Genomic DNA, 144,179 nt, shown 5'->3' with positions numbered 1-144,179 from the left:
CAAGTCACGTCTCACCCTTGCATTCGTCCCATTCACATGCTGAAGTAACCGTTTGTCCCAAACAAGTCACTTCTCTGACTGTCCGTCCACAGTCTCTCGAAATTGTCGACCTCAACTGGCAACTGTCTGTCCGCGAACGACCGGACAGCCGCCTCAACTGATAGGTTTCAATTACTCAAATTCCACGTACAACAACCCACGACCAGCGTCGGTTCCTCACGTACTCACACATTCGCACCCCCTATCTCGGTCCGGGTAATCAATGACGTCTCACGATCCCCTTTTGGTGGTCAACAAATTCTACCTTGGGTGTCTTCTACACCACAATCACTTAAGCTACTAGTCGAGCCTAAGATTTTCCCGGGCTGTGCGCGCTCACAGCCTGATCTCACAATCACTCAACACTCACTCCAACTCTGCAAGACATCACACAATCAAATCAACACCGCAATCTACAAACATCTCACCCTATTCATACTCTCACCTCCACGAACTGCTGCTTTCCGCCGCCCCGCTACTCTCCATCAATCTCCATCAACCGCTGCTCACCATCCGATGAGTCACCATCACTTGACTTATATGGGCCTCTAGAATCTCTTATCCTGATCTAGATCTCCCTTCACTATCATAGATAACCATCCTACTCTGCTACCAACTGATAGGGTTGGATTCTTGACTACCTGATTATCTCCGAGAATCCTCCGAGGTCGCCAGGATCTTTTTATCTGCTAAATAGTGTAGAGGGGAGGAAATCCAATTATTAGTACATATTCACCCAAATCAAATCTCATTTAGGAAGGACCACTGACTCCGAATCTAAAATTTATAAGATTTTATTACAACCAAAATTAACTGCACATACAAACACCTTAGTACAAAGTGTAGAAGATAAATGGGCACTAAAACAAACGCAAGTCTGCGCAGGTGTCTCATACGACTCAGAACAAAAAGAATAACAAGCTCAAGAAGCATAAGAAATGCAATGGTCAATCCAATATCTACATTAGGAATCATTAGCCTAAAAGAAAACAGTTAGTCTTTCCCTACTCTATCTCTAAAGTGACATCCCTGCTTAGCATTTCCCACCCCAGGCAAGAGAATATAAGGTGTCAAAAGTGAAGACTTCCTAAGAAGTACATTCTCTTAGTCAGAGCTCGTTCTAAGATGCACCTTCTAGCTCCCCATCTAAACCTCAACTGCTCCACCCACGGGGCACTGTCCCTAATACAAAATCCCCAAAACGTAGAACATGCCCTTCGGCACACCTCTTCGGCCAGGTCTTCTTCCAGTACTTTTCCAGCGAAACTTGTCTCTGATCCAACGACGGTTAGCTTGACCTTGAGTCCCAGGCACCTTCTCCACTGATAGTATCATCCTCACATTCCAATGTACTCCTCTGTTGGCTTCTCGTACCATCCTAACTCCTAAAACAAAGCGCTAGTCTCACTAACGAGCTAAATGTCCTTGCACCTGCAACAGAAACATGGGAACGAAAAACTTTTCTCTTCTCTAAGATTTCCATTCTCCTGCAACCCAAAGCCTTTACCAAGGGAAATCATTTTCGACCTACAACGTTCAGCTAACATAAGAAAATGAACAGGCCTTTCTCTTCAAACGTATATGCGATCAGTCCTTTACACTGTTAAACACATTACTGAATCACACTCTAAGCATTAGTTCATCACTTTTATACATACTTGCACATGTAACTTTAACATGACACACGTTTAACCTAATACATTGCATTACGTAAAACTAATCATTATGCTTTTACTAAAATATATTCACGATAATCTGCAACGTTATTTGTCACGAAAAGCATGGTTACATTTCTAATCACCTCTATGTTAAATGATTCTAGTAATACATTTCTATGACACCCTTAACCTACATCGATTAATATGCGGGTGCTGACTAACAGTGAATATGGTGCACCCCTACAAATTTCAGAATAACATGACGCTCTATTACTATAAAGACCGAGACTACATTTTGGCTCAGGCTCGACTCAGGGAGACCTTTCCGTCAAGAACAGTGTGGTGATAATGTTCCCAAATTTCCCACAAGAGGCTCAAGGCCAAAGATCTACGTTCCAGGAAGCTAAGAGCAAACTTCGACAAATGGGAATCCCCTATGCAATGCTGGGCCCTGCCAGGCTCAGAGTGGTAATGCCAGACGGAACAATTGTAGTTGTAATTGCATTTATATAGCGCTTACTACCGCTGACAAGGCGTCAAAGTGCTTTTTTGGTGAGTAGCACGCTACTCTAGAACCCAAAAAGGATTAGTGGTGAATGAGTATAGGGAAATATGAAATTAATTTGAGCGGTCCACATGTTAATCTGTTATTTGCATTGAAAAGGATAGTGGAGCGATAGAAGAGGGAAAGGTCTAGAAAGTTTTTTGGGTTTTTTTTGGAGCTCATAGCAGTAGTTGGAGGTTTGGGGTGAGTAAAGGGGAGGTGGAGGGGGGGAAGAGTAGAAAGGCTTGTTTGGGAGATCTGAATTGTAAAAGAGGTATGACAAGATGTAAGGAGGGGTAGAGGGGGAAGAGTCTAGAAAGGGTTATTTTGGGGATCATAGTAGTAGAATGGAGTTTGGGATTAGTGAGAGAGTGGAGGTAGAGCATATATTGAGAGAGGTATAGGGTGAGAAATAGTGTAGTGCATTAGATAGAGTAGTAGAATGAGATTTGAGATGAGTGAGAGTGGAGGTAGAGGATATATGGAGTGAGGTATAGGGTGAGATATAGGATAGTGCATTTGAGATGCTGAACTAGAAACAAAGTAATAAATATAAAGATACCTAAGTAGATGGAAGGTATATATGTATAAGGAAGTTAATATATGTTGATTTAAGTTGTATTTAATAAACTCAGACTTTCAAATGTAGCTGTACTATAAGTTCATTTATTTGTTTTTATTATTTTTTTTGTAATTCAATTGTGTGAGAAAGTGCCCTCTTTCTTGCATGGTATGCCCCCACTTTTTGCTAAATTGCTGAATGTACTTTGACTGAGTGTACCCTGGACTCCTGCCAATCAGGTGCCCAGGGCCTATGTTCCTTCCTTAAAACACACAAACTCCAAATTGGCAAACCCTGGCCACATGTCAGCCCCTGGTAAATGGTACCCTAGGTACCCAGGGCCTTGTGACCAGGGAAGACCCCTAAGGGCTGCAGCACTCATTGTGCCACCCTTAGGGGCCCTGTACCCTTACACACACACACTGCCTTTGCAGGCTGAGTGTCTGGGTGCAGGACAAAATGAAGAGTCGACATGGCCCACATCTGTGTGCCATGCCCAACACCTACACTGCCAAGGCATATGTCAGTCACCCCTCTGGCTGGGTGCCTTATGCCCATGGTGTGGGCACAGGAGCAGGAGCCCTGTGCCCCTACAGTACCCAGGTCCATTCCCGGGCACTGTAAGTGCAGTGTTGCCACTTAAGAGTACATGGTGCTGAGAGCTCGTCAAACACGAGCTCCACAGCACCATAATGGCAACACTAAAGACTGGGAAGTTTGATATCAAACTTCTCAGCACATTAAACCCACACTGATGCCAGTGTGGGATTTAATGTACCAAGCACCCCAGAGGGCATCTTAGAGATGCCCCCTTACAACTAACCTACGATCCACGTCTGCTCTGAGGCTGCCCAGGCTGCCACACAGCAGACACGTTGCTGGACCCCTGGGTGGGAGAGCCCCTGCTCTCCCGGGCCTGCAACAATGCACATCCTGGGTGAGGTGATAGATCTCCTCCCCCAGGATGAGCAAAGGGAAGCTTCAAAGGCCTGCCGCCTCTAGGAGTTTCCCCAGGCCACTGCAACCCCCCACTCTGGCGGGAAGCTTGGCCGGAAACCCCATGCAAGGACAGTGGATGTGCCAGCCTGCCCACCCCACCCCTCAGGTGGGGGAGGCGAGGTGAAGCACATCTCCAGGCTCTCGCCATCTTGAAGATGGGAGGCCCTACCCTATCAGGATTAGGCTACTGCCCCCCTCCCACAGGAGAGAGGCAGGATAGGGGGTTACCCACCCCAGGACAAGGACCCATTGGTCCCTGGCCTTCACCTACCTGCAACGCCCCTAAATCTAGTATTTGGGGCACCCTGAACCTTCCTTCCCCAGATTCCAGATTCCGAAACTACAAGAAGAGCGAGAAGAAAAGAAGACCTGCCCTGCAGCTGCGAAGGAGAGGGAGACACCAACTGCTTTGGCCCCAGCCCTACCGGCCTGTCGACCTCGAACTTGCTCCTGCTCCAATCCCGGCATCTCTTGTGGCCAGAAACCTCAGAAACCCCGGAGGACCTGGCTACCTTTGAACTCTGATCCCCTGGGACTCCCATGAGTAGAGGCTCTACTCAGAACCTACCTTTCACCCCTGGCAGCAGCCCGGAACCGCGATCCCAGCCCACTCTGCACCCGCCAAGCCTGGCCGGTGCCGGAGTGAACTAATCCCACGAGGACGACCCCACGGCGACTGTGACCCCGAGTCCGGCACCCAAGGACCCCCCTCGACTATCCTGAAGAAGCCTGCAGCCTCAGAACAGAGTGCCACCCCAACCACGGTCAACAGAGGGTAAGAATTCCGACATCAAAAGGCACCCTTGCACCCGGCGCCCCACGGCCCTCTGTGCCCAATCCCGGGGTACCTACCTATCCTCCAACTACCCAACTTACCCCTCGAAGTGGTGGTGGCACCTGAAGTGTCCTCGTCCCCGAGCCTGCAGTCTTTTTCCAAACCGGAGATTTCCCATAGAAATCAATTGAGCGCCCGACGGCTCAAAAGCACCCTGCACCCAGCCGCCGAGTGGCCCTGGCAGTGAAAACTCTACTCTAACCTACTTCCCCACTTGCCCTGAGTAAGTGACCAGGAGCCCAGCTCCCACAGCCGCGTGGCTTGCCCGACAGCAGCCACCAACCCAGGCCCCCCATCCCTCATAGGATAACATTGGGCCTAACTCTCTCTGCACCCGGCCGCCCTAGAGCCGCTGAGGGTGAAACAACTATACCTACCTGACCCTGGGAGACCCCTGAGTCTGTGCCCAGAACCTCAACATCGCCAGTCGAGTACTTACCCTTAAACCGCAAACTCTATTTTCCTAATAGGGTAACATTGGCTGGCTTTTTCCTGAAATTTATTCTAAGTTTGGACTTTTCAAATCTTCAAATAATCACCAAAAATCAGCCGAGTGACAAAAACGAATTTACTCACCTGATCTTAGGTGAGATCCCAGTGCTGGATCTTGGTGCCCAGCACTGACTCTGAAAAGTACCCACAACTATACTTACCTTTAACTCATTTTTCTTCCGTAGGAAACCATTGACTGTTTTTCTGTGAAATTTCTTCGAAGTGTTGATTTCTGCAATTTCTAAATATTCGTAAAAAATCGTATAACATCTGAAAACGTAATTACTTACCTGTTTTGGATACAGGTCCCAGTACTGAGTCTAGGCACCCAGTACTGGATTACAATAGTAATGATAACCTACAGTACCTGTAACCTACATTTCCTTCCATAGGGAATCATTGATTGTTTGCTCTGAAATATTTTCTAAGTGCTAACTTTTGAAATAGCTAAATATTAGTTAAAAATCATTACAGTACCAAAGTCGACTTTCAACAGCTGATTCTGAGAACTGACCCAGGACTGGATCTAGGATCCAGGCCTGGAATTACAAAAGTAATCTAAAAAGTAATCTGTTGCATATAACTTGAATTTTTCATTGAGCTCAATGTATTGTGTTTAGAAATAGAGTTGCCTACTGCAACTACTTGTAACTGTTTACTAAAAAGTCTATTGCATATACAAAAGTATTTTTATGAAACATCTCCTATCGAGAAAGTATATTTTAATTCCAAGTGTTGGTTCTAAAATAAAACAAGCATATATTTTTTTTTATACAAACCATTGGCCTAGAGTTCAGTTATTGAGTGTGTGGAACTATTTGCTGACTGAGTGTGTACAACAAATGCTTTACACTGTCCTCTGATACTGCCTTACTGCTCGACCAGGCTACCACTTTGGAGAGTAAGGTTATATCTAACTTTAACCTCTGTTAAACCCTTGGGGTCTGTGGACTCTGTACACCCTGTACCTATTAAGGAACAGTATATACAGAGCCACTTTCTCACATTGGTGGATCAGCGGTGGGATACAAACTTGCATTTGTTGGACTACTTGGTTACCATCTGACCACACAACAGAACTCTTAAAAATTGCCTTTAGAATTCTGATTGGTCTTTCCAAAATTACTAAAAGTCTTGCTAGGGCCTTGCTTAAGTCCCATTAGAATTTTAGAAAAATAAAAGTCACTATAGTCAGGGTAGAGGGTTAGAACTGTCAGGTTAGAATGTCTCAAACAAACCCAGCTATTAGTGATAATAATAATGCTGGAGCAGAGTTTTCATTAAGAAAATTCAGGGGCTTTTGAAGCTCTAGTATGTCTATGCGTTTTATTAAATATTAATAAATAACAATTAATTATTTGTCTTGTGTAAGTGTGTATTCATTAATCAATTCGTTTGTTTTAACATAAGAGAAAGTTACACAAGGGTTAGCATGTGTGTGCTGTTTTTGTTTCCTAAAAAATAACGTGCAAGTTTTCATGTTTAAACGTTGCTGTGTGCTGTTTATTTTGAGCACAAAACGCTGTTTGAATTAATGCTTTTTTATGTTGCTAAAGCTAGATAAATGCATACACATAAGGGTATTAGTGGGGTTAACACTGTTTAATCATTATGCTGTAGTAACGTTGTTTTTATTTCTTTTAATTGAGATGGTCTATTGTGGCCTATGGAGGCCTAATCCATGATGGCTAATTTTGAAGCCTGGCCTCGAGTGAATATGTGAAAGACGTGACGAGGGAGACCCCTGCTGGAAATGGTCTTGAGGGTGACTGACCATGGTCCTTCTATGAAACTTTCCATGAGGACAGCAGCAGTTTTGGGTGTTCTCCAAGAAAAGTGAAAGTGTCCTTGGCAATCTCGAAAGACAAAGGAGCCGTAGAGGAAAACTCTGAACTGTGGCTCGATGGCCGAGGAGAAGCCGGATAAAATGTGATACATGTTTTATTTTCTTGGTTCCTGTTCCGTAGTCTTCGCTATGTGTATTTTTCCTGAGCGGAGGTTCACAAATGTTGCAATGTTGCATCCTTTCCTTCTCGCTCTGCTCAGTGATTAAGCGTATTCTTGCGAACTTAATGTGAGTTTCCATTGTATTTTTCACTATAAAAACTGTTAGTTTAGGGAGGGATCTCCCCACTCTTTTGCCACCCTTTTGCCACTTGCCATTTTACCTTTGCTGCGTGAAGCTGTGTTGCTGAGGACCGTGCTGAGGACTTTGTCCTGAGAGACTTTATCGAGAGACTTGTCCTGACCCGTTCTGACACTTAGTTAGAATAGGTAACTATGAGAAATGATTTATTCTGATTGATTTACTTTGACTAATTTTAGATAAAGCAATATAACTTTTAAACATGGTGTTGAATTTCCTTTCTTGTCAATTATTGTGTACATTTTGATCATTATTGAATAGTTTGTATAGAGTATGTTTAAGGATAACCACTATAATCAGGTCCTATCGTCCTAGATATAGATGCAGGGTGTTTAGGTATTTTCTTTCCACAGGTTTATTGCTGGTAGAGTATTTGAGCGTATGTTAGTGAAATGGGCCCTAGCGTATGATGAATGTATGTGCGTGTAACTGTGTGATTACTCTATCCGTGGTAGTGGGCATATTTTAGATACCCTGATCTCTATCAATTTCTCTGGTAGCAGAGGATGGTTATAGATGGTTGTCTTGATCTGATAAGATTGCTTGTACATTAGCTTATTGATTATTGATTTTATTTTGTCAATATTGGTATATGTACTAATATTATATGTTGAAGTCGTCATGTTGAGTTATATGTAGTGCTTCTGGAACTTGGAAGCTGTTGTAGCAGTTCCGTAGTAGGGCAGAGGGAAGTATATGCTGCTCTCGGGAAAGACGGGATTGTAAGGAATAACGTGTGACAATTGGAGTTGCGCGTTCACATTGTCTGGGTTCGGAATCAGTGACATCGTCGTATGTTACTATTAGATATATTTCTGGTATGTAAGGAGTGTGTATCGTAAGTGAAGGTTATCTTTGAAACTCTGGTCTTAAGTCCCAGGGATCCGTAAAGGATTTCCGTTAAAGCTTATCGCGGGAGGAGTAATAGGTATTCTCTGAGCTTGTTTGAAGAACTGGGCGAAGTTGCTTAGTTAATGTGTGTTATAATTCTGTAAAGGGACAGATTGTGCGCTGCTTCCCGGGAAACAGGATTCTGTGTGCATGTACTATATTTTTTCTTGCATGAATGTGCGTGAATGTTTGTACATTTAGTTGATTGTAAGACTCTTTGGATAAGTCCTAGAGGAAACAGTTAATGAATGTATGTTAGTAGGGCAGAGTAGAAGAAGTGCTACTGTGTCAATGAAAGGTTTCTTATGAAATAGACTCTTTTTTACTATCCTGTGGTTAGCGAAGCAGACAATGGAGATGTTTTTATGTTGTAACTAATAGATTTTGTAGAAATTTTGACACGAAGTCTACTGAGAGATTTTGTAAAGGAGGGGTAGACGAGAGACAGAAGACAGAGACAAACTGCAGCGACTGTTGACGTCAGAAAGTCCGCGCTCTGATTGGATAGTGGATCAGATAGGGTTCGCGCTAGGATTGGTGCGTTAGTGTGAGTCGCGCAGGGATTGGAAGAGCTGTTTAGTGACGTAGACGCTCCAGGATTGGTGCGTTAGTGTGAGTCGCGCTGCTATTGGTTGAAAAGTTCGTATTGTATATTTATAATACGGAAAGAGTAGAGAGTTTTTAGTAAGCGCTAAAATGTATTATCAAGAGGAGAAAAAGGAAAAAACGTTCTTTGGGAAAGTTAAAAGGTGGTTTACCAAGGATAAAGAGGTTAAAACGAGAGAGGGTGAGTTGCTACCTCCAGCGAAAACACCTGCATCCTTCATGGTTGCGAAATATGGATTACATACTTGTATATGGTTGCAGAATTGGGTTAGGTATACTAAAGAAGATGGTGTTCTAGCATTTCCAGAACATGGTTCATTTAATTTGGCCGTGTTGAGAAATCTACGGGAAAAGATGGTACGTCTGGACCCGAAGCCGAGACCTACGCAGTTCGAGGCTTTAGTGGAATGGGAAGAGGAAGTTCATGAGCGAGAAAAGCAAAGGTCTGGAGGGTATTACAGGAACATGTTTGGGAGGAGACATGATCGTGAAACACATCATGATCGGATGAAAAGATGGCGAGATGTTAATATGACGGAGGGATTATATCCAATGAGAACAGTTGAAGTTTCTGCTCCTTCTGTAGAAAGGGTTCCTGAGTCAGATATGAGAAGATATGGAGAGTATGAGGATGAGGTCTTAAATGACATGATTTACAAGAGACCACCTCCATATAGACCAGAACCAGATGAGAGTACACCAGTTGTTTCTCCGATAAGAGATACAGTCTGTATTATTGAGAAAGAAAAAGTGACACCTGAATCACAAAGTAGTAGTAGTTCTTTCAGGGAGAGAGAAAATCAAAGTAGTGAGGAAAATGCCAGAAAATTAGCAAAAACGACAACAGAACTGACTGAGAAAATTAGGGAGTTGACGAAGAATCTGGAAGCTGTTACGGTGCCTGTAACTATAGGTCCAGTTATGCCTGTGTTTGACAAACAGAGAGCAGGTGAGAATGGACTAGTGATTCCATATGTTGGGAATAATCTGACAAATTCAGTTGGTCCTTCAGGAGATTCAGATAAAAGAGCAGAAAGAAGTGACCTGAGACAAACAAGACATGACACATGTAGTGAACTATTGGATACTAGTGAACCTAGTTGTTCAGGGATGCCAATTTTAGAACCGCAGAAAAAAGTGGTTCCAGTGAGAAAAACTGCTGAAATAACAGTTGATGATTTAAATGATTGGATGAAGGTTCTTCAGAAAAAGGATAAGGATTCACAAGTTATTGATGTGGTTAAGTTACGTATAGAATTAGAAGAGCTTGTGACAGGAACAGTTCCAACAGAAATCCTGAAGAGTCATCATGATGGTGAATTAATGTTTATGTGTAAAAGCATAACATGGAGAGCAAGAAATACTCATGATAGACTAAGAGCGATAGCAAATGAGCAAGGAGTTGACATTGATAAAGTAAAGGTTTTGCAGAAAACTTACAGGATGGATTTCACAGAGAAAGACATAGAAAATTTGAATACTTCTGGTAGAACAGGACAGATTAAAGAAATGGTGGCATTATTGCGAAGATGGGGTGATGTAGAAAAGTGGAAGGATAGGTGGTATAAGAAAAGAGAGGAATCTGAAGATAGAACAACTTATTCAGCATTTCCAGTGAGAGAAAAGGAGAAACCAGTGGAGCATTATCCCATGAGAGAAATACCTGGAGGAGGATATGTACATGTTCCATGGACCAGACAGGATATTTTATCATTTACGAATGATTTCCCTCGATTGAGAGAAAAGCCCGTCGAGTGGTATAGGCAGGTAGATAGGTTTGTGAAATTGTCAAAAGTGCTGTGGGTTGACCTGAATAGTCTGTTTGATATAATTGTTCCAGCAGATTTGTGGACTGAGTGTAAAATAGTTGTGAGTTGGCCTACTGAGGAATATCCAAGAGATTCAAGAACAGGGGCACCAGATCCAGAAGTAATGAGGAAGTATGATCAGGTGATGGTATACCTGAAGAGTAAAGTTCCTCCAAAAGAGACAGACTGGGTTAAGATAGATCGAACACAACAGGAAGCAAAAGAATCAGTTCATGCTTTTTACGAAAGGTTGATACTGGCTTTTAAACAATTCAGTGGAGATGAACACCTGGGTGACAAGGATTTGAGTCATTTTGTATACAGATTTGTATATGGTTTAAGACCTGAAATTGGTGAGAGAATTCGTGAGCACACGGTGGATTGGCAGAGTAAGAAAGTAGATGAGATTCTGAGACATGCAAAATACTTCAGTGATGAAATTGAAGCAAAACAAAGAAAGCTGAAAGAGAAAGCAATGTGGGCACAGGTGAAAGTTGCAGAAAGACAGGAAGCACAGTTAGTGGAACAGGCGAATAATCCAGGAAATAATGCAGGAAATAGACCCAGATATGTAGGAAAGGGGAAAGGAAGTCTTGAGGAAGCAAAGAAAAAGTTCCCTTGTCACAACTGTGGCCAGCTGGGACATTGGAGATCTGAATGTCCTAATCCACCATTAGTGAATAATGAGGGTAAATCCTTAAATCAACAGGTGCAGAATGAAGGGAATAACCAGCAGCAACAGCAACAGAAAGTTGTGAGACAGCAGAGTCAGGAGCCAAAACCGCCCTTGCCGCAGAATAGAGGGGTACAAAAGTACAATCAGGACTCGGGATTCTTCAATGATGAGCAGGTAAACAAACCAAGACGTTCTAACAAAGTACAACAGTACTTGTTAAAGAGTGAAGGGAGTGAGTCTGAGGGTGATTATTGACGGTGCCGAAGAGAGGAGGAAGAGTGCATACTTGGTGCAACTCTAGAAATAGACCAGGCAGGACCATTTGTGGATGGGAAAATAAATGAGGAAAGTGTTACTTTTTTGGTAGACACAGGTGCGACAAGATCAACTGTCAGGTCAACAGATGTTAGAAATCTTCCTCTCTCGGATGAAGCAATCCAAGTAGTTGGTGTAGCCAATACACAAATCAGAACACGTCTTACTGAACCAGTAAGAGAACAGATAGGGAAATTTTCAGACATGCACAGATTTATTGTCTGTGACACGAGTCCAGTGAACTTGTTAGGTAGGGACCTATTGTGTAAAATGAATTGCACAATTTTTTGTACACCAGATGGAATAGCTTTTGAGACACCAGATGATGATGTTTTCTATCGAATGACTCTAGAAAATAGAGAAAGTGAGTTAATTGGTGCATTTGCTGTGTTTAATCCGGAGGATTTGCCTCAAGAGCTGAGAGACACAGTGAAAAGAGCAGTTTGGGATTTTACAGGAGAGGATGTGGGATTGATGAATAATGTAGATCCAGTGAAAATTGCAGTGAAAGAGGGAATTACATATCCTAACATTCCTCAGTACAAAATGACACCAGAAATAATTGAAGGGATAACTCCTATAATTGAGAAAATGATTCAGCAAGGAGTTCTGAGAGAATTACTGAGTAGTCCGTGTAATTCACCGATAATGGGACTGAAAAAGCCCAATGGCAAATTTAGGATCGTGCAAGATCTGAGAAAAGTTAATCAAATTGTGGTGGCATGTTGTCCTATTGTGCCAAATCCATCAGTGATTCTGTATCAAATTCCACATGATGCTGAGTGGTATACAGTGATTGATTTGTGTCATGCGTTCTTTTCAATTCCATTGCATCATGACAGCCAGCCGATTTTTGCATTTAGGTTTGGCCAGCGTATCTTAGCATGGTGTCGAATCCCACAGGGGTATACAGAGAGTCCTTCGATATTCAATCAGTTATTGAAAAAATCGTTGGAGAGTTTGATTATGCCTGAAAACTCAGTGTTAGTGCAGTACATTGATGACCTACTTGTGGCATCAAAGACACGTGAAGCTTGTGAAGTAGATACCATAGCTTTACTGAATCATCTGGCAGATGGAGGGTTAAAGGTATCTCCAGCCAAATTGCAGTTTTGCAAGAAAGAGGTTCATTATCTTGGACACAATATTGAAAAAGGTCTGAGAAAAGTGACTACTGACAGGATCAGAATAATCAGAGAAATGAAAGCTCCAAAAACCCAGAGAGAAGTGAGAATGTTCCTGGGTATGGTGGGATATTGTCGTCAGTGGATAATTAATTTTTCCCTGATAGCAAAGCCATTGATTAAATTGACAAAAAGTGAAATGACAGATCCATTGAATCTGGATGAAGAACAATTGGCAGCATTTGAAGAGCTCAAAAGTAAAATGTGTGAGGCTCCAGCTTTGGGTATGCCTGACTACGAAAAAGAGTTCGAATTGTACTGCAGTGAGAGAAATGGATGTGCACTTTCAGTGTTAATCCAGAAACATGGACAATTGAGAAGGCCTATTGCATACTTCTCATCGACACTTGACCCTGTAGCTGTGGGTTTACCAGGTTGTTTAAAATCTGTGGCTGCAACATGCAGAAGTCTGGAACAAAGTGAGGGAATCATAATGGGATATCCTGTAAGGGTATTCGTACCTCACAATGTGGCAATTCTTTTGACAAGAAGCAGAACTCAGTACATGTCACATAGTCGGTTGACTAAGTACGAAAAAGTGATACTGGGTGCATCAAATGTGACTCTTGAGAGATGTGTGAATGTGAATCCAGCGACACTCTTGCCGGATATTGAAAATGTGGGTATAAAGATGGAAGATGATCATGATTGTTTGGATGTGCTTGAGTATTGTACAAAACCGAGACCAGACATAAGGGATATTCCCTTACCTGAGAATGACCATGTGTTGTTTGTGGATGGATCATGCTTGAGGAATGATGATGGTGTGCTATGTGCAGCATATGCGGTGTGCAAAGTTTCAGAGGTCATGGAAGCATCACCATTGAAAGGAGTGAAATCTGCGCAAGTTGCTGAATTAATAGCATTGACAAAAGCTTGTGAGATTGGGAAAGACTTGAGGACGACTGTGTTGACTGATAGTCAGTATGGATTTGGAGTGGTGCATGATTTTGGCCAACTTTGGCTACAAAGAGGTTTCTTGACATCGAGTGGAACTCCGATAAAGAATGCTGAAATGATTGGAAAATTGCTTGAGGCGATACAGCTGCCTAAGGAGTTAGCAGTTGTAAAATGTGCTGCCCATGGTCCAGGGGAGGATTTTATAACGATTGGAAATAGGTATGCAAATGATGTTGCACAGTATTGTGCCAAGACCAATCAGTCCATTAACAGGGAAAGAGAGAGGGAAATGTCTTTTCTTTCTGTGATGTTTACTAATGTCCTAGAGACCTGGGATGAAGTGAAGCAGTTACAAGATGAGGCAGGAGATGAAGAGAAACAAGATTGGATTAAGGCAGGATGTGCTCCAAGAGAAACAGACCATGTTTGGGTCTACAGAGATGGCAGACCAGTGATGCCTAACTCCATTTTGTCGTCAATGGCAAGGATGTATCATGGCCAGGGACATTTGGGAAGAGACGCGATGGTTAGGTCGTTTAAACAGACCTGGTACAATGCAAAGTTCAGGACAATTGCAGAGAGCATCTGTCAAAGGTGTTTAGTTTGTCAGCAATTTAACACTGGGAAAAAGACAGTGGTGAGTCTGGGAACAATAGGCAGAGAAGGAGGTCCTTTTACAAGAATGCAGATTGATTTCATTGAAATGCCCCAAGTGAACAGACTGAGGTATGTTCTAGTGGTAGTCTGTTTGTTTTCAAGGTAGGTGGAAGCTTACCCGACTAGAAGAAATGATGGATTGACAGTGGCAAAGTTACTGTTGAGGGAGTTGATTCCTAGGTACGGGTTTCCAGTTACAGTTGAGTCTGATAGAGGTAGACACTTTCAGAATGAGCTCATGGGTTTGATTTGTGAAGCATTGAAAATACAGCAGAAGCTACATTGTGCATACCGACCAGAGGCTTCTGGTGTGGTTGAGCAGATTAATGGCACAATCAAGAATAGGATTGGGAAGATGTGCTTAGCCACTGGCATGAAATGGCCAGATGTTTTGCCTTTAGTTCTGATGACAATGAGATCTACTCCAGATAGAACTACTGGTTTGAGCCCGCATGAAATAATCATGGGACGTGCTATGCGCCATGCATTCGTGCCTGTCAATAAGTTGGTGTCAATAACTGATGACATGATTTTGGATTACTGTAAAGGCCTGGCTGACGCAGTTCATTCTGTGTTTCACCAGGTTGGAGAAGAAGCTACCACACTTGAGAAGAAGCAAGCCCATGATCTGAGTCCAGGAGACTGGGTGAGGATTAAGGTACACAGAAGAAGAAATTGCTTGATTCCAAGGTGGGGAAGGCCGAGACAAGTTATTCTGACTACAACGACTGCAGTAAAGTGTGCTGGAGTGAAGCACTGGGTACATGCAAGTCATACTCTGAGAGTTCCGAACCCAAAAGAAGGGACTGGTAAAGAGTATTTTGAAGAGTCAGATTCCAGTGATGATGAAGATACTGATGATACGGAATCAGTGAGAAAAGAAGCAGAGAGAGCTTCAAGAGAATCACTGCGAGTATCAGAGAGAAAATCAGATTCTGTAAAAGAGCCTGAGGTTTCAAACAGCAGGGAAGGAAAAAGAAAAGAAAAAAGAAATCACCCAGAGACTACTCCTGAATCAGAAGAGGAGGAGATTGAAGAACCACTTGAGATTATACTTGAAGAAGTAGGGTCAGAAGAAGATAGAGAGGGACAGATTGCGGAAGACCCCCGAGGAGGTGTAGGGAACATTCATGAGGAGCTAGGTGAAGGGACAAGTAGACAGCAAGAAGATTGCGTGTCGGAGACCCGAGGAGGGACAGAAGTAGGGAAGTCTCAAAAAGTGGTGAAAGAATCTGTGGAAGAAAAGAAAACTGCTAAGAAACGAAAGCAAAAGGCAATTGAAACAGAATCGGATGATGAAAATGAACAAACAGAGGGTCGAGTACTGAGAAAGAGAACCTCGATTGGAGAAAAGAGTGTTAAAGAATTAAGGCCGAAAAAGGTTGTGAAAGGAGATCGTTGGCCTAACAACCGAGTTAAAAGGGTGAGATACAGAGTAATAAGAGCAAATTCATCGAAAGCTGAACAAGTAAATGAAATATCAAGTCAAACTTCAAAGGCTGAAGGAGAAGAATCAAGGAGATCAAAGGAACCAGTAGAAATAAAAAGAGTTAAAATACCCAACCAAAAGTACAGATCACCGGAATGGTCTTATGTGACACTGTCTGAAGAAGGAAAAGAAGAAACAGTGACTCGAGATAATCCGGAAGTGGTCTTGAGAGAAGTGGTTGAGGAAGATACTGGTGAAATTCTGAAAGTACTCTTGACTGACATTGGAGAAGAGTCGAGTACTGAGGATCTTGACGTTGGAGATCTAATACAATTTGATGTTGAAGAAATTGAAGTGAAGAATGACAAGTATCCAAACTGAGTAAAAGAAGGATTCACTTGGATCAAGTGAACGAAGAGATCATTTGGATAAACTGAAAGCTGAAGAATTGCTGAAGAATTGAAGAAGTCCAAACAGTAGTGGAGTAGTACAGGCTAAACTAAAATGGCTAACATAGAGGATAATAGAAATAGATGTGCCTTCTTTAAGAGGTGGTGTAGAATGTGCTGCTGTTGTACTGGATTATTAATGCTTCTATGGGGTGTTTTAGTTTTATTAGTCACTTTTAGAGTAGAGTTTGGAATGAATATAGAGAATGTGACAAATGTAGAGAAGAATTCACAAAAAGTAGTTCCAATTAGAAGTAGTAGTTACATACACAAAGATAGGTCAATTAATAATTTTTCTAGTAATGTTTTTTCTAAACTGTTATATGAATATGTGAAGACAATGGAAGTAAGGGATTGCTACGTCTGTATGCAATTACCTGCATCTGTTTCAGAGGGTGTTACTTATCACCATTTACCAGCTACATATGGTATTTCTTGTAGTATTTTAAGTAGTGTTTTTTATTTGTTAGGGAAAGTAGATTATAAGATGTCTAACAGAGATAGTATTTTTGGGCATTTGCCAATGAACAAAGAGCTGAATCCAGCTAAAGAAGCTAACACTTTTGGTGAGATTTTTATTGAAGAAAAGGGATTAACATTAGATTACATTTTTAAGAATAATTTAACTTGCAGTTTGAAAGAAGAGGAGAGAGCTTTCCTAGATATGGTAGAAGAAAGGAGAGTGAACATGCATGAGAAAGGGGGAAAATATGAAGTGAGTGAGACAATTTGGGACATTGAGATGGGAAAAGAGTTGAAGAATGGGGCTAGTCCAACTTTAGCTCTAGATGCGCCGCAGAAGGGTAAACTTTGCATTACCAGAAGGAAATCCCATTATGATACATATTTTGTGGGAACTAGTGAGTGCCATGATACATACTTCATTGCGACAGGTTGGGGTTTCAGAGGTGGAGAAGATACGATTTTTCCAGGAGTGTACTATGTTTGTGGGAACAAGGCTTATTACAAGTTGCCTGACCATTGGTATGGCACGTGTTATGTGGGCCTGGTTTTTCCTAAGATTTTTCATACAGATAAAATAAGAGATGTAGAAAATATTAACTTATTAACACGTTTTAAGAGAGAAACTTGGTCTGAAATTGTGGGTGACATTTTTGGGGTTTTGATTCCAGCAGTGGGAATTTCTTTAAATGCTTATGGAATTCGGAAACTGTCCACAGTGGTTGATCGCTTATCGACGAATACCGCAGGAGGGTTTCTTTTAGTGAATACGGAATTAAGTGCCGTACGTGCCATGTCAATGCAAAATCGACTTGCACTTGATATTTTATTGGCCAAGGAGGGTGGAGTTTGTGGAATATTGAAAGTTCAACATTGTTGTACTTACATTCCTGACGAAAGTAAAGACCTGAAGGTCTATATCAGAAATATTACTGATTTGCATGAAGAATTAGTACCACTTGAAGCTGGGAGTTTGTGGACTAAAATAGCTAATAAAATGATAGCTGTTAAGGATTTTATTGCAAAGATAGGTAGTACTATTATAGGTAGAATATTGTTTCCCTTGTCTTGTATAATTGTGGCTTTATTAATAATAAGATTGGTGTGTGTGTGTTGTAAAAACAGGGGAGGGAAAAAGAAATTGAATAAGGAAAAGAAAAATAAGAAGTTGAAAAGAGAACCTCAAGAAATTGAACTAGAAGAATTGAGGGAGAGTGTTTACTTAGAGACAAAGAGAGATGATGAAAGAGTGACTGGTGTTTAATGTTGTGTAAGGGGAAAAGACATTTCTGATTTCTCCTAAAATGGGACTAAATTTTCACTAATTTTCACAAATTTTTTTTTTGGGTTTATTTGGTGATAAAATCACCAAAGGGGGGATTGCTGGAGCAGAGTTTTCATTAAGAAAATTCAGGGGCTTTTGAAGCTCTAGTATGTCTATGCGTTTTATTAAATATTAATAAATAACAATTAATTATTTGTCTTGTGTAAGTGTGTATTCATTAATCAATTCGTTTGTTTTAACATAAGAGAAAGTTACACAAGGGTTAGCATGTGTGTGCTGTTTTTGTTTCCTAAAAAATAACGTGCAAGTTTTCATGTTTAAACGTTGCTGTGTGCTGTTTATTTTGAGCACAAAACGCTGTTTGAATTAATGCTTTTTTATGTTGCAAAAGCTAGATAAATGCATACACATAAGGGTATTAGTGGGGTTAACACTGTTTAATCATTATGCTGTAGTAACGTTGTTTTTATTTCTTTTAATTGAGATGGTCTATTGTGGCCTATGGAGGCCTAATCCATGATGGCTAATTTTGAAGCCTGGCCTCGAGTGAATATGTGAAAGACGTGACGAGGGAGACCCCTGCTGGAAATGGTCTTGAGGGTGACTGACCATGGTCCTTCTATGAAACTTTCCATGAGGACAGCAGCAGTTTTGGGTGTTCTCCAAGAAAAGTGAAAGTGTCCTTGGCAATCTCGAAAGACAAAGGAGCCGTAGAGGAAAACTCTGAACTGTGGCTCGATGGCCGAGGAGAAGCCGGATAAAATGTGATACATGTTTTATTTTCTTGGTTCCTGTTCCGTAGTCTTCGCTATGTGTATTTTTCCTGAGCGGAGGTTCACAAATGTTGCAATGTTGCATCCTTTCCTTCTCGCTCTGCTCAGTGATTAAGCGTATTCTTGCGAACTTAATGTGAGTTTCCATTGTATTTTTCACTATAAAAACTGTTAGTTTAGGGAGGGATCTCCCCACTCTTTTGCCACCCTTTTGCCACTTGCCATTTTACCTTTGCTGCGTGAAGCTGTGTTGCTGAGGACCGTGCTGAGGACTTTGTCCTGAGAGACTTTATCGAGAGACTTGTCCTGACCCGTTCTGACACTTAGTTAGAATAGGTAACTATGAGAAATGATTTATTCTGATTGATTTACTTTGACTAATTTTAGATAAAGCAATATAACTTTTAAACATGGTGTTGAATTTCCTTTCTTGTCAATTATTGTGTACATTTTGATCATTATTGAATAGTTTGTATAGAGTATGTTTAAGGATAACCACTATAATCAGGTCCTATCGTCCTAGATATAGATGCAGGGTGTTTAGGTATTTTCTTTCCACAGGTTTATTGCTGGTAGAGTATTTGAGCGTATGTTAGTGAAATGGGCCCTAGCGTATGATGAATGTATGTGCGTGTAACTGTGTGATTACTCTATCCGTGGTAGTGGGCATATTTTAGATACCCTGATCTCTATCAATAACATGGACCTGGTGGAGGAGCTCGACCTCACACCTTACTTACACTTGTCTTTCAAGGAATTGAGGTCCTTATGCAAACTTAAAAATTTACAAATGGGCCTGCATCCAACCAAACTAGGGCTCCAGGAGCTCTTGGCTGAGTATGCTAAGGACCACCCATCTGAACATGGTGATGGCCAGTCAGATGAGGAAAGGGAAGCAGAGGAGGTTGACAACAACCCCCCCCCCCCCCATGCTATTCCCTAGGGAGGAGAGGGCAACCATACCCTCCAATCCAAGGATTAGCATCTGGGCACCTAGAGACTACACAGGTGGCTCTGGTCCCAGAGAGAACACTGGGGGACCCCCCAGTGAAGAGGACAGCCTTGTGAGGCTGGCCAAAAGATTAGAGCTAGAGTCCAGGCTCCTGGCTCTAGAAAAAGAAAGGAGAGAGATGGGTTTAGCACCCATCAATGGTGGCAGCAATAATAAAAATAAAGATAGGGAGGAATCTTCTGACCTTAAAATCCCCAAAGGGATTGTCCCTAAATTTGAGGAAGGTGATGATATCACCAAATGGTTCACAGCCTTTGAGAGGGCTTGTGATATCAGAAAAGTAAAGAAACCTCTCTGGGGGGCACTCCTGTGGTAACTGTTCTCTGGTAACTGCAGAGACAGGCTTCTGACCATTTCTGGGCCAGAGGCAGGATCCTATGACCTCATGAAGAAAGCTCTGATTGAGGGATTTGGATTCACCACTGAGGAGTATAGAATCAGATTCAGGGGGGCTCAAAACCGAGACCCAGTCCTGGATTGATTTTGTAGATTTCTCAGTGAAGACACTGGATGGTTGGTTAGCTGGACATGGTGTGCAGGATTTTACTGGATTGTACAATTTATTCATGAAGGAACATATTTTGAGTAACTGCACAAATGAAAAGTTGCATCAGCATTTGGTAGACCTAGGTCTAATTTCTCCCCAAGAATTGGGAAAGAAGGCAGACCACTGGGTCAAGACTAGGGTGACAAAGACAACCACTGGGGGTGACCAAAAGAAAGTGGTCCCAAAACCTCCCCAGGGGAAAGGTGGTGAGAATCCCCAAGATAAAATGTTTGAGTCTTCCAAAGGGCCCCAAAAACCTGTTCAGGTGGGTGGGACCCAAACTACTCCCTATGTGCCCCAACCATATAGGGGGAAGAACTTTGATCCCTTAAAGGCCTGGTGTAATACCTGCAAGAAGCAAGGACACTTAACTGTAGCTTGCCCCCAAAACAAAGCCCCTAAGGCACCCAGTACAGCTACTCCTGGGGCAGCAAGCATACAAATGGGATCAGATGTGTACCCTGAGCAAATCTGGGAACACACTGAAGCAAGTCTAGTCTCCTTGGGAGAAGTGGAGTTTGCCACTGTAGCTGTGTGGCCACCCAACTTAAAGAAATACTTACAGTACCCCTGGGTGAATGGAACTAGGGTAGAAGCTCTGAGGGATACAGGTGCCAGTGTCACTATGGTGAAAGACACACTGGTTTCCCCTGAGCAATACTTGATTGGGAAGTCTTACCCAGTCACCAACGCTGACAGTGTCACCACTAGTCATCCCATGGCCATGGTAACATTAGGCTGGGGGGGGGGGGTTACTGGCCTGAAGCAGGTAGTGGTCTCTCCAAAGTTGCCAGCTGCCTGTCTGCTTGGAAATGATCTGGAAACCTCAGCCTGGGCTGAGGTTGAACTAAAGGCCCATGCAGCCATGCTGGGCATCCCTGAATTGGTGTGTGTGCAAACCAGAGCACAGAGCAAGAGGAAGGGTGAAAAAGTGGTCTGGCGCCTGGAATAATGGCCCAGCCAACCAAGAGAAAAGGAAAGAAGACTGGGGAACCAGCTTCTACACAGCAAACCATTCAGGACCCCTCTCCCCAGGGAGAGGATTTGGATACCCCTGAGGAAACTGAGTCCATGGAGCTTGACCCTTACCAGGTTGAACTCTTGGGCCCAGGGGGACCCTCTAGGGAAGAGCTGTGCCAGGGTCAGCGAGACTGTCCCACTCTTGCAAGCCTGAGGCAGCAAGCTGTTTCAGAAGCAAGGGGAGATGTCAGTGGTACTCACAGAGCTTATTGGGAAGAGGGATTACTGTATGCTGAGGCAAGAAACCCCACTCCTGGAGCCACCAGGAGGGTGGTAGTGCCACAGAAGTACAGGGAGTTCCTCCTAACTTTGGCTCATGACATCCCCCTAGCTGGACATCTGGGGCAATCCAAAACTTGGGAAAGGCTAGTGAGTCACTTCTACTGGCCCCAGATGCACCAAAAGGTGAAGGAGTTTGTCAGCTCCTGTGTCACCTGTCAGGCCAGTGGCAAGACAGGTGGCCACCCAAAGGCCCCCCTCATTCCACTACCAGTGGTGAGGGTCCCCTTTGAAAGGGAAGGAGTGGACATTGTGGGTCCACTTGAGCCACCCACAGCCTCAGGGAACACATTTATTCTAGTGGTAGTGGATCATGCCACTAGGTACACTGAAGCAATTCCCCTTAGGACTACTACAGCTCCTGCAGTAGCCAAGGCCCTCCTGGGTGTCTTCACCAGGGTGGGTTTTCCTAAGGAGGTGGTTTCAGACAGAGGTTCCAACTTCATGTCTGCTTACCTAACACACATGTGGAAGGAGTGTTGGGTGCAGTATAAGTTTACTACCCCCTACCACCCACAAACCAATGGCCTTGTTAAGAGATTCAACAAGACATTGAAAGGGATGATCATGGGGCTCCCTGAAAAACTCAAAAGGAGATGGGATGTCCTGTTACCATGCCTGCTTTTCGCTTACAGAGAAGTGCCACAGAAGGGAGTAGGTTTCTCACCCTTTGAACTTATGTTTGGTCATCCTGTAAGGGGACCACTTTGTCTTGTAAAGAGGGCTGGGAAAGGCTTCTTCAAGAACCCAAACAAGACATAGTGGACTATGTGCTTGGCCTAAGGTCCAGAATGGCCGAGTACATGGAAAAAGCATCCAAGAACCTTGAGGCCAGCCAGGAGCTCCAGAAGCACTGGTATGACCAAAAAGCTGCACTGGTTGAATTTCAACCTGGGCAACAGGTGTGGGTTTTGGAGCCAGTGGCACCAAGGGCTCTCCAAGATAAATGGAGTGGCCCTTACCCTATCCTAGAAAGAAAGAGTGAGGTCACCTATCTAGTAGACCTGGGCACTAGCAGGACACCCAAAAGGGTCATCCATGTGAACCGCCTCAAGCTCTACAATGACAGGGCTGACATCACCATGCTCATGGTGACTGATGAGGAGCAGGAAGCAGAGAGTGAACCTCTCCCTGACCTCCTCTTTTACAGCCCAAAGGATGGGTCAGTGGATGGTGTGATCTTATCAGACACCCTCTCTGCCCAACAGCAAACTGACTGCAAGCAAGTCTTGCAGCAGTATGCTAGCCTCTTCTCCCTGACCCCTGGTCTGACAAACTGGTGTACCCATGATGTGGACACTGGTGACAATGCACCTGTCAAAAACACAATCTATCGACAGTCAGACTAAGTCAAGGAGAGCATCAAAGCTGAGGTCAGCAAGATGCTGGAGTTAGGGGTCATTGAACCCTCTGAGAGCCCCTGGGCCAGCCCAGTGGTTCTAGTCCCCAAACCTCATCAACAGGGTGAAAAGAGAGAGATGAGGTTCTGTGTGGACTATAGAGGGCTCAACTCTGTCACCAAGACAGATGCTCACCCTATCCCAAGAGCGGATGAACTGATAGATAAATTAGGGGCTGCCCAATTCCTCAGTACCTTTGACTTAACTGCAGGGTACTGGCAGATTGGCATGGCCCCAGGAGCAAAAGAGAAGACAGCATTCTCCACCCCTGATGGGCATTATCAGTTTACTGTGATGCCCTTTGGCTTAAAGAATGCCCCTGCCACTTTCCAGAGGCTGGTGAACCATGTCCTGGCTGGGCTGGAGTCCTTTAGTGCAGCTTATCTTGATGATATTGCTGTCTTTAGCTCCACCTGGCAGGATCACCTGATCCACCTCGGAAACGTTTTAGAGGCTCTGCACAATGCAGGCCTCACTATCAAGTCATCCAAATGCCAGATAGGGCAGGGCATTGTGGTGTACTTGGCCCACCTTGTAGGTGGAGGCCAGGTACAGCCCTTACAACCTAAGATCCAGGCCATCATGGACTGGGTAGCTCCAACAACCCAGACCCAAGTATGGGCATTCCTTGGCTTGACTGGATACTACAGGAGGTTTGTGAAGGAGTATGGGTCCATTGTGACCCCCCTCACAGAACTCACCTCCAAGAAAATGCCCAAGAAAGTGAACTGGACAGTTAGTTGCCAAAAGGCTTTTGACACCCTGAAAGAAGCAATGTACTCAGCACCAATTCTAAAAGCTCCAGATTATGCCAAGCAGTTCATAGTGCAGACTGATGCCTCTGAGCTAGGGATAGGAGCGGCCCTATCCCAGACCAATGATGAAGGACAAGACCAACCTGTTGCTTTTATAAGCAGGAGGCTACTCCCCAGAGAGCAGCGTTGGAGTGCCATTGAGAGGGAGGCCTTTGCTGTGGTTTGGTCCCTGAAGAAGTTGAGGCCATACCTGTTTGGTACTCACTTCCTGGTTCAAACTGACTACAGACCTCTCAGATGGCTAATGCAGATGAAAGGGGAAAATCCAAAGCTATTAAGGTGGTCCATCTCCCTACAGGGAATGGACTTTGAAGTGGAACATAGACCAGGGACTGCCCATGCCAATGCAGATGGACTTGCCAAGTTCTTCCACTTAGACAATGAAGACTCCATAGGACAAGGTTAGTCTCATCACCTTTCCTTTGGGGGGGGGGGGGTTGTGTGAGAAAGTGCCCTCTTTCTTGCATGGTATGCCCCCACTTTTTGCTAAATTGCTGAATGTACTTTGACTGAGTGTACCCTGGGCTCCTGCCAATCAGGTGCCCAGGGCCTATGTTCCTTCCTTAAAACACACAAACTCCAAATTGGCAAACCCTGGCCACATGTCAGCCCCTGGTAAATGGTACCCTAGGTACCCAGGGCCTTGTGACCAGGGAAGACCCCTAAGGGCTGCAGCACTCATTGTGCCACCCTTAGGGGCCCTGTAACCTTACACACACACACTGCCTTTGCAGGCTGAGTGTCTGGGTGCAGGACAAAATGAAGAGTCGACATGGCCCACATCTGTGTGCCATGCCCAACACCTACACTGCCAAGGCATATGTCAGTCACCCCTCTGGCTGGGTGCCTTATGCCCATGGTGTGGGCACAGGAGCCCTGTGCCCCTACAGTACCCAGGTCCATTCCCGGGCACTGTAAGTGCAGTGCTGCCATTTAAGAGTACATGGTGCCGAGAGCTCGTCAAACACGAGCTCCACAGCACCATAATGGCAACACTAAAGACTGGGAAGTTTGGTATCAAACTTCTCAGCACATTAAACCCACACTGATGCCAGTGTGGGATTTAATGTACCAAGCACCCCAGAGGGCATCTTAGAGATGCCCCCTTACAACTAACCTACGATCCAGGTCTGCTCTGAGGCTGCCCAGGCTGCCACACAGCAGACACGTTGCTGGACCCCTCGGTGGGAGAGCCCCTGCTCTCCCGGGCCTGCAACAATGCACATCCTGGGTGAGGTGATAGATCTCCTCCCCCAGGATGAGCAAAGGGAAGCTTCAAAGGCCTGCCGCCTCTAGGAGTTTCCCCAGGCCACTGCAACCCCCCACTCTGGCGGGAAGCTTGGCCGGAAACCCCATACAAGGACAGGGGATGTGCCATCCTGCCCACCCCACCCCTCAGGTGGGGGAGGCGAGGTGAAGCACATCTCCGGGCTCTCGCCATCTTGAAGATGGGAGGCCCTACCCTATCAGGATTAGGCTACTGCCCCCCTCCCACAGGAGAGAGGCAGGATAGGGGGTGTTCCCACCCCAGGACAAGGACCCATTGGTCCCTGGCCTTCACCTACCTGTAACGACCCTAATTCTAGTATTTAGGGGCACCCTGAACCTTCCTTCCCCAGATTCCAGATTCCGAAACTACAAGAAGAGCGAGAAGAAAAGAAGACCTGCCCTGCAGCTGTGAAGGAGAGGGAGACACCAACTGCTTTGGCCCCAGCCCTACCGGCCTGTCGACCTCGAACTTGCTCCTGCTCCAAACCCGGCATCTCTTGTGGCCAGCAACCTCAGAAACCCCGGAGGACCTGGCTACCTTTGAACTCTGATCCCCTGGGACTCCCATGAGTAGAGGCTCTACTCAGAACCTACCTTTCACCCCTGGCAGCAGCCCGGAACCGCGATCCCAGCCCACTCTGCACCCGCCAAGCCTGGCCGGTGCCGGAGTGAACTAAACCCACGAGGACGACCCCACGGCGACTGTGACCCCGAGTCCGGCACCCAAGGACCCCCCTTGACTATCCTGAAGAAGCCTGCAGCCTCAGAACAGAGTGCCACCCCAACCACGATCAACAGAGGGTAAGATTTCCGACATCAAAAGGCACCCCTGCACCCGGCGCCCCACGGCCCTCTGTGCCCAATCCCGGGGTACCTACCTATCCTCCAACTGCCCAACTTACCCCTCGAAGTGGTGGTGGCACCTGAAGAGTCCTCGTCCCCGAGCCTGCAGTCTTTTTCCAAACCAGAGATTTCCCATAGAAATCAATTGAGCGCCTGACGGCTCAAAAGCACCCTGCACCCAGCCGCCCGAGTTGTTGTAAATTGAAGCCACGATGTGATTAAGCATTTACTAAAGACATGAATTCTCCTTCTCTAGAACACGTCTCTTTCGTTATGTTGACTAAAGTCTGGACTCCATTTTGTATTGTCATGTCTCCACGTGCTCAACACGAGAAGAGTCCTATCTTCGTGTTAGTTGCTCTTGTGATCTGCCTAGTAACAGTCTATAAATAGTTCCTTTGTCCGCCTGGCGCATGCCCAGGCTTGACCACATCTGTTATCAGTTAGTCCTTGCTTGACCATGTTTTCGCGGGCTCAAGGAGTATGTCAGCTCCGCCCACATATTGATCTTGTATCGAAAATGTCCATAAAAGGTAACATTCCTTGCCTCATGTTGTATCCACCCACTTATGAGCCCCTCTGTTGTGTATAAAAGGGGACCGTGTACGCAAGTTCTTTGTGCTACTCTATGCAATACTGAAGGGTGTTGTATGGATTGTAGGACCACCCTTAAGGGTTAATAAACTTTGTCTTTGTACTTTGCAGTTTCCGTGCCAACTTCCTTATAGATTCCATTGCAGGAGAGCGAACCCTTGTGTCCTGCGGGCCTAGCTGGGGCCTGTATTCATCAATTGGCGCCCAACGTGGGGCTCATCGGCGACTCGGATGCTCGAAGGATTGGTCGCGCCGAAGGTGAGGAATTTGGCCGGGGATGTGATCACTGCCAGAGGCACTTTAGTCCTGGCATCCCGAGGTTTTTCTTCCTTCCCTTCCGAGCTGACCATCTGGGTGGCGCCGGTCCTCGACTGAGACCTCTTCTGTCGGTCCTGCCGTGACAGCCGTTTGGGCGAATTTTGGAGCTTGGCAGTTGGAATCTGGACTCTTGATTGGTAAGAACCGTTGTACGGTACTTGCTCCGAGTTTTTTGAAGCCTGGTTTGGCTATTTGAGTTTGATTTGTGATGACCGGTCATATCTTGTATTGGTTATTGTGAGAATATATGCGTTGCAACACATATAGGCAGGTAATGTGGAGATATTTCTCCGGAACTGTGTAACTTTGAAAGGCACAACGTTTTAAGTGCCATTTTTGATAATACTGCATATTTTGCATTATTTTTGAGCATGCCTGCTTTTAGCGCACTCCGTAAGTGGTGCTGCTGCTTTGGAAACCGGTTAAACCTCGAGGAATCTGCTCCAGCCCCCCCTGAGGGGACTCCTAATAGGGATATGTATGTGAAGCATGGTCTTTCCTCCATAATGTACAGCACAGTATGGAGGAAATATACCAGAAAGGATCCTGAGTTACGGTGGCCGTTGTATGGGTCGTTTGATATGCGTAAGATTGAGTATGTGGAACAGTGTATGTGTAAGCGGCGTGCTCGGCAAGACATGTTTGAATGTGTGCGATTATGGGTGAAGGAAGTGCGTGAGCGAGAGAAACGTGAGAAAGCGCTGTTTGATAAAGAGCAACGGAAGAATGATCATGTGAGAGCACAGGAAGCAAAGCGTCGGGAGGAGCGAGAACAGACGGAGAGGCAAGAGAAAGAGCGTAGGTTGCAAGTCTCGGGTCAATATGCTGTTCGTCAGTCACTTTATCCTGTCCTTAATAATCATGACGATGATTTTTATTTATTAGATCGTTCTCCGCCTCCTTATGCCGGCGCGTCTGCCCCGAGGCCACAAGATTCTGGATCGGGTTCGGGTAAGGTAGACACGCGGTCCATGTTATCGACTGAGCGAATGGGTGAGCTTCGGCAAGCTTCCTATCGTGCACTTAAGGGCAAGTTATCCCTTGCTGAGTTGTTGAATTCCTGGGAGTTGTGGCAGGATAGAGAAAAGTTGTATTTTTTGGGCCACTTTTCTGAGGAAGTGATTGCTGCTTTCCGGAAATATTCCAGTGTCTTTGAGCCTGACGATGTGGAATTAGATGCTAAAGCATTGCGTAATGGTGTTTTCTCTCCCTCTAAGGCGCCTGATGCGGTTCGGCGGCTGTTTGCGTTGCGGGACGCGGTGAGGGACCTTAAAGAGAAAGCACGCCAACAAGCTGAAGAGGAGAAGCAGTCGGATTCGCATACCGGAGATGGCCACTCATCCACCTCTCAGTCAGATAAGAGCGACCTAGTGCATGCTAAACCAATGCGAGAGGCGGCGCCTTTGTATGTTCCTCCTAAAGGAGCGGGGACTAGCTCGGATATTACCTCCGCCGATGCTAAGGGATATTTTGTGTATAATTGGGTTTATACTCCTTGGCACAGGGCTGACGTCATGGCATTAAAGAATGCGTTGCCTGATCCCCGCAAGAATCCAGCGGTCTTTTACGAAGAAGTCGAGGGGGCCTTGAATTCTTGTACTATGACCTTAGCAGATATAGATTTGTTCTTTGGGCTTATTTTACCACCAGATATGTGGCGATCTGTGCGGAAGGTGGACGATGTTGCCGCTTTTAAGGCTCGGTGGTCTAAGCTTGAGTATGAGGATAGGGAGAGGAAGCCCGCGCAGAAACCACCTCAGCTTATCTTAGATCTCCCTGCTGCTATTCTGACTAAGTTGAAGACAATCATTCCCCCTAAAAAGATTGACTGGAATATGCTAGCCTCGTGTAAGCAGAAAGTTGATGAATCAGTTGCAGATTTCTTTACGCGCTTTGAGGAGACGTTTCATGATTTTAGTGGTCAGTCACTTACGGATGATACGGGTCGACACCTCTTTGCTGATAAATATGTGGCGAATTTACTGCCGGCGATCGCAGCCCGCCTAAAAGCAAGTGAAAGTTCTTGGTCCACTGCGACCCCGACAGCCCTCCTGACTATAGCTCAGTACTATGAGCGCCAGGAGCAAGAAGCGAAGGGGCAGGAGGAGAAGAAATCGAAGGATTTAAAAACGAAGGTGATGTTAGCGCAAGTATATGGTCCGCCCCGCCGGGGTGTCAATAGAGGTAGGGGAGGATTTTATGGTCCTCCCTCGGGCCGATCTGATTTGAACAGGAATCAATGTGCGCATTGTAAGCAATCGGGACACTGGGCCAGAGATTGCCCGGCGTTGCATGCTTAGCGTCAGGGTCACAATCAGGGTGGCCCGAGAGGTAGAGGGGGTTTCTCGAATCTTAGAGGGAATTCTAACGATCACGCTCGTTTTGACCCTGCCGGGCAGCAACGAGATAGGCCTAATGTTTTCGATCGACAAAACCAGTATCAAGTGTCGGGGATTGACCGTTCTGGGTACCATGATTCTCAGCATGCATAGGAATGCGTTGGATGGGGGTTAGAATCAGTTGAGGTGCCGGTTGATCAGAAGGGTCCTTACGTATCAGCTGAGGTTTTGGGTTCTACTGATCAGTTCCTAGTGGATACAGGAGCGACTCGTAGTGCGCTGTCTAAACAATTGGTTCCGAGGGCTCCCCCATCTGGCTTAATGGTTACATCGGTAGGGTTTGATGGTACACTCTCCCGAAGCCCTCTTTCGCGGCCCCTCACATTTCAGGTTGATTCTTTTTCTGCACCCTGTCCGTTTCTGCTTGCCCCGAACACGCCGGACAACATTATGGGCCTTGATATGTTAAAGCACTTCAGAGCTACGATCCGCTGCTCCCCTGCTGGAGTGCGGGTGATATTAAATGACAATTACCCCCGGTCTGAACGGATGTGTGTGGTTGCAGAAGATGCTGTGTTAGCTACCCTCCCTTGTGCTTTGTGGGCCACTTCGGATACTGATGTGGGACAGATGGTGATTCCGCCTGTTCACATTAGTGTCCAGGAGGGGGCGGTGTTACCACGCCTTCCACAGTATCGTATTTCGCAGGAGGGGGAAGAGGTTCTTATACAGATTGTGCAGGATTTGATTAAGGTGGGTGGAAGTAGTGGAGGAAGTTCCCTACAACGTCTGTAATAGCCCGATTCTACCCATTTTGAAAAAGGATACGGATGCTAAAGTCTATCGGTTTATAATTGACTTGAGAGAAGTGAACAAGATCGTGATACCTCAGTACCGAGTGGTTTCTGATATCACGACGTTGCTTACTTTGGTCCCGCCTACGGCGACCACGTTTTCAGTTATTGATTTGAAAAATGCCTTCTTTTCAATTCCTATTCATCCCGATAGTCGATACCTTTTTGGTTTTACTCTAAATAATAGGTCTTACCGATTTTGTAGAATCCCTCAGGGCTACACGGAAAGCCCTAGCATTTACAGTCAAGCTTTGAAAAGACAATTGGACTCCTTTGTTCTGCCCGAGGGTGTCGCCCTCATTCAATATGTCGATGACATCTTGCTGGCGGCCGACACTCCGGAGTTGTGTGAAACGAGTACGTTGTCTTTGCTTTCCTTTTTGGCATCCCACAATCACAAAGTATCACGGAAAAAGTTACAGTTCTGTAGACCAAAGGTGACTTATCTGGGTCACCTTTTGTCTAAGGAGGGGCGTGCACTCACACCAGATCGTGTCCAAGTAATTCTGGACACGCCGACGCCGTCCACGCAGAAGGACGTGCGTGCATTTTTGGGTCTTGTTTCGTTTTGTAGGCAATGGATACTAGGGTTTTCACACATAGCTAAGCCATTGTTAGCCCTTTTGACAAAAGACACACCTATTCCGCTTCCTTGGACGAATGAGTGTGACACTGCCTTCCAGAAATTGCGACAGGCCCTCTGTTCAGCACCAGTGTTAGGGACTCCTGATTATACCAAACCTTTTTCGCTGTATGTGCATGAGAAAGATGGATGTGCATTATCAGTTTTAGTGCAGATGCACGGCGACAAGCAGCGCCCTTGTGCATATTTTTCGGCTGTACTTGATCCTGTTGCCCGAGCATTGCCTGGTTATTTTCGCTCGGTTGCGGCGACAGCTGTGTCAATACGCCAAAGCGAGGGAATTGTGTTATCTCATAAGCTGTTGGTATTAGTCCCCCATGCTGTTGATGCCCTGCTTAATCAGACAAAGACGCAGCATTTGACCAGTGCCCGTTTAACGGGATATGAGCTGACGCTTTTGGCTCCTCATATTACGTTAAAGAGGTGCGTAACGTTAAATCCGGCCACATTGTTGCCATACCCCGAGACTCAGTCTGAAGCACCGAAAGCACATGATTGTATTCTTGTGACTGAGGAACAAACAAAGGGTCGTATTGATCTCCAGGATACGCCCTTTCCAGATGTAGATGGAGAACTGTGGGTGGACGGGTCATGCCTGAAGCTACCAGATGGTACGACTTCAGCAGCGTATGCAATTACCACATTGCAAACAATAGTGGAGACAGCACGCATACCACAGAAATCAGCTCAAGCAGCGGAACTGATAGCATTAACACGAGCATGGGAGCTCAGTACAGGATTGTGTGTGAATGTTTATACAGATCGCCGGTATGCCTTCGGAGTAGCGCACGATTTCGGCCTGCTCTGGAAGGAGAGAGGGTTTTTAACGTCACATGGAGTACAAATAATGCATGGGGAGTTAGTTCGTAATCTTTTAACTGCATTGACATATCCGAAGAAAATTGCCATCGTTAAATGTAGCGCCCATAGGAAAGTAGTCGATAAAGTTGGAGAAGGGAATGCGTTAGCAGACCGGGTGGCACGGGAGACTGCGATGCAGCCCGGTGCTACTGCCATGTATGTAGTGAAGTCGCAAGTAGAAAGATGGCACGATGCGAAGGAAGAAGTGCGAGAAATACAGAGGACCGCTTCTGATAAAGAACGGGAGCAATGGTCCAGTGAGGGAGAATTGGATGATGAGGGTTGCTGGAGAAATAAGCAGATGGATAGATGGAAATTACCCACGGCTTTTGTACAACCTATGGTTCAGATGGCACATGGGCTAGCACATGTTGGAGCTCCCGCAATTGTAAAATTGCTTACCCAAGTCTGGGAGCATCCAGAGATTGCTAGCACGGCAAAGAGAGTGGTGCAGACCTGTATGATCTGCCTGAGGTACAACCCAGGAAAGGGTACTCAAACTCCAGCAGGAGGATTTGTAATGCCTACTGCACCCTTTGAGGTTTTGCAGATGGATTACATCCAGCTTGAGCGCTGTAACAATTTGAAGTATGTTCTAGTAGTGGTTTGTGCCTTTAGCAAATGGGTTGAGGCATACCCTACGAAAGACAATACTGCAATGACTACCGCCAAGATGCTGTTGAAGGAGTTCTTCCCTCGATATGGCGTTTGTAGACTTCTGTGGAGTGATAACGGACCCCACTTTATAGCGGATGTTATAAAGTATGTTTTGAAGGGTCTGGGTATCACCCAGAAGTTCCACGCAGTGTTTCACCCTCAATCTGCGGGACTAGTCGAGAAGTATAATGGTACACTGAAGCTCAAGATCGCTAAAATCCAAGCTTCGACGTCTTTGACTTGGCCAGATGCTTTACCGCTGGCGTTATTGTCAATTAGATCGGTACCGCACTCTCGAACCGGTCTTACACCGTACGAGATTGTCTTTGGACGCCCAATGAATATTTGGGGTCCACCAAAACCTAAGACTGTGTATGATGTACCTTGTGTAATGATGAATGATTATCTGGCGCAGTTAACGGATAACTTGGTTTCTATTCATCAACAGGTCCGGGAGGCGCTCCCTGATCGGTCCACCGGTGAAGGACATAGTCTCCGGCCTGGCGACTATGTCATGGTAAAAATCTTTGACAGGACGAACAGCTTGGAGCCGAGATGGGTTGGTCCTGAGCAAGTCCTACTTGCAACGAGGACGGCTGTGCGAGTTTCCAACAGAAAGAATTGGATCCATTCCCTGCACTGCCGCAAAGTACCGCCTGGATTGGTGGAGTCTGCTGTATTGACCGATCAACGAGAAATTCTGGCTGCAGAGAAAGGCCGTGCTGGGGAACCGAACGACACTGAGGAGCTCTTTCCGGACCACGCGACTCCTGGAGGAAAGCGATATCATCTCAGGCCAAGGAAGTGAATTCTTCAGTATCGGGACATGTTGTCAGAACGGCCCTTGGGTTAGTGAAACGGAGAGCCAATGAGGCAAGGGGGGGGGATCAGCCCTGCATTAGTGTAGCGACACCCGTCTTGGCCCGTTGGTGAAGAAATCGACCGCTGCCCAAGGGGAAGAGTTCTGACAAACCTTTTAGTTTCAGGAAGATATTGATTCTTTATTCTGACATGGAGAAAAAGAAAATCCTTTGTGCAACAGGTTTTATGCTCACAGTAGCTATTGTTGGGATAACCACATGGTTTGTGGAGGATGTGACTCCTGCTCGAGAGTTACTTGTGTTGACCACTCCAGTGCCTGAGGAGCACTACTTCTATACCCTTCCGTATCAAGAATTGAAGCATCGTCAGTCTTATTTGAATAACACTTTCATCCAGATGTTGCATCATACCCACGTTGCCACGAATGCTACGAATTGTTGGATATGTGGTATGATGCCAGCTCATCAGAAGAAAGGAGGAACGCCATTCATACCTCTTCCTTTCTCTCATAATGGCTCTTGTAGAGCATGGTACACTTTGCTTTTTGCCACCCGGAAACCCACAGTGGGACGATTACTCTTCAGACTCAATAAAGAATGTCATCAGGATAAAGATGGATATCCGCAAGCGAATGGGACAATTTGGGAATGGGAAGAGTATCGACCAGACAATGAATCGATTCCTTATATTTTCACGAACACCAGAGACACTGTGGGAAAAGACAGATTTGTGATTCAAGTGGCACAAGCTCAAGCGGACCTGTGTGTCCAGAGTGTGGGTTATATTCCTGTTGGTGTTAGTGATTGCATTACCATATTAAACATCGACGGGTCGAATAACAGTACTTTCTTAGCATCCCATAATACATACTTCGTATGTGGAAATAAAGGTTATTACCGTTTGCCAGCCGGTTGGTCTGGAGTATGTTATGTAGCATTTCTATTGCCTCCTGTATTTTTGGCACCTGCATCCTATCATAAGGATTTGAAGTTGTTAAATAATGTGACTGTAAATAGGTATAAACGTACTCTATCAATTGATGATGTGGATCAGACTGACACCAGTCTGCAGAAGTACATTGATTTTAATTTAGGATTGTTTTTCTTCGTTGGAGCTGCCCTAAATAGTAGGAAAGTTCGAAGGTTAACAAGAGTGGTAGAGGCTGTGACAAACCAAACCGCTGCTGCTCTTGGGAATCTTACGGAAGAATTGCAGATTACTAGAATTGTTGCATTGCAGAATCGTATGGTGTTAGATGTTATGTTAGCTGACCGAGGTGGAGCTTGTAAAATTATCGGAAGTAGTTGCTGTGTGTTTATCCCTGACCACACGCCGTCAGTCTATAATGCAATCAACAGGTTGCATAAAATTGCAGCTGAAATCCATACAGAAAACGGCACTTGGTCCTTTTCTGGATGGTTTTGGGCATTGATCACTGCTTGGGGTTGGAAGGTTTTAACTGGTCTCTGTATAATTGTAGCAGTTCTGTTTTCTTGTTGCATCTGTGTCCAATGTGGTCCCTTGCTCTGTTCCTTATGTGTATCATTCTGTATTCCCGATAAGAAAGCTATTGCCAATGTCACTTATCAGAAACGCTTAGCTAAAGAAGTAGAAGAAATGATGACAATTGACATATACGATGATTATCCTAACAAACCGGATGTCTTCAGTAAATGCTGAAAGGGTCGTCTGTTGTAAATTGAAGCCACGATGTGATTAAGCATTTACTAAAGACATGAATTCTCCTTCTCTAGAACACGTCTCTTTCGTTATGTTGACTAAAGTCTGGACTCCATTTTGTATTGTCATGTCTCCACGTGCTCAACACGAGAAGAGTCCTATCTTCGTGTTAGTTGCTCTTGTGATCTGCCTAGTAACAGTCTATAAATAGTTCCTTTGTCCGCCTGGCGCATGCCCAGGCTTGACCACATCTGTTATCAGTTAGTCCTTGCTTGACCATGTTTTCGCGGGCTCAAGGAGTATGTCAGCTCCGCCCACATATTGATCTTGTATCGAAAATGTCCATAAAAGGTAACATTCCTTGCCTCATGTTGTATCCACCCACTTATGAGCCCCTCTGTTGTGTATAAAAGGGGACCGTGTACGCAAGTTCTTTGTGCTACTCTATGCAATACTGAAGGGTGTTGTATGGATTGTAGGACCACCCTTAAGGGTTAACAAACTTTGTCTTTGTACTTTGCAGTTTCCGTGCCAACTTCCTTATAGATTCCATTGCAGGAGAGCGAACCCTTGTGTCCTGCGGGCCTAGCTGGGGCCTGTATTCATCAGAGTGGCCCTGGCAGTGAAAACTCTACTCTAACCTACTTCCCCACTTGCCCTGAGTAAGTGACCAGGAGCCCAGCTCCCACAGCCGCGTGGCTTGCCCGACAGCAGCCACCAACCCAGGCCCCCCTATCCCTCATAGGATAACATTGGGCCTAACTCTCTCTGCACTCGGCCGCCCTAAAGATGCTGAGGGTGAACCTGACCCTGGGAGACCCCTGAGTCTGTGCCCAGAACCTCAACATCGCCAGTCGAGTACTTACCCTTAAACCGCAAACTCTATTTTCCTCATAGGGTAACATTGGCTGGCTTTTTCCTGAAATTTCTTCTAAGTGTGGACTTTTCAAATCTTCAAATAATCACCAAAAATCAGCCGAGTGACAACAACGAATTTACTCACCTGCTCTTAGGTGAGCTCCCAGTGCTGGATCTTGGTGCCCAGCACTGACTCTGAAAAGTACCCACAACTATACTTACCTTTAACTCATTTTTCTTCCGTAGGAAACCATTGACTGTTTTTCTGTGAAATTTCTTCTAAGTGTTGATTTCTGCAATTTCTAAATATTCGTCAAAAATCGTATAACATCTGAAAACGTAATTACTTACCTGTTTTGAATACAGGTCCCAGTACTGAGTCTAGGCACCCAGTACTGGATTACAAAAGTAATGATAACCTACTGTACCTGTAACCTACATTTCCTTCCATAGGGAATCATTGATTGTTTGCTCTGAAATATTTTCTAAGTGCTAACTTTTGAAATAGCTAAATATTAGTTAAAAATCATTACAGTACCAAAGTCGACTTTCAACAGCTGATTCTGAGAACTGACCCAGGACTGGATCTAGGATCCAGGCCTGGAATTACAAAAGTAATCTAAAAAGTAATCTGTTGCATATAACTTGAATTTATCATTGAGCTCAATGTATTGTGTTTAGAAATAGAGTTGCCTACTGCAACTGCTTGTAACTGTTTACTAAAAAGTCTATTGCATATACAAAAGTATTTTTATGAAACATCTCCTATCGAGAAAGTATATTTTAATTCTAAGTGTTGGTTCTAAAATAAAACAAGCATATATTTTTTTTTATACAAACCATTGGCCTAGAGTTCAGTTATTGAGTGTGTGGAACTATTTGCTGACTGAGTGTGTACAACAAATGCTTTACACTGTCCTCTGATACTGCCTTACTGCTCGACCAGGCTACCACTTTGGAGAGTAAGGTTATATCTAACTTTAACCTCTGTTAAACCCTTGGGGGTCTGTGGACTCTGTACACCCTGTACCTATTAAGGAACAGTATATACAGAGCCACTTTCTCACATTGGTGGATCAGCGGTGGGATACAAACTTGCATTTGTTGGACTACTTGGTTACCATCTGACCACACAACAGAACTCTTAAAAATTGCCTTTAGAATTCTGATTGGTCTTTCCAAAATTACTAAAAGTCTTGCTAGGGCCTTGCTTAAGTCCCATTAGAATTTTAGAAAAATAAAAGTCACTATAGTCAGGGTAGAGGGTTAGAACTGTCAGGTTAGAATGTCTCAAACAAACCCAGCTATTAGTGATAATAATAACATGGACCTGGTGGAGGAGCTCGACCTCACACCTTACTTACACTTGTCTTTCAAGGAATTGAGGTCCTTATGCAAACTTAAAAATTTACAAATGGGCCTGCATCCAACCAAACTAGGGCTCCAGGAGCTCTTGGCTGAGTATGCTAAGGACCACCCATCTGAACATGGTGATGGCCAGTCAGATGAGGAAAGGGAAGCAGAGGAGGTTGACAACAACCCCCCCATGCTATTCCCTAGGGAGGAGAGGGCAACCATACCCTCCAATCCAAGGATTAGCATCTGGGCACCTAGAGACTACACAGGTGGCTCTGGTCCCAGAGAGAACACTGGGGGACCCCCCAGTGAAGAGGACAGCCTTGTGAGGCTGGCCAAAAGATTAGAGCTAGAGTCCAGGCTCCTGGCTCTAGAAAAAGAAAGGAGAGAGATGGGTTTAGCACCCATCAATGGTGGCAGCAATAATAAAAAATAAGGATAGGGAGGAAACTTCTGACCTTAAAATCCCCAAAGGGATTGTCCCTAAATTTGAGGAAGGTGATGATATCACCAAATGGTTCACAGCCTTTGAGAGGGCTTGTGATATCAGAAAAGTAAAGAAACCTCTCTGGGGGGCACTCCTGTGGTAACTGTTCTCTGGTAACTGCAGAGACAGGCTTCTGACCCTTTCTGGGCCAGAGGCAGGATCCTATGACCTCATGAAGAAAGCTCTGATTGAGGGATTTGGATTCACCACTGAGGAGTATAGAATTAGATTCAGGGGGGCTCACAAAACCCAGACCCAGTCCTGGATTGATTTTGTAGATTTCTCAGTGAAGACACTGGATGGTTGGTTAGCTGGACATGGTGTGCAGGATTTTACTGGATTGTACAATTTATTCATGAAGGAACATATTTTGAGTAACTGCACAAATGAAAAGTTGCTTCAGCATTTGGTAGACCTAGGTCTAATTTCTCCCCAAGAATTGGGAAAGAAGGCAGACCACTGGGTCAAGACTAGGGTGACAAAGACAACCACTGGGGGTGACCAAAAGAAAGTGGTCCCAAAACCTCCCCAGGGGAAGGGTGGTGAGAATCCCCAAGATAAAAAGTTTGAGTCTTCCAAAGGGCCCCAAAAACCTGTTCAGGTGGGTGGGACCCAAACTACTCCCTATGTGCCCCAACCATATAGGGGGACGAACTTTGATCCCTTAAAGGCCTGGTGTAATACCTGTAAAAAGCAAGGACACTTAACTGTAGCTTGCCCCCAAAACAAAGCCCATAAGGCACCCAGTACAGCTACTCCTGGGGCAGCAAGCATACAAATGGGATCAGATGTGTACCCTGAGCAAATCTGGGAACACACTGAAGCAAGTCTAGTCTCCTTGGGAGAAGTGGAGTTTGCCACTGTAGCTGTGTGGCCACCCAACTTAAAGAAATACTTACAGTACCCCTGGGTGAATGGAACTAGGGTAGAAGCTCTGAGGGATACAGGTGCCAGTGTCACTATGGTGAAAGACACACTGGTTTCCCCTGAGCAATACTTGATTGGGAAGTCTTACCCAGTCACCAACGCTGACAGTGTCACCACTAGTCATCCCATGGCCATGGTAACATTAGGCTGGGGGGGGGGGGGTTACTGGCCTGAAGCAGGTAGTGGTCTCTCCAAAGTTGCCAGCTGCCTGTCTGCTTGGAAATGATCTGGAAACCTCAGCCTGGGCTGAGGTTGAACTAAAGGCCCATGCAGCCATGCTGGGCATCCCTGAATTGGTGTGTGTGCAAACCAGAGCACAGAGCAAGAGGAAGGGTGGAAAAGTGGTCTGGCGCCTGGAATAATGGCCCAGCCAACCAAGAGAAAAGGAAAGAAGACTGGGGAACCAGCTTCTACACAGCAAACCATTCAGGACCCCTCTCCCCAGGATTTGGATACCCCTGAGGAAACTGAGTCCATGGAGCTTGACCCTTACCAGGTTGAACTCTTGGGCCCAGGGGGACCCTCTAGGGAAGAGCTGTGCCAGGGTCAGCGAGACTGTCCCACTCTTGCAAGCCTGAGGCAGCAAGCTGTTTCAGAAGCAAGGGGAGATGTCAGTGGTACTCACAGAGCTTATTGGGAAGAGGGATTACTGTATGCTGAGGCAAGAAACCCCACTCCTGGAGCCACCAGGAGGGTGGTAGTGCCACAGAAGTACAGGGAGTTCCTCCTAACTTTGCCTCATGACATCCCCCTAGCTGGACATCTGGGGCAATCCAAAACTTGGGAAAGGCTAGTGAGTCACTTCTACTGGCCCCAGATGCACCAAAAGGTGAAGGAGTTTGTCAGCTCCTGTGTCACCTGTCAGGCCAGTGGCACGACAGGTGGCCACCCAAAGGCCCCCCTCATTCCACTACCAGTGGTGAGGGTCCCCTTTGAAAGGGAAGGAGTGGACATTGTGGGTCCACTTGAGCCACCCACAGCCTCAGGGAACACATTTATTCTAGTGGTAGTGGATCATGCCACTAGGTACACTAAAGCAATTCCCCTTAGGACTACTACAGCTCCTGCAGTAGCCAAGGCCCTCCTGGGTGTCTTCACCAGGGTGGGTTTTCCTAAGGAGGTGGTTTCAGACAGAGGTTCCAACTTCATGTCTGCTTACCTAACACACATGTGGAAGGAGTGTTGGGTGCAGTATAAGTTTACTACCCCCTACCACCCACAAACCAATGGCCTTGTTAAGAGATTCAACAAGACATTGAAAGGTATGATCATGGGGCTCCCTGAAAAACTCAAAAGGAGATGGGATGTCCTGTTACCATGCCTGCTTTTCGCTTACAGAGAAGTGCCACAGAAGGGAGTAGGTTTCTCACCCTTTGAACTTATGTTTGGTCATCCTGTAAGGGGACCACTTTGTCTTGTAAAAGAGGGCTGGGAGAGGCTTCTTCAAGAACCCAAACAAGACATAGTGGACTATGTGCTTGGCCTAAGGTCCAGAATGGCCGAGTACATGGAAAAAGCATCCAAGAACCTTGAGGCATCCAGGAGCTCCAGAAGCACTGGTATGACCAAAAAGCTGCACTGGTTGAATTTCAACCTGGGCAACAGGTGTGGGTTTTGGAGCCAGTGGCACCAAGGGCTCTCCAAGATAAATGGAGTGGCCCTTACCCTATCCTAGAAAGAAAGAGTGAGGTCACCTATCTAGTAGACCTGGGCACTAGCAGGACACCCAAAAGGGTCATCCATGTGAACCGCCTCAAGCTCTACAATGACAGGGCTGACATCACCATGCTGATGGTGACTGATGAGGAGCAGGAAGCAGAGAGTGAACCTCTCCCTGACCTCCTCTTTTACAGCCCAAAGGATGGGTCAGTGGATGGTGTGATCAGACACCCTCTCTGCCCAACAGCAAACTGACTGCAAGCAAGTCTTGCAGCAGTATGCTAGCCTCTTCTCCCTGACCCCTGGTCTGACAAACTGGTGTACCCATGATGTGGACACTGGTGACAATGCACCTGTCAAAAACACAATCTATCGACAGTCAGACTAAGTCAAGGAGAGCATCAAAGCTGAGGTCAGCAAGATGCTGGAGTTAGGGGTCATTGAACCCTCTGAGAGCCCCTGGGCCAGCCCAGTGGTTCTAGTCCCCAAACCTCATCAACAGGGTGAAAAGAGAGAGATGAGGTTCTGTGTGGACTATAGAGGGCTCAACTCTGTCACCAAGACAGATGCTCACCCTATCCCAAGAGCAGATGAACTGATAGATAAATTAGGGGCTGCCCAATTCCTCAGTACCTTTGACTTAACTGCAGGGTACTGGCAGATTGGCATGGCCCCAGGAGCAAAAGAGAAGACAGCATTCTCCACCCCTGATGGGCATTATCAGTTTACTGTGATGCCCTTTGGCTTAAAGAATGCCCCTGCCACTTTCCAGAGGCTGGTGAACCATGTCCTGGCTGGGCTGGAGTCCTTTAGTGCAGCTTATCTTGATGATATTGCTGTCTTTAGCTCCACCTGGCAGGATCACCTGATCCACCTCGGAAAAGTTTTAGAGGCTCTGCACAATGCAGGCCTCACTATCAAGTCATCCAAATGCCAGATAGGGCAGGGCATTGTGGTGTACTTGGCCCACCTTGTAGGTGGAGGCCAGGTACAGCCCTTACAACCTAAGATCCAGGCCATCATGGACTGGGTAGCTCCAACAACCCAGACCCAAGTATGGGCATTCCTTGGCTTGACTGGATACTACAGGAGGTTTGTGAAGGAGTATGGGTCCATTGTGACCCCCCTCACAGAACTCACCTCCAAGAAAATGCCCAAGAAAGTGAACTGGACAGTTAGTTGCCAAAAGGCTTTTGACACCCTGAAAGAAGCAATGTACTCAGCACCAATTCTAAAAGCTCCAGATTATGCCAAGCAGTTCATAGTGCAGACTGATGCCTCTGAGCTAGGGATAGGAGCGGTCCTATCCCAGACCAATGATGAAGGACAAGACCAACCTGTTGCTTTTATAAGCAGGAGGCTACTCCCCAGAGAGCAGCGTTGGAGTGCCATTGAGAGGGAGGCCTTTGCTGTGGTTTGGTCCCTGAAGAAGTTGAGGCCATACCTGTTTGGTACTCACTTCCTGGTTCAAACTGACCACAGACCTCTCAGATGGCTAATGCAGATGAAAGGGGAAAATCCAAAGCTATTAAGGTGGTCCATCTCCCTACAGGGAATGGACTTTGAAGTGGAACATAGACCAGGGACTGCCCATGCCAATGCAGATGGACTTGCCAGGTTCTTCCACTTAGACAATGAAGACTCCATAGGACAAGGTTAGTCTCATCACCTTTCGTTTGGGGGGGGGGGGGGTTGTGTGAGAAAGTGCCCTCTTTCTTGCATGGTATGCCCCCACTTTTTGCTAAATTGCTGAATGTACTTTGACTGAGTGTACCCTGGGCTCCTGCAAATCAGGTGCCCAGGGCCTATGTTCCTTCCTTAAAACACACAAACTCCAAATTGGCAAACCCTGGCCACATGTCAGCCCCTGGTAAATGGTACCCTAGGTACCCAGGGCCTTGTGACCAGGGAAGACCCCTAAGGGCTGCAGCACTCATTGTGCCACCCTTAGGGGCCCTGTAACCTTACACACACACACTGCCTTTGCAGGCTGAGTGTCTGGGTGCAGGACAAAATGAAGAGTCGACATGGCCCACATCTGTGTGCCATGCCCAACACCTACACTGCCAAGGCATATGTCAGTCACCCCTCTGGCTGGGTGCCTTATGCCCATGGTGTGGGCACAGGAGCCCTGTGCCCCTACAGTACCCAGGTCCATTCCCGGGCACTGTAAGTGCAGTGCTGCCATTTAAGAGTACATGGTGCCGAGAGCTCGTCAAACACGAGCTCCACAGCACCATAATGGCAACACTAAAGACTGGGAAGTTTGGTATCAAACTTCTCAGCACATTAAACCCACACTGATGCCAGTGTGGGATTTAATGTACCAAGTACCCCAGAGGGCATCTTAGAGATGCCCCCTTACAACTAACCTACGATCCACGTCTTCTGTGAGGCTGCCCAGGCTGCCACACAGCAGACACGTTGCTGGACCCCTCGGTGGGAGAGCCCCTGCTCTCCCGGGCCTGCAACAATGCACATCCTGGGTGAGGTGATAGATCTCCTCCCCCAGGATGAGCAAAGGGAAGCTTCAAAGGCCTGCCGCCTCTAGGAGTTTCCCCAGGCCACTGCAACCCCCCACTCTGGCGGGAAGCTTGGCCGGAAACCCCATACAAGGACAGGGGATGTGCCAGTCTGCCCACCCCACCCCTCAGGTGGGGGAGGCGAGGTGAAGCACATCTCCGGGCTCTCGCCATCTTGAAGATGGGAGGCCCTACCCTATCAGGATTAGGCTACTGCCCCCCTCCCACAGGAGAGAGGCAGGATAGGGGGTGTACCCACCCCAGGACAAGGACCCATTGGTCCCTGGCCTTCACCTACCTGTAACGCCCCTAAATCTAGTATTTAGGGGCACCCTGAACCTTCCTTCCCCAGATTCCAGATTCCGAAACTACAAGAAGAGCGAGAAGAAAAGAAGACCTGCCCTGCAGCTGCGAAGGAGAGGGAGACACCAACTGCTTTGGCCCCAGCCCTACCGGCCTGTCGACCTTGAACTTGCTCCTGCTCCAAACCCGGCATCTCTTGTGGCCAGCAACCTCAGAAACCCCGGAGGACCTGGCTACCTTTGAACTCTGATCTCCTGGGACTCCCATGAGTAGAGGCTCTACTCAGAACCTACCTTTCACCCCTGGCAGCAGCCCGGAACCGCGATCCCAGCCCACTCTGCACCCGCCAAGCCTGGCCGGTGCCGGAGTGAACTAAACCCACGAGGACGACCCCACGGCGACTGTGACCCCGAGTCCGTCACCCAAGGACCCCCCTCGACTATCCTGAAGAAGCCTGCAGCCTCAGAACAGAGTGCCACCCCAACCGCGATCAACAGAGGGTAAGATTTCCGACATCAAAAGGCACCCCTGCACCCGGCGCCCCACAGCCCTCTGTGCCCAATGCCGGGGTACCTACCTATCCTCCAACTACCCAACTTACCCCTCGAAGTGGTGGTGGCACCTGAAGAGTCCTCGTCCCCGAGCCTGCAGTCTTTTTCCAAACCGGAGATTTCCCATAGAAATCAATTGAGCGCCCAACGGCTCAAAAGCACCCTGCACCCAGCCGCCCGAGTGGCCCTGGCAGTGAAAACTCTACTCTAACCTACTTTCCCACTTGCCCTGAGTAAGTGACCAGGAGCCCAGCACCCACAGCCGCGTGGCTTGCCCGACAGCAGCCACCAACCCAGGCCCCCCTATCCCTCATAGGATAACATTGGGCCTATCTCTCTCTGCACCCGGCCGCCCTAGAGCCGCTGAGGGTGAAACAACTATACCTACCTGACCCTGGGAGACCCCTGAGTCTGTGCCCAGAACCTCAACATCGCCAGTCGAGTACTTACCCTTAAACCGCAAACTCTATTTTCCTCATAGGGTAACATTGGCTGGCTTTTTCCTGAAATTTCTTCTAAGTGTGGACTTTTCAAATCTTCAAATAATCACCAAAAATCAGCCGAGTGACAACAACGAATTTACTCACCTACTCTTACGTGAGCTCCCAGTGCTGGATCTTGGTACCCAGCACTGACTCTGAAAAGTACCCACAACTATACTTACCTTTAACTCATTTTTCTTCCATAGGAAACCGTTGACTGTTTTTCTGTGAAATTTCTTCTAAGTGTTGATTTCTGCAATTTCTAAATATTCGTCAAAAATCGTATAACATCTGAAAACGTAATTACTTACCTGTTTTGGATACAGGTCCCAGTACTGAGTCTAGGCACCCAGTACTGGATTACAAAAGTAACGATAACCTACTGTACCTGTAACCTACATTTTCTTCCATAGGGAATCATTGATTGTTTGCTCTGAAATATTTTCTAAGTGCTAACTTTTGAAATAGCTAAATATTAGTTAAAAATCATTACAGTACCAAAGTCGACTTTCAACAGCTGATTCTGAGAACTGACCCAGGACTGGATCTAGGATCCAGGCCTGGAATTACAAAAGTAATCTAAAAAGTAATCTGTTGCATATAACTTGAATTTATCATTGAGCTCAATGTATTGTGTTTAGAAATAGAGTTGCCTACTGCAACTACTTGTAACTGTTTACTAAAAAGTCTATTGCATATTCAAAAGTATTTTTATGAAACATCTCCTATCGAGAAAGTATATTTTAATTCCAAGTGTTGGTTCTAAAATAAAACAAGCATATATTTTGTTTTTATACAAACCATTGGCCTAGAGTTCAGTTATTTAGTGTGTGGAACTATTTGCTGACTGAGTGTGTACAACAAATGCTTTACACTGTCCTCTGATACTGCCTTACTGCTCGACCAGGCTACCACTTTGGAGAGTAAGGTTATATCTAACTTTAACCTCTGTTAAACCCTTGGGGTCTGTGGACTCTGTACACCCTGTACCTATTAAGGAACAGTATATACAGAGCCACTTTCTCACAAATAGTGAAGAAATTGTAGGTAAATAGTTATGATAAAAGATTTACTTATTTATGCAGTCACCTATAATCTTGGTAACTAGATTCGTCCCCCTCATGACCAAATTGATACACCCTGATCAGGAGGGATATATTCCCAGCCGTAACACAGTCAAGGGCAAAAACTGCAGTAAGCTGAGTCCACTAAAGCAAACTGAAATCACGTGGTTTTCGACACTGTGAAACACAATTCAGCACATTTCCAAAAATACATGATGCCATTTTGAAAGTACAAATACATTTTCTAAATTAATGTGCATTCTATAGTGAGATTACATATTGATTAATCACATATAAACATGGCTGTTCAACTAATTGAGCATGTTTTCACATGAAATCACCTCCAAACTGTAGCATTCTGATCAGGCCTTATGTTTTCATCTTGCTTGCGCCACAATCTGCGTGCCATTTTAGAAATCATATCTGCAGCCTTTTGTCATATAATAATGCATACATTTTATAGGTGAAATCTGAGCTCCATCATTGACGCCTCTTGGCATTGTTGGAGGGCAGCGATTATGATCACTAGGATGCAGCAGTGTTTGCTGTAGATATAGAAAAGGCCTTTGACACTCCAGCCTACGCTACTCCGCTCTACGCTATTCCACTTTATTTCACCCCACTGTACACTACTCCACTCTATGCCACTCCAGTGTACTCTCCTCCACTCTACAAAACTCCACTGCATTCTATGCCTCTCTACTCGTCTCTACTCCACTCTATTCCTGTACACTCCACTGTCCAAATTTGCAGTTGACTCTATGCCCTTACACTCTATTGTACAACACTCTACGATAATTTCCAACACTGTACTACAAAGCACAACACTGTACTACAAAGCACTCCACTGTATATAACTCCACTCTATAAAAGTCTATCGTACTTCATGGTGCTCTACAACATTCTATTCCACGTTATCCCTGTACACTCCACTGTCCAACTCTATACTCCACTCTATTTCACTGTACAACACATTTCTATGCGACACAGCATTCCACTCTACTGTACGAGACCCACCTCCAATTTATGAATTTACTACTGTTGAATATATTCAATGAAAAAAACAAAGGTTAAAGCTTAGTTATAGTTAAGAAAACATATTTTCCCTATACAAACCCAGTTTCAAACTACACAAAGTTTAAAAATTCCAAAGTTATAGTTATAACTTTCATTTACAATTTATCCACCACCTTCAAAGCATTATAAGTAGCGGACCTCGCTACACAATTTCACCTCACTAACCAGACAACACTAACTATAACTCGCCACTCTACCATGCCATACGACGAATTTGCAAATATCATATATGTTTATACAACCACCCTCAGTCTCCCACAATCACTTTCAGACCTCTCTGAGACTCACCAACCCACTCACAGACCCACCCAAACACTCATGCATCACTCACAGAGCCACACAGACACTCATGTTCCCAGTCAAAGAACTACTCAGACATCAGAAGTCATGCACCCACTCACTCACCCGGTCAAATGCTCATGCATCCACTCAGACCAACTCAGACACTTATGCACCCACTCTCTCTCTCACTCAGAGGTTCATGCACCCACTCACAGACCCACTTAGAGACTCATCCACCCACTCACAGACCCATGCAGACACTCATGCACCCACTCACAGATCCACTCATATTCTTATGCACCCACTCACAGACCAAGTCAGACACCCATGCACCCACTAACAGACCCACTCAGAGACTCATGCACCCACTCACACACTCACTCAGAGACGCATTCTCTCACCCACTCAGAGGTTCATGCACCCACTAACAAACCCACTTAGACATTCACGCACCCAGTCACACACCCACTCAGAGGCTTACACACCCACTCACAGACCCACTTAGACACTCATGCACCCACTCAGAGACTCACACACCCACTCACAGACCTTCTCAGAGACTCATGTACTCACTCACAGATCCACTCAGGGGCTAATGCACCCATTCATAGACCCACTCATACACTTGTGCACCCACTTAGAGACACACTGAGACACTCACGCAATCAGTCACAGACCCACTCAGACAGTCATGCATCCTCTCACTCACCCAGTCAAATGTTCATGCACCCACTCAGATCTACTCAGAGACTTATGAACCCACTCTGTCACTGATTCAGAGACTCATGCACCCACTCACAGATGGATTCACACAGCCACTCACTTAATATATGTTAAAAGTAGTATCACTTATTAGTAGTACACCAAGGGCCTCATGTAGGTAAATAAATTTTACCGGTTCTTAAATACCGAGCCGTACCGAATCGGTAAATTAGAATCGGTAAGTTATATGTAGGTAAAAATTCGGTAACTGTTACCGATTCGGTAACATTCGGTAATCACGAATCGGAATTCACCGAATCGGTAAATACCGAGGTGGTATTTACCGAATCGGAAAATACCGAGGTGGTATTTACCGAATCGGAAAATACCGAGGTGGAATTTACCGAATCGGAAAATACCGAATCGGAATGTACGGATTCGGTAAATAAAATCACATGACTTGACGAAACCGCTAATCCTGTGCAACGACAGCCCACCCAACCAGGAAGTGCCCACACCCAGGCAGGTGTACATAATTAGCCGAAGTGGCCACACCCAGGCAGGTGTACATAATTAGCCGACCCTGGAGAGGCTTGGAGTGCAGAGGAGAGGCAGGGAGCCGTTGCATGTGCGAGCGGGTAAACAAACAGCATGTCCAGCCAGAGAACACAGAAAGACGGAGGGGAAAGGAGGAGGAAGCTGAAATTTAGCCCCAAGGAACTCCAGGTGCTGGTGGAGGAGGTGGTGAAGCAGCACCAGAAGCTGTTTGGAAGGCAATCCCTGCAAGTGCCTGAGGCGGAAAAGCGCAACATATGGCTGGCCATCCAGGCGCAGGTCAATGCTGTGGGAGTGACCCACAGGGACATTGAGGTCCTCAAAAAGCGCTGGTATGACCTGAGGATTGTAACCAAGAGGAAGATGGGCGACATCCAGAAGGAGGCCAGCCAGACCGGAGGTGGAACCAACAGGGCACCTGCCCTCACCGAACTGGAGGAGCTGGTGGCGGCCACAATCCAGCAGGAGAGCGTCGTGGGTCTTGGGGACGCCGACAGCTCTGCCAGAGCCGCAACACACCAAGGTAAGACGAAAGCACAGCAATGTAGCCCCCCCCACCCCTATCCCACATCCCCCATTGTGAAACGAGAATCACACTGCAGTCCACACGTGTCAGTGCAGACAGGCAATGCATTCCGGGAGATGTAGTCAGGGCAACACTAACCATGCCGTAAATGTTACAGGGCAACAAGGCATGTCACGCACTCGAGGCACAAGGAGACAGAGGACATATTGGAATGTGAAATGTGTTATTGTGACGCTTGCAATGCAGCCCTTCGGGGACACTGAGCCAATGTTGTATTTCTGTCCACAGATGTGACATCATGCAGGACAGGGCATGCTGCAGGAGAGACGGCACACCGGCCACAAGTATCACCTCTAGCCAGCACAAGTTCAGACCAGGGAGCAGGCCCACTGGCAGCCGCACCACCAACACAGCCAGCCTCGCCGCACCCAGAGCCAGCATCACCACAACCAGAGCCAGCATCACCACAACCAGAGCCAGCATCGCCACTCATGTTCGAATCACCGGCCACATCTCCGCTTGCAGGTGTGAGAATGAGGAGGCGTCCAGCAGCCAGGCTACGAGCCTTAGACACCTCGTCAGACGACAGCATGGGCCCAGAAGACCGCACCGGGCCCCAGGAAGGGAGCCATGCCACTGTGCCCCACATCTCACAGGCAGCACAGACGGGAGCAAGAGGGCGCCGCAGGTCGCGTGTCCAGAGTCCACCAGCACCCACTGACGGCCATGGTGTCTTCTTGGGTCTCGAGGGCCAAATGTTGAAGCAACAGCGCCTGCAATCAAAGGCAGTCATGTCAGTCCAGAGGCACATGCGGGTGATGAGGACAACATTAGTCAACATGGACAGTAACATTGGCGGCATGGCTGCGGGCATTCGGGACATGTCCCAGTCGATCCAGCAGTTGTGCAGCAAATTAGATGCTGACATCGAAGCACGGCGCCGGGAACGCCAGAGAAGGGACACTACCAGCAGGGCACTCAACCGTCTGGCAACTGCGACTTCTCTACTGTGCCGGCGCTCTGTGACGATGCAGGAGGGCCTAACACAGTGCTGCAGCGACCTGTCTCGGGGGATGGTGCAGGTGACAAGTGCACTAGGGGTGCTATTGACTAGTCAGGCGTCGACAACTGCTGCAGGGGATGCTGCGGAGAGCATCGACACCAGCAGCAGCATCACACCCCCCGTCCCAGAAGCACGCAGGAGCAGCAGGCGGCTTGGGGTTGGCTCTAGTGAGGATGCACAGGCCGTGCAATCCACCACTGCAGCGCGTATGCGCAAACATTGATGTAGCCCTGCTAAGTCACTTCCCATTGGGTGACGTAACCCTGGACATACTCCTTGTATAGATGGTATATTGCCTGATTGGCCTGTTCATGTGTTCATGGCGTGGTGCCACATTAAAACTACGTCAGGACTTCTCACAACTCGCTGTGTCCCCTCACTTACTCAGAAATAGTTGCATGTGATCTCTGCCCGTCTCTCTCTCCCATCGATTGCAGTTGGCACTCTAGCTGCGTTGCCCTCTGGCTGGCCTGACTCATCCTCGTTGTCCTCAAAATATGTTAGTTCCACATCTGTACCTTTTTTCGTGGCAAGGTTGTGCAGCATTGCACAAGTGGCAATAATCTTGCAGCAGGTGATGGGTTTGTACTGGCGTGCGCCTCCGCTCTTGTGCAGGCAGCGGAACCTGCTCTTCAGTAGTCCAAACGTGCGCTCCACCACATTGCGTGTTGTTTTATGTGCCACGTTGTATCGTCTCTCACTCTGGGTTGCTGGGTGTAGGTAGGGAGTGAGGATGAATGACCGGCATGCATATGCACTGTCGCCTGGATGAGTAAAAGGGAACCATCAGTAACATGCCTCTATACACTATGATTTGCAGGTTTCAAGGGGCGTCACTGTTACTTACCTAGCAGGTATCCCTCTCCGAATTCTCCGGCACTCAGTCGTGTGTAGATCCCACTATTCTGGAAGATGTAAGAGTCGTGGGTGCTCCCAGGAAACTTTGCAACAATATCTGTGATGATGTTCCCTGCATCACAGATCACCTGCACATTGATGGAGTGGGTGGACTTCCTGTTCCTGTAGATGTGCTCTGTATCAGCTGGTGGACAGATTGGGATGTGTGTACCATCAATACAGCCGATGACATGGGGGAACTGTGCCATGTGATAAAAGTCTGTTTTTGTTTTCTGCAGTGCAGCCTGTGTGTTTGGGAAGCTTATGTAGTGGTGCATTCTCTGCATCATGGCATCCAGGAACTTCCTGAAGAAACGTGACAGGCAACTCTGGGATACCCCACCCACCGCAGCTATCACCACCTGATAACTGCCGGATGCCAACAGATGTAGGCTGCAGAGCACCTGCACATGTGGGGGTATGGCGTGCGCCCTTCTTATTGGCTGGTCCAGGAGTGGGTGAAGGTCCCTGATTAAGTCCATGATGGTTTCGGGGTGTAGCCTGTACCTCTCATGTATCTCTGCATCAGTCAGCTGGAATAGTGTGATGCGCTGTCTGTAGATTTGTTCCTCCCGTCGCCACACCCTCAGTCCTGCTGCCTGTAGACGTAGGCGCCTTGCAATGACGTACATGGCGGCCATGTTGTCCACGCTGTTGCATTTTGGGTTTGCCTATATGCATTGTTGATGGTTACCACCTGCTTTCAATCCGTGTTAATTACCGACTCTTATTTACCGATTTTCCTGGATTTCTTAATTACCGAGTGCTCCTACATGTCATTTTCAATTTTACCACTTCATATTTACCACTTCATGTTTACCGAATCGTTAATTATGTATTCGGTAACTCTGATTCGGTATTTTAGAATTCGGTAAATATGAATCGGTATTTACCGCCTCATATTTACCGAAAAGTGGTTTTTGGACTCCTACATCTCACTTGTCTGAATACCGGTCGGTAACGGCATATTTACCGAAAATCGGCGGTTACCGACCGGTATTTGGCTACCTACATGAGGCCCTAAGTCTACTAATTGAATTTTGTAGTACCATAGTATACATGTTTACCAATCATAAACTCTTAGAAAATACACTCACTGGATGATGTCATCAGTGATGTGTTTTGAGATGTCATCAGTGATGTAGAGAGAGAGTGTGTGTGTTTTTTTTAAATGCTTGCTTTGCAACTGATATTCATGCTTAAGTACTGAGCCACCTTAGATGTCACAGTCCATTCCATGGACCTCAAGTGATTAATATCATTTGGTTCCAGCATGCCCAAATGAGCTTTGATTTTGGCACTACCCTATTTAGGCTTATTTTCCACTTTAGGTGGTTTGGGACCTCAATCTAGTTGCCGTGGTCTGCTGGGATCTGGTTCGTTGCCTGTGTATTCATTTTGGTAAGGGATCCTATGACTCCTCCCCATCCTGGCGGTCACTCCAAAAATGGTGAGCAGTGGATGTGGGTGGTTACTGTGGAGTGACAGTGGTAGAACAAGGTGAAGATGAACTCCAGATGGAGGCCCTTCATCCTATAAACAATTGCACGCTACCTAGGCCATCGTGCCAGTGTCCCACGTGTGGATGGAAAGACATTCCAATTGATGTACAGTAGTTTGCCAACAACCTGCCTCTTAATATCAAGTATTTCATTTTACAAAAGTATATAAACCAATACCAATTGCATCACAACACCTTGAGCCCGCAGATTCTACACTTTTGAATCTATTCAGTGTTGTCTTGTGTTTCATGCCACATAGCTCTGGTTTACTATTGTCTGCCTTTTCTTTTCTGCTCAGTACTGAAAAATAAAGAGCTAGACCTTTGCTGAACATGTGCTGCTTAGTAAAGTTACTTGAGAATGTCCTAATGCAGCATTTGCTAATCCAAAGATTTTAAATTAGGCTGGTCTAAAAAATGGATTACCAATCATAAAGTTTGTAATACATTGTTATTTTTTTTCCACTGCAGGCACACTTGGCAATATTATTGCAGGAATGTTGGGAATGTTTCTCACCTTTGGAAACCCCCAGTTTGTTGCTTTTTAACCTTTGGTATTTGGACCACTGCTGTGGTGTGAGCCTTTCCTGCCATCTGTCACCCACTGAATGCTCTGTTAAAACTGGATTACGTGAACTATAGTGCCTAGTTCTTAGCACAAGGCCAAGAGCTCGTTGTCACATACAATCCTCCCTTCTCCCTAGCAAAGGCTTTTGTTATCCATATTTCTCCACACTGTTGCTAGAGAAATCTGAAGTGTGGTGCCCTCTGAGAGGATAGGAGTTTAGTTAACTTAGTTGACTCCTTATTGTGTTAAGTTTGACTCTTTTCCAATGAGGGGATTGTGCCAATAAAGTCAAACTGTTTTATGTTTCTTCCTAATGCAATTTCTATTTATTGCATTCTAAACCACTGTGAGACTCACAACTTGAAAAGTTAAATCAGGTCCTTTCCTCTCAAAACCTGTAAACATCACATGTTGGGTACCACAAGGATCATGCATGCTTATCCTTATGTTTTTAGTGCCTATATTGCACTTTTATTCTAAGTTTAGATACCATCAACAGGTGTGCAGACAATACACAGTCCTGTGTATAGATTGAGGATGATTCTTAGAACCTTCCTGACTTGTTTCATTGCCTACACTTAATGGAGCACTGAAGATTGACAATTCATACTTTTTAACTCTGTCACACCAGTTTTTATCTGTTTTAACTGCTATATTTTATCTTTTGTTATATTTTATCTGTCTAACTCTCTCTGAAGATTTTATAGGGTTTCCATTTTGCAGTAGGTAACATATCTCTTTGCCAGGCATCTCGCATTTTGTCTTTATTGACTTTCGCCTACTTCTTTCCTTAAGGAGTTGGTTGTAGTTGATAGCTCTCCCCTGAGGCTTGCTTTGCCTGAGGCGCACACCCATCAACTCAAAAGGGTTGCAGTATGCTTAGATTCCCAGCCGCCTAGTCCTCCTTTAGGCTTAATGGCTCTATCCGGGTGCCATCTTGGGGCAGGAGGATATTTCCTTGCTGGAACCTCTCTAGCTGTTCACCTATTGGGGATTATAAAAATAGGAGCTCAGAGCCTCTGCCTAAGGCACGTCTGCTTAGGCTCGAGAGGGACCGGGGCGGACACTGTGCGTTTACCACCCAGGATTTTGCTCAACCCTCCGAACTACCCTATTGTTTCTATTGCCAGTCAGCTCACACAGGAACGTGGTCCCTCCCACTGGATGTGGAAATTGAAAGTACTCTTACATGCTATAATATTTTCAATCATCATCTGTGCAATTCTGGATCAGGACCGGCGTCTCAGATTATGCACCTACTTTTTTTATATAGTTCAGCAGCCGCAACACATCGACATTATAAGACGGTACAAAGGACTCCTTATTCCTTGAGTCCTTCAGTAAATAACAACAATCCCATTTGCACTCTGAGGGTGCATATAAATTGTCCTCAAGAAAATCACTTCCTCTTTCTTCGTTACTCGCCATCCGGATAAGTAAAAATGGTGAGATCGATCATCACCTCTCAGGGTATCCACAGGTTGATCGACCTCATGGCATAAGCAGTCCTTTTTTATAAAAAACAGTCGGAGCTACTCAAAGGAGCATCCACTGCTAAGTATCGACTGCTGGTCAGCCACTGGTCAGCCACTGGGCATCGTGCCTCTAACTACTCTGAGCTTGCTGAACAGCAATATTCCGAAGCACAGACACAGTAAGACAAACACAACACATAGTTCCTCTCAAAGAGGAACCCTTCAATAGTGAATCCGAATAACACTATTGCGCAAACAGCAACCCCAAATATACGAAAAGGCTATTATACTTACCAATGACATTATAGCGAATGAGGTAGATTGTTTTGTATGTAACTGGCCTTCGAAGTACAATCCATGACCAAGCCATAGCAGTAGAAAGATCTAGGGCCCACACCCAGGAAGTGATTCTCTAGCCAAAATATTCACCAATAGGAAGCTACACAGTCTATAGGGTTCATTCCTGTGAGTGTTGAACATTGATGCAAATTACTAATTTATTTATGAATTGTCCATCCGTGTATGATAGAGAACATTTCCTCACTACTGGTCGAACACCACTACTAGTATGCACTAGTTTATATTTAGCATCTACTTAAATAGTCTATAGCCCTCTGGGGGTTGCCCAATTACATGCTTTGAATTCTGAAATAATGGTGCCTTATCACAGAGGACATTTTCAGTCATGTTCGTATTTTGCATGCATCCTGCCATTCATCTCTTCATCATAGCATCCAAGCTCTGTTATTTTAATGTCTAGACCTATTTTGAACCAGAATTCTGGCCCCATGAGCTTTTCAATCCACACCAACACTGCTTATTGAGAAACTTCAGAGTTGCATAGGGTCACAATGTCATTGTAGATGTGCAGAGGGAGAAATCTGCCAGGCTGGATGCAGCTAATTACACAATGCCTCCAGAAGATAACTAGATCTTTAGAGAGAAAGTTTAAGAGCAGATGATAGTGAGTTGCATGATATATGAAAAGACTACCTTGAAGAAGCGACTTGCCTCTCTGTGAACACACGTCCAAATCAGTAAGCGTGATTAAAAGAGAGAAACTTCAGCTATGATCTGTCTCTGGAAGTGTGAAATACGGAGTGATACCTCAGATTCGATTAATGCATGTAAGCTGTCTATTAAATGTAACTATTTGAAGACAGTCAGATAGGGACTATTTTATTGGCCAGTGTAAGGAAATGCCTCTTTTTGCATGACCACCCCAAACGTTTTGGACTGATGCTGAGGGTTTTTCGACTTTGAGAGTACACTGAAGCGTGCCAACCAGACTTCAGTGCTAGTGCTCTGACCCTTAAAAGTGGATGTTTCATCTGTTTACCCCATTAGCCATAAGTTAGCTTACTTATGGGTTCCTGGTATATGGTACCAGGGCTACCAATGGCCTGTAAGTTGTAAGTTGTGCCTCCCTGAGAGTGAACAATTTAAACCACTGAAAAAGTCCACACCTTCCTTTTAAAGATATATATGTCAATCCTAAGGAAGGTCTGTCAATGCCTAAAGCAGGGTGCTGTATCGCGCAAAGTTTGGACATGTATTTTCATATTGTCCTAATAGTAAAACCACCCAAATTGTTGTTTTTACTGTGGAAAGGTTAGTAGCCCTCTCGCAGGTACAGGGTTACACACCGACAGCTCAGCTGCGTTAACTCCAGAATGGGACTGCTAAAGTTGGTTCTTCAAGGTATCAAAAGAATCGTGACATTAAGCCTGACTTGATGGTCAAGTCGACTTTAATGTATCTTTTGAGTAATAGGCAACTTTAGAAAGTTGTCATTCTGTTCCTTAGTGTTCCAGTGACCATTCGCAGATGCTGGCCACAAGACAGCCTTCTGCCTGGGGAGAAGTGTAAACAACTCCCAGAAAAGGAAACAATAGAGGCCTGCCGTTGGAAGAGATATTACCTCTCCCTGGCAGGAAGCCACACAGGGTGTAAACACAAAAGGTCAACTTCAATGGGTAAGCCGTCTTTGTATGGCAAATTGTGAACACACATGAGAGGGGCTGCTCTTTTGTTCTGGTAGACAGGTTCGTGTCTGGAACAGAGAGTGGAAAACAGTTACCAAACCGGTTTTCCTGTGGGCATATAGCCCTCAGCTAGCCACTCCTCTAGGGTGGGCTACCAAGCTTCACACACCAAAAGAAGGGTTCTGCCATCTTGGGATTGGTAAGAATACTGTACTCTTTGATAGCTAGATGCTACACATTGCAGGAAGTTGTCATCTGGTGGGAGGTGAACTGGTAGCCCATTGGCTAGTAGTCACTGCATCGCCCTAGGGCAGAGGTCTTCAAACATTTTTGGTCTGAGCCCCCACGCATAATGTTTTGGGGTCGCGCCCCCCTCCAACACTTTATGGCAAGGATTGGGAGAGCATGACGGACATGGCTGCATGCAGGAGGCAGGGCTTATGAGATGATTTCAGGAGTACTTTTTCTATAGGTCATACACCACACTAAATATGAGTTTTATAAAACAGCAAATGGATCAAACAAAAACATGTATTGTCCCAAAAATACTACTCCTCTGAATTGGGTTTGTTTGTGAGCCCCTCACACCCTTGGACCCCAATGCAACTACACCTACTGTATTAATGATAACTGCAGTCCTGTAGAGCAGGCTATCTCCTCTGCATCTTTCACCTCTTCCCCATCATGCCTGACCATCACTCCAGTCTTGAAACAGGCTCTCTGTCCCGTTCGAAAAAAAGAGCTCCCATGTTGTATCCCTTTTTTCTGCAAGTGTGACCTTGGTCGTAATGGTAGAAAGTAAAATAATATCCCATGCCCCTTTTTTAAAGGTAGACAGTCATAATTGTGAAGCAGTGGGCCCCTCAAACCCCTGGGCCCGAGCCCTGCTACATCTGCTTCATTAATGATAACCAACAGTGGCCACTTACACACCTGGCAGTAGCACCTGCTGCACTGATGAATGGCCCTTTAAAAAAAAAAAAGGCAAATTATATTGTCCCCTTCTTTGGGGTATCGCTCTGAAGAAGCTGTCTTTGGCCATTTGTAATCATTAACATTAGTCCCCATGCAGTGCTCCCTATTCTGGGCCATCTATTTGACAACATCTATGAATCTCACTCCTTTCCTCTTTCTCCTGGACCAGTACTCTGTGGCCCCAAGGTCAATAGGATTAGGGCTCTGCATCTGAATGCAACCCAGTTGGCCTTCTACCTGCCTCCCCATGGACTTGGCTATCACAATAAAAACTGTCCCTGAACAGTTAATGCTGACTTTGAGGTGCCTCTGCCTGAAAGTGAAGGGTGTAGTGGTAGTGCACAAAGTTAAAGAAGAAACCAGCCTGCTTGCCAGTCTTAATTGATTGAGTCACTTAAAGCCAGGGACACCAGAATTATGAGTTTCTGCACCAGCAGCGTTTTCCACATAATTATGAGTTTAATGCATTAGCTACATAATCCATCATCTGCTGCATAATCTGCAGAATTTAGCCCAAAAAATTGATTTTAGCTAAAATAGAACAATAGTTACTAAAAACGTGACAAAGTGTTCAGGAGCAGTGGAAGGCCTTTTGCAAAGATCGAATGGTAATCTTGTAGCTTCTTATTGCTGTATTTGGGTGCTAAACTGGAACTAATGAGGTGGAATTTTGCCCCTAACAGCAAATCCTCGAGTTAAAATGTCAAAATAATGAAGTAATGCTAACCACAAAATGTGCTGCATTGTGCTGCATAATTTAATCTTTCCTTGCTGCATAATTTATTCAACCCTGCCGCATAATGTGGTCCTCTCCTGCTGAATAATTCCAGTTGCTCTGCTTAAGGCTTCATGGTGGCAAAATATTTATTCTGTTTGAGGTGTAAAGTTGGGGTGTTATCAGCTGAGTTCTGGAATAATGGAGACATACAAATGTATGCATTAGATACAGTCTGATTACTTAGTAGCAACTATATTTTGTGAAATCTCAAACACTGCATCAATTTGCAGCAGCCTAGCTTAGACTATGTGAAATACTATTTTAAAATAAGGACTTACATATTTACAGTGATTTCTGCCACAAGCTGGGACCTCACAGCACTATAAACAGGGCCACTGGAATTATGTGGCAAGAGAAGGCCAAATTATGCAGCAGGGTTAACAACATTTTGGAGCAAGCAAAGGCGAATTATGCAAAACAATGCTGAACATTTTGTGATAGCATTACTGAATTATTGTGCTATTTTTACACTTGTTAACACTGTCCTGGCATATTTCCCTTCATAAGTACCAGTTTAATACCCACATATAGCAATAATGCACTTAAATTACTGTGAATACACAAAATAAAGACTTTGTTTTTAGCAACATCTTTGACCCTGCCAGCACACTCAGTGACCTCTGACCCCAAGGCACTCCAATCACAGTTTTGACTTTAAGGGCACTGAGTAAATGAAAACAGCCTGGAAATGCAGAAAATACATGCCGTACTTCCAGGCCATCTTTATTTACATGTGTTTGCAGGTGCATTTGCGCCCCCCTGGAAACACATCCACGCCCCCCAGGAAGGGCGCGCCCCACAGTTTGAAGACCTCTGCCCTAGGGCAAGTTGTGGGCATAAAAGTGGTACCCATAGTACCCGGACCTTGGACCACATCTGTACTGGAGAAGGGACTGAAGCAGGACTGGCCTGCTGTTCCCAGGCCCTGGCAAAGAGAGGCTGCACTAAAGACTGGACTGCACCTGCTGCACCTGGGCTAACAAAGAGAGGACTGTGCTTGGGGTGCCTTGCTCAAGGGAAAGTCTTTCCCTGAGCCCCAGACAAAAGAGGTGACTTTTAAGAGTCAGTTGGCTGACTTCATGTTATAGCTCCAGCGCTACAGAAGCAAATTGCTTGTTCAACGCTAACCATAAGAGTAGCCTGGGAAGCTCAACCCTGACACTCAAAAATTGCACCTGTGTCTGCTAGACCCAGGAGAGTCGTCAAAGTGCAGTTTGGTTCTCCAAAACGGATACTAGACACAGTTAAACGGAACTGTTGGTGTCACTGTAACTCTTAGCAAGTAGACCTGTGGCTCCTGATTTTTGGCTGGATTTCACCTGGACTTCGAGGGACAAAGACCCCTGTGGCCAAAGTCACCCCACCATGTTTCTGAACCGAGGGGAGCCACCAGACAGTTCCCATTGAACGGATCAGTATCCTCAGCACCTTCATCATCCTGAATCTGTTGCATCAAGACCACTTCATTGATATCTATGGGAGTTTGCCTATAGAGCCTACAATTGGACTGGAAGCTGCTTTGACTGCAAGGTAACTGTTCTGCTAAGCCTTATAGGCCCCTCTGACTTACTCTGCATTGGAGTTGGTCTGCCAAAGCAGGCTGGAGTACCAAAACACAACTTTCTAAATAGTTTTCAAAGTAACCCCTGTAGTGCCCAATGCTTGTTTGCATTTTGAATAAAAAGCATTGATTTAAGATTTGCTTACTAATTTATATCTCGGGGACCCCCTGGTGGATTTTGTTCGTTTTGGTGTTGAAAAATTTATAAAACTATCTATTTTTATAAATTGGTGTTGGATTTCCTTTTTGTCGTATTTCTTTCATATTCAATTGTTTTTGCACTTCTCTTATGCTTTGCACTTGTTCCTTTGTTAAAGCTTAACTGCTCAAAGCCACAGCTACCCAGAGTTGAGTAAATGTTTTACAAACAAGCTTGATTGGACCCAAGACGGGGTTGTGAGTTTATTACACAGTGAAGTTATACAGCCACACCATATAATAAAACAGCATTTCCTTACAGGCAATAAAGGGAAGAGTTGACATTTTAGAGTTAAAGGAAGTAGAAATGCATGTCTAAGAGAAAGTGGAAAGTAATACCCTTCATCTGCACATTAAGATTCCTCAGCAATCTGTGCAATACCATGAACCTTTTTGGAAGTCTATGTAGTGAGCTGAGCAATAGTAATGGATGACCAAGATGGAGAAAATCGCAGTGGATGTCATAAAGGGACAGGCTAAACCCATTTGCAGGAAGTGCTCGTTTTGTAGACTATTACATTTATTAGACTGCCTTGATTACTGATATTCTGGTGACTCTGACTTGTACTTCCTTTGTTTATTTCATTGATGTCTTTCTTCAATCAGTAGAGTATGATGTTTAGAATCTTTCACATCTTCTACTATTACCACGACACACGTGCAGTAAGTAGTTGATTCTATTTGATTTAGATACTATCTTCAAAGCTGCAAGTACAGAGGTACATGCATAGGACAAATTTGAACTCTTGAAGCGTCTGCCCTGTATGGTATACAGTCATATTCCACAGCCCTAAGTGCTCAACTGCATGTATTTAATATGCTGATTTTTTATTTTGGCCATAGCCTCTCATAATCTTGTGTGAACGCAAGTGCCTAGGCCGGTCCCCTGACTTGTCCATGACTGGGGGCACACCAAGCGTGCCTTTATTCATGGACTGTGGACTACTTTACTTCTTATGGGTTTAGCATGAGTCAATAGTTCTGACCAGCCCTTTTTATCTGTGTCAGTGTGTCCAGTGGAGGTCCACTGAACCACACGTTTAAAGTTCTGATTCGGTCCATTAACCCAGATCCTAATAGTAACATCCCAAGTGTATGTTGTGCATGACTGTAAAAGTGGCCTGCGAGGTAAATGCATTGTATGTATAAGTGCACCAGAATCATTGAGGGCTGAAAGAATCAATTTTGGAAGGAGGTCAGGGTGTTTTCACAGACAGTGGAAGTGCATTGCTGACATTCCTGATGCTGGAGGGAGAAGACCACTCGTTGTTCCAGTTCCAGGTTCTTTATGACCAAGGAAAGGAGTGCTCCGCTGGGCACTCAGAAGAATGCTGTGCAACCAGGGCTAATATTTGCCTGATAGTCAGCTAGCTTCCCAGAGGTGAGGGGGCATTATCTAAAGTCTGGCCTTGCTGCAAGAAGCTGTTCATTAGACCTGTGGTGCCTAGTAGCCAACTCTCCTGCTGAGAGAGGAAAGAAGTGAGGCAACTTTGCAGAAGCAGTGACTATACCAAAAGAGCCAGAAGCAGCAAGACTCCAGTACTGGTAGGGTCTGCCAGAGGAAAGAGTACAAAGGAGAACAATCTGCATGCCCCAGGTTTCAATGAGTATGAGACTCTCCTGGCTGTGGTTTCAGGCTGGAAGCACTGAATCAAGGTTGTCCACTGCCGTTACACCAAGATTGAAACCACACCTGGACCTGTGCGTCTGCCCCTCAAAGAGGTGTGACCATGGCTCATCCCATGCAGTCTGACCTAGAGACTGGTGTAACTTCCTTGCTCTGTTACACCACAGCTTAGTACCCCAAAGCAGACCTGAATCAAAGCCAAACACTCAGAAGTGGATAGGAATGCAGCCATGATGAGATCCACCTCTTGTGGCCATCACAACTTCAAGTCACCTATATCTTCAACCAGATGGCCCTCGACCTTGGCTCCTGCCACAGAGGACCACAACTTTACTGCTGAAGAACACAGCCTGTATGACCAGACGCATTCACTCTCTTCCAGAAGCATGAGAAAGGCTATACACTTCTGCTGGCTGACTGATGGCTAAACCCATAAGATCCTGAACATGCACCATGGAAAGAACACAGAAACAAATTTGAATAGTGATAAGCAGGGTGCTACCATGGATATTCCCATCACAGTGGGAGAACCATCTAGACCGCAGAAAATGGGAATCCAAGCAAAGAGGAATAAGATAGCAGATCAAGGCACAGTTAGCCCAGCACCCAGTCCATTAAATTGTGCCTGATCATTATTGCTTGTGCACTATTTAGTTATGGTGTATAATAAAGTACTTTTATTTTTAAAAGTAAAGCACTGGGTTGGGCAGGCAGCTATTGTGCTGCTGTGTGATTGTTGAGCTCTGAGCTTGACCACCCCAGACTACTTCCCTTAGAAGACTGACTTCTCTTCATTGGTACCACTGAGAGTTGAGTGCAGATGGGGTTGACCAGTTTGTAGAGCCATAGATGGATTGACCCAGGAAATCAATGGCACAATACAGATGAAGACAAGTAGCCCCTGATTGCCCCCTGGGTCTCCTGAACGGGGTTTGACAACTGGCGGCAAGCAGAGAAAGATCCCACAAAGGCCAGTTTCTATTTCCAACAAAAGAGCAATAAGTTCTACTTGCACATGTTAAGACCTGCACATTAAAATGACATATACAAAGTTATTGAGGGTAGACCTTGATACTCCTTCCTGAGAGTGGTAGAGGGATCTGTGTTTGGCTATATGGTGGATGGTTCCAAGGAGCAAGGACAGGGTGATTCTTGTTATGTTATGTCTATTTGAATAGCGCACAGCTCACTTGGGAGAATATCCTGCCACTGAATCAGGGGCTGTAAGTCTAGTTCTTCAAATAAAGAGCCCATTTGCTTCTTGGTTGGCAACAGTGAGTCTTTTTCCTATTGGTGGTTTCCTAGCATGCATTAACCTAGTAGAGAGTTCTCTGGAGTGTGTCTCTGTTGATGAGCTCTCTTTTTATCTAGCATAGAGGTGCTTAAATTAAGTAACATTTGGTCCCAAATACTAAAGATATTTTTGAGTGTGGTGGGGGTAGGTCTTGAAGCCTCTTGGTTATTGGTCTGACTGGAGTTCTTGCTGTGATCCCAGTTGAATTACATAAAATTGTAGCATATGCACTGCTTTTAGCGAAAAGAAGGGTGGTGCAATACTGGGGTAACTTTCCAGTGCCATGAGTGAAAGACTGGATTAAAGGTTTTATTTATTATAACAAAATGTCACATTTGAATAACATGAGATTGCCATTCTCATCAAGACCCCACTAGCTGTGTTCTTTATAAATGCAGCCTATATGTCTGAGTTGTAAGACATGGATACAGATCCTGAGATACATAGTAATGTTACAGAACAGACAGGAAAAAAAGGCACCTGCACAATTAGAAGAGCACTCTTGTAATCCACGACATTAGATGATTATGGTTTGATATGTCATTACAATATGGAGAGATATAAGGTGAGACAGAACCTGGATACAATAGGTCCCGGAAGATCACTTTTCAAATACTTTAATATGATTTGCATAACCTGCTTGGTTGCAAGTCATATATGCAAAATGGACTACATTCTTATTTATTGTTGATTATTTATGTAGAAAATCAATTAAAAAAGGAACACAAGAGAGAAGATTGTGTTCCATCTGAAACATGTATTCATGGTGTATTGGAATGAATGGGTGAGAGAGAGGGAGGCCAATGATTTTCATGCCCTTAACCAGTTAATGGTCACAGAGTGACTCAAGTAGGAGTGTTCTTCCCACTTAGGAAATATCTGTCAGACTTGAAGGAGAAGAATCCAGAGAAACTTGCAGTGTTTGGTAACAAGAGGTTGGCTAACAGGGTTAAAACAAGCATTGGCAAAAGTGCTATCACCTATGTTAAAGTTGACAGATATGATTACAAACTGTGTCTTGAAAATGCACTCTATATGATGAAAGGTGCAATATTAATGTTAATAAAAATTGTTTTAAAAAAAACAAGCATTGGCAAAACCAAAAGGTCGTGGCAATGCCAGGGCTATTGGCCTTGTCAATGTGAATGTCTTTTATCCATGTTGTCTAGCAGAGCATCTGCTGTTCAGCATGGTTAAAAGTCACTAAAAGCCCAGAATCACAGGATGCTGAGCTGACGCCGAGCCGAGTTTATTGTCCTGCCCCTCCTAACACAAAAAAGTGCTATGACGTAGCCTGCGCAGGCCGCATCATAGCACCTTTTCAGTGACCAACAGATGTGCTGCTAGACAACATGGCTAAAAGACCTTCACATTGACATGGCCAATAGATTGGGCATTGCAGAGATCTATTAGCTTTGCTAATGCTTGTTCATTGTTGATGGTGTCTTGCTGAACAAATGTGGAAGTGATAGTGAGAAACAGTTGAGGAGCAATAAAGTGAAGTGAGGATGTTTCACAATTGCCAGATTTGCAGACAGGGGAACTTGGGAAACAGGTTCGAATCTCAGGGTCGGCTGAACAGTCTGTGGTTCTGGGCAATTTAGTTACGCTTCCTCCTGTCTACGACAATGAATGTGTCATTGTGTAAGCACCATCGGCTGGTATTTGCACTATGGCAAGATGGAGGATGGAACATGCACTACAATACCATCGGATCATGCAAAAAATAATAATAAAAGCAGCAACCACGGGAGAGGTCGGGAGAAGGCAAAAATGTGTCAGTAAAACAAATACCTTAATTGAAGGAGGATCAGCGACAAAAATAAATGAGCCATTGTGGAATGTAACTGGTGTGCACTTAAAGCTCTCCAATACCATCGCTCATGTTCACGCTATGGCAAGATGGAGGACAGAGCGAGCGCTCCAATACCATCGGATCATGCAAAATAAACAAGTGCTGTTCGTGTTTGAATAACTTTTATAGAAATGCATTCTTTTATGCGCATGCATTTTAGTGGTATGTGTGTGTATATATACAAGGGAGACGGTCTGAAAACACAAGTACTCGTATGGAGTGCTTGAAAACAAAGAGAAAATAGCTGCACAAACTCAAAGCAGTGTAAGGAGCCCTGTACCTGGTCCATGCACTATGGAAGGGCCAAACACAAGAAAAGGCGGTTTGAGGAGGGAGCACGGACCATTGAAGGCTCCAGAATTCGTTAGTGTGCCCTTATCATGGAGGCTTTTGCGTTCCTCCAGAGACTGAATCTCAACAATACAATTTGTTGCCCTACTGCGGAGTTGATATTTATTCTCACGCTTGCCCTGACGAAGTTCAATTTTAGAGCGAAACGCGCTGGCTGAGACTGTCTTCACATTTCTGTTGGATAACCACAATAAATACTATTTCTATTGAAAGAAAATGGATTAGTTGGTGAGACCTTAATAGAACAACTTGGTAGTGCACCGCTCCAATTCTCAAAACAAGAAGAGGGCATGACGCCCGCATGTCATTACGAATGGCATCAAAGAAGATGAGAGCGACTCTGAAGTTTACCAATGGAAGGAGATGGGCAGTGTTATAAATGGGGGTCTCTAGTTGGCAGAGTTAGGTACCATTGTCCAAATAGGGACCCTTGCTTCTAGTCAGGGTAAGGGGGGATATACTTCTAAAATAACCCCTGCTCACCCCCTTGGTAGCTTGGTACGAGCAGACAGGCTTATCTCAGAGGAAGTGTGTAAAACATTTGTGAACACATACAGTAATACAGTGAAAACACTACAAATGGACACCACACCAGATTAGAAAAATAAGTATTCCTTATCTAAACCAAAACAAGACCAAACAACAAAAATCCACAATACAGTAAAACAAATATGACTTTACGATGGTAGAAATAGTTCAGTTCAAAGCAAATTGCAGTTGCAACACTTTTCACACAAAGTACCTTGGATGCGTCATGCAAACAGACAAAAGTGGGCCGCAGGAAAGTTGAGGCATTGGTTCCTTACACTCAGTGAAGGTGATGCTTTGGTCCCTTGCTCCGGGGGAGGTGAGGCGTTGGTTCCGTACTGCTGTGCAGAGGAGGTGATGCGTCGGTTTCTTACTGAATGGGGAGGTGATGCGTCCCCCAACGATGTGACAGACTTTGCACCTCGATGCGATGCGACAACCCGGTACGATGCGTGGATTCTTGCAGCTGCACAGCAAGGCTTGCGTCTGGCTCGGTGCAGTGATCTCGGACTTTGGTGAACGTTGCACTCGATGCGGCGTGTGGTGATTTCTCGAGCCGCGGCAGGCACTGCAACGGTTTCTACAGCGATGCGTGGGAAACAAGTACGGATGCGTCACGCTTCTCGTTGTTGTGCCGATTTTCCAGCTCCCAGCATAAAACAGTCTCTAGAGGTCCAAAACAACAGTAAGCACCTCTTTGCAGGTTAGAATTCTGTTGTGCTCTGTACAGGAAGACACTGGTAGCCATGTTGTAAGTTTCTAAGTCTTCTTTATTAGATCCACATCAGGGTATTAACAATCTTACTCCAGCCAGCTCTGGATAGGTACAAGTCATGTACCAGCTCCTACACCAGCCCCACCAGGAGCAGCCTGCCTAGCTGCTCAGCCCATCTCCAACTGTCACCACTCATTCACACAGGCACCCAGGCATTCCACGCATCACAGTCACACCAACATTCCGCTACCATCTCTCAATCTGGCTGAGCAGCTAGGAAGACCTAGGCTGATTACAATTAAATGTAATACTCAGGATATAACATTATCCCTTTCCTTTTAAAATGAAAACAAAGATTACAATACTAAAGCAGAGAACTATACACAAGAGAAGCAGTAAAGTTTGTAACTCAAGGATGCAACTAAAAGTAAAACATCACAAAAGAGAGAACAATGAAAATAAAGAAAAGATGGGCAAATTACGACATATAAAAACATGCATCAAAATCCCCCATCTTCTCTCATGAAGATTAAGTAATATCAAAGCGTGAAATAAATTATCAAATCACAAACGATGTTAAAATGCAGAGAAACAGACTAACACTGCGTACTTCTGGGAAGGAATAAAAATTGTCAAGCAATTTAAATTACAAACTAGCAATAACCCCATCCTTCCCCATGAACATTTGAAAATAGAGTAGTGAAGGGTGCACACACCCCATGACAAACACCCGAGGTCAGAAACAGACAACAAGGGTGAACCAACACTACAGATACACGTGTACCACAATATGGACAACATAGAGAGTACACACAGTGAGGCGCAGGGCGACTTACACACGACCACATCTGAAGCGCGGGGCGACTTACACAGGACAACACGTGATGCGCAGGGCGACTTACACACAACAACTGAAGCGCAGGGCGACTTACACAGGACAACACGTGAGGCGCAGGGCAACTTACACACAACATCTGAAGCGCAGGGCGACTTACACAGGACAACATGTGAAGCGCAGGGCGACTTATACACATACCAACAGCCAAGACGTGCAGCGCAAGACGACTTACCAACACAACACAAGAAGATGGGAACCAACCACCAAGACCAGAACCACCCTCATGTAAGGGATAACCTGTGAAGTCCACCCACCAGGAGACTACGACGTCCCAACCATAAACAGCATAAAACTGTGGAATCACGACATAAAATTGCTGTAAATGTTACATTTCTAACATAAACTTTAAAGAATGCGACCTATATTGTTGATACAGTGTAAATAGGCTCTGTCGTAGAACATTACAACAATACAAGAAAATAAAACACTGTAGAACACCAGAAAACTGTGCCATACGCCGGTGAGCGACCTCTCACCTGAGTACTACAATGTGCAATAACATCACCTTTATAAAAATCAACAGAATGTTGGGACTTCATATCCGTGTGTAACTCCAGTACCATAAGTTTCACTGATTAATTTTCCTTCATCCTTGACCACACGACTGTGTGCAAGAATTGTCAAAAGTATAGTGCAGAGAACAAAGTACCTGTGGTTTCCTGGTGCTGTGGCAAAAAAAACCATAAGACAAACAGAACATCAGCGTAATCCCACAACGAAGTTGCCACAAATTGTTCCTCAACGCTTGCGGCAGTCAGTAAGACATCGACTGCCCAACTATGTACTCATAGTGCCTGTAAACGACACGTGGATTCTGGCGCTACAGTGAAGAGAAAATCCATAAAACCATATTGTGAAAAGGAAACACAAAAAAAAACTTCGAAAATCCACCAGATGGCCCACTTGTAAGAGAATTAAAAGCCTTAACTTGTTTCTGGTTCCGTGTCTGGATTGCAGACGTTTTGACAGGTTTCTGTGCTCAAGGGTAGCTCTGGTAAAAAAAAAAAAATTCTGGCAACATGAGTAAAACCTTTGCGATGTGTGCATCTTAGTTACAGCAGTTAAGCAGGACAGTGTTGCTTGACAAACTTCGATGACAAACAAGATCCTCGAAGAGATAGTAGTTTGAAGTAACATGACGTCAACTTAAACATAGGACGCAAATAGCGTGGTTGGCAGCGGACAAACAGTATTCTACAAAATAAGAATGAGCCACCAGCCACAAGATGGCGGCCCGCAGCGTGCGTCGCGCCGGGTGGCTTCAAGCATGTTGAAGCTCCACAGCATCACAAAGCAGCTAGAGCTCCATGGAGATCCTTGTGAAAGGTAAGAGCGCCCGCGCAGCTCATGACTCGTGCCTCGGTTTTAAAAACAAACGCGTCGTTTAAACTTTCCTAGTTGGAAGGAGGCCTCAAATGAAAATAAAAAAATGTTAACAGACAAAAAAAATGCCTCACCAGAAATATCCTGCTCCTTCAGTTGACACTTCAGAGAAAATAAAAACGTGCCGCCAAAACACCATTAAGGCAAGTCCCCAAGCTCTCCTCCGAAAGGTTCTGTGTGTGCAGGATTGAAGGAGCGTGAAAAAGAGTAGATAAACCATTTCTCCCCCACATCAAAAGTCAGGACCTGACGCTCCAAAACACACAAAAAATAACACTACTGTTCTTATGCCTATATGCAAACATTGCACAGCGTAAATGAATTCCATGGGTCCATTAAGTATTTCTTAGATTTAAATAGATCCTCAGGCACATTACTTCTACAGCGTTCACTGACAATGGTAGAACTTTCTATGTGCCAACGAAACACCAATCTTTGGTGAACCACACCGCTCCTGTGTGGCACCTGTTCCATAACTCACATCTTGAACAGCCACAGTTCCTTTGCGCAGTGGATACATCCATACGGCAGAATCAAAAGGAAGTGGTAGGGTGAAAGTCAGTCCATTCACACCCTAACATACAGACCATACCTGAGGTCAAGTTCATGGAGCACGGTCAGGAAGGACACAGGTTGGGGCCGTCCGATGACAGGACACTGGTGGGGCTGGCTAGCCTTTTACTCCATTCTGCTTCATGTATTTTTCTTTCCTTTTTCTTTGTAGTTGCGCTGGTTACAATGGTTTCTTTGTAAGCACACTTGGGTCCAGGTCCGCTTGTCGCCAAAATTATGTTGTGCTCTGTACAGGAAGACACTGGTAGCTATGTTGTAAGTTTCTAAGTCTTCTTTATTAGATCCGCATCAGGGTATTAACAATCTTAGTCCAGCCAGCTCTAGATAGGTACAAGTCATGTACCAGCTCCTACACCAGCCCCACCAGGAGCAGCCTGCCTAGCTGCTCAGCCCATCTCCAACTGTCACCACTCATTCACACAGGCACCCAGGCATTCCACGCATCACAGTCACACCAACATTCCGCTACCATCTCTCACTCTGGCTGAGCAGCTAGGAAGACCTAGGCTGATTACGATTAAATGTTAATACTCAGGATATAACAAATTCCCAGAAAGGAAATTCAGGGGAGCTGGTGATGTAGTCTTTGTGTCTGTGAGACTTCAGAACAGGAGGCAAGCTCAGTTTCAAGCCCTTAGAGATCTTTTCCTCAAGCAGGTGACAAAGCAAACAGCAAAGTCCTTTTCTCCTTTCCTTGGCAGCAAGTAGCCACTGTAGGCCAACCCCAGACAGCAAACAGCACAGGGGCAGTCCGGCTCTTCTCCTTGGCAAAGGTTCCTCTTGATTCCCAGAAGTGATCTGAAGTTCTGGGGTCTGGGCCCCAATATTTATACTACACAATCCTTTGTTTTCTGGTGGCAGAGAAGCCCTGTGCTCAGTCAAAACCAGTTCTGTCCTCTCTGGTGCAGCTTCCTGGCAGGAGGTGGAAACAGCATTGTGAAAGGGAGACCAGGCCCTTTCAGGTGAAAGGAAATCTCCTCCCATTACTCTAAATGCAGTCCAGGTCTATTCAGCCCAACCCTGACTCATCAGACTCTCTGGAGCCACTGGTCCTCCCCAGCCCCTGTCATCCAAAAGCCAGACATGCATTACACAAACCTAGCAGAGGCAAACTGGATGGCTAAGCAAGAATATACCCACTTACTAAAAGTGGTATTTTCAAACACAGAATGTAAAAATCACCCTCACTAAAAGATGCATTTTAACATCCTGAGTTCAGGCATACTAAACTTTATTTTCCTACTTTTTTCCTAGGGGTAGTTATGTTTATAAGATGTTATAAACAAACTTCCCATTCTATCCTATGGGAACAGGTAGCCTTCTAATAGTGAAAAACTAAACAAACTGGCAGTAATTCACTATCAGGACATGCCACACACCAGGGCATGTCCTACCTTTCACATACACTGCACCCTGCCCACAGGGATACCTTGGGCCTACCTTGGGTGTGACTAACATGTAAGAAAAGGGAAGGTTAGGGCCTGGAAAGTGACAGGCCTGAGTTACATTTACAAGCTGCTAATGTGGGTGGCACAATCAGTGCTGCAGCCCACTAGCAGCATTTGATTTACAGGCCCTGGGCACACACAATGCACTGCACTAGGGGCTGGCTAGTAAATCAAATATGCCAATCATGGAAACACCAATTCATAACATCATTTTACAAAGGGAGCACTTGCACTTTGGCACTGAACAGCAGTGTCAAAGTGCCTAAAGCATCTAGACCAGCAAAACGGAGTCCAACACACAGCACAAACACAGGAGTCCAAGGCAAAAAATGCAGGAGAGACCCACGCCAATGGTGCCAGATCTAACATGTGTCCCCTCCAGCTGGAATGTGGGGAGAACTGGCCACCCTCTTGGGAGTTCTCTTCACTAAGGCGTAAAAATCTGGACAGACCATCAGCATTGGTGTGTTCTGTACAAGGGTGGTGTTCCACCGTGAAGTCCATCCCTTGTATCACGTTGGAAGAGTCTCGACTCACCGGTCAGCATTGAGAATGCTGACCTCTCCTTTGCCCCATCAGTTAAGGCAATCTGTCAGTACCCAGACGTTAAGTCAAACGTACTGAGGTATCAGGCAGCTTCAAACCGATCTATGAGCTCATCAGCTCTGGGGATGGGGTGCGCATCAGTCCTGGTAACTAAATTGAGCCCTCAGCCTTGACCCTGTCAGTCACTCTGTAAATTTTGTGTTTTACAGGAGGACTGTCCCCAGTGTCCACATCATGGACACACCACTGAGTGACACCAGGGGTCAGGGGGAACAGAGCAGCAAACAGGTGGCGGCAGTCATTCTACTGTTCAGGAGTCAGGGCGGGAGAGAGGTTCACACCGTCCACTGACCCATTGTGTTCCTTCGCAGACAGGAGGTCAGGAAGAAGCTCAGTCCCCTCCTCCATTATAGCATCTGTTGCTAGGAGCATGCCCACTTCGGACCTCTCCAAGTGGGGCTTAAGGCAGTTCCCATGCAGGACCCGCAAAGGGTTCCTTGGAGACTGCAAGTCCACCAAGTAGGTGACTTTACTCTTGCACTCCACCACCTCAAATGATCCAGACCACTTATCCTGGAGCGCACAAGGCTCCACTGGGGCCATGACCCACACCTTCTGTCCAGGCTGAAACTCGATCAGAGTGGCATTCTGATCATACCAACGTTTAATCTCCTCCTGGCTGGCTTCCACATTCACCTGAGCGAGTTGTCTGAAGTGCTTGGTCTTGTTCCTGAATGCCAGCATGTAGCTATATACATCCTGGGGAGATTTATTGGGAGCTTTCTCCCAGCCTTCTTTAACCAGACTTAGAGGTCCCGCCCCTCACAGGGTGCCCATACAAGAGTTCAAAGGGACTAAACACTAAGGACTTTTATGGTACCTCCCTGTAAGCAAGCAACAGGCATGGCAAGAGGACGTCCCACTTACGCCTCATGGGTTCACCAAGACCAATCATCATGCCCTTCAGGGTCCGGTTGGATCTCTCAACCAGCCCATTACCTTGGGGGTGGTAAGGAGTGGTGAACTTGTAGGTTACACCGCACTCCTGTCACAGGGACTTCATATACTTGGATATGAAGTTGGTATCCCGGTCGGACACCAGCTCTCTGGGGAACCCCACACGGGAGAAAATCCCCATCAATGCAGGACTCACCACGGGGGCCATCACAGTCCGGAGAGGGATGGCTTCCAGGTACCGGGTGGCATGGTCCACCAAGACCAGGATAAACCTGTTGCCCATGGCTGTCTTGGGATCCAGAGGCCCCACGATGTCAATACCCACCCTCTCATAGGGGGTGCTGATCACAGGGAAAGGTTGGAGATGAGCCTTACACTTCCTCCCACTCTTACCACTTGCCTGGCGAGTCTGGCAAGACCTACAATGAGTATCAGAACTCTAACGCATTTGGGGCCAGTAAAAGTGGGTGACAAGCCTTTCAAAGGTCTTGTCTTGCCCCAAATGTCCTGCCAAAAGTACATCATGACCAACAAAACGAAATGATGTCCGGTGATAAATATACCCAAGTTACTACAGCAAATAGGAAAAAAATATTGATCCCCTGAATGGGAGCCTAGTCCCCAATTATAACTTGTAGACAGTTTACTTACTCACGAAGGCATCCTCAATTTGTTCACATATCTTTGCTTTATTTTTTTATATAGATATCTACTTAATTATGAATTTATACACCTAAGACAACCATTATACGTACAAAAGCACAATCAAAACAACAAATATCTCAAACTTTTTTGTACCCATCCATTTAAACCCGGTTGCAATCAGATGCATATATCTAAGCAATCCGGGGAAGGTAATCCTTTCAACACACCACAGAAACAGAGAGAGACTCCCCCTCTATTCAGTCACTTGTGTAGTGTGTGTTATAAAAGTTCATAGGTCCACATTTGAATTTGATGGAGTCCTCCTCTTCTTCTGGTCGACGCATTTCAGCCCACTGAGTCAGGCCTCATCAGGACATGGGTAACACAACATGAAACAAAACCCACCTACAAAAACAATTGTAAAAGCTTTAAAATCCTGTTCACTCTGCCTTTATCACACAAGGTGCCATGTATTAGACATGCATGATCCCATACAAGTACAGTGAAAGAGACCAAATTCAGGGAGTGACCACCACAAGGAAACATTACATAAATAAAAACAACGTCGGAATGATAATACATCCAGTGTGCCAACATTGTGTTCCCTTATACTACTATTTTACTACAAAACAAGATCTTATTCTCTACATCAGCCATGCTTCGTGTCACAGTTTAGCCCATGCAATTGCTATTCGTCATGCACTACATGCCAAATACCCAAAATACCAAACATTCAAAATAACCTACTTGCAACGGAGCTAGTCACAGCTTAACATATCTGGCAAAGGACTCCTCCATTCGTCTGTACCGAGAGGGTTCAAATCATACCTCCAGTCAACAACCAGCCCTATGTAGAAGCATAGACACACCCTGTGCCATACCAAAGTGACATTTACCAAGTACCTTAAACCTGTCTCCGGAGGAGAATCGCCAATACTCTCCAAGGGTGTATACACTTCCAATGGAAAAAAGATTCCAAAGTCTGTGTCTTATTAAAAATCAAACATTTTCCATTCTGTAAAAACAGGAACACAGCACCAAAAACCATCACATGATATTTTCAAAACTTTTACCTGGACCCACCAAAGGGTTTAAAATCACTGAAAACCAACATAGAGGGCAAGTCCCTCAAGCAACAATCCTCACCTTTCTAGTCAGAATGCGTAGCCTCCTGTTGCCATCAATCAACTCCCGTTCTCTTGCGGGCCGAATCTGCCTCACGGCTAACTAGGGAAGGGTGCTCTCTTTTCTCCCATATATCCCAAAGCACGTCCGGAAGTACCTATGACGTGCTTCAGCGTCGCATACTCGATGTTCCACGCCCCCCTCTCTTTTTTCTAGGGGTTATCAGTAAACATCGTACAAATACATGTATATTAGGGGTCATTTGTAAAGAGCATATCAATCCTATATATGTCCAAAGCTTTATTGTTCTTTTGTAAGCACTAAATATCAGAAGAGACATCATGGGAATGCATATTCCTCTTCCCAACTAGGAAGCCCATACCAGGTGCCTCCACTTCTAAATCAACCCAAAGGTCAAACCAAAACAGGGTATTTCATACAAAGTAAACCAAATGGATGTATTATCAGACCAATGAATAAAAGATATCACTATAAAACGTGGTAGTCCAAAAACATAGTGGGGTAGACATTCTTAAATGCCACAGACACAGATATATACAACATACCGCCTCACCCGGTATAGTACTTAAAAATCACCCTTAGGCAAAGATTACTAGTACAGGAATACTGTAGCAATGCACAGCAATTTCGTCCCTTCTTGGAAGGAAATGTATCAGCGTTGGTCAAGGTGTGAATACAGATCTCTTTCCATGAGTGACTACACCAACGCCCACATTTCATGTTTGTTCAACCCCTGTGTTGCTGTCCTGTATTTTTCAGTTATGCATGCTTCTAATCTGTCTAGCTTGGTCTGTAAATTTGTTCTGATAGAGTTGGTTACCACTAGTAACACAGACCACTGTAACTCATTCTCATTATGGTCTTTCTGTTAGTAGTGCCGGAAAAGAGGCGCACCCTGAACTTTGCATCTTATTCTTGATTTATGTTGAAGGATGCGTGTTTTTACAGCTTGCATGGTTTGTCCAACATAGAACAATTCACAAGGGCACTCAAGACAGTAGACTACGTTCTTAGTGTTACAATTTGAAAAGATCTTTTGGTGATGTTCTTTACCATTGATCATAATGGATTTGGAATCCATTGTCATTTAACACACAGCACAATTGTGACATTTAAAGTGCCCAACTACAGGAGGGAGACTGAGCATACTTCTCAAATCTTTTTTTTATCTCACCTGGTCTCATCGTTCTTACTACTTGTTGGCGAATATTTCGAACTTTCCGAAAAGCAAACATCAGCTGGGGAATGTTGAGATGTCTTATCATCCTCCAATTCCTTTGTTTGATCTTTTTAACTTTGTTTGCTTTAGGATTGTATGTCAAAACGCACAAGAGAATTAGCCTCAGGGTGGGTTTTGGGGACCGATAGAATCTCCCTTGTTGTAAACCAAGCTCTCTTAAGGGCATTTCTACCCAATTTAGACGGGTGACCTCGTTCCACTAGTTTCGTTTTCAGTTTGTCTGCATTATCAAAATAATCCTGCTTGTTGGTACAATTTCTATGAATTCTGAGAAATTGCCCATAGGGCAAATTCTCCTTCAGACTCCTAGGGTGGCCACTTGTAAAATGTTTGTCGGCTTGGTATATAAGCTTACCTCCAGTGGGCCCTCATTATTAATACTCCAAACATCCAGAAAATTCAACCTTTCTATGCTGTATGATATTGTGAACTTCAGGTCAGGTGTTCTGGGTTTAATCCAACCATGGAACAATTGAAGCCCCTCGTGATCACCATCCCACACCATCATTATGTCATCTATATAACGGAACCACTTTCCTAAGTGTCTATGGAAGGGGTTATCTAGACTATATATCCACTCCCTTTCAAAGAAATCCATCACTAGATTTGCTATTTCCGGTGCAAAGCAACAAACCATCGCCACTCCTTTAATCTGTAAAAACAAACTGTCTTTAAAAGTAAGAAATTGTTCTTCAAACAGAGCATGGACAATGCTGTAACAAAGTCTGTAGGTGCTAAATAGGGATATTGTCTCTGATTCAGGGTGTCTCTCAACACGATCACTGCCTCATCTTGCGGAATATTGGTGTATAACGCTTCGATGTCGAAAGACACCAATAGCTGTTTTTCTGCATCGAAAGGCAAATTTTCTATCTTAGGCCCACATGCATCAAAGCAAAAGCCAGTCGCAAACGGGCAGATTCTCAGAATCTGCCCCTTTGCGACTGGGATTTTTGCATTTGGGATGCATCATCCCAAATGCAAAAATCGCAATTTAAGGAATCTCTAAATTGCGATTCCTTAAATTGCTATTGCATTTAAGGAATCCCAAATTGAGATTCCTTAAATGCAATGCATGAAAGTTTAAAAATTAGCGATTTCGCTAATAGTGGGAGCAAATTACCATGAAGTTGAACTTCATGGTAATTTGCAAAAACTTTGAAAAATGCACTAAAGTGCATTTTTCTAAGCTCCATTTTACACACACACATGCCCTTGGGGCATGTGTGTGTGCAAGATGTATTCATATGCAGATTTCAGGGGTGCAACAGGGTGTCTTTTTGACGCCCTGGCACCCTTGAAATAGCATGAGCAATTTGCGATTCTCTAATTGAGATTAGCAAATTGAGAAAGTCTTCCCATTCATTCCTATGGGCCTCTAGGCCCATAGGAATCAATGGGGAGGTATTCCTTAATTGCGACTCGCAATTTGCGAGTAGCAATTAAGGAATGTTTAGAAATCGCTATTTTGTAAGCGATTTCTACATGCATAGCCATTTGCTATTCCTTATTAGCGAATCCTTATTTTTCGCTATTAAGGAATCGCAAATGGCATTGTTGATGCATGTGCCAGCAAGTGATTAAATCCATCCAGTCCCTTATAAAAGACTGACACAAACGGCCTTGGGAAGGTACCAACATATTTGGCTAGTGGTTCCAAAATTGAACCGCAGGCTGCTATAATTGGTCTCCCGGGAGGATTCTCAAGGTTCTTATGAATCTTCGGCAGTATATAAATGGAGGGCATTTTTTCTGAAGTACAGGTAAGGAATTCATATTCTTGTTTGCAGATTCATCCCTCTTCTAATGCCTATTTCATAAGATTCTCTATCTCTAACTTCAGTCGTACAGTTATATTGTCCTCTATTCATCTGTAATGTGTGCTATTGTCTAACTGTCTCATAACTTCTGCATCATACATCTCACTATCCCAGACCACAATCCCCCCACCCTTATCGGCTGGTTTTATAACTATAAGGGGATGTTGTGCCAGTTTGAACAGTGCTCCTGCTTGATCCCTTGAGCAGTTGTGTTTGAAGTACGTTTTTTTATTATTGAGGGCATCAACTTCTCTGAGGACCTGGTTCTCAAATGCCAAGATCTCTGTAGGCATGGCGGCGCTTTCAGGACAAAAGCTGGATTTGCATCTTAGACCACTCTCATTATCACTCATATTATCATTTTGAGGCGGTATGTTGTATATATCTATGGAATTTCAGAATGTCTACCCCATTATGTTTTTGGACACCATGTTGTATATTGATATCTTTTATTCGTTGGTCTAATAATACATCCATTTAGTTTACTTTGTATGAAATACCCTGTTTTGGTTTGGTTTGCCCTTCAAGTTAATTTAGAAGTGGAGGCACCTTGTATGGGCTTTCTATTTGGGAAGAGGGATATGCATTCCCACGATGGCCGTGTCTGTTCTGATATTTAGTGCTTACGAAAGAACAGTAAAGATTTGGAGGTATATAGGATCGATATGCTCTTTACAGATGACCCCTAACATACGTGTATTTATACGATGTTTACTGACACCCCCTAGAAACAAGCATTTACAATGCAATGGTCTCGGCATTGTTAAAGTTAGAGCTGTTGGCATTGCTCATGACATTATTCTTGTTTATGTTTTTGTTTTTAAAACATTTAAAGAAACAGCATTGTTATTTACAATGTCAATAGCTTAATCACTCTCAAATGCGAGACCTATTGCATTTGCACCCACACACAGAGCAACACACACAAAGCCACCCACACACAGAGCCACCCACACACACAGAGCCACTCACATAGAGCAACCCAAACACAAATAGAGCCACCCACAGAGCCACCTACACACACACACACACAAACAGTTACCCACACACAGACAGAGCCACCACGCATAGAGCCACCTACAAAAAAAGCCACACACGCAGAGCCACACACACAGAGCCACCCACACACACATAGAGCCTCCCACACACACACAGAGCCTCCCACACACAAACACAGAGCCACCCACACACACACACAGAGCCACACACACACAGCCACACACACACACACACAGCCACACACACAGAGCTACACATACATACACAGATCCACATACACACACAGATCCACATACACACACACAGCCACACACACACAAACAGAGCCACACACACACAGCCACTCACATAGAGCAACCCAAACACAAATAGAGCCACCCACAGAGCCACCTACACACACACACACACACAAACAGTTACCCACACACAGACAGAGCCACCACGCATAGAGCCACCTACAAAAAAAGCCACACACGCAGAGCCACACACACAGAGCCACCCACACACACATAGAGCCTCCCACACACACACAGAGCCTCCCACACACACAGAGCCACCCACATACACACAGAGCCACACACACACACAGAGCCACACATACATACACAGATCCACATACACACACACAGCCACACACACACAGAGCCACACACCCACATACAGAACCACACACACACATAGAGAGCCACACACACACACATAGATCAAGACACATACACATTAATCTTGGGAGCCAAAGCAGAAGTGGCACCCACTTCACCTCCTGTTCAAATGTTAACTGGTCTCTTTGTATATGATTTGGGTAACTTGTTACTCCACACAAGCTCCTGAACACTGCTTGGTGGTCAGATATGAGGCTCTAGTTTGTTGTACACAGATGGTAGAACACGACTTTATAATGATGTGGTAGGAATCTTTTGGTGTCATTCTTGAGGTTTAATCATCCTGGCAATTGGTTTTGTAGCTGGTTAGTAGATTGTGTGCTGGCAGTGAAGTATGTAAGGGAAGAGTTGATGTCCCAGGTAGTGGGCACCCCAAGAATATAAAGGTTTGGGTACTCGTACAAAGCCACTTACCTAAGGCTCCCTGATGTCTACGCCAGACCTAGTTTATCCCCAGGTAACCACCCATATTTTGGAGGATTCAGAAAACAAGAAGGGTGTAACGCAGCTCATATCTCTCCTACGATTCTGTTCAAAATGTGACAGCCCAGAAAACTCCTTTGGCCTATCCCTCCAACAAGTGGTAAACCCTACTGAACAGAGCTTTTTTTCATAGGAAGGAGGGCTGATGAAACAAGCCTGCCTGACCCCTATATCTGTCCATGCATTCGCAAATAAAAGCAAAGCCACACCGCATGCATATCCATGCCCCCGCCCCTCCCCCATTGACCCAAACTGATAAATTCCACATCTTCCGGATATCCACATAAAGTATGTGTGCATAGAAACAACTTATGCGAATCTCGTTGACTTTCAGGAGGCATCCTGAAAAATGTGGCCTGAATCAAGTCCTCCTGGACTTCTGTTCAGCATGCAACTAGGACACTATTCAGTCGGTGCCAGTGCACCTCACAGATAACAAACCTTCTCGTTGAACTGCATCCAGAAGGCATGTGCCCTGACCAGCACAGAGAGATGGTAGATTACCTTCCAAGCAAAGAAATATATGCCACGCACCAGGCTGCTTTTTTTGTGGACAGAGAAAGGAAGTTATTTGAAGCGTCTGATGGGATACTCACCAGAAATATGATGAAAAGTCCTGTATTTTCAATTACAGCTGTAGGTTTATTAAATATTAATCTTTGTGGAGGCTCAAGATTTATTGTGCAAATGTAGCAGTGCTGGTGCGCAGTTAGTAACACTGACTAGACACATAGCCGTCACGTACCTATGGATGGTCACACACACACCCCCAGCAGTGTACACAATGTCTGCTTTACAGCCATAGTATGCACGCTGTAGAGATACCCACAAATTACTAGCACTGCTGTCAAAGTAGCGAACACAAACTACTAGTACCACAGCCAGAACACATGCTGCTAGGCCAGAATCTTCTCGAACGTGTGGTTACACTACAGCCGGGGTCAGCACTGCACCCATTGTCAGTAGCAGTAATGCATCCGTGATGGTTGCCTTCACGGCAAGCACTGCAGCGGGGCACACACCCACCATGCTAATAGCACCGCAGCCAGCTAATAGATACGCAAGGCGCCCATAACCAGAGTAAGTGCACACATTCACACTACTGGTAATGCAGCTAGGGTGTGTGGGCACACAAAAGGGATGCTTGTGCTAGTACTGCAGTTTCCGTGTGCACAGTACTACAGAGAGCCACCACACACAGTACTGCACCCAGATTATACAAACAAACTCCTAGTATAGGAGACACAGTAAACCCACACATTGCAGCCACAGCCTACCCCTCCCCCACTACTGTCAATACTATTAGCACAACAGCAACCTTCCTACCGACAGCCAAAGCAGTCACTAGCAGTAAAGATAACACGACAAGCTGCTGTAGGCGGTTACAAATACAATACAATCGGGCTCCATATGCATTGTCTGGCGGTCATTTCTCAAGCTCTCGCATTCGTCTTGAGCGCCGCATTGTCCACTGCAAAGCACGGGACCCTGCACACCCACTGGTCACTGGCTATCGGGGTGCTGGGGAATAAGAAACCCTGCTCATCACTGTGGGCTCCTGAACATAATCCCCAGGTATCTGAAAGACTGCAGCTTGCTCTAACACCCTACTCACCTCCCGGGTCGGGAGCGCTGGTGGCAAGAAGCGTGACGCGCTAGCAGCCCCGGCACATATACATAGAAAGAGGATAAGGCAGCTTGCAGAGTGGACAGCGCAAACGCTCCCCCCCCCCCCCCCGCTGCAGCTTCATGGTTCGTCACTCTTGGAGGCCTGCGCGAAGCTGCTGGCGGAAAGGGCTCGGGCCGTTCTGGGCGAATCTCTGCAGCCTCTGTGCCTGCTCCGGGCACGTGACCGATAACACAGCGGCAGTGAGACCTGAGCTGCAGGGGAGGAGGGTACTATATCTTTACAATAAAATAGAAACGAGAGTCTCGATGTATTAAATAGACCTACGCACTGGGTCTCTTCTCAAGTCTCATCTCGATGTTTCACAAACGGGGTGATTTGGCTCGATCTTCTGCCGATCAAGTTGAGTATATAAAGGGACCCGGTGCGTAGGTAAATAATGAGGCATTTTTACATATGTGCAGGAGATTTTTGAATCCCTGTTAAGTGGTCGACCAGCATGAAGGTGGATGAGTATAGGATGCTGGCTTTGCTTAGTATTGTATTTGATTTTAGTAGCTTCGGCCCGAGGAGAGGGAGTGAGCGCCACCATCTTTCTCCGAGGTCAAGCAGAAATGCCTCGGAGAAACACAACGCCATTTTCAGATTCGGGGGCGTGTTTTTCTTTCTCTCCTCTTGCCATTGGCTGGAATGTTTACATTCCAGAGGAGAGAAAGAAAGTAAAAAACACGCCCCCGAATCCGAAAAAGACGGTGCTTAAATGGACAGACGCCCCTCTCCTCCAATGGCTGGCCTCCGTTTAGGAAGCCAGCCAATGGAGAAGAGGGGCGGGTTCAAGCCCACTACTAAAAGACATTAAATCTTGCAAGCGAGACTGCGCAAGCGCAGCCTTCGCTAGCCGAGACCTAAAAAGAGAGGGGGCGTGGAACATCAAGTGTGCGATGCTGAAGCACATCATAGGTACTTCCGGACGTGCTTTGGGATATATGGGAGAAAAGAGAGCACCTGTCCCTAGTGAGCCGTGAGGCAGATTCGGCCCACAAGAGTATGGGAGTTAATTGACGGCAACAGGAGGCTACGCATTCTGACTAGAAAGGTCTGAATTTTTGTTTGAGGGACGTTGCCCTTTATGCTGGTTTACGGTGATTGTAAACCCTTTGGTGGGTCCCGGTAAAAGTTTTGATGCTGTGTTCTTGTTTTTACAGAATGGAAAGTGTTTGTTTCTTAATAAGACGCAGACTTTGGACTCTTTTTTCCATTGAAAGTGTATACACCCATGGAGAGTATTGGCGGAGACAGGTTTAAGGTACTTGGTAAATGTCACTTTGGTATGGCACAGGGTGTGTCTATGCTTCTACATAGGGCTGGTTGTTGACTGGAGGTATGATTTGATCCCTCTAGGTAAAGACGAATAGAGGAGTCCTTTGCCACATACATTAAGCTGTGACTTACTCCGTTGTGAGTAGGTTACTTTGAATGTTTAGTATTTTGGGCATTTGGCATGTAGTACATGTTGATTAGCAATTGCATGGGCTAAACACTGATACGAAGCACGGCTGATGTATAGAATAAGATCTTGGTTCGTAGTAAAATAGTAGTATAAGGGAACACAATGGTGGCACAATGGATGTATCATCATATTCACTTTACCAGATCATAATTTTTTATTCTCTGTGCATCAAAACTCTTATCATTGTCGATTTAATTGTTTATGTGCACCGATCACAAGCAGAATGCAGGTATTTTATTCACACGTTTTTTTCACTGCATGGTGTTTTTCGCGTATTAAAATAGTTTAACTTTAACAACTGAGCACGGTAACAATTCGTAAAGCATGCTACCATCTCTTTATTACGCCGTGGTACGTCTTTTAAACCCGGAAGAACTTGCTCTGCAAGTAACACTTCCTGTTTCAACATGAGGTTTCCCCAAGAACCGGTCCGGTGAGTAATGAACGCGAAACCACCGGTTACGTTGAGCACAATTTGGAGTCTAACGTAGTTTCCTCACGTTTAATTTTATCTTGCTCATTAACAATTCTAGCCTGTTCTATGTAACTGCGCGCAGCTTTATTTAATCTGCACTAGATCTACATAGCATGTGCACTTCACAGCACAGCGTGTTACGTAGTCTACTCACACCTCGTTTTTCAAACCTTCTATATTCACATGGTTTATCACAGTTCATCTAAACGCGTACCATAACACATGCGTTTTTTGACTGTATGAACCACTTTTTTACATGGTTAAGAGCACGAATCTGTTGTACTACAGTTAATTTAATCGCGCACGATCAATGGGACCCGGGGGGACCGCGGCGCGAGCCGGGAGTCCCCCTGGGAAGGTTCGCGCGATGGTACAGACCACGCAGCGAATCACGTGTTAGGTAGGGGGCGGGGCTTAGGTTTTTCACCGTTGGGAAGGCGTTTAGGCGGGAAACGAGCGCTGAGGCAGGGAGACGGTCGTTTTTTGTGCCGTTTTTTGCCTCATTATTTATTTAATTGGTATTTAACTAAAGAAGCTGGTCATGGCTGACGACCCAGCTGTTCAGAATGCGCTCCGTGTTCTGTATGAGGCAGGCCGGGTGGACTTACTGGCCCCTGGTGTTCCTGACTTAATGTCTTCAGCTGTGAGGCGCCCGAAGAGAGTGGCGGCGAAAGGTGTGAGCGACGCAGTGGCAGCTTGTCTTCCTGTCAAAGGACGTGTGCAGGAGATGGCCACCAGAGGTGAACTCACCCCTTTTTCAGCTAAGGATCCACGCGGCAGGCCTGCTCGTTTGAGCTCCCATTCCCGGCTCCTGACAGCGTGCTGCGCCTCTGCACCAGCAGTCACGGTGAGGGAGTCTGGGGAGGTCTCTGTGACTCGGGTGGGACGAGCCCGTCGTCGAGTCAGCGCCAGGGGAGGCGCGGTTTCTAGAAGCCTGCCTGCATCATCACGCAGAGGTATAGGTGGGAAGGGGAGGGGAATGTCTAGTGAGGGTGCTGACATTATGTTTATTGAGTCCCCTTCTCCTGCAAAACGGGCGTCTTTGAGGGACGCAGAGTATTTTTTTAACAGACCCGGTTACTTTTCTGGGCATAATATTGACATTGCTCCTCCTGTTTTGTCATTGGGACGCTCTGCAGCTTTGGTGGACTATCCTAGCGATAGTGGTGGGGAGGAGGAGGTTTGTCTAGACAGGTCATCTTTTTCTATCCCTTCTGAGGCTTGTGGGGGACGCCTAGAGAAGGGAACTTATTTCGGTAAGCGTTTTTCAGGTTCTGGGGTGTCCCCTTTACCTAGGGGCCCCCCTGGGTCCAAAGGTGTGTATGCTCTCACATCAGCAGTTGGCTTGGAGCAAGTTACTCCTTCTTGTCTCCCTTTGGGTGAAGATGTGTCAGAGAATGTGGCTACGGTGGTACAGAGGTCATCGGAAGATGCTGGGCCTTTACAGGAAGATACTGTTATTAACTCTTCAGACATTGTCTCCATTTTCCCGGCTTCTCGCCCCCCTCCTTGTCACCCGCAGGTGGATTTTGATTCTCCTTTTGGTCCTCAACGTGGTCAATGGATTTGGGTTGAGCATGCTGTTCCTGACTCTTCGGAGGCGGATGCTTGTAATCATGTCTCTGGTCATGGTAAGTTATCGCATTCTGGCACGAGCGGCGAGGAGGCGGTAGGTTATTCAGTCCAGCAGGCAGCTCAAGTTTTTCCTCGAAAAGCAATTCAGAAACAGGTTTCGCCTTTTGGTAACGTGCCATTTTCGTCAAGCGGATCAGGTGCGGATCTTAATATAGCGGCCGGGCTCTCTAATCGGAGGCCTGTGACCAATTGGGAGTTTTACGATGGTGGGGTGGGTGATGGCGAAATGCCAAGTACAAGCAAGGATGTTTGTGAATCTTCAGAGGTGCAGGGTATTCAAGGTCTGGGTTATTTTGATGGTACTGAAGATGTTTTTCCAGAAAAGGATCGTGGGGGTAATGATTGTTGTTCCGAACATGTTCCTTTCGTGCCTTCAACGGGTGCGGGGGCAACCAATTCTGCTAGTGTCTTACAGAAGTCAAGTGCGGATTTCACGGCGGACCAAGAGCGGCATCGCGATTATCAGCGTCGTGATGATCCTCGGGAATTTCAGAAGCGTGCTGCACAACTAACGTCAGGTAAGCCTCATTGGTGGGCTGCTTGGTCACAACCTTGGGTAGGCAAAATTTTGCCGGGCTCGGTGGGGGTGGACGAGTCAAATACATCTAAGGTGTTGGGGGTTGGTTTTGGTGGGGATACAAGGGACAAGGCTTTTCGAACATCTATTTCAGGTAATGCGGATAGATCCAGCAAAAGGTCTTCGTTGGGTAGTGGGGTTGCTGAGGTTGGTCCTGCTGGTTCAAGTCAGGTGAAGGCTACTGCTGGGACTCGGCAGAAGCTTCCTTATATGGGTCTTGCCATGCCATTAGGCATACATCTGTCGGTTAACACCAAGAATAAGATTTGGCTTCATGAATTTGTCGATATTTTTAAACTCCTTCATAGGGATATTCAAGCCAGAGAGGGGTCCAAGGAGGAGGAGTGGGAACTTTCTAGGCGGCCCAGGGTCCCAAAGTCTATAGAAAATTGGACTGCAGCTTTTTTGATATATACTAGCGTGTATTGTGAGAGGTATCCGGACAGGGCTATTTCATTGTTTAAATACATGGACACCATTCGTAAGGCACATTTGCAGTTTGGGGGCTATGCATGGCTTAATTATGATGAAGAATTTAGGGCGAGGATCAGTATGTTTAAAGATAAACCGTGGGGTGAAGTAGATCAAGAGCTTTGGCTGCAGTGGATGTCCTCTGCTCAGCCGGTTGCGTCAACGCACACTGCAAGTGGTCTGCCGATTATATATCGGCCCTTTCTGCCTCGCCCCGCTCCAGTTGGGGCGGGGGTTACAGGAAGGGGTCACTTGCCGATGCCAGGGGCCTGCTGGAATTTTAACCGGGGCTCATGCACTAGGCAATTCTGTAGGTTCAAACACGAGTGCTCCCAATGTGGCGGTAGACATGCCATCACCCAATGCTTCGCTAAACTGCCTCAAGGGGGTTCAGGGAGTTTTCCAAGGGGTGGAGGGGGATTCCCTCAACTTATGTCAAAGGGCTCATACCCCAATTAATCTGATGCGTTTGCTGCCTTGGTTGGAAGTTTATCCCGATTATGAAGCTGCGTCCAAACTGTTTTGGGGTTTTAAAGAAGGTTTTCGCATTGGCTACCAAGGGCCTCGTGATCACCGTTGGGCTGACAATCTAAAATCTGCTAAGGAACTGCCTCAAGTGGTGCAACGGAAATTGGAGGCTGAAATTCAAGCTGGTCGTGTAGCTGGGCCTTTTATTCAATGCCCCTTGGAGAATTTGATAATATCTCCGTTGGGGGTAGTCCCTAAAAAACGGGTTGGTGAGTTCAGAATGATTTTACACCTGTCATGGCCGGAAGGCCAATCTATTAACGGTTTCATTTCCCCTGAGGATTCCAATGTCTCTTATGCGTCCGTGGATGACGCTTTGAGATTGGTACGGGAGGTAGGGGTTGGTGCAGAATTAGCAAAATGTGATATTCAATCGGCCTTCCGTTTACTTCCTATCCATCCATCGGATTTTGAATTGCTAGGTATGTTTTTTTTGATAAACTTCTTTTTATTGTGTTTTGCGGCATAAAGAACAATATCAGGAATAATATACAGCAGTGCAGTGAACAAGGCATCAGTATCTGCAATCAGGAAAGCATCAACAGGCAAGTGCAAAAACCCTCCCGCCCCCTCCCATCCCCCGTCCCCCCCCCCTGTGCACCCACCCTTCAAAACAGGCCCCCCAACCATTTCCCCCATATCTTGCGAAATTTTTTTGGGCAGCCCCGTGCAGCGTATAGCGACCGCTCCTGAGCTGCACACCAATCCACCCCTCTACTCCAGGTAGCCACTCTGGGCGGGTCTGGCTGTGACCACACCGCCGCTATGTCTCTTTTAGCCACCATAAGGGCAGTGGTGAGGAAGTACTTCTCATTGCGGGACCCGTCCATCCCGTCCATGATGCCCAGCAGGGCCATTCTAGGCTCGTGGGGGACCTCCCAACCCAGGACCTCCGCTAGATCGGCCTCGATCGCTGCCCAGTAGTCCCCCAGACGAGGGCAAGACCACACCATGTGGAAAAAATCTGCCGGAACCTCCCCGCAGCGAGTGCAAGAGGCGTCCGCGCGGAGGCCCGCACGATACAGGCGGTCCGGGGTCAAATAGGCAGTGTGGAGGTAATAAAGTTGGATAAGCCGCAGCCTAGCGGAGGTGGTAAGCGATCGAGGGCCCATAAGGGCGTCCCTCCAGTCCGCCTCATCCAGGGGTCCCACCCAAGCCTCCCATCGCTGCTTTAGCCCGCTCCAATCCACCGGTGTATTGTTAATTAGGGATTTATAAATGCGGGATATGCCCCCCCTCCCAAGATACCCCAACATCACCTGGGCCTCAGGCGGACTATGGGAAGGCAGTCTGGAATCTAGAGGGACGTGAGCCCGAACCGCGTGGCGCAATTGAAGGTAGCGGTAGAATTGAGAAGGCTGCAGCGAGAAGCGGGTCCGAAGCTCCTGGAAAGAACACATGCGGCTTCCACGCCATATATCGCCCAGACAGGAGATACCGAGAAGATCCCACTGCCGAAAGCCCGTTAGTCCCACCACCTCCCGCAGCCACGTCCCGTGCCAAAGCGGAGTGAGTTGCGTGGACGTCCCCGACCATCTGGTGTGTCGCAAGGCCGCGCGCCACGCGAGAAAGGGAGCCCGCACGACGCCGGGGAGCGACAGGGGGATCGTTGTGCCGTAGAGCATGTTTTGGATGGAGGGGAACCCGAGGCAGTTCACCTCGAGTCGATAAGCCGGGTCGCCCCAGCCCCCTGAGAACCAATCGTGGACCACCAGTAGTTGGGTGGCCAGATAGTAGAGGTAGAGGTTGGTCATGCTTAGGCCGCCGTCGTAGGAGGGGACCCTGCAGCGGTCCAAGGCCAGCCGAGGTCGACCACCGCCCCAAAGGAATTTGGTCACCATCTTATCCAGGTCCCGGAACCACGGGCGCGGAAAGGGGCATGGAGTGTTCTGCAGCATGTAAAGAAACTTGGGGAGGATCATCATCCTATATAAGGCGACTCTCCCTAGCGGATTCAAAGGGAGGGCCTGCCACCGGAGCATATCTGATCTGGCTTTGTTTACTACTGGAGCCACATTGAGTGCCCAGCAGAGTTCCGGGAGGAGGGTGACCCAGATCCCCAGGTACTTAAAGGAGAGTCTCCGGAGGGGAATATCTGATTGCCAGTCGAAACATTCCCGCGACGGGTGTAGCGGGACTAGAACAGATTTTTTGGGGTTCAGATGGAGACCCGACGCCTGGCCAAACCGATGGAGGATCCGGCGAACCCGGGGCCCCGAGGTCGCTGGGTCGGAAAGATAGAGGAGGACATCGTCCGCGTATAGGGCAATCTTATCGGGGGCCACAGCTGGCCATTCCCATCCGCGAAGAACGGGATCCGCGCGAATCAGCATTGCCAGGGGTTCCATGGCCAACGCAAAAAGGAGGGGCGAGAGCGGACAACCCTGGCGCGTCCCCCGACCTATGGGAAACGGGCGAGAGAGAGCCCCGTTGACCAACACCCGGGCCCGCGGGTGCGCGTACAGGACCGCTACCATGGCACGGAACCGGGGGCCGAAACCCATGCGTTCCAGGACGTCGGCCAAGTACGCCCATCCCATGGAGTCGAAGGCCTTTTCAAAGTCAACCAGAAGGAGGGCCAGGTAGGGAGAAAGGCGGCCGCGGTGCGCCATCGCAAGATGCAGGCGCCGCAGGCAGTGTCTGGTCCCCCGCTCCGGCATAAAGCCGCATTGATCCGGGTGGACCAAGGAGGCAAGCGACGGGCGCAACCGCTGTGCTAGGACCGTAGCATAGATTTTGAGTTCGGTGTTGATAAGGGATATCGGCCGATAGTCAGAGCAGGACCGCGAGGGAGGCTGAGTCTTGGGGAGGGCAACTATGGTTGCCGTGTCCGTCTCGGGCCGGAACGAGCCCGTTTCCACCACGGCTGCAAAAAGGTCCCGAAGCCTCGGGGCCAGCATCTCACGATAGTGAGCGTAGTACTCCTGGGGGAACCCGTCGGGTCCCGGGGTCTTCCCAGGTGCCAAGCGGCCAATGGCCTCCTCGATCTCTTGCAGCTCGATCGGTGAATCAAGGGTCTCGGAAACCTCGGGCTGCAACCGCGTAAGTGTCACCGCGGTCGTCCCCAGCAATTCCTCAAGGGAGAGCGTGGACGGCCTGCGGCGGTATAGCTGGGAGTAATAGTCAGCGAACGCCTGGGCTATCGCCACCGAGGCTGTGTGAGTACCACCCGCTGGATCCGCGATGGCTGGAATGATCCGTCCCGCCCGGGGATAGGTCGCCAGCCGGTGGAGAAGAGTGCCGTTTTTGTCTCCCCACCCGTAGACCCGGGCCACCGAGGAGCGCCATAGAATCTTCGCCGCCTCCAGGGAATGGAGGCGAATCTCTTCCCGCAGGAAGGCCAATCGACGAGATCGGGCGGCATCGTCCAACTCCCCCAGACCGCGCTCTAATTCCACGGCTTGGGCTTCGCATTCCGCGAGCTTCTGGGATTGGGCCCGCCGTTGGCGCTGCAGATGCCCCTTAGCGGCGCCCCGGACAGTCGCCTTGCCGGCCTCCCACAAGACGGCAGGGGAGGTGACAGAGCCCTCGTTATGGGAGTAGTAGTCGGCGATTTCGCCCCCGACCGCCTTCCGGAAAGCCTTGTCGTGGAGGAACCAGGCGTTCAGACGCCACATCGGACGGGCAGAGAGGGGTGGGGGACCAAGAGCGAGGAGCACAGGCGAGTGGTCCGAAAGGCCCCTCGGAAGAATGCGTACATCTCGCACCCCCGCGCAGTCGGTGGATGGTACGAAGATGAGGTCGATCCGGGCATGGGAGTGATGGGCCGCCGATGTGTGGGTGTATTGGCGTGCCTGTGGGTGCCAGATCCGCCAGACATCGCAGAGGCCCTGCGCTTCAGCCCAGGATGAGAGCTGTTTTGCGCGGGCGACGCGGGACAGGGAGACCGGGCCCGTCGAGTCCAGGGGAGGCGAGTAGACGGCGTTGAAATCTCCGCCGAGAATGAGGGAGCCCGCCGGAAGTGTCGGGAGGAGACCCGCCACGTGGGAGAGGGCCGACTGCAAGAGGGATGGTGCCGCATAAAGGGACATCAGGGTAAGGGGTCGCCCCTCCAGATTGCCAGAAACCACCACTACCATACCTTGGGGGTCCAAATGCACCCGGGACAGGACAAAGGGGAAGGACTTGCGGATCAAAATGGCCACCCCTCGGGATCCCCGTACAAAACCGGAATGCCATACCCTGTCATAACCGTAGCGGCCAAGGAAGGGGCAGTTGTTACCCAACAGGTGAGTCTCCTGGAGGAGGAGTACATCGATCTCAGCGCGTTGCGCGTATTTGAGGACCGCCATACGTTTAAAACGGTCCAGAAGACCATTGACGTTCCAGGATAGTATGCGCATGGCGGCCCTAGGGACAGGCGGGTCAGCCATGGTCCAGGACAGGAGAGGGGGCCAGTAGGGGCGCGGCTGAGCAGGCCCCCAGAGAGGAAGGACAACGGGACATCGGGCAGGAGAGCAAGCCAGACAGCACATGATGCCTTAGTACAACAGTTAAGAGGGAGTCATCCCCCACCAACAAAGTCTTCCCAACGGGGAAGAAACAACCCCAAACCAACCCCAAACCCCCCCCCCCCCACCCTACACTTCGAAAACGGAAGCATCTGTCGCCCGAACCAAATGGAAGAACCACCAAGCTAAAACGCTTGGGCTTGAGCGCTAGTGGACCCCTGAGACCGATAAATTCAGACCTGAGTTACCTGCCCTGGCCAAGAGCAACACTGATAACGGGGCATCCCATCCCCGTCCAGGCATCCCCAGCCCCCCCTCCCCCCAAAGGAAGCAAAGAGAGTCAAATGTTGGGGCTGCGAGAGAGGTCCGAAGAGTCCACCAATTCGACCGGCTGAGTTGCAGGGCCCGTGGGCCGGGGCGGCACGGTCCGCCGTCCATCTGCCCCGGGACTGGCATGTGCGGCCGAGGAGGCAGAGGAGGCCCTCGACCCTCGGCGTGACCTTCTCCCAGAGCACGTGGTGATCACCTCCTCCGCTGTGCGCTCCCGGGGTAACGTGCGGTGCCGCCGACGGGTCTTCGACGTCCGGGGCCTTCCTCGTCCCCTCCGCATACCCATAGGCGAGCCGCGTCCAGAGCACTGCAGGGGGTGCTCCTCCGTCAACCAGGCCCAGGCCGCCCGCGGGGTATCGAAGAACAAAGTCTTGTGCTGGAAGACGACCCGGAGGCGGGCCGGGAACTGGAGCTGATACTGGAGTCCCAGAGAGCGCATCTTTTGTTTCACTTCCGTGTAGGAGCGGCGTTGCTCTTGGACTTCGCGGGTGTAGTCCGGAAATATCATGATTTTGTGGTTCTGGTAATGGAGGGCGCCCTGGCAGCGGGCCTCGCGGAGGATGGCGTCCCGGTCGCGGAAGTTCAAAAGTTTGAGGATGAACGGCCGGGGAGGCGCACCTGGGGGCCTGGGGGCCAGGGAGCGGTGGGCTCTCTCCACCACGAACGAGGGAGATAGGCTGTCCGCCGGCATCCAGGACCGGAACCATCGCTCCATGAAGTCGTCCGCTCGGCCCGATTCAACTCCCTCCGGAAATCCCACTAAGCGCAGGTTGTTGCGCCGGGCGCGATTTTCTGCATCCTCGACCCGGCGGTGTAGTTCCTTAGAGTGGGTGGTCAACTCCCGAACCTGGTCCTGTAGGTGGCGGATGTCGTCCTCGGCGGTGGAGATCCGGGATTCGGCCTCGGAAATGCGGGCGGTGGCATTCCGCAGATCCTGTCGGAGAAGAGCAACGTCCACTTTGACCTCTCCCACCATGCCCTCGAGGGAGGCGCGGGAGGAGTTGATGGCCTGCAGGATGGCAGCAAGGTCCGTGGCAGGGGCCGGGGCCGGCGCGGCCGTGGAGCCGGGCCCCTTGTCGGTAGTAGTAAATTTGTCCATCCTGGTTTGGGTGGCCCCGGACGCTGGCTTGCTGGCCCTGTCTTTGCCCATATCTGTGGCGGCCGTCCGTGAATCAGGGCAGCGAGCGAACGTCACACCCGCAGAGCGTCAGGGGGTGCTCGAGCGGACAGGGGCCCAGCACGGGGGCGGCGGGGGGAGCCCGCGGCCGGACAGGGCCCGACACGGCCGGCCCCAGTGGTCAGCCTCCGGCGGGGTCCCCAGCGGGGCAACGAGTCCGATCCCTCGCCTCGGTCGTGGCTGCGAGCCTCTCTCAGCGAAGCAGGGTCCAGCTGCGCAGCCCACAGTCCCCGGGCGGCGGGTCGTTCCTCAAGGGCACCGCCGCCGGGAATCGCCAGGGACAGCCCTCCGGGGCATAGCCCACCTCTCCAGGGGGGACACCTCGCCCGAGCGGTCCCTCCGCCACCCCCAGGGGGGGGGGCACGGTGTCGCCTGTCGACTCGCTGGATCCGGGGCCCCAAACGACGATGAGGGGGGGAGGGGAGGGGGGGGAAACAGCAGCGACACCCCCCGACCGCCGATGTGCGGCCCGAAGCGAGGACCCCTCCACCCCCGGGACCGGAGGCCAGTCTCTGAGCCGCGGGGCCGGGGCAGCGCCGCAGCCAGGAGGAGAGGTTGTAGAGAGGGAGGGGGGGGAGCGGGGGTACGGGTCTCCCCGGCCGCCGACGCACGGCCCGATGGGGGGGTCTCCCCTCCGCCCCCGACCCCCGCAGCCGCCCCGGTGAAGCGATCCTCCGCCGCCGCACTCACCGCCTATTCCTGCTCTCAGGCTCCGTTCGGGGGGGGTCCCAGCACAGCACGCCAGGGGGCCTCGGGCTGCAGCCGCGAGGTAGGACAGCACCCAGCCGGTGCACCAGCTCTCCGCCGCAGGCCTCGGGACACCAGGGCAGGTCCAGCAGCGTTGGTGGGGGAGAGTGGGGGGAGACTGGGCCCCGGCCGTCGACACCCGGCCCGAAGGGGAGGGCCCCCACCACCTCCAGCCCCACAGCAGCTCAGGTCGTCCCACCAGGGAGTGCCCCACTCACCGCCCGGCCTTCCGTCTGGCACCACAGCCCGGAATGGGCCCCACAGCACCTCGCCGCCGGCCACAGGATCCCAGGTCGGGGCCCCACCGAGGGGGGGGCCGCCACTGCCGCAGCGACGATCTCACCGGGCCTCCAGGATTCCCAGGCCCAGCACCCTCGTGGGCGCCGCGGTCTCGAGTAGCCGCGCGCCCGCACCCAGCCTCAGGGATCAAAGCCGCCACCCGCCGGGCGCCGACAACAGGCAGCAATCACAGCTCCGGGGGGGCGGTCGCGCCCCAAACTCGCACCAGGAACAGCCAGGCGGGCCCGGGCCCCAAAACTGCTGAAATCAGCCGGCCAGGGCAGGATCAGGCGAGGAGGAAAGGATCGGCGGGGTCTCACGGCCGGAGCCTCACGGCAGAGCAGCCATGTCGGTCAGGCGCCACCTAGCGCTCGCTAGGTATGTTTTTTAATGGAGCTTTTTACGTTGACAAAGTACTTCCTATGGGGTGCTCAGTGTCTTGTGCCTTGTTTGAAACGTTTAGCACGTTCCTACAATGGTGTTTTTCGGTGAGGAGTGGCCACACACATGTCTGTCATTACTTGGACGATTTTATGTTCATTGGCGATGCACAACTAAAACAATGTCTTAAAGGTCTCGAATTCTTTCAGGACTTGGCTGAGGAGTTTGGTGTTCCGCTGGCTCCTGAAAAAACGGAAGGTCCTTGCACTAAGCTCGTATTTTTGGGCATAGAGATAGACACGGTAACTATGATGGCTAGTTTGCCAACTGCAAAGGTAGAAGAGATCAGGTCTTTTCTTTTGGAGGTTCTTGGTAAGGATAAGATTGAGCTTCGGCAAGTCCAACGGCTTTTGGGCTATCTGAATTTTGCTTGTCGGGTTGTTAGGGCAGGCAGGACTTTTTGCAGAAGTTTGGGTTTTGCGATGTCCGGAGCCTATCTTCCTCACCACAGAATTCGTCTTACCAAAGCCATCAAGGAAGATCTTCGGGTGTGGTTAACCTTTTTGTCAGATTTCAATGGAGTTTCTTTATATTTTCTTGGTGACAATACTATTTGGCAGATACAGATTTTTTCGGATGCCTCTGGAGCACACGGTTTTGGTCTTTTTTGGGAGGGTCGTTGGTGTGCGGAGGCATGGCCACGCCATTGGTTATCACAAGGGCGCAGTATTGCTTTCCTTGAGTTGTTTCCATTAATTGTGGCCCTGATGGTTTGGGGTGTGGAATTCAGTAACAGATGTGTAATGTTCCACATTGATAACATGGCTGTGGTTCAGCTCATAAATAATCAGAAGGCCAAAGATCTAAGGGTGTTGAGGCTTTTGCGTTTTTTCATGTTACTCAGCTTAAAATGCAATATTGTTTTTCGTGCAAAGCACATTCCAGGTGTCAATAATTCAATTGCAGACGCCTTGTCTCGTTCTAATTGGCAGAAATTCCGCAACTTGGCGCCTGGTGCAGACACCTACAAAACTCCAATCCCGCAAGACATCTGGGTGCTGGGGGAATGAGAATCATCGATTTGGTCGAGAAATCGATAGCCCCTGCTACTAGACGCACTTATCTGCAGGCTTGGTCTGAATTTTTAACTTTTATGAGATCACACTGTTTTGAAGGTCCTTTATTGGATTCCAAGTTTTGTATGTTACAGTTTGTTTTATCTTTAGTCAATAAAGGTTTATCACACACAACCATTTCTGGCAAATTGGCTGGGATTTCTTTTTATGGTCAGCTATGGTGGGGTCAAGATTTAGTTGGGGATGTTTTGTTGCGGCGGATGCTCAAAGGTTTGAGCAGGGAGCGGACACAGTCCGGGCCTTTACGAGAACCTATTACTTTTGGATTGTTACAGCAGTTACTAGTTCAATTGCCTTTTTGTTGTTATGACCATAGGGAAGTGTCGCGCTTTCGTCTATGTATGATTTGGTTGTTTTTTGGTGCCTTTCGGGTTTCAGAATTATTGGGGCTGCGAGGACAAATGGGGATTCGGTCCAGTGAAATTGATTTTCAACGTGGGGTGTCAATCAAGTTATTTTTGAAAAAGTCTAAAACTGACCAGTTGGGTAAAGGTGTTTGGGTTAAGTTGAGTGGGAGTGGGGTTCAAGGATGTTGTCCTATTTGGGAATGGGATTCATTTGTAGGTTCCCCTGATTTCATACATGGGCCCATATTTTTGCATCAAGATGGGTCAAAAATTACTGATGCTCATTTATTGGCTGTTTTACGCAAATCCTTGAAGAGGATTGGGAGGGACCCCTTACTTTTTGGGACTCACTCATTTAGGATCGGGGCAGCTACGGAAGCGGCTAAATTGGGCTGGGACTGGGAGGACATTAAGAGGATTGGTAGGTGGAAGTCTGCATGTTGTTCTCGTTATGTCAGACTATGATGGCTTATCCGTTTGCTTTGATACAGGCTAATTTTTACTTTTCTACCTAGGTCGTGCCATCAATTCTTTTTCCTCAAAAATGCGTACTTGGATCATAGGTCATTCCTTCGTCAAGTGGTCTGCTGTTTTTGCAGAACGTCAGATCTACGGCAGGTCGCTCGGACTTCCTAGCAAAGGCCACGAAGTTCTATGGAAGGGTAACGGTGGGATGAGGTGGAGCAAGTTGTTTTCTACGCTATCTGAATTATCAACTGATAGAGGTTTTCCAGACTTGTTAATCATACATTTAGGTGAGAATGATCTTATACCTTTATCTGGGTTATCGCTCTTGAAACAAATGCAATTGGATCTAGCAGTCATCAAGAACAATTGGGTGGGTACGTCTCTGGTGTGGACCGAATTTATTTATAGACAACAGTGGAGGGGGGCCCGCAATCATTCAGCCATGGAAAAAGCTCGCAAAAAATTAAACCGTGCGATGAAGATTTTTTGCAATGCAATGGGTATTCAGGTTTTGTCTCATGATAACATTACCAGTGTCGAGTATCATCTTTTTCAGGAGGATGGGGTTCATTTATCCCAGTTAGGTCAAGCCTACTATATGATGGAATTACGGGACTTGCTGGCGGGTTTTTGGAATGAGAATCTTTGGTGTGATCATCTTTTAAAGTAGAGTATGTTGTTTTTTTGAGCAATTTTGTTTTTGGGGGTGGGCCAGGAAAACTCTTTGGGTTTTCCTGGGTGGCGGTTTTTTGAGGGTTTGGATAGTCTGGAGCGGGCTTATCCTTCCCTCTGGGGCGGGGGGAGGGTGGAGGAAAAGCTGGACAGGTAAACCAAAATGGTCAAAAAGGAAATGATGCCATTGGGGCAGTACATGGGGTAATTTATGGTAAATTTTGGTTGGGGTATTTTTGGAATTGTTTGTGGCAAAAATGTTTGGGAAGTAATTTGATAATATTTACATTGTCTCAATAAGTGGTTCTTAGTTACCTGTCCTAATAAAGTGACCTTTTTTGCTAAGTCAAAATTTGGTGTGGTCTGTCTTATTGCGCGATGGGACCCGGGGGGACCGCGGCGCGAGCCGGGTGTCCCCCTGGGAAGGTTCGCGCGATGGTACAGACCACGCAGCGAATCACGTGTTAGGTAGGGGGCGGGGCTTAGGTTTTTCACCATTGGGAAGGCGTTTAGGCGGGAAACGAGCGCTGAGGCAGGGAGACAGTCGTTTTTTGTGACCCTCCCTCCCACCCTCTTTTTTCTGTAAAAAAAAAAAAAAAGTTTAAAAAAAATAAATAAAAAAATAAAATATATATATATATTAATAAAAAAAATATATATACTAATAAAAATAAATAAAAAAATATTAATAAAAAAGAAAAAAAAAATATATATATATATATATATAATATATTGATGAATTTTTTGATCTTAAGTCACGTTTAGGACAGGTGACATTTTGTTTCATTTCATGTGTTTTTCTTTCATGCGGTTTTTTGAGGGTTTGGATAGTCTGGAGCGGGCTTATCCTTCCCTCTGGGGCGGGGGGAGGGTGGAGGAAAAGCTGGACAGGTAAACCAAAATGGTCAAAAAGGAAATGATGCCATTGGGGCAGTACATGGGGTAATTTATGGTAAATTTTGGTTGGGGTATTTTTGGAATTGTTTGTGGCAAAAATGTTTGGGAAGCAATTTGATAATATTTACATTGTCTCAATAAGTGGTTCTTAGTTACCTGTCCTAATAAAGTGACCTTTTTTGCTAAGTCAAAATTTGGTGTGGTCTGTCTTATTGCGCGAAAGAGCATGATAATATCTCTATCCACAGTATGATATGTCACACACGTTTCCTTTCGTGGAACTATGAGCATGATTAAGTTAAATAAGCAATACACATGGCTAACAATCTTAGAGTTTCATAATATTTGTGTTACATATATTACATACATGAAGGACTGTACTGAAATAGTGTCTTGTTTTCATGTTTAGAATTTATTGTTGAGACCCCTGATGAAGTGCCAACATTGACTCAAAATGCATTGGGTTCCATAAGGATATGGATGATTAATAAAATTGCCACCAAGGAACTATTGGAAAATGGCAAAAAGAAAATAATACATTTTTAAATACAAAATGAATTATGGATTAATGTCGATTATTGGACTTGAATGCGGAAAAACGTCATAAAGTGAATAAGAAAAACAACCCTGTTTTCTTCAATAAGTGCTCCAGTCAGTCGGACAGGGTTTCCCCTCTCCTGACACATCCCTGTGTGCCATGCCTAAAAGCCACGGCCCTGGCATGGATCAGTCACCCCTCTAGCTGGATACCAGTGGTGAGGGTACAGGTGCATGAGCCCTGTACCCCTACAGTGTCCATGTCCATTCGTAGACATTATAAGTGCAGTACAACCATTAAGAGTATATGGTGCTGGGAGTTTGTCATTACGAACTCCACAGCACCATAATGGCTACACTGAAAACTGAGAATTTTGGTATCGAACTTCCCAGCATATTAAACCCACACTGATGCCAGTGTTGGATTTAATGAAAAATGCACACAGAGGGCATCTTAGAGATGTCCCCTGAAAAACGACCTACCACTAGTGTCCAGGCTGAGTGGTTGCTTTCAGCTGCCACCACCAGACATGTTTCTGGACCCCTGGGTCGAGAGCCTGCTGATCTCGGGGGCCTGAAACAATGCACATCCTGTGACGAGGTGCTAAGCCTCCCCCCCCAGGATGGGCAGGGTCCATAAAGGGGAAGCTTCAAAGGCTTGCCGCCTTTGTGAGCTTCCCCAGGCCATTTGCTGCTTTCAGCAACTGGTCCCCACTGGTTCTGACCCCCACTTGGGCGGGAGAACCGGTGAGAAAAATAAGTGAGGAAGAGAGGTGTGCCCACCTCTGCCAACTCCACCCCTCAGGTGGGGGAGGCGAGGTGAAGCGCAACCCTCAGTCCCCGCCATCTTGCAGATGGGGGACCCAGCCAACCTGGGAATGGTATATGCCCCCCTCCCACTGGAGGGTGGCATAATAGGGGGTGTACCCACCCCAAGGAAGGGACCCATTGCTCCCATCCTTTTACCTACCTGTAACGCCCCTAAATCGAGTATTTAGGGGCACCCCTGAACCTTGCTTCCTCACACAAGAAACCAGAAGAAGGAAAGAAGAAGGACCGAACAGCCGTGCCGAAGCTAACAAGAGGAGGACGCCCACTGACTTGGCCCCAGCCCTACCGGCCTGTCCCCACCTCTACCGGCCTGTCCCCACCTCGAACCTGCTCCAGCGAAATCCCAGTGTTTCCTCCAGCCAGCAACCTCGAGAAAACTGGAGGACCTGCCTGCCTTCAATCCCAAAGTCTTTGTCTGACGTGAACACAGGATTTGTTCACCCACAGACTCCACCCACAGGCACCCGACGCCCCACGGCCTTGGGTGGCCCAACCGACGGTGCCTAGCCAATCCCCAAAATCCCAACTTACCTCTCGAAGTGGTGGTTGCAACCAGAAGACCTTCGTCCCCAAGCCTGCAGTGCTTTTGCAAACCGGAGATTCCCCACTGAAAGCTACAGGGCTTCCGACCCTAAAACAGCCCTCTGCAAACGGCCACCCCAGTGCCGCTGAGGATGCATCTTTTGTGCTGGCCTAAACCCCCATTTGCCTTGAGCTTAAGTCCAGGAGCTTTGCTCCCACAACCCAGTGGCCTACTTGTCAGCAGCCACCAACCGGAGGCCCCCTAACCCCCATTGGATAACATTGGGCATCAGCACTCTGCTGCCCTAGTGTCGCTGAGGGTGTAACAAGAGTGCATCCTTGACCCTGGGGGACCCTTGAGTCTAACCCCAGAATACCAACTCCCACAACAAAGTACTTACCTTTGAACCGTTAACAATATTATCCTCCATAGGATAACATTGCCTGTTTTTCTATGAAAAGTTTTTAAGTGTGGAGTTGGAAAACCTAAGCAATCCTTTTAAAATGTAACGAATAACAAAAAATCTTTTACTTACCTGTTTTCAGGAAATGTCCCAGAGCAGTATCCAGGTATACAGCACTGTGTAAGAAAAGTAATTTAAAGAGTAAGTTACCTGTAATTTTACTCCAAAGCCTATACAAAGTATATGTACTGTATTTCCAAAGCATTGCATTTTTCAGTAACAGTACTGTGAATCTAAACAAAGTGCATATACAATTACAATCTAAACGGGGTTACAATTGTATATTTACTGGAGAGTATTTATCACCTACCTTTGCCAGGCTTGCTTGGTTCTAGGAAATAAAATAACTAAAAGAATATTTTTATACAAAAACAATTGGTCTGAAGTTTAGTCTTTGAGTGTGTGAATTCATTTGCTGATTGAGTGTGTACAACAAATGCTTAACACTGTCCTCTGATAAAGCCTTACTGCTTGACCACACTACCACAAATAGAGAGTAAGGTGCTATCTAACTTTACTTCTGCCTAGCTTTGGGGTTCCATTGGACTCTGTGCACACTATACCTCAATTTGGTATAGTACATACAGAGCCAGCCTCCTACATCTCCCTCACAGCCTTTTCGGACCCTGGTACTGACCCAATGGTCGGCCTCCACAGCAAGCTTCCTGGGGTCAGTCAGCTTACTGTCAATCAAGTGCTGGCGTAACTCTGGAAAACAATTATCTGACAAGTGCTCCCATGCAACCAAATAATAGAGCCCCTGCAAATCATTCACCTTACTACCCTTCACCCAACCATCCAGTGGTCTGCAAAAGCAGGACACATATTCCACCCAAGTACTTGACTCCAGCTTCTTACAGTTTCTAAATTTCGGCCTGTAATGCTCTGGGGCTGACCCATACCTTGCTACTAAGGCTTCCTTCATGAGGGCATAGGACATCTGATCCTCAATGGGCACGTTTAGCAATGTTTCCCTTCCTTCGCTGACAAAGCGGCCCCACAACTCCGCTCCCCAATCTCTCTCAGGGACTCTGTGGGATCTCATCGCTACCTCATAGGCCTTGTAGGCCTTGAACCACTGACCAATGTCCTCATGTTTTGTGAAATCCTTAATAACCTCCTTGGGGATGTATACCTTCCCTTCTCCAGGCACTGATGGTGCTCTGCCACCGTTGTGATTGAGCTCTAGACTTTTGGCTTTCAGATCCAACTCCCTTAACCCACTTTCATGCTGTAAGAGCATCTTCTTCTCTTCCATGGCCAATTTCTTACTCTCCAACTCCAATTTCTTACTCTCCATGTCACACTCCTTTTCTCAGCCTGAGCTTTGCGAGCTCCATCTCATGCACTCTGCTTCGGTCCCTGTCCTCCAACTCCTCTAGAGACAGACCCTTTGAAGACACACTGCTGCCCCCCTGGAAGGCAACTTCCCTCCAGGCAGGCCCAATAGCCCTTCCTGCTGCTCATCTAAATTCTCTCCCTCCACAATAGGCTCTTCGGTATGCTCACTGGCATTTCTTGATTCCAACCATGCCCTAAGCGCCTTATGGTATTCCTCCTTTCTGGTGAGGCCTCTCACAGAGATTTTAAATTTTTTGTAGACAGCTTTAAGTTGTGGCACAGTGTAGGTATCAACCCACTCCTCTTCAAATTCAATATCCACAGATGCAAGTGATGCTGGTTTACTCATGGTGAAAATCGGCAGTTGTCAAGATGCAAAAAATTCCAAGGAAAAAAACTCTACCAAATGTATGTGGTTGCGTAATGGTCTGCACTATACTAGTAGTGTACACCAATCACTGTATGTAAGTCACAAATGGAAGTCCAGATCCTCACCGCTGACAACCAATGTTAGAAATGGCAGTCTCTAGTTGGCAGAGGTAGGTACCTTTGTCCAAATAGGGAACCTTGCTTCTAGTCTTGTCTGTCTTTATGGATTGAAGCGCCTCGTCTATGTGCTTGCCAAACAAGCACTCTCCATCAAAAGGCATGTCTAAAACTTTGACTTGGACCTCTACACAAAAGGTGGTTGCTTTAGCCATCCCTGATGACGCAGAACCACCTCTCCTGCCATCTGGCGAAACGCAGTGACTGAAACGTCCATGGATATTTCAATGAGCTCCAATGACGCTCTTTCTCCCTCCAATAGAATATCCTAAGCCTCTTTCTTTTTATCTTCCGGGAGATACTCTAACAGAGTAGAGATGTCTGACCACATCTGCCGGTCATATCTCCCTAGAATGGCCATGGCATTAGAGACACGAATGGAAGTGGCCGCCAATGCCGAGAACCTCTTTCCAATATTGTCGAGGCGGTGTCCTTCCTTGTCCAGTGGGGCTGAACACAGAGACCCTGGATTTCATTACAAGACCAGAGGCAACATTATGCATTCATCTTTTAATGCAGCAACACTACATCACAAAGTAAAACAGTTCTAGAATAGAAGAATCAAACAGTATAAAAGGCATGAGCACAAAACAGACTGCCTCTTTTAAATGCGGCTCTCAAGCAGATAAGTTCTTTTCCATATCTCTTATTTTATACCTTAACTTGTTGTTATATTTGCCTGTGGTATCTTGCCCTTTGGCTGTTTACCCTCACACCGATTTGAAAGGGCTTTCCCCTCTTACCCTCCTATATCTCCTCCCTTGATTTCCAATCTTTGGTCATCATTTCCCCTCCCGCCCTCCCTTCCTTCCTCCTCACCAGAGTTTTCCCTCCCCTCTCCCCTTCTTTTGGGTGGGCGGGCGCGTTTTTCAAGCGCTTTTATGTGTTGTTTCCTTGCCTTAATTCACGCTTCCTTTTCAGCCTCAGCGCGCGGGAAGGTCGCGCTTCCTTTGCCCCTCACTTTACTCCAATATGTGAGAGACGCTCTGCCATTTATTTAGGTGTCTCCCCTGGCCTCCTTACGTACTCCTCGAGGCCCTCGATTGCCTTTTCTGTTGCGATCCACCTTCGAGGAATGCACCTTGGCAACGGGAGCGCTACATCCTCCCGTTGCCAAGGCCCTCTCTTCCATGCCTCCCGGCAGCAGCTGATCTCAAGCACTTCTGTCGGTTGCTCCTCTACAATCAGCTGCTGCCAGTCACTCATTTTAAGCCCTTTCTATGCGTTAAGCTTGCTTTGCCCCTTGCATTTATAAAAAAAAATTAAAAAAAGGGGGGGGAGATAAATAATAATGTCTTTTTATTGTCTTGGTACAAAAAAAAAAGGGGGCACATTACATGATCTCTACTCACTCCTTTCTGAGCCTAAAATGTCGGATTTAGATTCCGATGATGCCGTGCCCAGCTCCCCCAATTTTAATGATGAATCTTTTAAAAAGTTTATCCAGAGAGAAATGAGGTCCTGTATGTTGGACACTCTTAAGGAGGTTATGTCCACTAAAAGACCCCTTCCTTCTGAACAGGACGACTCTACTGAAAGCTCTAATACCCATAACGATACATCTAGTAATAAGGAGAAAAGAGTTAAGAAATCTAAGAACATTGAGCCTAATCCCCTGAGCACTATGGGAGGTCCTAGCACCTCAATTATTTTGGGAGGTCTTAGCACCTCAAATCTTATGGGAGGTCGTCGCACCTCGAATACATTGGGTGTCCTTAGCGGCACAAACTATTCAGGTGTCCCTAGCGGCACAACTCATATGGGTGTCCATAGCGGCACAAATTATCGAAGTGCTCATAATAATACTGACAATGATATGGAGGACGAGGATAGGTCCACTAATATTTGTGATGAATTTGTCCTCGACTTAGATGATGAGGACTTTGAATTTAACAGTCAACCTTCTGAAGAAGAAATCCTGTCCTCCTCTAAGAACGTTATCCTTACCCCTATGGGCTAGGAAATGTTCTCACCCCTTAACATCTCTCACCCCAGAAGCTCTGAATGGTTTCCCCAAGACCATGTAGCGAAATTTATTAGGAGATGGCTCAGAAACGCCCTGGAGAGAGATACTCGTAGTATCCTCAGGGCCGAGTGTTCAAGAACCGCAATACAAGATAAAGTCTGTCAGACTGCCAAAGATCGTCTTCTTGACGTCCTGGAACCCCGGCCAGAATTTTAGATATGGCTGAAGAGAGCCATATCAATGGCACTCCTTTTGACACTGAACGCGTCAGAGGTTGGAGCCAGAGGGCTATGGTACTCCTTGGCAACGCAAATGCAAGCCTTAACACTGAGAGAAGGAGAGTTATTCTTACTAAAATTAACCCGAAACTGGGTGACATGGCCGAAAAGGAACCCTCCCAAAATCCCAGGGGCCTCCTTTTTGGTGAGGATATGATTAAATCTATTGGCAAATACGTATCTACCTTTACCGCCCTCGACAAAGCACAATTTAACATGAGGCGCGTTGTTAATTCAAACCTTTTTGGAAGGGCTGTAAGAAGGGGCCTTTCTTCCAGCCGTTCCAGCAAAAGGCCCTTCACAAGATTCAGAGGTTCTGGTAGAGGCTTCTTCCCATCCAACCCTCAATTCTACCCACAGAGAGGGAGAGGCTCTTGGAGCAGAGGATTCAGATCCCGTAGCCTACCCAACAACACCAATCTTCAAATTAAGTACTCTACTTCCTCCTTCTTCTTCCCTTCCAAAGGTAGGGGGCAGGCTGCAATTCTTTTATCACATTTGGGAAACGTTAACTCAACATCCCTGGGTTTTGGAAACTGTCCGAGGTTTCAAGATAGATCTTGTCCATGCCCCTACACAAACGTCTCTCCAGAGAGTGCTAACCTTATCAAAGGATCAACAGGAAATAATAATAGAGGAAATAGCCTCCATGCTTCAAAAAGGGGCAATTGTAGAAGTTCCTTGGAGTTTAAAGAGGTTTGTAAGCACACTTTTTCTTGTTTAAAAAAGGAGAAAGGTTGGAGACCTGTCATAAATCTACAGGAATTAAACAAATATTTGGTCTACAGACACTTCAAAATGGAAGGTATTCACCTTCTGAGAGACCTACTTCTAGAAGCAGAATGGTTAGTCAAACTAGATTTAAAAGATGCTTACTTTACCATTCCAATGGCCAAAGAACACCAACCCGTCCTTCAATTCGCTTGGAACAACCATCTCTTCCAATTTCAAGCTCTACCTTTCGGGCTTTCTTCTGCCCCCTGGCGTTTCACCAAAATTATGAGAACTGTTGTCTCGCTCCTGAGGGAAAGAGGAATTTGTTTAATAATATATTTGGACGACATTCTCATCATGTCCCAGCATCATTCACAGATCCTGCAAGACCTGAAGGTTGCGATGGATCTCATAGAGAGCCTAGGCTTTATTATAAACCGAGAGAAATCAATCCTTACCCCCTCCAGATCCCTGGAGTTTCTCGGTTTTACCGTGGACACCTCAAAATGTCTTCTCCTCCTGCCCCCTAAGAAAATATCCAAAATTCGCAAAGAGATCAGGTTTGTTCTGAAACAAGATTCCTTAACTCTCAGGGAGTTAGCCAGACTATTGGCGCTCCTTTCGTCTTCTATTCAAGCCATCATCCCAGGGCCTCTGAATTACCGAGCTCTTCAAAGGATAAAAGCGAAAGCTCTGAGATCTGGCCTCTGGTACGGGCATCACGTAACCCTAGATCAGGATGACAGGTTGGAACTGTCTTGGTGGCTGGAGAATTTTGATGCCTGGAATGGCAGAGCAATCTTTGGGTCAACTCCAGAGTTCGTTTTGGAATCAGATGCGAGCCTTCATGGTTGGGGTGCTCGCCTTCTCTATCTGAACACTGGTGGTGTATGGTCTCTAGCGGAGACCTCTCATCAGATAAACTATTTAGAACTTACGGCAGGTTTATACACTCTAATGAGCTTCAGATACTCTCTTCAAGGAAGATCAGTTATCCTCAAGATGGACAACATCTCCGCAGTGGCCTATATCAACAGACTAGGTGGAACCAAATCAGCAGACCTCTCGAATTTAGCCAAGAGGCTCTGGATGTTTTGCCTAGAGCACAAGATTGCTCTAAAAGCGGAATATCTCCCCGGAAAGTCAACCATTTCCACAGAATGGAACTCGAGATTCCTCTTAGACTTTAGCGATTGGAAACTCGATGTGAATGTCTTCAACACTCTGAATTGACTCTGGGGTCCCCTGGATGTGGATTTATTTGCCAGCAGACCGACTTGCCAGTTAGAGAAATACTTCAGCTGGATGCCAGATGCAGTGAACGCCTTTCTTCAATGCTGGACAGACCTTCGGGGTAATGCATTCCCTCCCTTTGCCATGATTCAAAGGGTCCTACAGAAGGTGAGACAAGACCAATGTTCATTAGTCCAGGTAACCCCCTTTTGGCCATCTCAGGCCTGGTTTCTGACCACTCTAGTTAGCTTGCAGCATTCATTTCTTAATTCCAGCTGCCAAGGGTCTGGTCTCAAACGCAGACGGAGAAGATCACCATCTAATTCATACCGGGATTTTGAACCTTCTTGCCTGGAAAGTGTCAAGAAATCCAATAAATTGTCTGGCCTTTTGTCATCAGCTGCAACTCTCCTCGGAGAGTGTTGGGCCCCAGGAACACAAAATAGGTACAACAACATTTGAAGAAAATGGTTTCGTTGGTGCCTGGAGAGGGAATTGGATTCCGTGGAGGCTCCTTTTGTACACATAGTTAATTTTCTTGTTGAACAATTCGATAAGGGCCTTTCTTATAGATCAATTCATTGATATAGATCAGCCATTTCTGCTGGTCACTCTCTTATCAACGGTAAGCCGGTAGGTAAAAATGTTATTGTTTGTAGAGTCATGAAAAGTATCAGGTTGAGGAGACTCCCTAGACCTAAATACCAATCCATGTGGGACGTTAAGGCTATTTTAGACCTTTTTTCAAGTTGGCCTGATAACTCTTTACTTAATAGGAAATGTCTTTCTATTAAACTTTCAACTTTGCTGTGTTTAATTTTATGCCGTAGAGTTTCTGATATCAAATGTCTTGATATTTCTAATAGATCTTATAATATGTTTGGTGTTAAATTTGAAATTGTTAGAAGAACCAAAACTATGTCAGATTTGATTTTTTTATCCTCGTTTTGACCTTAGTAAGAAACTCTGTGTTGTAGATTGTATGAAAGAATATGATAATAGAATGAAAAACCTTCACCCTCATGATGCAAATGCACTGCTTGTTTCCTTTGTCAAACTATTTAAACCCATAAGCTCTACTTCCATAGCCAGATGGGTCAAATCCGCTATGAATCTAGTGAGCGTTGACGTATCTAAATTCCATGCTCATTCTCTCAGAGGTGCTATGGCCACTAAATCCTTCTGGTCTCTGGTCGGGTGGTAAACTGGATGATATTCTCAAAGCAGCGGACTGGTCTAATGCATCCACATTTGCTCGACATTATTGTAAACCAATTGAGCACATGTCTGATGTTGTCCTACACAGCTACCAACATGCATAATGTAGCCTTCGGTCTTGTAATGAAATTGCGATTCTCCTATTAACATGACTAGAGAATCTGGATTTCATTAAAGACACGGAAGCTAACATTCTCCCTCCCGTCCCTTGAACGGGTTATTCTTTTATTAAATATTTATTATTTAAAGGTTTATTCCTATACTGATTATTTGTTTTTTATACTACTGCCTATATTTTATTGCTGTATTATTTCTGTTTGATGTCTTGTTTATTTCAACGATACTCTCATGTTCCTTCTTCTTTTTCAGACAATTCTTCTTATGGATTCTTCGTCTCATCCTTGATTTCTTCTCGCTTCTCTTCGTTCTCCTCTTCCGGTTTGTTCAAGATGAAGATGAAGTTCATAGCCCTTTGGAACTTTTCCTTATTTCTCCACATTTAAAAGAGGCAGTCGGTTTTGTGCTCATGCCATTTATACTATTTGATTGTTCTATTCTAGAACTGTTTTACTTTGTGATGTAGTGCGGCTGCATTAAAAGATGAATGCATAATGTTAGCCTCTGTGTCTTTAATGAAGTCCAGATTCTCTAGTCATGTTAATAGGAGAATCGCAATTCTTAGCTCTTCTCTGCGCTGCCTGCATGATGACAGAGACCGGCCTACAGTGACCAATGAGGCATGCAGGCGATTCGTCAGGGGCCTGGTATTCTTTATCTAACTTTGGAATGACAGCTGGAACAGAGGCGGGTGTTTTCATTAGCTTTAGTCCTTCTTGCCATAGAAAGTCAACTATGGGGTTTGACCTTACTGAACGTTGAGTGCCTGGTTTAAAGTCATAAAGGAAACATTCAGTTTGTTTAGCTGGGATTGGCAAATCAAAACGCTTGGAGGCACGCTCCAGGAGGGGAATCCGCAGCAGGAGGGATTGGAAATGGTGGCATCGGGGCAATGTAGTCGCCCCATTTATCATGGGCGTCTATGTCCCTTCGTATCTCTCCTTCCTCTGTCTGGGCATCCTGAGTATCCCCTGTGATGATTATAGAAGGAGGGATGGTCTTTCCCTGATGGATTTGGGAGTGCCTTGGCCTGGAAAAATAGTGGGAACTTCTTGAGCAGGTAAAGGCCTCTGAGGAGCATTTGTGTCCGGCAAGCGCCTGTAATAGTTGTCAATCATATGACGGAGATCAGATACCAGAGACACTGGAATGTTCATTGACGGTTCCCTAAAATGATGATGCTTATCCTCCCTATCATCATAAGGGTAATGTTACTGGAAGGAATTCAGCCACTGCATAGCAGACGTGTCTCCGCAACAGAAAATTACCCTGCCAGGTAAGCAGATGGATCATAGTTCTCAATGTCCTCATCATCAGAATCTTGGCACTTGACCCTTAACTGTGATGGACTGTATGCAAGGCCAAACATACTTTCATCCTCTGACTCCTGGAAGTCCAAAAGGCGTGCAGGAGGTAAAGGTGATATCTTAGAGAAATCCTTAATCTGTCTGGGCTGAAGAAGACTGATTTTTCCATCAGTCGACAGTCCCATCGACGGGCTCGACGATGGTGTAATCGCCGATTCAATTGTCTGCAACACCGTCGATGCGTGGACGGCTTTCATTTGCGTGGCCGTCGTCGTTGGAGTCGTCAACGGACCAGTGGTCGATGATGACATACTCGTCGACGGTAAAGGCATCGTCGATGACGACGTCATTACTGTCGTCAATGCTCCCGCCGCCGTTGCTGCCGTCTTCGTCTTGACCGTCGTCATCGTACTCGTCGTCGACGAAGCCGTCAACAGTGTCGGTACCTCAGGTTTTCTTGAGGAGAGTGGAATCTTCGGCGACGAGGCTGTCAACATTCGAAGACTGGTCTCTGAGAGGAGCTAGAGAATCAGACGATGGAGCTGAAGAAGCCTCTGAAGCCTCAGTCTGAGGTTCTTTGTGGTGTTTCCCTTCAGATTTGTGCTGGGACTTGGATCTCTTAGAGTCCCCATGGTGGGAGGAGGGACTGCCCTCCTTTCTTTTCCTTGAGGAAGAATGGGCCTTTTCCTCAGGTTCAGACTCCGAGTCTGAAGCAGCCTTCCTCTTCTGAAGCCAGAGTAGCAGCCTACCCTCCCTGTCCTTGAGGGTTTTTGCTGAAAAGGTGCTGCAATATTTGCATTCCAGGGTTTGTGGTCAGGGTATAGGCACTGTTTGTGGGGGTCTTTAGAGAATAGTATACACTTCCCACAGGTCTTACAGGGCCTAAACAGCCCTTTTTTAGGCTCTGGCATCTCAACAATAAGGAAGGGCAAAAGTATATTGTCCAAAATACCTTGAGAGTAGCAGAAGCAGAGACTGGAGGTCAAAAGTTGTGGATGAAATACTGTAACTGAGCAGGGCTCAGGAAGACTCCCTATCCCATGACGTGCGGTAAGAAATCTGAGGCATGGTGGCTCTGTAGGGGAAGGGAACTTTGAGGTCTCTACTGTGATTGGCTGAAATTTGGATGTTAAAAAATGAGGCTGAAAGGTTACTTAAGTGAGTTTTCTGTTCTATGCTATTTCTTCTGAAACCATGGGACCCCCGCCATGACAACGGGGAATATTCAAGCATGTGAATCTACAAAATATTAAGTACTGGAGAAGGAGTGCTATTTTGTTTTTTGTAAAAAATAGGAGGGGGAGTTATAGGTGGATGATATGAGAGAGGGCAGAGTAAAGGCTTGCTGTTGCTGGAATGGGGGTCTGTTAGGAGTAAGTAGAGGGTAGAGCTGTTTTGTGTGAAAACGGGAGGGTGTGTTTGAGGGTATTAAGGCTATGTGTAATGTGGTTTTGTGTTGTGTTGGTGAATTGTGTTTGATATTAGTACAGGACAGAGTAGTGGTTTGTGTGAGAGTAAAGGTGCCATTGGGTGCTAGTAGGTATAGAAGAGTATATAGATGTGTTTTGTAGTGTTTGTTGAGAGACTGAATTGTAGATAGAGTGTTTGTTGTGAATGAGTAGTGTGCATTTGCTGAGAATGTGTTTGTATGTTTAATGATGTGGATGGGTTATAGTGGTGGTTGGTAACTGGAAAAAATGGCAGCATTTCTGTTCCTAGGCCTGAACAGGCCTAAAACTGCCCTAATGCTGTATACTTTACTGTATTGATCTCTTATTTTCTCATTACTACTTACATTCATGTATTCTCTCTTGCTTCTTAGATTTTTTTGTTCTTCTTTTGTATACCTTTTTACCTAGCAGGTCGTCTAATTATTTCTTTTATATTAAATAGTTTAATTAGCTAAGGACAAACAAAAGCAACAAGAACAATTTTATTGAGAAAAGTAAAATTCACATTGCAATCTCTAATACTATAACAGACACTACTGCATCCATGGATGGATATGCTTAGTCTTATCATTAGAAAGTATATTCCTGACACTTATTTATAATCTTATACTTATTCAATCCCATGGAGAGAAGTGCACAATTGTATCTGATATTTCAGTCTTATGATTCTAAAAATAAAAACGTTTAAAATACAAAAATATAAAGGTGTTTTTGGTAATTGATGTACTAGGTGCAAAATGATTCCAATCTGTTAGGGCTCAGGTACCTTGTGTCGTCCTTAAACTACCCATCCCAGAATGCACCGTAAGGGAGGAGGGTTGTGTACTGTCCCATACTGCCCCTGAACTGGTCACGTGATTGGGAGGGTTTTTAAGCCTTCCTTTCCGGTGCCTCAGTGCTTGGCTTTCCAGTTGTGATCCTGCCTTGTACCTTGTTGGTGGATTCCTCCTCTGCATCGTGGGATACCCTAAGAAGCATGCCTATGTACCTTGGATAACCCCCTCCACTCTAAATCCTCGTTCTTTCGTCAGGTGTGAGTTCGCGCTAATACTGCCTGGCAAAGTTTTGTGTTTTCCCTTCCAGTCTTCCGACAGTCGTTAAAAGGCGCGGGTACGCGCTACAGTGGCATTACGTCTTATTTCTATTGTTTGCCTCATACCTCAGATTTGTCCGCGGTTTAGCATCGCTTACTGCGTGAAAGTCTGTCCCTTTGCCGATCCTGTACTGTTCCGCCCCCTGTACGGCATCCAATCACAACGCGAGGACGCGTTTCCTCATCGGATACTTCCGCACTTTTCCTACTGGGTTCCCACCTTCCCCTTTTTAAGTATTTGTAAATGCGAGGACGCGTTTCATCACCGGGCACTTCCACACTTGTCTGGCTCCCGTCTAACAAATTCATTTATTAGAGAACACCAGGACGCGTTCATTCTCGGCCGCTGCATTCCTCTGTTTACCCTGCAGCGGCCAGCTATTTTGTTGAAGCTGGTTAACGCCTCTACTGCATCTACTGCCAAATACCAGTCTGTGTATATGATTTGAAGAGACTCCTGAACTATCTGGATAAGCCTGCTTCCTTTGGTGACGCAAGTAAGTGTGGAGCAGTACACAATCTAGAGGGTATTGATTTAGGTTACAAGAAGGTGTATATGTTATAATCATTGTTTATGCATGATAGTTTTTCCTCTTTTGTCTTTTGTCCTCTCTTGTATAGATATTCTGCATCTACTTGTCCCGGACCTACTCCTGTTGGCAGTTGAGAGACTATTCTGAGGGGTCTCGTTTGTCTCTCCATTTCTTGAGGATACTGTTCCTACTCTAGTGTATGTTAATTGAGATACTGGGTGGAAAGTGTCTTTGAGAAAGGGAGGGGCTTTATCATTGCTCCTGGGGAAAAGGGTATTTCTGCCTGGAAAGCCAGCCTGCGCCCGACAGAAAGCCAAGCCTACGATATTACTTCCCCCTGAGCGCTAACGGCTTTCCATCTCATCCATAATGGACGAGGCCATATCTGTCGAGTCCCCAGAAACCACAATGAGGGAATTAGCAGCTGCGATCATTAATCTTCAGACAGAGCTTAAGTTGGTGAGAGGTGAAAATCAACGCCTTGTCTCCGAGTTAAGTATGTTGAAGTATGTTGAAAACGCAAAAACAGTTGGAGGTTAGAGTTACAGACACAACCCCCAAACAACGTAGTTACATACAACCCACACACTTTCAGGTCCCTTCCCCTGACACGATTTCCGTCCCTGCAGAGCCTATTTCTTCTCCTGTTAACGTCACAGTGGTTACCCCGCCTCAGACTCCCCTTGCTATGCCCGAGAGGTTTAATGGGGATAGTACTAAATATGGGGTGTTCATGAATCAGTGTCATTTACAATTCCTCTGTAGAGCAGCCTCTTTCCCCGATGACGCAGCAAAAGTTGCATTCATAATTTCCTATCTCAGTGGCAATGCAGCACTTTGGGCGGTGCCTCTGATGATGATCCTATTTTGTACAATTTGGTTCTGTTTAAGGATAGGATGAAGAGTCTTTTCGCTAGGCATTCCTACATGCAGGCCAGCGACAATGAATTGTTAAACCTCAAGTAAGGGTCTAAAGATTTATTGACGTATATCACCACCTTTAATCGTTTAGTTACGGAGACTCAATGGCCTGAAGATAAGAGGACTTCATTGTTTTATAGGGGTCTTAAGGACGAGCTCAAAGACATACTTTCACAGATAGTTGACCCCCCTGAAGAGTGCTCTGCTTTTATAGATTTGGTGGTGAAGTTAGATCATCGTCATATTGAGAGAAAAGGGGGAAAAACAAAAGGGGATTATTCCCGCCTGTTTCTAGCGAAAAGTGAAAAGAAAGAGACTAGAGACACTAGTGAACCTATGCAGATAGGAGGGATTAGAGGTCCTTTGTCCTCCGAAGAAAGAGAGAAACGGAGGAAATTAAATCTCTGTCTATACTGTGGTAAGGGGGGACACTTTGCTTGAGAATGTCCAGTCAAACCTAAAACACCTCAGAGACCAACTACAGGTCGAACAGGTCTGGTAGTACAGTCGGAAAACGAATGAACTTGGGGAGTACCGAGGTCGCTCTTCCAAGTCTGCCTGTGTCAGAGGCCTCTAAATATTTAGCTAACACGTTGGCACCCGTGCCAAAACATTTTACTATCAATGTGGTATTGCTACTGCCGACTCAGATAAGACGAACCTTGGTCATCCTGTTAGATTCTGGAGCAACGGGAAATTTCCTCGACATCACCCTTGCTAGAGCTCTGGGTGTAGATTTTATCCAGAAAGATCATCCTGAAAAAGTAAAGACAGTAGATGGGTCGGATTTGTCATCTGGTATGATAACGTATCAAACTCCTGACATAATCATGCTCTGTGATAATGGCCATACAGAAAGCATTGTATTTGATTTGATTGATACCCCAAATTTTGGAGCTATTCTAGGAGTTCCGTGGCTACAGAGACATAACCCTCAAATAGACTGGGTTTCCAGGACAGTTACCTTACGCTCTCCTCATTGTATCAACCATTGTTATAGAGAAATCACTCACTGGCAGTCGCCAGTGTATTGTGCCCTTTCCACGACTGATAGCACTCGACTACCCGATGAATATCAACAATTCTCAGAAGTCTTTGACGAAGTCAAAGCCATAGCCTTGCCACCACATAGGGCCTACGATTGCCAAATAGATATGGTGCCTGGCTCAGATCTGCCTGTCAGTAGAGTATATTCACTCACTGAACCTGAAACTAAGTACTTGTCTGAATATCTACAGGACATGTTAAAGAAGGGGTTCATAAGACACTCAACCTCCCCAGTCTCCTCCCCTATTTTCTTTATTCCCAAGAGAGAAGGAGGTCTGAGAGCGTGCCTGGACTACCGCGCCATCAATAAGGTGACTGTGAAGAACAAATATCCTCTTCCACTTATCTCCAATCTCTTGGATCAAGTGAGAAAGGCCACCATTTTTACTAAACTTGATTTGAGAGGGGCCTATCATTTGATCAGAGTCAGGGAAGGAGATGAGTGGAAGATGGCGTTTCGCACCAAGTTTGGCCTTTTTGAGTATTGCGTTATGCCGTTTGGACTATGTAATGCTCCAGCGGCCTTTCAGTTTTTTATAAACGAAATATTAAGAGAGTATCTGGATGTCTTCGTCATCGTATATATAGATGATATCTTAATCTATTCCCAAAATGAGACAGAACACGTGGAACATGTGAGGAAGATTTTGAGTCGGTTGCTTGAGAACAACCTCTTTGCCAAATTGGATAAATGTCTTTTCCATACCCGCAAAGTAGCCTTTCTGGGTTTTGTCATCTCCCCTGAAGGGATACACATGGATCCTGCCAAGGTGTCAGCCATTACCAACTGGGCTAGTCCCACCACGGTAAGAGAGGTTCAATCATTTTTAGGTTTCGCAAACTTTTATAGAAGGTTTATTTGTCATTTTTCTGACCTGATCACTCCCATCACTAGACTCCTGAAGAAAGGAGTGGTCTTCAACTGGGATCAAAAGGCTGAAGAAGCTTTTCAAGTTCTAAAAAAACGCTTTACCTCTGCCCCCATTATCCGTCATGCAGACGAGACACAACCTTATTATGTGGAGGCCGACGCCTCACAGTTTGCGGTAGGAGGGGTATTGTCACAACGAGACCCGCACTCCGGTACTCTCCATCCCGTGGCCTATTACTCCAAGACCTTGTCTCAAGCTGAACAAAATTATACCATTGGAGAAAGGGAACTCCTCGCCATTAAGATGGCTTTTCAGGAATGGCGCCATTATTTGTTAGGATCACCTCATGTGATTACCATCTATTCCGACCACCGGAATCTGCAGTATTTTAGGACCGCCCGGGCTCTTACTCCTCGGCAGATGAGATGGGTGTCCTTTTTTAGTGAGTATGATTTTGTGATCCATTTTTGTCCAGGAACAAAACAAGGTAAAGCGGATGCCTTGTCTCGTCTGGGCAAAGAACAAACTAACCCTGTGGAAATACCTGGACTTATCATCCTCGAGCACAAAATCATTGCCGTAGGAGATGGAAGCAGTATAGACTCTGACACATTCTTCCCTCACCTTGAACAAGCATTTTCCTCCCTGGATCAGGAAGAATGGTTAAATGATCCCCTTAATTCAATAACCAACAATCTATTTTTCCACGAAAATAGACTGTTCCTCCCTACAAAAGAAACCCAGATCTTGATTATCACTTGGTGTCATGCTTTACCCATGGCGGGACATCCGGGGCCAGAAAAAACTATACAGACGTGTCAGCGATGGTTCTGGTGGAAAGGTATGACCAAGGATATTGCTAACTATGTCAACACGTGTTCAACCTGTGCCCGACAGAAAACTACACACTGTGCCCCCGCTGGTCTTTTGCAACCTTTACCTGTACCCCATGTCCCTTGGTCATCCATTAGTATGGATTTCATAACAGATCTACCCAAGACTAGAGGATATACCACCATATTAGTAGTAGTAGACATGTTATCCAAGATGGCTCATTTTGTTCCCCTAAAAAAGGTGCCCACCGCCTTAGAGCTCACACATACCTTTCTACATAACATAGTTCGCCTACATGGGTTGCCCTCTATTATTATATCTGACAGGGGTCCCCAGTTTATTTCCAAATTTTGGCAACGGCTATGTAAGGCGCTCCACATAGACCATCGCCTCTCTACAGGCTATCATCCGCAAACTGACGGCCAAACAGAGAGAATGAACCAAACACTGGAACAGTACTTGAGGTGTTTAATCAGTGCTATAACGGATGATTGGGTTCACGCTTTACCCTTGGCCGAGTTCGGGTACAACAATACCACTCACTCGGCCTCCAAGATTTCACCATTTTATTTTACCACAGGTTATCACCCCAAACTCCTTCCTTTGCATTTCCCCTCTTCTGTTCAACACACACCTGCGGTAGCGGAGCATCATGCACGCCTTCTGACTATCTGGGAGCAAGCGAGACAGGAATTGCTGGATGCTAAAGAAAAAATGAAATTTCAAGCAGACAAACACAGACGCCCTGCTCCTGGATATAAGGAGGGAGATCAGGTTTGGTTATCTACTAGAAATCTCAAGCTTGCCGGGCCACGCAAATTACAACCCCGATATCTAGGCCCCTTCACCATCACTAGGGTTGTCACTCCAGTAGCTATAAAACTAAGACTCCCACCAGAAATGCAGATCCACCCTGTTTTCCATACCTCTCTATTGAAACCTTACATACCCCCTTTGAATCCCGAACCTCCGCCGCCTCCCATTAATGTAGAAGGCGAGATGGAATACGAAGTAAACAGGATAGTGGATTCTAGAACACACAGGGGTAAATTGCAGTATTTAATAGATTGGGTGGGACATACCCCAGAGGACAGGACCTGGGAACCCGCTGAGAATGTGCATGCTCCTTTGTTAGTTAGACGATTTCATGCCTTGCATCCCTCCAAACCCAGACCGGTGAGAAGACCTTTAGGGGGAAGAACTGTTAGGGCTCAGGTACCTTGTGTCGTCCTTAAACTACCCATCCCAGAATGCACCGTAAGGGAGGAGGGTTGTGTACTGTCCCATACTGCCCCTGAACTGGTCACGTGATTGGGAGGGTTTTTAAGCCTTCCTTTCCGGTGCCTCAGTGCTTGGCTTTCCAGTTGTGATCCTGCCTTGTACCTTGTTGGTGGATTCCTCCTCCGCATCGTGGGATACCCTAAGAAGCTTGCCTATGTACCTTGGATAACCCCCTCCACTCTAAATCCTCGTTCTTTCGTCAGGTGTGAGTTCGCGCTAATACTGCCTGGCAAAGTTTTGTGTTTTCCCTTCCAGTCTTCTGACAGTCTTTAAAAGGCGCGGGTACACTCTACAGTGGCATTACGTCTTATTTCTATTGTTTGCCTCATACCTCAGATTTGTCCGTGGTTTAGCATCGCTTACTGCGTGAAAGTCTGTCCCTTTGCCGATCCCGTACTGTTCCACCCCCTGTACGGCATCCAATCACAACGCGAGGACGCATTTCCTCATCAGATACTTCCGCACTTTTCCTCCCGGGTTCCCGCCTTCCCCTTTTTAAGTATTTGTAAACGCAAGGACACGTTTCCTGTTCGGACACTGCCAAACTTGCTTTACCAGGCTCCAGCCTTCCCCTTTGTAATTATTTGGAAACGCGAGGACGCGTTTCATCACCGGACACTTCCACACTTGTCTGGCTCCCGTCTAACAAATTCATTTATTAGAGAACGCCAGGACACGTTCATTCTCGGCCGCTGCATTCCTCTGTTTACCCTGCATTGGCCAGCTAATTTGTTGAAGCTGGTTAACGCCTGTACTGCATCTACTGCCAAATACCAGTCTGTGTATATGATTTGAAGAGACTCCTGAACTATCTGGATAAGCCTGCTTCCTTTGGTGACGCAAGTAAGTGTGAAGCAGTACACAACCTAGAGGGTATTGATTTAGTTTACAAGAAGGTGTATATGTTATAATCATTGTTTATGCATGATAGTTTTTCCTCTTTTGTCTTTTGTCCTCTCTTGTATAGATATTCTGCATCTACTTGTCCCGGACCTACTCCTGTTGACAGTTGAGAGACTATTCTGAGGGGTCTCGTTTGTCTCTCCATTTTTTGAGGATACTGTTCCTACTCTAGTGTATGTTAATTGAGACACTGGGTGGAAAGTGTCTTTGAGAAAGGGAGGGGCTTTATCATTGCTCCTGGGGAAAAGGGTATTTCTGCCTGGAAAGCCAGTCTACGCCCGACACAATCTCCCTATGTTCCACCCAGTTTATCTTTTTCCACCATGGTCAGGTGACTCGTGCAAGTATCATTTTTATTGTGACTAATATTATTATTATTTATTTGTAAAGTGCTTCATTAACAAAAAATTAAACATGGCCCTGAGAGAGATAACATGAATACCTAAATACAGAGATATTACAGGGCTCCAGTTAACAAGTACCAAAATGAAACATTTTGAGAGACCTCCTACAAAGTTCTTTTATTTCCACACCTCTAAAGAACAGTTATTGCATAGTATATGGCACAGATACTGAAAAGAGCAACCACTAGCACAGTGCAGAGTGCAAAGAGACACCAGGAGACAAATGCACAAGAAGGTTGGCGAGTTCAAATTTCTCAAACTCTGAGTCATAGTTTACCCTGAGCTCAACTGTCAGCCATTGAATGTCCCGGCATACTGCTGACACGTGATCTTTTTTCACAACATTTTGACAATCCTAGGAGGAAAGGCCCTGATGTTCCAAGATTCCTATTAAGAAATTGTAAATTGCATCAAATATCGATTTGCAATTTGTTATTAGGAATCTATTAAAATATATGTGGTAGAAGTGGGTACAATTTGCAAAACGACTTCTACTGAATATATTGGTATTTTGTGAATCAACATATGCATTATTAATAGGTAGGTTTACAAAATACAGATTCGTAGTAGGTCGCAATTCGACCTATCTCATTAATATGCATGAGGTATGTCGCAAATTGAGAACCTGAACGATTGATTGGAGTCACAGGGTGGCCTCCTGGGGTCAGCAGACCACCATGTCTGTGATTGCTTTTAAATCAAGCATTCTTTTTTAAATACAGACAATTTTCCTAATAGGAAAATGGGATGCGTTCAAAAATTAAAATTCATACTTTTCTAAACAATTTTTAGGAGCAGGCCGTAATGTTCTTAAAAACAGTTTTTGTTGACATTCACAAAGAATGGTTACCACCAATTTAGATTTGGTGATAAAATATTAATGTTTTATGACCGTATTTCAGTCGCAAAACATTATTGCATGAGATAAAGAATCAACATTTGGAAGGGATGCCCTTTACACGCCCCTTCTAATTACAGATTCTGTATTTATTCTAAAATCCAATTAGGTTCTGGTAACATGTTACGGAATCACAATTTGGGTTTTGTACATTGGAAAAAGCCATTTTACAGTCGCAAATGATCAAATCTGACCTTTGCGACAGTAAATTCGCTTGGTACATCAGGCCCACTGTTCTGAACTCGCTACAGGGTTGTTATATAGTTGACAAGGCAAGCCCAAGAGTAGAATGTTGCACAAGTCAATATAAGGAAAAACATCACAAGAAGACAAAAAGGCACAGGAAGATGGGAGAGTTATGGGCTGGTATTATTGATTTAGACCCTGATGTGAGATCAGAATGAGCCAGAAATGGAAATTGTGGACAATGGGAATGGGAAGAGTAGCTTAGTAAACATAATGGTTTTACTTCTGGATTGGTGGCGGAACATCCGGACCAGTTAAGATATCAGACTCTCACAGCAAAAAAAAGACTCTCACAGCCACTGAGTAGGTGCCTGGCAACATTCATGGTTGTTTCTGCATTTCACCTTCTACCAGTTTGTCACACGGCTTTACATACCCACCTGTTTCTTTTTGTTTTCTTTTGGTTGCTGCTTGCTTTTACTCCTGTCTCTCCTCAAATTCTTGCTCACCTCAGTGTTCCTGCAAATTGAAACTCAACCAGATCACTGCTCTTGCATCTTTCCTTGCCTGTGCACTGGATCTTCCACCATGGCCCCTCCAAGGGCGTTTGACTGCTCACCCATCTATGCAGCACTGCTCTCCTCTGCTAGGAATCTTCCACTCTGGGTCTCTGTCCTGGTCCTACTGGAGCTAGTTACAGCCTTCCCTTGCCAAGTGAGAGTTACGCCGCTGACATGCTTGGCACATATAACTGTGTTATATTATTTTTGAAACAAGCAACGTGGCACATATAACTGGTACATTATTTTTTAAACAAGCTATCATAATTGTTTTTGTTCTTTATTATTGTGTTAATGGTTACAAACTACTTCTGTGATGAGTAGAAGCAGCTGCTGGTGCCATTCTGAGCCAGTATCTCCAGTGTCTTATCCTATTCCCTATTCTTCTTTTCCTAATTGAGGTATTACTATCGACACTTCGATTGGATCGAGTGGACCATTGAGACTGTCGGCTACATCCTTTGAGGATATATTCCTTTAATGAAATCCTGATCTTCAAGTCCAGGATGGATCAAAGGGTCTATTATAGAGGTGTGATGGTATTTGAGTAGGAAAGGAAGAATTTTCCTTAGAATGTGAAGCAGATTAAAACATGACCTGGCCACAGCATAAATAGTGTCTTCAGAGAGACCATCTGATCAAGCACCACCCCAGAAGCCTTCACATATGCAGGCAGGGTCAAAGGGCACCTCCATACTAGCAGGCCACAAAGCAATGTTGCATCAGTCTGAGACGTTTCCTGTAATAAGCAGGTCACTTTTACTAGTTGTTGGAAACCGGTCAACCGGGTTAGCAGTCACCAGGTTCCCAGCACAGTGGTAGCTTGGCTCGAGCGGTCGGGGGTCAGGCACCGTGTTAAGCGTACGTCACACCCTCACAATAACCATGCGTTCATCCGTTCCAAAAACGACACTACACCGTAAAAATTATGAAAGAAAGTAGTTTGTCTTTATCTTATTTTCTCTTAGTTGCAGGTTTCAAAACATACATACAATACCATAAGATTCACCTTTAAAAGGGCAGGTCAAATAAATAATACCACAGTGGGGTTTCAATAAATAGGATCAGGTCATAAATAAGCAAGGAATAAATAGGGGTGCAATAAATACAGAGGGCAAATAAATACTGTCAGACAATAAATACAATGCAGGAATAAATACAGTCAGACAATAAATAAAACGCCTTCAATAAATAATATAAGCAATCAATAACAATTGCAAATCAGATCACATTTATGAGGTAGTTTGGTTTTACTATGCCCAAGTACAGCTTGTGGTCACTGGGGTGGCCTGGGGATGTACCACCTAGAGTGGTCAAGGCTGGGGCCTAAGCTGAGGTAGAATGAGGGTAACCTAAGGTTCTGGCTCTCCCAACTACACAGTCCCTCACACAGGTCCCTGCACCAGTCTCAGTTCACCCGCTAGCACTCCCAGGCTGGTCCTAACACCCCTCTAGCCCCTAGAATGGTCTTTTAGGGCTCCACAGGGCCTCAGTTGCCCTTTCTACCACTTACTGTCCCTTCTGCGAATATCGGCTCCGCTGGCGCCGAGTCGACGCCGTGAGACGGTTCCGGTTCGATGTCGCGTCGATCTGTTCCACTTGACGCCGTGTCAATGCCGTCTGGCGGTTCCGGTTCGATGTCGCTGGGCGGCCTCGGTTCGATGTCGCGTCGATCTGCTTTACCTGACGCCGGGTCGGTGCCGTGAGGCGGCTCCGGATTGATGTCGCTGGGCGGCCTTGGCTCGATGTCGTGTTCCGGCGTCACTGGGTCACGGTCTCCCCGCTTCCGGGTGTCTCCGGAGTGCGACCTCCACTCCCGACCTCCGTTGGCTCCACCTCGGGTTACGGCGACTCCGGAGTGCGATCTCCACTCCCGACCTCCTGCGCGCTTCACCTTGACCTCAGGCGACTTCGGAGTGCGACCTCCACTCCCGACCTCCTGCGCGCTTCACCTTGGTTTCCGGCGACTCCGGAGGGCGGACTTCACTCCCCCGTCGACGTCTCACCTCGACCTCAGGTGACTTCCTACTCGACCTCCGGTGACTCTCCACGACCTCCGTCGGCGCCCTCTCTCGACCTCTGGCGGCTCCGGGTACGACGTCTGCTTTCTGTCAGCGCCGCTTCTCCACCTCGGGCTCCAGGTCTCCAGGCTTCTCGACGTCAGGACTCCAGGAGGACACTGCTGTACAGGTCAGGAACTTGCTGTTCTTCCTTTGTAAGGCCTGTTCCAAATGTTCAGGTCCTTAAGACGGTTTTTCTGGTCTTGGTCCCACACAGGGCTCTAGGCTGGGCTTGGTCAGTAGGGACTAGCATCAAGGGTGGGTTTCTGGACCCCACTCCAAGCACTGGTTTCCACCCCTGCTGCCTTACTCCTTCCTCCTTCTGAATCTCTGTCCTCTCTCCTCTCCAGTCAGGTGCCAACTGCCAACTGCCAACTGCCTCCCTGAGATGGCTTCCCAACATTCTAAACTGCCTCCCTCTGTCCCAGGGTTCTAGAATGTTGCAGAAGGTTCTAGAAACCTCTAGTGTGTTCTGGCTATTTCTCAGGTGACAATGGGTGGCCACCATTTTGTGTCTCAGGCCCTCAGACAGAAGTTCCAGGGGTAGGGAAAATGGCTCCCTGACCCTGCATCAACACTAAAAAGTCTGGTGGTTCCCAAAAAGGAAAAATTATAACAGGGTTTGAGGCAAAAGTGGGACAAAATAAATAATGATGAGGAGGGACCACCCAAAGGGCTGACAGGTCTAACACGCGTCCCCCCCAGCTGAAAGTGGGGAGAGCTACCCCACCCCTTGGGAGTTCTCATCACTAAGGCGGAAATACCTTGAGAGACCGTCTGCATTGGCGTGGTCCACTCCAGGCCGATGTTCCACCTGAAAGTCCATTCCCTGTAGGGAGATAGACCACCTTAGCAACTTGGGATTCTCCCCCTTCATCTGCATCAGCCACCAAAGGGGTCTGTGGTCGGTCTGAACTAGGAAGTGCGAGCCAAACAGGTATGGCCGCAACTTCTTCAGAGCCCATACCGCTGCAAAGGCTTCACGCTCTATTGCACTCCACTTCTGTTCCCTGGGAAGTAGTCTCCGGGATAGGAAGACCACAGGTTGATCCAGACCCTCTTCATTGAGTTGCGATAACACTGCCCCAATGCCATGTTCCGATGCATCCGTCTGGACAATGAACTCCTTGGAAAAGTCTGGGGCCCTTAAGACCGGGGCCTCGCACATGGCTTGCTTCAGTTTCACAAAGGCCTGCTGGCAAGCCTCCGTCCAGACTACCCGTCGAGGTTGTTTCTTGGACGTAAGCTCCGTGAGGGGGGCCACAATGGTCCCATACCCCTTCACGAAGCGGCGGTAATATCCTGTGAGGCCCAGAAAAGCTCGGACCTCAGTCTGAGTCTTGGGGGGTTCCCAGGCCATGATAGCCTCGATTTTCGCCTGGAGGGGTTGCACCGCTCCCCTACCCACCAAATGTCCAAGGTACACTACCGACCCCTGCCCGATCTGGCATTTACTGGCCTTGATCGTTAAACCAGCTTGCTTCAGGGCCTGGAGAACAGTTTGCAGGTGCCGCAAGTGATCCTCCCAGCTGTTACTGAAGACGGCAATGTCGTCCAGATAAGCAGCAGAGAAACTCTCCATTCCGGCGAGGATCTGGTTCACCAGATGCTGAAACGTGGCAGGTGCGTTCTTGAGCCCAAAGGGCATCACGCAGAACTGGTAGTGGCCCTTGGGCGTGGAGAAGGCTGACCTTTCCTTAGCTCCATCAGTCAGAGAGATCTGCCAGTACCCGGAAGTAAGGTCAAAGGTACTCAAATATTGGGCAGCTCCCAGCCGGTCAATCAGTTCATCCGCCCTCGGGATCGGATGAGCATCAGTCTTAGTTACTGAGTTCAGTACCCGGTAGTCCACACAGAACCTCAGTTCCGGTTGGGCACCCGATGGTACAGCTTTTGGTACCAATACCACCGGACTGGACCAGGGGCTGCTGGAAGGTTCAATTACTCCTAGCTCCAGCATCTTAGTGACTTCACTGTGAATGCTGGCCTTCACCTTGTCTGTCATCCGGTAGATCTTTGACTTCACAGGTGGGCTGTCTCCTGTGTCCACGTCATGGACGCACAGGTGAGTCCTACCCGGAACAAGGGAGAACAACGAAGAGTACTGCCCCAGGACCTGGCGGCAGTCCTCCTGCTGTTCAGGAGTTAGGGACGGGGAGAGAATCACTCCCTCCACCAACCCATCCTTCTCTTGAGACGCAAATAAGTCGGGAAGAGGCTCGCTTTCCACGTCCTCTGCTCCGTCAGTCACCATTAACAATAGGACTTCGGGCCTCTCATGGTGGGGTTTGAGGCGGTTGGCATGCAGCACCCGTTGGGGCTGACGAGGGGTCTTCAGGTCCACCAAGTAGGTAGCCTTACCCTTCTTCTCCAACACCTCAAAGGGTCCTGACCAGCGATCCTGGAGGGCGCTAAGCTCTCCTGGTTCGATCACCCACACCTTCTGGCCAGGCTCCAACTCCACCGGGTGAGCATTGTGGTCATACCACGCCTTCATCACTGCTTGGCTGGCTTCCAAGTTGTCAGAAGCTTGCTTCCACAACTTAGCCATTTGGCTCCGGAAGGCCAGCATGTAGCTCACCTGGGGAAGCTTTCTGGGAGTTCTTTCCCATCCGTCTCTCACCAGGCTGAGAGGTCCACGCACAGGGTGTCCATACAAAAGCTCGAAGGGGCTGAAGCCCACTCCCTTCTGTGGCACTTCCCTGTAGGAAAACAATAGACAGGGTAGGAGGACGTCCCATTTCCTCCGCAGGCTTTCAGGCAGACTTCTGATCATGCCTTTCAAGGTCTTATTGAACCTCTCCACCAGACCATTGGTCTGGGGGTGGTAAAGAGTGGTGAACCGGTAGGTCACTCCACACTCCTTCCACATTGCCCGCATATATGCTGACATGAAGTTGGTCCCCCTGTCGGACACAACTTCCTTGGGAAAACCCACTCGGGTGAAGATTCCCATCAGGGCCCTAGCCACAACAGGTGCAGTAATGGTCCTCAGAGGTATGGCCTCTGGGTACCGCGTGGCATGATCCACCAGAACCAGGATAAACCTGTGACCAGCTGTAGTAGGCGGATCTAACGGACCCACAATGTCGATGCCCACCCTTTCAAAGGGGGTGCTAACGACAGGAAGTGGTTCCAGGGGAGCTTTCAGCTTCACCCCTGTTTTCCCACTGGCTTGACAAGACACACACGTCCGGCAATAGGTGTCGGACGACACTTTCATCTGAGGCCAATAAAAGTGCGGGACAAGCCGGGCAAAGGTCTTGTCTTGCCCCAGGTGTCCTGCCAAGGGGATCTCATGAGCCAATTCCAGAAGGAAGGCTCGGTAACGTTGAGGGACAACCAAGGCCCGTGACGAACCGTGCATGGGTGCCTTGGGTTCACTGTAGAGGAGGCCATCCTCCCAGTAAATATTATAGTTCCCCTCAACGTTCCCTGCTGCCTGGGCTTCGGCCTGTCGCCTCAGTCCCTCAAGGGTAGGACACTCCTTCTGGCCCTTGCAGAATTCCTCCCTGGTCGGCCCTCCCTCCACGTGCCACTCGGCCGGGATGGGTAGGTTCTCCAGGTTGGTAACATCCCCCTCCGCGGACTCCTGGTCCACCACCTCCGGTGGCCTATCCGTCACACGGGGCGCGGATGCCGAGGCAGGCTCCTCCTGCCTTCGGTTCTTCCCTTGGTTGGCAGCCGGCGGTGCCTTTGTTACAGGCTCCCGCCTAAACGAACTCCCCCTCCGGGTAGTCGCAGACCTGGTGATGACACAGGCCCAGTCAGGTGTACCCAGCATCTCAGCATGAGTCCGGTATTCCACCTCCTTCCAAGCATTATGCTCCATGTCATTCCTCAGCAGACAATCGACTGGCACGGCAGGGCTTACGGCAACTCGAAGTAAACCTGCAACCCCTTGCCATTCAAATGGAACCTCGGCCACCGGATAGTGACCCATTCTGCCGTCAGCCATCGCGGCAGGGTGGAGTACATGGGGAATCACCTGCTCTGGAGACACCAGTTGGCTACGTACCATAGTCATACTGGCTCCTGTGTCTCTCAGAGCCTCCCCTCTTTGGCCGTTGATGGTGACCCACTGCCCATACTTTGTGGTATTTGCGGGCACCTGGATCTTAGGAACCATCTCCCGTTCTCCCAGGGACACTAAAGTGACACCCGCCCACTCCCTTCCCTTATCTAAAGGCATCTCCTCCCCGAGCACTACACTAGCTACTCCGGGGGCCTTTCCTCCGATGGGAGGGGGTGGTCTTTTCGGGCACTTCACATCCCCCTTATAGTGTCCGACACCACCGCACTCGAAGCAATGGACAACCCTTGGCTGCTGACTCTGGCCAGGATTAGGGTTTCTGGGTGGGTTAGCCCTAGGGGTGAATCCTGTTCCCTTCCCTTGGAAACTATTTTGGGGGCCTTTGGAGAACTCCGTTTTCTTTTCCCCTCCCTCTTTCTTCTGGGGGGCGCCCTGTCCGGTCTTTTGAGAGTCCCCTCCAGTCCCCCTTGTGGACACCCGGGTACTAGCCCAAATGTCCGCCTCCTCAGCAAGCTTCCGGGGTTTGGTCAGCTTGCTATCCACCAGGTGTTGACGCAGTTCGGGGAAACATTTTTCGAGCAGGTGTTCCTTCAACATCAAATCAAACAACCCCTCGTAGTCCCTCACCTCGCTGCCCTGTATCCAACCCTCTAATGCCTTCTTTGCATAGTCCAGGAAATCCACCCAATTCTGTGTGCCCAGTTTGTGGCTACCCCGGAACTTCTGTCTGTACTTCTCGGGTGTTAGTCCAAACGTTCTTACGAGCGCCACTTTCATGGTGGGGTAGTGGGTCTGCTCATCCTGCTCCAGGGCCAATAATGTATCCCTGCCAGCTGGAGGCATGTATCTATACAATCCCCCTCCCCAATATTTCTCTGGAACCCCATGGGCTCTTAGAGAGACCTCATAGGCCGCTAGCCACTTGGCGATATCATCCCCTGCACTATAGCTAGCTACTATGTCTTTTGGCAGATAGGGTTTGGGTTCCCTGGTGATTTCTCTGTCTTTGCTGCCACCATTAGGAACAGTTTGTGCCCCGACTCGTAGGATCTGGAGATCCATCTCCTTGAGCCTCAACTCGTGAGCCATCCTCCGTTCCTCCTTCTCCTTCTCCAGCTCCGCCAACTTCCATGTGAGCTGTCTTTTCTCCCTCCGGTCAGTTAATTCTACTTCTGATAAGCCGCCACTAGAGACACTGCTGCCCTTCCTTGAAAGTGTTCTGGGCCCCTCTACTAGGTTCCCCACCTCAGGTTGGTACAAACCAGCCCCCTCATGGTCAGTCTCTCCATCCCTGTCCTCCTGTTCAGCCTTACTTTCTCGTCGTGCCTCCCCCCAAGCCCTCAAGCTGGTTTGGAGCTCACCCTTCTTTGCACCTGGGGGACAATACACCCCCTCTCGCTGACAAAACTCTCTGAGTTGGGCCACAGTGTAAGTTTCCACATCCTCCAACACAAACTCCATTTTGCCCACTCAGGATAGAAGACAGTTGCTTACAGAAGCTATGCAGGTGGGTACCTTTTGTAATACCTCCTCCCACCACCAGAAGTAAATTTGGAAAAACAAAACTCAAAATTAGGAAGTCCGCTTGGAGAAAACTCCCGGTGTAGGCCTATGGACTACCCACAGTTATTGTCGAGTGGACGCAAGCACAGCTCTATCCCACCACTGAACACCAATTTTATGTTGGAAACCGGGCAACCGGGTTAGCAGTCACCAGGTTCCCCGCACAGTGGTAGCTTGGCTCGAGCGGTCGGGGGTCAGGCACCGTGTTAAGCGTACGTCACACCCTCACAATAACCATGCGTTCATCCGTTCCAAAAACGACACTACACCGTAAAAATTATGAAAGAAAGTAGTTTGTCTTTATCTTATTTTCTCTTAGTTGCAGGTTTCAAAACATACATACAATACCATAAGATTCACCTTTAAAAGGGCAGGTCAAATAAATAATACCACAGTGGGGTTTCAATAAATAGGATCAGGTCATAAATAAGAAAGGAATAAATAGGGGTGCAATAAATACAGAGGGCAAATGAATACTGTCAGACAATAAATACAATGCAGGAATAAATACAGTCAGACAATAATTAAAACGCCTTCAATAAATAATATAAGCAATCAATAATAATTGCAAATCAGATCACATTTATGAGGTAGTTTGGTTTTACTATGCCCAAGTACAGCTTGTGGTCACTGGGGTGGCCTGGGGATGTCCCACCTAGAGTGGTCAAGGCTGGAGCCTAAGCTGAGGTAGAATGAGGGTAACCTAAGGTTCTGGCTCTCCCAACTACACAGTCCCTCACACAGGTCCCTGCACCAGTCTCAGTTCATCCCCTAGCACTCCCAGGCTGGTCCTAACACCCCTCTAGCCCCTAGAATGGTCTTTTAGGGCTCCACAGGGCCTCAGATGCCCTTTCTACCACTTACTGTCCCTTCTGCGAATATCGGCTCCGCTGGCGCCGAGTCGACTCCGTGAGACGGTTCCGGTTCGATGTCGCGTCGATCTGTTCCACTTGACGCCGTGTCGATGCCGTCTGGCGGTTCCGGTTCGATGTCGCTGGGCGGCCTCGGTTCGATGTCGCGTCGATCTGCTTTACCTGACGCCGGGTTGGTGCCGTGAGGCGGCTCCGGATCGATGTCGCTGGGCGGCCTTGGCTCGATGTCGTGTTCCGGCGTCACAGGGTCACGGTCTCCCCGCTTCCGGGTGTCTCCGGAGTGCGACCTCCACTCCTGACCTCCGTCGGCTCCACCTCGGGTTCCGGCGACTCCGGAGTGCGATCTCCACTCCCGACCTCCTGCGCGCTTCACCTTGACCTCAGGCGACTCCGGAGTGCGACCTCCACTCCCGACCTCCTGCGCGCTTCACCTTGGTTTCCGGCGACTCCGGAGGGCGGACTTCACTCCCCCGTCGACGCCTCACCTCGACCTCAGGTGACTTCCTACTCGACCTCCGGTGACTCTCCACGACCTCCGTCGGCGCCCTCTCTCGACCTCTGGCGGCTCCGGGTACGACGTCTGCTTTCTGTCAGCGCCGCTTCTCCACCTCGGGCTCCAGGTCTCCAGGCTTCTCGACGTCAGGACTCCAGGAGGACACTGCTGTACAGGTCAGGAACTTGCTGTTCTTCCTTTGTAAGGCCTGTTCCAAATGTTCAGGTCCTTAAGACGGTTTTTCTGGTCTTGGTCCCACACAGGGCTCTAGGCTGGGCTTGGTCAGTAGGGACTAGCATCAAGGGTGGGTTTCTGGACCCCACTCCAAGCACTGGTTTCCACCCCTGCTGCCTTACTCCTTCCTCCTTCTGAATCTCTGTCCTCTCTCCTCTCCAGTCAGGTGCCAACTGCCAACTGCCTCCCTGAGATGGCTTCCCAACACTCTAAACTGCCTCCCTCTGTCCCAGGGTTCTAGAATGTTGCAGAAGGTTCTAGAAACCTCTAGTGTGTTCTGGCTATTTCTCAGGTGACAATGGGTGGCCACCATTTTGTGTCTCAGGCCCTCAGACAGAAGTTCCAGGGGTGGGGAAAATGGCTTCCTGACCCTGCATCAACACTAAAAAGTCTGGTGGTTCCCAAAAAGGAAAAATTATAACAGGGTTTGAGGCAAAAGTGGGACAAAATAAATAATGATGAGGAGGGACCACCCAAAGGGCTGACAGGTCTAACACTAGTGTTACGGCGCAGAAAGTTGTACTCCATACAATATTTCATGGCAGCCATACAATAGCTCAATCTCAAAGAAGCTTGATTGTCCAGCTTGGTGATAAACAGAGTATCATTCACATAGAACATGACTGTGGGTTACTAAAGTGTTGATCAAATCAGGTAAGAGTTTGAACCAAGTTATTAAACAGTATTTGTGACAAGGAGAAGTCCTAGTGCAGTCCAAATGAAGCTGATTTGGCTGACCTGAATGGGGAAAATTCGAAATCAGTCATTTTCTAATCTTTCTTCTACAATCATTCAGGGCCAGATGTACAACCATTCTTTTTTGCGATTCGTAATTTGTGACTCGCAAAACGGAATGTACAGCAGTGTCTGAGACACTGTTTGAGGTACTCAAATGGGTCGCAAGGGACCTGCCTCATTAATATTCATGAGGCAGGTCGCAATTTGCGACCCATGGGGAAAGGCCTACAAACACAGGAATGGTGGCCTACTGGTGACAACAGACCCCCATGTCTGTGTTTGATTTTTCAATAAGGCAGCTTTTTTTCCCAAATACAGCCCATTTTACTTAAAGGAAAATGAGATGCGTTTAAAAACAAAAAATGAGGAGCCTAGCGCTTGACCAAGATGGCCTCGTGAGCTTAGAGCTCCCGAGACCCTCGCGCCCTCCGTCGACTATCCTGTCTCTAATCCTGATGGTATGCATGGCACCGTGTTGCTGAGTTGTCAGGGAGGCGATTGATGCTACCCGCGGTCGGATCGCCCATCGGGAACCGGACTTACGACTGGCGGAAGATTGCGGCCTAACTCCCGGGGATGCCAGGGGCTAGAGTTGGCAGGATGCCCGACTCCTAGTTGATCAACAACGGCCTGGCGAGGTGTGAACTGTCGGACGGAGGTCCTCGCACTTTCACTTTCGATCTCGTTCCCTTTGTCTGCCCGGACACTGTAGAGCTCTGGGTGGCTTTATTACCCCAAGGACGCTCGGCGGGCTGCTCCCTCCTTATCCCTCTCTCTGAGAGGGAACAGTCTTAACTGCACTGGACTGCCCGGAGTCCATTATGTCGGGCAAAGCAGAAGGGGATCGGCTGAAGACTAAGTCCACCAGGCGGGGAACGTATTCCCAAGTCAACAGTATGGACCGCTATGCCCTCCTGAAAGCATCACCGAGTGGATCGAGCCAGGCACCGGATGCCCAGAAGGAGGACTCGCCTGGGACACCGGAGCTCTCCCTACAGGATGTCATGGGCGCGCTCGACGGGATGCAGACCTCGATGGGGAAACAGTTCGAGGCCCTGGCGCATAAGGTGGATGCCATCCTGGTAGATGTCAATCTGATCCGCTCGGACCTGGGCAAGACGAACGAGCGCGTTAAGAACCTGGACCACAAGACCACGGGCCTCACTGCTGATGTTGCGGATCTGCAGACCGAGGTTCGGAAGCTGAGGGCCGAGAGTGACCTCGCCGCCCGCCGGCTGGAGGACTTCGAGAGCCGGGCCAGGCGCAACAATGTGCGCGTCCTCGGGGTCCCGGAGTCCTCGGATGATGCTTCGGCGGACCTGCTTGTGGAGGATTTGGTCCTCAATCATCTGAAGCCTAAGGGCCTTGGAAAGTTTTTTGCGGTGGAAAGGGCCCATAGGGTGCCGGGCGGGCGGCCTAAGGCGGGTGCCCCGCCGCGGCCGATTGTCACCCGGCTCTTTCATTTTCGAGACCGGGACGCTATCCTGCAAGCTTCGAGGGTGACGGGCCCAGTCCCCTTCCAGAATGCGTCGGTGAATTTTTATCCGGACTTCACCCAGCAGGTGCAGAGACAGAGACAGAGCTTCCTGGGGGTGAAGCAGAGACTTCGGGAACTGGATCTGAAGTATGCCATGCTTTTCCCTGCCAGACTACGGGTGGTGCATGAAGATCGGACATTCTTTTTTGACTCTCCTGTTATGGCCGACGAATGGCTGGACGCTTTGCCCCGGCGACGGACGGGGGATGACACAGCCGAGCATGGAGACAGTGGCCGGGATGGACAGGGCTGAGATCTCAGAGCCGGCCTGCCTTGTTTTGACCATACCTGAAGATTCGAACAGAGTGCAGTAACTGTGGAGGGTTGCGGGAGGACGAGGGGTGCTCTTTTCCTCCCTTAGGGTACTTTTTGTAGATTTTTTGTTTTTGTAGGGCGACAGGCACACTGCAAGTTGGAGGGGCTTTGTAAGCTGCAGCAGGGGTGCAGGGTGGGGGGAGTTTTGGGGATTTTGTGTTTGTTGTTGGGGGGTTTATTTCTGCAAGGCATGATGATTATCCTCAGGGATGTTCCATGGTGGTTCCTCGGGTGTGGGGTGGGCCTCTTTCCGTTTGAGGATGGGGGGTAGGGGCTTAAGTGTTATAAGCTGGAATGTTAATGGTTTGGGGGATCGCATCAAGAGGGGGATTGTTTTGCAATTTTTGAAACGCTCATTGCCAGATGTTGTCCTGCTGCAGGAGACGCATCTCATAGGTAATATGTGCTATGCCTTGAATAGGAAGGGGTATAAATTCATTGCACACTCGGGATTCTCTTCTGGGTCCAGGGGTGCGGGCATCCTTGTTAGAGCATCGTTGCCTTTTGAGGTGGACTCCACCATTGTTGACGATAGGGGGAGGTTTGTGGCGGTGGCGGGGCGGTGGGAAGGAAGGACTTTGGTTTTGGTTTCGGTTTATGTCCCGCCGGCCCTGCAGGCCTCCACACTTGCTGAACTGGGCAGGGCTTTGCTGACTCTTCCGGGGGGAATGCTGGTAGTGGGAGGGGATTTCAACGCTGTGGGCTCCGGACTGTTGGATAGATACCCGCCCAGGGACACAGGGGGGGCTCAGAAATGGCTTCCAGACTTCCTGGATACGTTTGGTCTGATAGACTGCTGGAGGCTCCGGCACCCCACACAGAGTCAATACACGTTTCACTCCGGGGCGCATGGCAGCCTCTCCAGGATTGATTACCTGCTTACTCTGGCCGCACATGCCTCGTTGATATCCGAGGCGAGGCACATGGCACGCGGTATCTCTGACCACTCGCCAGTGTGGATCCGGCTGGATCTAGGTCGGGAGGGAGGAGGGAGGGTGGCCCCCATCAATCCATGGTATTTCCGAGACCCCAAGATGCGCAGCGCCCTGGTAAAGAAGGTGGATAATTACTTTAAGGACAATCTGGGAACCGTGGACTCGGCGGTGTCGCTGTGGGAAGCCTTTAAGACCGTGCTTCGGGGGGAAGCCCTCTCCCTGGTGGTGGCTGCCAATAATCGGAGGGATGGCGAGGTGCGGCAAGTGGAGGAGGAGATCGCGGCCCTTGAGGGGGCTATGGAGGAGGAGGTTACAGAGTCCTCACTGCATGAGCTTTGCTTGAAGCAGGCGGAGTATAGGGACCTGGTTACGAACGCCGCTAAGACCCTCAGTAGGGAACAACAGGGCCGCCTGTATGACGTTGGTGATAAGGCAGGGAAACTCCTGGCGTGGTTGGACAGGAAAGAACGGGTCAATAGAGTGGTGCCAGAGTTGACGGGGGAGTGGGGAGAGGCGATTGTGGAACCTGAGGGGATTGTGAAGTGTTTCGCGGAGTATTTTCGTAGGGTTTATTCCTCTGTGTCGGACAGGCCGCCCGAGGACTCGTCTGAGCTCCTCCGTGATATCGAGTTGCCCTGCCTCTCTGACATAGATAGGGATGATTTGGATGGTGACATAACGGTTGACGAGGTGGCGGGGGCGATTCGCGCGTTAAACTCGGGTAAGGCCTCTGGACCGAATGGACTGCCGATCGACCTGTATAAACTGTTCCCGGATAGGGTCGCCCCTCACCTGCGCGCCATGTTTTTGGAGGCGCGGGGGGATGGGATCCTTCCGTTGGATCAGCGGCTGGCGTCGATCGTGGTGATACATAAAGAGGGTAAACCCCGAGATAGGTGCGCCTCCTATCGGCCCATTTCCCTCCTCAACGCTGAGCCGAAAATTCTGGCCAAACTTCTGGCTACCCGTTTGAGTAGGGTGCTTGGCGATTTGGTCCATCCGGATCAATCTGGCTTCATCCCGCACCGAAACACAGCATTAAACCTTAGGCGTCTTCATGGCGTCATCGCCAGGGCGGGCACGCTGCGTGAACCGGCTATTGTGGCATCTCTTGATGCCGCGATGGCCTTTGACACGGTGGAGTGGGCATACTTATGGGCCGTGCTGGCCAAGTTTGGATTCGGTCGCGGTTTTGTGAGTTTGGTTTGGTTGCTGTACGAGGGGTCACTAGCGAATGTTGTGGTGAATGGTCGGGCATCTACTCCGTTTCAGCTTGGTAGGGGTACTCGGCAGGGTTGCCCCCTGTCGCCTCTGTTGTTCGCCCTCGCCCTTGAACCGTTGGCTGCGTGGATACGTTGGCACCCGGATATACGGGGCCTTCGGTGGTCGCCTGATCACGAGGACCGTATTTCGCTTTATGCCGATGATATCCTACTGTATCTTGCCTCACCTAAGAAGTCACTTATAGTGGTCTGTGACGTACTCGCATCGTTCGGTAGGAACTCGGGGCTTGTGATTAATTGGGGCAAATCGTACTTGTACGTTCTTAGTGGCGAGGTCCCACCGATCCCTAGAACATGTTCGATACAGGTTGCCCAGCAGGGTTTCGTGTACTTGGGGATTTTTATATCCATGGATCCTGCTGTGCGCTATGAGAGGAATCTGCTCCCCCCCTTGGCGCGCTTGAGGCGAGATGTTGAAGGTTGGCGGAGGCTGCCGCTCTCCCTTGTTGGGCGTGCGGCCCTGTTCAAAATGATGTCTCTTCCCCGCTTCCTCTATGCCCTCCAGAACTCCTTGGACTGGGTACCGGCCAAATACTTTCGGGAGGTCGAAGGCCTCCAACGGACGTTGCTGTGGGATGGGCGGCCGCGAATAGCTATTTCAAAGTTGACGCTCCCATGGTACGATGGGGGCATTGCGCTCCCAGACATCCGACGGTACTATTGGGCCACGCAGCTGAGCGCGATCAACCATGGGTTTTATGGCCCTGCCCTCAGCCCTGGGTATGCCCTGGATAGGTGGCTGCTTCGTGGCGGCAACTACTACAGGGCGTTGTATTCGCGGTCCTTAGACTCGTCCCTCACGGGGCCCACAGGTGTGGCGGTGCGTGTATGGAAGATGGCGACTGATTCGTTGGGCTGGAAGGATAGGCTCACCCTCGCTACCCCATTGTTTGAATCGGAGAGATTGGGAAGACTCTGGCATACGAAGGGCTTTGATAAGTGGGACCTGATAGGTATATGCAAGGTGGGAGATGTGCTGCAGAAGGGGAGGGTGAAGTCCTTCGAGGAGTTGCAGACTGAGTATGAGCTAGGGCCCTCAGAGTATTTCAGGTATATCCAGCTGCGTCACGCCCTCCGATCAGTCCTCGTGGAGGGTGAAAAGGTGCCGGAGTCCTCTCCCCTTGAGGACCGAGTCCTTGATGGTCATATGCCCGAGAGCACGATCTCGCTCATATATAAGAAGTTGATTAACGTCGGGGCAGATATGCTTTTGGGGCTGAGAGAACAGTGGACTAGGGATGGCCTTGAGTTGGATAATGAGGACTGGCAGTCAGCGGTTTCTTCTCCCAAGGAGGTTGCGATCCCGTCGCGTCTGAGGCTGGTGCAGCTTAAAATACTGCACCGGGTGTATGTGACGGGGCCAAGGCTGGTCCACATGGGATTTTCGGAGGACGGCCTGTGCAGAAGGGGATGTGGTATGGTGGGTACCTTCCTGCACATCATTTGGGAATGTGGTGTCATTGTGGAGTTCTGGAGGAGAGTCCATGCAGTTATGGGGGAGGTGACGGGCACTGCGGTACGGCCGGAGGCGCGGTGTTGCCTCCTGAACGTCTGGGGGCCCACTGACCTCGATGAGGCGCAGACCCAATGGGTGACTCTGGGTAACATGGTAGCTAAAAGGGATATCGCGCGATTGTGGGGCTCCTCGGGACCCCCTACACTGACCGCGTGGAAGGAGAACATGGACTGGAGCATGTTTAGGGAGAAGACGGTCTACTGCTCTAGAGGTCGCCCCCGGAAGTGGCACGCCATCTGGGGGCGGTGGAACCAATACAGGGGGGGAATATGTCTTGCCCCGGATCTGGAACCTCCCGAGGAACAGCTTTCCCCCTGACCTACTTTCCAGCACAGTTTGGTTTTAGGAACCGTTTTGGGCCTCTGCTGTCCCCCTTCTTCCTCCGTTCACAGTCTTGTAACTAGTAGATGAGTGGGGTCCGGCCTCCCCTGGGGGCTTTCGCCATGGGCTTTCAATGTTCTGCCTTGCTGGGGTTTGTTGTGAGTTTTTTCTGTGTTTATTTAAAAATTGGACCTTCGCTTTACTCTTTGAGCTGTATTGGGGACACATCACTGTATCTAACTCTCAATGCTGCCGAACCTTCGGGCTGTCGGCTGAATAGCTGTGTCCTGAATTTTGAAATAAAGGTTTTCAAAAAAAAAAAAAAAAAAAATGAAAAATTTTCTTTTCATTTTTTAGGTGCAGGCAGTGGTCCTTAGGACTACTGCCTGCTCATAAAAAATATTTTTGCACCCATTCACAAAGGGGAAGGGGCCCCCCCGTGGACCCCTTTTCATTTGCACGTGGGCTTACCACCTACTTGAAGTGGGCGGTAAACTGCAAGTGTTTTGCGACCGCAAATGTGGCCATAAAACAATGGTACATACCATTCTGACACGCTATTAGGAAGGGACACCCTTGGCATGCCCCGCACGCTCCTTCCTAATAGGTACTCGCAAACACTATTTTGCGAGTCGTCTGTACATACCACCACCCTTTTTTGCAGTCAGAAACGGGCCGTACATCTGGCCCTCAGTGTTGTCCAGTATTTCACTTATTATTTTCAAAAATAATTTCCCTGCTCTGTGGTTGTAAGCAGATAGAAGTAGCAGACTAGTAGTCACCCAAAGGAGCCGGTTTGCAATTTAGTGACTCATAATGTCTGAATTGGTTCTAGGCATGTTCAGAGTGTGCAAGAGCACTGGGCCCGCGTCAGTGCACCGCTATGAGGTCCCTCAGTGGCCTCGGCCCAGTAATTTCTGCCACAGGAAACACAGAGGGATGAAGGAAAGGGGCAGGCCAAAAGTAAGGGGAAGATTAAAGTGATTAAGAGGCCTCAGGGAGAAAGAAGAGTCAGAGTAAAGAAGGAAAGATAAATAAGAGGGAGAAAGAACAAGATAGGAAGAAAAAATGAAAACCCGAAAGAAAAAAAAGAGTGGCAATTAGGCAAGACACAAGCTAGGGGGAGAAACATGGGGTATTAGATTAAGAAGGATGAAAAGGAGAGTATTGAGACAGATGATTTGGGGCAAGGAAGTAAGAGAATGGTCTAATGGTTTCTTTTTAGGTTCAGGTCCATAATAAAAATGTCCCCTGTGTCTAGGAAAAGGTCAGTCAAATGTCAAGTTGTGCCTGACATATGATTACTGCCAGCTAGATGGCTCAGTGAGTCTAAGGCTCCCCGCTAACAAGACGTGGAGTTCCAAGAGATGAGGCTCAGCCTTCCATCCTTACACTGTCTGAAAATGTGAGCAATATATATTGGAGAAATAGCTATTTATTATAATTTATTTTTATATTTCGAAAATGTTTTATTGGTTGTTTCCAAATAAAGCAGTACATACAATACTTCAAATGAAAGGACACAAGGAATAGACATGGGAAAATAAACAAAAAAGAGACAGTAAATAAAAAAGAAAAGCAGATGTCTCGGGAAATCAGGTTGGTATTGCAGTATATCACATTTTTAAACACATGCAGTGCCTGGTGTAGTATCATAAAGGCCACTGAGGAGATTAACAATGACATGAAGTGGATCTATATAATCAACAGGGAAAACCATAGCTCAGGGTCCAGAACAACTTAGGTGAACAATATATATTGGGAAATAGCTATTTATTATTATTTTTTTTTTAAACATAGCTTTTATTGTTTTATATTTTTCAGATAAAAATAATTATGCATATCTCAGAAGCAGTACAATAGACAATTGTATATGCTACACTAACATTTGTACCAGCCCTCCGGGCTGTATGCAGAGGTATCCTTAGAAGAGTTTCTAATATGCAGTATGGCATGTTGCTAGTACTGAGCAGACACCATATGACGACATTCTATCGTTAGAAGGCATCTAGATCGCAGTACCATATCCTACATCATTCTTTAGTTCTAAACATTCTGTCGAGGAAACAAAGACATTTAAACCATTTAACCCTAAACTGCCAGCAGTGGGGTCGTCCATCATTTTAATTCCGGACGCATGATTCCTCTCAGGGCCGTGTAATGTATCTTTAAAAAAAAAAGAGCAAATGTAAAGGGGGCGGGGTGAAGCTTACAGCTATTATACTGCATTACATTTGGCGGTGATAGAGGGTGTGGTCGTCGTATTCCTGTGTCGCAGATGTATAACTGGACAATTATATGGCGTGTAAAGGGACGCAGGGTCTGTGTCCATGTTATGGTCTAAGATTGATTACAGGATTGCCTCCCAGGTTCTTCCATGCTCTAGTTTATCTAGGCCTCTTTTTGCGTCCCGTAGTAAAAGAGGTGCCCATATTTGGCCAGATGTACGACCCATTTTTGCATGCGCAAATGGGTTTGCTCCCCGTTTGCACATGCAAAAATACCAATGGGACCATGTACAGACCCTATTTAGCGAGTCACAATTTATTTATGACTCGCTAAATAGGATTTGCTACTCGCTATTAGGAAGGGGCATTCCAAGGGTGTCCTGTCCTAATAGCGACTCACTACCCTATGTAAGATTGTTTTGCGACCGCAATTGCGGTCTTAAAACACTCGCAATTTACCGCCCTTTTCACGAGGGTGGTAAAGCACTTGCAAAAGGGAAGGGGTCCCCAGGGAAACCCTTCCCCTTTGTGAATGCTGGGGAAAATATATTTAGGGGCAGGCAGTGGTCCCAGAGACCACTACCTGCCCTTAAAAAATGAAACGGGTTGCATTAAACTAAAAAACTGCTTTATTTAAAAGCAGTCCAAGACACGGAGGTCTGCTGAGCCCAGCAGGCCACCATACCTGGGAGGGCCAGCTATTCCCAATGGGGGAGCAAACTGCAAGTGTCTCTTGAATATTCATGAGGCATGCAATTTGCGACCCCATTGGGAATCGCAAACAGTGTCTCTGCGACTCGCTAATGCCAATAGTTGTACATCTGGAACTTAGATCCGTTTTCCAGCTCAGAAAACCGGGGCCCGTTACTGATTTCCATGTCATTTGTTTTTTGGCTAGTAGCAGGGGTAGTTATATGAATTTAATTGTAATATTCTGTTTTGGATGTCTGCCAAGGAGGCACGTTTCTGGTGCAGGCAGCGAGATCCTGGCTGTGACGTCATTAGGAAAGGACATGATATTGGGACAGTAAGTGGTCAATTTGGGTCCGGCCTGGAGCACATGAAATAAATGTACCCCAGGCTCCTGGCACAGTACGCATACTGATTGCACATTTAGAAAGTATTTGTTGAGTCTGGCCAGCATAAGGTATGCTCTGTGCAGTTTATAGAAGAGAATCGATTTAAAGCATGTGTTTCGGGATATTTTGGGAGCCTGTTCAACTATTTTGACCCAGTCCATGTCGTCTAATGGCTTTTGAAGATCAGCAGTCAATATGACTCTGAGAGATTACAATAAAGCAGTTATATTAGCATGAAACATGCGGTAGAATAGTGTTATTGCTTTACCAGTGCCTGAGGTGGTGTTTATAGTGTGCAGTCCCTACTGCGTAGCAGGTTCACAAGTGCAGAGTTTCAAAGTGCCTTTAGCTGCTGCCATCAGAGTTCTATGCAATAGGAATTGACCAGCGGGCAACCCAGAGTTAGACACTAGATCATAAGAGTTGCCAATCACTAAATAAATCGCCAATCACGCATGTTAACAATATACTGGGCCACTGGAATTGTGCGAAAGGGGAGGGGCAAATTATGCTGCAGGGTTGAGTAAATTATGGGGGAAGAAAAGGCAAATTATGCGGTATAAAGTGGTACATTTTGTGAGAGTATTACTCCATTAGTTTGTACTTTTTGCACTTGTTAACACTGTCTGGGCATCGGGTGCACTTCATTAGTAGCAGTTTAACACACAAATATAGCAATAAGAATCAGAAAGGTGACCAGTCAACGTTTGCAAAGGGCCTTCCACTGTGCAGAAACATGTTTTGCTGCGTTTTTAGTACCCTTTGAACAGTTTGAGCTAAAAACACATTTATTGTTAAAATCTGCAGATTATGCAGCAGATGATGGATTATGTGGTAAATGCGGCAAATCTATAATTATGCAACAATCTATGCAGTCACACAATCACATAATTCAAGTGGCCTTGGCCATATGTCAGGCCTTAGACAGCTCCTAAAGCGTGATTTAACATTTACACAAGTTAAGGGGATAGCCAGAGCATATGGGACAGAGGCTCTCGTTTTCTGCAGGCACCTGGTCCTGCAGTATTGAATTTTTTCAAAGAGCTCTGTACATTTTTGTGTTTCTTTCTAGGCCCTGACACTAACTATGAGTAGGTGTAATCGTGGGCCAGTGTGGTTTATTCCTGTATTTTCATGTGTGTGGGTCTCTATTTATCCTGTAAGTCATCACAGCTGGGCTGTCAAATAATATATCTCCAATTCATGAGCCACTAGTCACCCATTTCAGTAGATAACTGTACTTAGAACAATGCTACCCTATGTTTTCCAGTTCCACAGATCATCTCTGTTAGTAGTGTATCCATCTCCCAGAACCACTTTCTTGGCACCACCACTAGGAGAGTAGCAAAATACTATAGGAATCTTAGTAAAACACTATAGGAACCTCCTGAAAAAATCATATTGGCTACTGTTACCTGCCCAGCGAATAACACGGTAAAGTTCTCCGAAAGGCTGACCCAGATCTCACCTCAGCCACTGCAGTTCCAATATTCCCTTCATATATTGGGAAAGAAAGGTTACCATTTGCGTTTAGGAAAGGCACTTGTGAGAACGGTGGTGCTATTTTAAAAAAATCTATATATTAAGGTATTATACCCCCTCAGCTCAAATTCCCTTTTTAGGTCCTGCCTGTGTGAGTATGCGCTAGCGCATACGCTCTCGCTAGCAAGACTTTTGCATGCAATAAAGGATTTTGATCCCGCCCGTTGCTTACCATTTGTTGACTCAAGTGTTGCTCTTCTTTGCTGCCTTCTAATTGGTCTGCACAGCCGAAACGTCACTTCTATCTCTATGTGAGGACTAAGCACAGATTAATTCCACTTGATTAGTGTCTGTACGCTACAATGCAGGTACTATTTCTTCTGCTCTCGTTGCCAATGCATGTATTTTATGCTTACATGCTATTGCAATTCTTTTTTCTACCAATTTATGATGATTACAAGGTGCTGCGTGCTGGCTTTGCCAATACTTGGGTTTATTTTGCCTTATTTAGAAATATTGATCGAGAAAGGTCCCTCTGTTAAAATCCACGCTGACATTTTATTCTTCATCCTTCTGTTAAACTTTCACAAAGGAATGCATACAGCACCCTAAGACCGAATGCCACAATCACAAATTTGGGATGAACGTTTGGCTGTACTATCCCTGCTGCATTATGTAACAGACTAAGCCATAACACTCTTGACCTTGCTCCTCGAGGTGCAGTGTGCACATGCTAAGAGTTGGTTGCTTAGATTTTGCACACTATGAACTAAATAATTTGTATGTCCCCAGGCGACTAGCCATGAACATCTTATTGGGTAACACAGCGGATAACAAAGAACAATTTAGGGGAGCATGGCAGTAAATTACATGATGAATGTACAGGTCATGTTTAATTGTTATGTTTTTAGCAACAAAGTCAGGCCTCGAGAAATGTACTCACCCATTCATTATAGGGAGTCAGACATTTTCAGGGCGAGCTATATTTAGGGCCTACTCTCTCATTCTGGAAAGCTGATAAAGAACAGGTGTTCTGTTCACTTAGAAAATGAAGGAGCAATAAAGATGCCGTAAAATTTTGTTTTTATCTTGTCACATTTCCTATGTGTTCAGAGACAGAGGTCAGAAGTCAGTTTATGTATTTTACAAACACTTTTCTTTCTCTGACTGCAGAGTTCTAGTATTTTGAAAAGGGAACTGTCTGATATTCTGTACGAAGAGTGTGAAATGAAGAGCTTACAGTGTCAGGTTTTTTTTCTAACACACAAAATTAAATAAGCTAATAAGTAAACTGTGCAAACATTTCAAAGGATATTTGGGAAGTTATGAAAGCCCATTTGTGTAATTTTGTGTGATGAAAAAATATTTTAAAAGGATGAAAACAAATCAGAACACTACTTGGTGATAAGCAAATGATAAATATGTTTGCTGAAACCCAATTTTCACAGATTATTGTTTATACACTATATAGTTTTATCAGTAAAACTGCATGTTAGTGGGAGCTGTCTGTAACTGACAGCGCGCTACCACATCATGCGTTAGTAATTTAGGGCCATATGTACAAAACCTTTTTCGCAGAATTAGGTCATTTACGACCACAAAAAAGGTTTTTAAGATGTACAACAGCCAATTGTCATTCAATAACTAGTTATTGAATTGCAATTTAGTTTGAAAATCGGAATTTGGAAGAGGCATGTTTAAGGAGTTCGGTAGGGGGATGGGGGCACACTGCCTCACATCCCAGAAGAGTTCACCCCTTTGCATTATGGTGAATGCAGTGCACAATTAGTGCTTACTTGAATATTAGTAGTAGTATTTCACCAAAGTTGGTGCAGGTGGTGCTGTTCATCTCTAAACAAGTGTGTTTCTGGATTTTATCCTTCATCAGTAGAGATCAAAAACACATTTTATCAGGGGTTGTTGAGAATGCTGTCACAGTCCTCTCAGGTCTCCATGCCGCTCACAGGTGCATCTCCAAAAGCTCGTCAGCTCACTGGCTCGAGGGAGCCTTTTTAAATAGAAGGGGGATGAAAGCACACAGCCAGCAGAGTTTGCCCTTTGCATCATGGTGAATGCTGTTCACAATTAGCGCTTACTTGAATATTAGTAGTAGTATTTCACCAAAGTTGGTGATGGTGGTGCTGTTCATCTCTAAACATGTGTGATAAAATCCAGAAACATATGTGTCTTGAGATGAACACTACTACCTGCACCAACTTTGGTGAAATACTAGTACTGCTAATATTCAAGTAAGCGCTAATTGTGAACTGCATCCACCGTGATGCAAAGGGGCAAACTCTGCTGAGATGTGAGACAGTGTGCTCCCATCCCCCTTCTGTATAGGGTGTTCCTTCCTAATTGTGATTCGCAGTGGCATGTATGAATGTTTTGCAACCAAATTACAGTTGTAAAACATTCATTTTTTACGGACTCCTCAAGGGTGGTGGTAACCATTTGCAAATGGGAAGGAATCCCCATGGGACCCCTTCCCTTTTGTGAATGTTGATATAAATATTTTTTCAAGAGCAGGCAGTGGTCCCACCCCATTTTTTTCTTTTTAACCACATCCTGTTTTCTTTTTAAGGAAAACAGGCTGCAATAAAAAAAGATTTCTGTATTAAAAAGCAATCACAGACATGGTGGTCGGTTGACCCTAGCAGGCCCCCCATTCCTGTGATGGCTGCAATTCCTAATGGATCTCAAACTGCTATGGTAGATCCATAGCGATCCAATTTGGAATCGTTATTTCCAACTTCTAGGTTTTTGTACATTAGGACTTGTGATTGCCTAATTGCGATTCACAAAGCAGGAAAACAATTCCTAAATTCTCTACATATGGCCCCATATTTATTAAAAGTGAGTTTTTAAACATGAACTGAGAAACACGCCTACCCCTGACATGATGACAATACTATTTGTGAACTAAGAAGCATGTCAGGGATCATGCGTACCCTATATGTGTGCTACATTTTATTATTCAGGAAGCAAACGTTTAGTTAATTTAATCACACAAAAGAGGATTTTTTGTACAGCAGTAGTGCTGAACTCGAATATTTTAAAGTGCTCTCAAATGTTATAATGAAGAAAAAGGCGGCGCTGTAAAATAGAATAATTGCCAAGGTCACAGAATTTGAGGCCAGTTTATAGGTCAAATACATTACAGTTAGGTCGAGTAGATTTTTCAGGTTACTAGACCTGCAGGGCTAGTAAAATCTTTATGATTTTTCGAGGCCTGAACGTTTATTCTCCCAAAGTTAAAAGGAAACTAACATTGAACGGTAATATCACAATATATTCTGCACACAAAACTTTAAGGAAATGACAATCAGATTGAAGAAACAATCAAACTTGTTTATGCTTTTGTAACGTGAACACCTTTGCTGTTGTTTATGTAGCCATTATGTTAATTGAGTAAATTGATGGTTCTTGAAGTCTTAATCCATCATAGTTTATATTTTTTTACAGGTTGGTTACAGGTAATCCTTTGGTGCTACCACTACGTTTAAATGGGGAGCTGGTGACCTTAAATTGTATAGTCATGTGTTCCTCATTTCAGTTGTTGATTATGGAATGGTTTGGATGTACTTTACCCCTCCCGTCTTAACCCCTATGCTGCTTGGCCTCCTACCCCCCAGTGCTAAGCCTTCTTTTGGCTATTTGGGGCAGTTTGTGCTTAGGCCTCCATAACATTTTGTACACGTAAGCTATACACACCCAACTTGCTTCCTTTTTTTGCAACATCCTGGGAATTCTAAAAGTACCCAGGGTTTTAGGATTTCCCTGGAGGGGACTGAGAAATTAGTCAAAACATAGCAAACATTTGGTGTTTTGGGGAAAGATAGGAAAAAAGTGCTGCAGAAGAAAGTATCTGTTTTTTCCCCTGCATATGGCATCAATGAATGGTTTGCGGTGCCAAATCACCACCTTCCCTGCTTTCAGGAACAGGAAGATTTCAATCAGAAAACCCAATATTTTAACACAGTTTTGGCATTTTACTGGTAGATAGCCCATTTTTCCTATTTTTTGTGCTTTCAACCTCCTTCCAATTTATGTTGGAAACAGGTTTATAACCCATGGTATATCCCGGAAAGCTATGCATTTCTGAACACTAGACAAAAATCTGAATTCAGTAAGCGGTCATTTGTGTAGACCCTTTAATGTTTTCCTATAAAAAGTAACAATTGAAATAAATAAAAAATTGAAATTTAGTTGAAAAAAACAGCAATTTGTGTCTACATTTTCATCTGTAATTTTTTCTTACTATGGCAGATTTTCAAAAGCAATACTGTTACGCCTGCTGAATTCTTATAGTTGATGAGATATACAGGGCTTGTAGTTTATTCAAGAACCTGAAGAACCCAGAGCCAACAACCAAGCTGCGTCTTACTATGGTTTTTCATTGTGTACCGACGATACAGCATTTCATATGGTAAATTATAAAGAATGGATAAAGTAAATGAAGGAAAAATCAGTATTTCTGAAATCTACACTAGATTCTGACTTTAGGAGCAGTGGTTGTTTGTACATCTCTGAATTTTTAGGTGCCCATATTGGCATGTGTTTTCGAGGGCACTTTGTAAAATGTCTTCTATTACACACTTGCTTACAATTGAAAGGCACAAACATAGAGATATTAAATTGGTAATAACAAATGTTCTACGATTCTGTAGTCCTACGTCTCCCCATATAAATGATACCCCACTTATGGCTAGGACATGCGCTTGCAACATAAAATCCCACAAAACGTGACCTAAGAGACATCATATTTCACCCAGCAGAATGCATGTTATTTTACAAGTTGGCTGGCTGTGGATTTTGGGCCCCAGCTCAGTCGGCACCTAGGTAAGCCTACCAAACCAGCACATTATGAAAACTAAACACCTGGGGGAGTCCAGGATGAGGTGACTTGTGCAGCTCTCACCAGGTTTTTTTTACCGTGAGTCCAGTGCACAGCTCAACCTTTGTCTAGAAAACACATTTTCCTTGCATTTTTATGAGCAAAAGTCGTGGAATTTACAGGCAGCCACAAATTTCTTACCACACAGCGTTCCCCCAAGTCTCCCCAAAAAATTGTGCCTGACTTGTGTAGGTAGACCAAGTTCCTGCGATACAGAAGAGCGCCAAACGCAACGTAGACACATCACATTTTTCCACTGAAAAACTATGTGTTATTTGCAATGTGGGTAGCTGTGGATTTTGAGCCCAAGCTCAGCTGGCACCTGGGAATACCAACCAAATCAGCACATTTTTTAAAACTAGACACCCGGGGAAGTCCAGGGTTGGGTGACTTGTGTGGCTCTCACCAGGTTTTTTTCCCCCAGAATCCCCTGCAAAGCTCAAACTTTGCGTTAAAAAACAAATTTTTCTTGCAATTCCGTGAGGAAATGTCCTGGAATCTGCAGGCAGCCTCAAATTTCCTCCCATGCAGAATTCCCCCAAGTTTCATGAGAAAAATGGTGCCTCACTTATGTGTTTAGGTCAAGTGCTCATGACAGGGAAGAGCCAAAAATATATTGTGGAGACATCAAAAGTATCTATCA

This window comes from Triturus cristatus, chromosome 9 (assembly GCF_964204655.1).
Source record: "Triturus cristatus chromosome 9, aTriCri1.1, whole genome shotgun sequence".
NCBI lineage: Eukaryota > Metazoa > Chordata > Amphibia > Caudata > Salamandridae > Triturus > Triturus cristatus.
This window is presented reverse-complemented; position numbering follows the sequence as displayed.